The sequence below is a fragment of the Pristiophorus japonicus genome, chromosome 6, assembly GCF_044704955.1.
Source record: "Pristiophorus japonicus isolate sPriJap1 chromosome 6, sPriJap1.hap1, whole genome shotgun sequence".
Classification (NCBI taxonomy): Eukaryota; Metazoa; Chordata; class Chondrichthyes; family Pristiophoridae; genus Pristiophorus; species Pristiophorus japonicus.
Window position 1 is genome coordinate 197,747,473 of NC_091982.1, and position 144,179 is coordinate 197,891,651.

The 144,179-nt window shown below is 45.5% G+C and overlaps 1 protein-coding gene across 1 annotated transcript; it reads left to right on the top strand.

Moving 5' to 3' along the window:
• The first annotated feature begins 30,753 nt into the window (after window positions 1–30,753).
• Window positions 30,754–97,048, top strand: vmn2r1 (vomeronasal 2, receptor 1). Its single transcript, XM_070882309.1, has 6 exons — window positions 30,754–30,968; window positions 56,780–57,071; window positions 67,694–68,590; window positions 72,049–72,276; window positions 83,885–84,008; window positions 96,051–97,048. Exons 1-6 carry the CDS (start codon window positions 30,754–30,756, stop codon window positions 97,046–97,048), a joined length of 2,754 nt encoding a protein of 917 aa, XP_070738410.1.
• The last annotated feature ends 47,131 nt before the right edge of the window (window positions 97,049–144,179 follow it).

Consider the following 144,179-nt stretch of genomic DNA (forward strand, 5'->3'; position numbering starts at 1 on the left):
AAACTGTGACCCCTGGTTCTGGACTTCCCCAACATTGGGAACATTCTTCCTGCATCTAACCTGTCTAAATCCATCAGAATTTTAAACGTTTCTATGAGATCCCCTCTCATTCTTCTGAACTCCAGTGAATACAAGCCCAGTTGATCCAGTCTTTCTTGATATGTCAGTCCCGCCATCCCGGGAATCAGTCTAGTGAACCTTCGCTGCACTCCCTCAATAGCAAGAATGTCCTTCCTCAAGTTAGGAGACCAAAACTGTACACAATACTCCAGGTGTGGCCTCACCAAGGCCCTGTACAACTGTAGTAACACCTCCCTGCCCCTGTACTCAAATCCACTCGCTATGAAGGCCAACATACCATTTGCTTTCTTAACCGCCTGCTGTAGCTGCATGCCAACCTTCAATGACTGATGTACCATGACACCCAGGTCTCATTGCACCTCCCCTTTTCCTAATCTGTCACCATTCAGATAATAGTCTGTCTCTCTGTTTTTACCACCAAAGTGGATAACCTCACATTTATCCACATTATACTTCATCTGCCATAGATTTGCCCACTCACCTAACCTATCCAAGTCACTCTGCAGCCTCATAGCATCCTCCTCACAGCTCACACTGCCACCCAACTTAGTGTTATCCGCAAATTTGGAGATACTACATTTAATCCCCTCGTCTAAATCATTAATGTACAATGTAAACAGCTGGGGCCCCAGCACCTAACCTTGCGGTACCCCACTAGTCACTGCCTGCCATTCTGAAAAGTACCCATTTACTCCTACTCTTTGCTTCCTGTCTGCCAACCAGTTCTCAATCCAAGTCAGCACACTACCCCCAATCCCATGTGCTCTAACTTTGCACATTAATTTGTTGTGTGGGACCTTGTCGAAAGCCTTCTGAAAGTCCAAATATACCACATCAACTGGTTCCCCCTTGTCCACTCTACTGGAAACAGCCTCAAAAAATTCCAGAAGATTTGTCAAGCATGATTTACCTTTCACAAGTCCATGCTGACTTGGACCTAGCATGTCACCTCTTTCCAAATGCGCTGCTATGACATCCTTAATAATTGATTCCATCATTTTACCCACTACTGATGTCAGGCTGACCGGTCTATAATTCCCTGTTTTCTCTCTGACTCCTTTTTTAAAAAGTGGGGTTACATTGGCTACCCTCCACTCGATAGGAACTGATCCAGAGTCTATGGAATGTTGGAAAATGACTGTCATGCATCCGCTATTTCCAAGGCCACCTCCTTAAGTACTCTGGGATGCAGACCATCAGGCCCTGGGGATTTATCGGCCTTCAATCCCGTCAATTTCCCCAACACAATTTCCCGACTAATAAGGATTTCCCTCAGTTCCTCCTTCTTACTAGACCCTCTGACCCCTTTTATATCCGGAAGGTTGTTTGTGTCCTCCTCATGCACAAGAACCCCAGGTCCCTTTGTATTAGAGCATTTTGTAATTTCTCTCCATTTAAATAATAATTTGATTTTTTATTTTTCCTGCCAAAGTGGATAACCTCACACTTTCCAACATTATACTCCATCTGCCAAATGTTTGCCCACTCAGTTAGCCTGTCTATATCCCTTTGCAGATTTTTTATGTCCTCCTCACAATTTGATTTCCCACCCATCTTTGTATCATCAGTAAACTTAGCTACATTACACTCGATCCCTTCATTACAAGATTGTAAATATTTGAGGCCCCAGCACTGATCCCTGTGGCACCCCACTAGTTACCGTTTTCCAACTGGAAAATGATACGTTTATTCCGACTCTCTGTTTTCTGTTAGTTAGTCAACCTGCTATCCATGCTAATACATTATCCCCTGTTGTGTCCTTGGATGCTCTAATAATGACTCCATGAGGCAATGTGTTGTACTTGAACTGTAGTGACCTTAGTCCTTTATTTGTTAACTCCAGCGTGAGGATCACACATGGTGGCCTGCCTTCTATACTAGGCCAGGCACACCTGTACAGGTAACCTACAAGTCTCCCACTGCTGTGCCCTCTGGTGGCACACCTTGTGATAGTACAAACAGTAGCCATGTCGGATACATGACATCACTCTGCCCCAAGCCTTTAGTGCAAATTGCCTCTGCATTGACTGTGCTCTGGGCTTAGCTCTATCTGGTTGACCCTTGCCGGGTCGTTTCAATCTTGGGTGAGTGGTTGGTGCAGTAGAGTGCTGGTGGTTGCTGTTTGTGTGTATCCCTGACCACTCCATTCTCCCCCTCCCACATATAGGTTATGCCGGAGGCTCAGTGCATTCATATACATTCAAATTCAGAAAAACAAGTTTGCATTCATTTGTGGTTCAGTTGTGAGACCGGTACGTTAGACTGGTGAGATACATTATCGGTGCGTACTGGGGATCGGTGACCGGTGCGTAAGGACAAACTAGTTCCAGAACTGCTGGATGGAGTCCAGGCAGTCTGGTGGCGGCGCGGTGTCCAGTGCTGGCAATGGGAACCCAGTTGGCTCAAGTTGCCTGCTCTTGGGGCTGTTGCCATGGTTCCTAGCATTGGGCAGGTTCACAGATGCCTGTGATCTCCCTGTCCTATCTTGCGCCCTGGATCGCTGCTGCTCCCTGAGGGCTGTCGTCTAGCAGTGCACAGGGAACTGCTGACTCGCTAGCCTGGGCATTGTTTGGTTTGGGATCCTGGCTAGTCTCAGTCCCCTTTGGGAGGACTGTAGCGGGTGACCCTTCATTTCCTGGTATGGCCTTGGTGGCGATGGGGTCTGGGGGCTGCGCCTTAGCACAGTTTGTTCTTTCAGGCTCGTGGCGGTTGGTGCCATCGGATGCCTGAGAGGTGGAGCTGAGCAGGGGTCGGGTATTGATACTGGTGCCATTGCTCTCCTGAGATCGCTTTCTCTACAGCTCGTGTGTATTGGCTGCTTGTGGCCACACTCCATGGTGCATAACTCTGGTCCCGGGGACGCAGGCTACAGCATTGGATAGCTCGCTGGACCTGTGTGCTCCCGATGGGTGTTTACCCGCTGCCATGGCTGTGTGCAGTTGAAATCCTACATCGTACAACTTTTCATTACTTATGGTGGATACTCTGCAGCTCCGATCGCAATTGCGCGACTTTTCCTCGCTGGTTGCATGTACACAATGTGATCATCAATTACACCTTTTACATGATCGTGCGACTTTTCCTTGCTTATTGCATGTACACAACTCTGATCATCAGTTACACATTTTGTCTCTAACTTACAGTTGCTATTACATTGCTTGAGTGTGTGGAACTGTCTCTTTAATTGTAGTGGGTTGCAGGCCTCCTTTAAGAGAGCCTTGCTTTCTTTACTCCAATCCTCTTCTCCGTTTGTGCCACGTGTTGCTCCATCAACGCTGCACCTCGTGGTCTGGCTGTGGCCATCTTTTTCTTCAGCGCATCACCTCGTGATTTAGGAGCCATCTTTAGTCCATCCATGGTGTCGACAGTGGTGATCCTCTTCTCCCCGGGGTCCGCCACTGAAGCTGGGAAGTCGCCTTTGGATCCGATTTTCTTCCTCCGGAGTCCTGCCACTGGAGCCTGGAAGATGCGTTCGGGTCGTCTCAGCTGGATCATCTCCACGTTGTCATGCTGAGCTGTCTGTGACTCGGGTGCTGTGCTGGTCTGCTCTCTGGTGCCGGGTCCACCCTCAAGTGAGGGCTTGCTGTGCCTCCGAACGCGGAGGACTTCACTCGCTGGAGGGGTGAAGTCTTCCCACTTCCAATGGATCTTCTCCATCCACCACCTTCCAAGTAGCATTGGTCCATCACCTGCTACAATCCACAAGGGTAACTTGTGCACCATGCCATCATGGAGTACCTTTACATTTGCACTACCAACGACTGAGATAAGTTCATCGGTGAGCAGCTTTGCCTGAAGCGGGACCAACTTGGGTTCAGCTTGATTGTCCCATAGCCTCTCAAAGGCTTCTTGATTCATTACTGACTGGCTCGCCCTTATGTCCACTTCCATGAAGACTGGAACGTCATCTATCTCGACTTCCATCCTCAACGGGGAACACTCGGTGGTGCAGGTAAACATGCTATGTACATCATTGTGGGGCTGAGCTGCCTCTCTGCCTATCGTTTCATAATCCGCGCTGGATTCATGGCCATCTGCAGACTCTTCATCGACACAGTGAATCATATTTCTCTTACACATTCGCTGGAGATTGACCTTTGTGTTGCAGCCCTTGCATATAGTCTTTAAAGCGTACTGGTGAGCCCTGTGATTCCCTCCACAATGTAAGCATGGAGCTACTCGCTTGGCCCCCCTCGGCGGACCCTGAGTTAAGGGCCTGTTCTCTCTTCCCTGAGGGGGTTAACGCTCTACAGTCCAGCCTCTAAAAGGCGCCACTTGGCGCACAGTACCCGCCGGGTTTGAGTCCTGAGGGTGAGTCATCTGCCTAGAACTGCAGGTCGAGGTCATGAATATCTGGCTCACAGAGATGGACTTCTGCAGTATGACTGTAATATCCGCCAACAGTAGCTTATGAAGAAGGCCCTCATGGCCGATTCCAATGACAAAAATGTCCCGCAGCGCTTCGTTGAGGTGGTCGCCGAAATCACATGGTGCCGCCAGCCTCCTGAGGTCTGCGGCGTACTTCGCGATTTCCTGGCCTTCGGGCCGTCGGTGGGTGTAGAACCGGTGTCTGCCTGTGAGGATGCTCTCCTTGGGCTTGAGTTGCTCATGGATAAGTGTTACAAGCTCCTCGTATGTCTTGGTCATTGTCTTTGCTGGTGCCAGCAAGTCCCTGACGAGGCCATAGACGGTGGGCCCACAACTGGTTAGCAAGATAACTGCGCTTATCAGCCAGTGTGGTCGCGGCGTCTCCTGCCAGGTTGTTTGCTTTGAAGAAATGGTCGAACCTCTCCACATAGGTGTCCCAATCATCACCATCGACAATCTGCTGCAACGTACCAAGGGTAGCCGTTTTCGTGTCAAAGTCCATAATCTTGTCGCCAATTGTTGTGTCCTTGGATGCTGTAATAATGACTCCACAAGGCAATGTATTGTACTTGAGCTGTAGTGACCTGAGACCTTTATTTGTTATACTAGGCCAGGCACACCTGTACAGTTAACCTACTGCTGTGCCCTCTGGTGGCACGCCTTGTGATAGTACAAACAATAGCCATGTAGGATACATGACACTCCCAACCCCATGAACTTTTATCTTGTGCAGTAATCTCTTATGTGGCACCTTATCGAATGCCTTCTGGAAATCCAAATACACCACATCCACTGGTTCCCTCTTATCCACCCTGCTTGTTACATCCTCAAAGAACTCCAGTAAATTTGTCAAACATGATTTCCCTTTCATAAAACGATGCTGACTCTGCTTGACTGTACTATGATTTTCCAAATGTCCTGCTATTGCTTCCTTAATAATGGACTCCAGCATTTTCCCGACAGATATTAGGCTAACTGGTTGATAGATTCCTGCTTTCTGTCTGCCTCCTTTTTTAAATAGGGGCGTTACATTTGGGGTTTTCCAATCCGCTGGGACCTCTCCAGAATCCAGGGAATTTTGTTAGTTTACAACCAATGCATCCACTATCTCTGCAGCCACTTCTTTTAAGACCCTCGGATGCAGGACATCAGGTTGAGGGGACTTGTCCACCTTTAACCCATTATTTTACCGAATACTTTTTCTTTAATGATAGTGATTGTTTTAAGTTCCTCCCTCCCTATAGCCCCTTGATCATGCATTATTGGGATGTTTTTAGTGTCTTCTACCATGAAGACCAATACAAAATATTTGTTCAAAATCTCTGCCATTTCCCTGTTTCCCATTATTAATTCCCCAGTCTCATCCTCCAAGGGACCTACGTTTACTTTAGCTACTCTCTTCGTTTTTATATACCTGTAGAAGCTCTTACTATCTGTTTTTATATTTATTGCCAGTTTACTCTCTTTATTATTTTTTTAGTCGTCCTTTGCTGGTTTTTAAAAAATTCCCAATCCTCTAGCCTCCCACTAATCTTGGCCTATTTGTACTTCAAACAAAGATATTTTTGGTTTCACTAGCAATAATAATCAAAACAAATCTTCTGGCTATGTATAGACAGCAAGAAAGACTTCATGACCTCAAGTCGTTCCAAAGTGCTTTACAGCCAATGACGTACTTTTGAAGTGTAATCACTCTTGTTATGTAGCAAACGTGGCAGCTCCACAACAGCAATATGATAATGACCAGATAATCTGTTTTGGTGATGCAGGTTGAGGGATAAATATTGGCCAAAAAAAAGGGACTGACTATTTGTAGTGTGTTTTTTCTGTCCTTCTGCGCATGCGTCTGTCGAGGCTCCACTCCCAATGCCTCCCACCCGAACCGGAAGTGCGGCCCCGAGTCTGAATCATTCCAACCATGCTGCCTGCTGAGCCCTTGACCGACCAGCCCCGAGTGCCAAGCGGCCCTGATCCCTGAGCGGCCCCGACCCAATTAGCCCCGACACAAGAGGCCTTGAGCGCCAAGCGGCCTCTACCCGAGAGGCCCTGAGCCCCAAGCGGTCCTGACCCGAGAGGACACGAGCGCTGAGTGGACACGACCCGGTAGGCAGCCGAGAGGGAGGGTGGGGGGGAAAGAGAGAGAGAGATAGAGAGCCTGGTGGGGTGGGTAGAGAGAGAGAGCGCGTGGGTTGGTTGTAGAGTAAGAGAGCCTGGGTGGGGGGGTGGGTGGAGAGAGAGAGAGACTGGGCTGGGGTGGGGGGGGAGGGGTGGGGAGAGAAAGCATGGGGGCGAAGGGAAGAGAGGGAGTCTGGGGAGGGTGGCGCAGGGGGGACGGAGGGAGAGAGAGTCTGGGGGGAGGAGAGAGATACAGGGGGCAGCGGGGGGGAGGAGGGCAGGGAGAGACGGAGCACAGGGACGACGGATCACCTTGTTACAACCCCTTACAAGGGACATCGTTGGAGTCGATGAAATCCAGAAGTCACTACACTGTCACTATTCACCATACCCAATAAACCTGTTAACAATCCATACATATTGCCCCATCTATGGTGGTGGTGGGGTGGGTGGTAACGTCATGCACTTGTGCTTGTGTTAGTAGGGACTTTGGGTGGGGATGCAGCACTTGTGCTGGGATAAGGGACTTCGGTTAGGAGAGGGATGCGCTAGCGCTGGGATACGGGACTTCAGCTGGGGGAGGCAGCACTGGTGATGGGGGCAAGGGACTTTAGCTGGGGGAGGCAGCACTTGTGCTGGGGGCAAGGGCTTTGGCTGGGGGAAGGACGCACTTGCACTGGGGTAAGGGACTTTGGCTGGCATTTGATGGCTTCTGGGGAGACGTATCCTCTGTGGCTTCTGGAAGTCAAAGTGGATCGAGTTACAATTTGCGAAGTCAGTGAGAACTTGGGATGGGCGGTTCCAGTTACACATTCCAGAGAAACTTCAGGGTGTGGCTTATCCTCCAAGGGGACCAATCAGAGACAAAAGGTGCCCATTTTTACAGTACAAATAAACGAGTCCAAAAAATAACACTTCTGACAGTGCTACACTTCCTCAGTACTGCACTGGAGTGTCACCTTAGCTTTAATGCTCAAGTCTCTGAAGTAGGACATGAACACAGATCCTTCTGACTCTAGAGGTAAGAGTGCTACCACTGAGCCACAGCTGACAGTTAACATTTCAGTTAATGTTTGTGTCATGTATGTTACATTATTATATATAACTGTATCCTAACATGCTATACATGACTGTAATAAGGTATGACCTGTAACCACCAGCATACCTTACCACCAGGGGTGCACTTGCAAGAGACAGGTATATAAGGACAGGTCTCAGGCAAATGCAGCATTCCAGAGCTGTGAAATAAAGGTGCAGGTCCAGAGTGACCTTGACTTCTCTACATGCCTCGTGTGAATCTGTACTGAGGGAACAGGACTTTACAGTGGCGACGGGTTACGGGATTACAGAATCCACAGAATGGCGAACAACGGATCAGATGAAAAGTACAATGCGGGAGATAATTGGGAGGACGTTATAGAAAGGCTCCAGCAAAGCTTTGTAACCAAAGACGGGTTAGGCGACAATAAGGCAGACAAGAGAAGAGCCCATCTCTTGACCAGCTGTGGCTCGAAAACATACGCTTTAATGAAAGATCTGTTGGCACCCGAGAAACCAGCAAGCAAGTCGTTTGAAGAATTGAGCACACTGGTAAGAGACCACCTGAAGCCAGCGAGCAGCCTACACATGGCCAGACACAGGTTCTAACTACAGACGCTGTGTGGGCCAGAGCATACCCGACTTCGTGGCGGAACTTCGGAGGCTGGCTAGTTTATGTGAGTTCTCCGATGAACTGAGGAGAGAAATGCTGAGAGACTTTTTCATTGAAGGAATAGGCCACACAGGCATATTCAAAAGCTCATAGAGACCAAGAACCTCACCTTAGAGGCAGCAGCACTGGTTGCACAGACATTCTTGGTAGGGGAAGAAGAAACGAGGTTGATTTACAATGTAGGTACGACAACTAACGAAATATCGAAAGAAGAAGTTCACAGCACTAAACAAGCTGCTACCCCCACACACAGATAAAACCGGGAGAACAGGCTCTCGACTGCAGGCAGAAGCCATCAAGGGGCACAGGAATGGCCATTCACACCTCATCAACCCACAATGCGAGCAATCAACTACAAACTGAGAGAAGCTCAAGAGAGATCAGCCAGGCGCAGCTCATTCTTTGGGAACTCTTTGAACAATGGAACAGGTCTGTGCTGGAGGTGTGGGGGTGGGCACTCATCAAGGGGATGTTGATTTCAGCAGGCTGTTTGCAGAAATTGTGAATGTACAGGGCATTTGGCCTGCATGTGCAAAAAAATGGCAGCTCGGCTGGTATATGAATCAGATGGGTCGGAAAGCGGACCAGAAGATGGTGGGGACAGTACCCGGGACACCGGTGTACAGAGGGTCAACACGATCAATGGCCTCTGCTCCTACAACAGGACGCCTCCTATAATGATGAGGGTCCTACTCAACGGGATATCTGTCAACATGGAGCTGGATACGGGAGCGAGTCAATCGCTCATGGGGACTCAACAATTTGAACAACTGTGGCCGCATAAAAGAGACAGACCAAAACTCACAAGGGTCGACACCACACTAAGGACCTATACCAAAGAAATCGTACCAGTCCTCGGGAGCGCCATGCTCTCTCACACACAAAGGGACAGTGAACCGACTTCCCCTGTGGATTGTCCCCGGAGACCCCCCAGCACTGCTGGTGAGAAGCTGGCTGACAAAACTAAACTGGAAATGGGATGATGTCCATACCATGTCATCAGATGAATGGACCTCCTGCTCAACAGTTATAAAGCAATTTGAACATCTCTTTCAGCCAGGTGTGGGCACTTTCAAAGGGGCCAAAGTCAAAATCTACATCACAAAGGATGCTAGACCGGTCCATCACAAGGCCAGAGCTGTATCCTATGTGATGAGGGAAAAGATTGAACATGAACTAGACAGGCTTCTGCGGGAAGGCATTATATCACCTGTGGAATTTAGCGACTGGGCAAGTCTCATCGTCCCAGTCATGAAGCCTGATGGATCCGTACGAATCTGTGGGGATGACAAATCTACCATAAAGAGAGTCTCCCTAAAGGACCAGTACCCGCTGCCCAGAGCGGAGGACTTATTTGCCACATTGGCTGGAAGTAAACTTTTCTCAAAATTAGACCTCACATCTGCGTATATGACGCAAAAATTGACTGAGGAATCTAAGCTACTCACCACCATCAACACACATCGAGGCCTTTTCATGTACAATCGATGCCCATTCGGCATCAGGTCAGCAGCTGCCATATTCCAGCGCAACATGGAGAGTCTGCTCAAGTCCGGGGACGGTTGTATTTCAAGACGACATACTTATCACGGGCAGGGACACCGACTCCCATCTCCGTAATTTGGAGGAAGTACTAAAGCGGTTGGATCGGGTAGACCTACGAGTCAAGAAATCCAAGTGCCTGTTTCTCACACCCGAGGTTGAATTTTTGGGCAGAAGGATTGCCGCTGATGGAATCCGCCCAACAGAGTCCAAAACAGAAGCAATTTGCCTGGCATCCAGGCCCCGGAATGTCTCAGAACTGTGCGCCTTTCTCGGGCTACTCAATTACTTTGGGAACTTTATACAGAACTTAAGCACGCTGCTGGAGCCTCTCCATGTGCTACTCAGGAAGGGGTGCGATTGGTTTTGGGGGGACGCCCAGGAACGCTCCTTCAATAAGGCATGCAACCTTCTGTGTTCCAACAGTGTTTTGACTTTCTTTGACCCAGGTAAAAAGCTAGTTCTCACATGCGATGCGTCAGCGTATGGGGTCGGGTGCGTTTTGCAACATGTCAATAGTGCGGGCAAATTACAACCCATAGCTTATGCCTCCAGGTCACTTTCGCGGGCGGAGCGCGGGTACGGAATGGTAGAGAAGGAGGTGCTCGCATGCGTGTACGGTGTCAAAAAGATGCACCAATATCTTTTCGGGGCCAAGTTCGCGTTAGAAACCAACCACAAGCCCCTCACATCCCTCCTATCCGAGAGCAAGGCAATAAACGCCAACGCGTCGGCGCGAATTGAACGGTAGGCACTCATGCTGACGTCCTACGACTATACCATAAGGCACAGAACAGGCACAGACAACTGTGCCGACGCGCTTGGCAGGCTACCCCTGGCAACCACGGAAGGGTCTGACGAACAGGACTGTGAGATAGTCATGGCAATCAATGCCTTTGAGTCCACAGGTTTGCCCATGATGGCTCGCCAAATCAGAGCCTGGACGGCCAGCGACCTCACGTTATCCTTAGTAAAACGATGTGTCCTAACCGGTGACTGGGCAGAGGCTCGCGATGCCTGCCCCGAGGAATTAAAACCCTTTCACAGGCGCATGCATGAGCTATCAATACAAGCAGACTCCCTGATGTGGGGCAGCCGAATAGTCATGCCTCTGCGAGGCAGAGAGGCATTTGTCCGGGAGCTCCACCGCGAGCACCCGGGGATCGTTCTCATGAAGGCCATAGCCAGATCCCACGTCTGGTGGCCCGGTATTGACGTGGACTTGGAGCTCTGCGTCCGAAGGTGCACCATTTGTGCCCAACTCAGCAATGCCCCCAGGGAGGCTCCACTGAGCCCCTGGCCCTGGCCTACCAAACCGTGGTCGCGGGTGCACGTAGACTATGCAGGCCCATTCATGGACAAAATGTTCCTCGTAGTTGTAGATGCATTTTCAAAGTGGATCGAATGCACCATTTTAAACTCGAGCACAACCTCCACCACTGTGGAGAGCCTCGCAACCATGTTTGCAACACACGGAATCCCTGACACATTGGTCAGTGACAATGGTCCATGCTTCACCAGCGCAGAATTCCAAGACTTTATAATTGACCACGGCATAAATCACGTCAAGACGGCACCATTCAAGCCGGCCTCCAATGGCAGTGCAAATCATTAAACAAGGCATGCTTAAAATCCAAGGTCCCACGCTGCAGGGTTGCCTGTCGCGACTGCTGCTGGCATACAGATCTCGTCCGCACTCACTGACTGGGATCCCCCCCCACGCAACTGTTGATGAAAAGGACTTTAAAAACAAGGCTCTCATTAATCCTCCCAGACATGCACGAAATCGTTGAGGCAAAGCGCCGTAAGCTGACTGAGTACCATGACAGAAATTCGAGGGGGAGATGGAATGAGATAGGGGACAAAGTGTTTGTACTAAACTATGGCAGGTGTCGCAAATGGCTTGCAGGGACAGTAACAGGCAAGGAAGGAAACAGGCTACTGGTAGTACAAATGGACAATGGCGAAACCTGCCAGAGGCATGTCGACCAAGTCCAAAGCAGGTTTACCAACAACACTGCGGAACCAGAGGCAGACTACAATGTGGAACTCGCACCACACCTGGTGGACAGACAGAGGGAACAACCTGAGGAAAGGGCAATCCCAACAGACAGCCCAGGCGAGTCAACAACAATCACACCAATCGAAACAGACAGCCCAGGTGAGATACCAGCAACCACACCCAAAGAAAAACAGACACCAACGCAAACAACTGAACCACAACTCAGACGCTCCACGCGAGAGTGTAGACCACCTGAGAGACTGAACCTATAAAGACAATAAGACCGAGGGGGAGGGTGATGTCATGTATCTTACATTATTATATATAACTGTATCCTAACATGCTATACATGACTGTAATAAGATATGACCTGTAACCACCAGCATACCTTACCACCAGGGGTGCACTTGCAAGAGACAGGTATATAAGGACAGGTCTCAGGCAAGTGCAGCATTCCAGAGCTGTGAAATAAAAGTGCAGGTCCAGAGTGACCTTGACTTCACTACATAAGAACATAAGAACATAAGAATTAGGAACAGGAGTAGGCCATCTAGCCCCTCGAGCCTGCTCCGCCATTCAATTAGATCGTGGCTGATCTGTTCGTGGACTCAGCTCCACTTACCCGCCCTCTCCACGTAACTCTTAATTCCCTTATTGGTTAAAAATCTATCTATCTTTGACTTGAAAACATTCAATGAGCTAGCCTCAACTGCTTCCTTGGGCAGAGAATTCCACAGATTCACAACCCTTTGGGAGAAGAAATTCTTTCTCAACTCGGTTTTAAATTGGCTCCTCCGTATTTTGAGGCTGTGCCCCCTGGTACTAGTCTCCCCTACCAATGGAAAAAAACTCTCTGCCTCTATCTTGTCTATCCCTTTCATGATTTTAAATGTTTCTATAAGATCACCCCTCATCCTTCTGAACTCCAAGGAGTAAAGACCCAGTCTACTCAATCTATCAACATAAGGTAACCCCCTCATTTCTGGAATCAGCCTAGTGAATCGTCTCTGTACCCCTTCCAAAGCTAGTATATCCTTCCTTAAGTAAGGTGACCAAAACTGCACGCAGTACTCCAGGTGCGGCCTTACCAATACCTTATACAGTTGCAGCAACACCTCCCTGCTTTTGTACTCCATCCCTCTCGCAATGAAGGCCAACATTCCATTTGCCTTCCTGATTACCTGCTGCACCTGCAAACTAATCTTTTGGGATTCATGCACAAGGACCCCTAGGTCCCTCTGCACCACAGCATGTTGTAATTTCTCCCCATTCAAATAATATACTCTTTTACTGTTTTTTTTTCCCAAGGTGGATGACCTCACACTTTCCGACATTGTATTCCATCTGCCAAACCTTAGCCCATTCGTTTAACCTATCCAAATCTCCTTGCAGCCTCTCTGAGTCCTCTACACAACCCGCTTTCCCACTAATTTTAGTGTCATCTGCAAATTTTGTTGCAATGCACTCTGTCCCCTCTTCTAGGTCATCTATGTATATTGTAAACAGTTGTGGTCCCAGCACTGATCCCTGTGGCACACCACTAACCACTGATTTCCAACCGGAAAAGGACCCATTTATCCCGACTCTCTGCTTTCTGTTTGCCAGCCAATTCTCTATCCATGTTAATACATTTCCTCTGACTCCGTGTACCTTTATCTTCTGCAGTAACCTTTTGTGTGGCACCTTATCGAATGCTTTTTGGAAATCTAAATACACCACATCCATCGGTACACCACCATGCTCGTTATATCCTCAAAGAATTCCAGTAAGTTAGTTCAACATGATTTCCCTTTCATGAATCCATGCTGCGTCTGCTTGATTGCACTATTCCTATCTAGATGTCCCGCTATTTCTTCCTTAATGATAGTTTCAAGCATTTTCCCCACTACAGATGTTAAACTAACCGGCCTATCGTTACCTGCCTTTTTCCTGCCCCCTTTTTTAAACAGAGGCGTTACATTAGCTGCTTTCCAATCCACTGGTACCTCCCCAGAATCCAGAGAATTTTGGTAGATTATAACGAATGCAGCTGCTATAACTTCCGCCATCTCTTTTAATACCCTGGGATGCATTTCATCAGGACCAGGGGACTTGTCTACCTTCAGTCCCATTCTATCCAGCATTACCCCCCTAGTGATAGTGATTGTCTCCAGGTCCTCCCTTCCCACATTCCTGTGGCCTGCAAATTTTGGTATGGTTTTTGTGTCTTCCACTGTGAAGACGGAAGCAAAATAGTTGTTTAAGGTCTCAGCCATTTCCACATTTCCCATTATTAAATCCCCCTTTTCATCTTCTAAGGGACCAACATTTACTTTAGTCACTCTTTTCCGTTTTATATATCTGTAAAAGCTTTTACTATCTGTTTTTATGTTTTGCGCAAGTTTACCTTCGTAATCTATCTTCCCTTTCTTTATTGCTTTTTTAGTCATTCTTTGCTGTTGCTTAAAATTTTCCCAATCCTCTAGTTTCCCACTAACCTTGGCCACCTTATACGCATTGGTCTTTGATTTGATACTTTCCTTTATTTCCTTGGTTATCCACAGCTGGTTATCCCTTCTCTTGCCGCCCTTCTTTTTAACTGGAATATATTTTTCTTGCGCATTATGAAAGAGCTCCTTAAAAGTCCTCCACTGTTCCTCAATTTTGCCACTGTTTAGTCCTTGTTTCCAGTCTACTTTAGCCAACTCTGCCCTCATCCCACTGTAGTCCCCTTTGTTTAAGCATAGTATGCTCGTTTCTGACACAACTTCCTCATCCTCAATCTGTATTACAAATTCAACCATATTGTGATCACTCATTCCGAGAGGATCTTTTACTAGGAGATCGTTTATTTTTCCTGTCTCATTACACAGGACCAGATCTAAGATGGCTTGCTCCCTTGTAGGTTCTGTTACATACTGTTCTAAGAAACAATCCCGTATGCATTCTATGAATTCCTCCTCCAGGCTACCCCGTGCGATTTGATTTGACCAATCGATATGTAGGTTAAAAGCCCCCTTGACTACTGCTGTTCCTTTTTCACATGCCTCCATTATTCCCTTGATTATTGCCCGCCCCACCGTGAAGTTATTATTTGGGGGCCTATAAACTACGCCGACCAGTGACTTTTTCCTCTTACTATCTCTAATCTCCACCCACAATGATTCAACATTTTGTTCATTGGAGCCAATATCATCCCTTACAACTGCCCTGATACCCCACCTCCTATCCCTTCTTGCCTATCTTTCTGAATCGTCAGATACCCCTGTTGTTTAATTCCCAGTCTTGCCCACCTTGCAACCATGTTTCTGTAATGGCCACCAAATCATACCCATTTGTAATGATTTGTGCCGTAAACTCATTTACTTTATTTCGAATGCCTCATGTGAATCTGTACTGAGGGGACACGACTTTCCAGTTTGTGCATATATATTTGAGCAAAACAGCAGCTGTAGCGATATTGTAAAGCAATGGAGATCCAAAGGCTGTGAAATTTGAGTTGTAAGGGGAAGAGTTTTGTCAGGGTTGGACACAGAAAGGAATGTGGTTTGGGATGTGGGTGGTTAAGGATACAAGGAAGTGGGCGGAGATGGCTTTGTGAATGATTGCAAAACTTTACGCAGTACTCCAGGTGTGGCCTCACCAATAACCTGTACAGTTGTAGCAGGACTTCTCTGCTTTTATATTCTATCCCCCTTGCAATACAGGCCAACACTCCATTTGCCTTCCTGATTAATTGCTGTACCTGCATACTCACATTTTGTGTTTCATGCACAAGGACCCCCAGGTCCCTCAGTACTAATGCATTTTGCAATTTTTCTCCATTTAAATTATAATTTGCTTTTCTATTTTTTCTGTCAAAGTGGATAAACTCACAATTTCCAACATTATACTCCATCTGCCAAATTTTTGCCCCACTTAGCCTGTCTATAAGCCTTTCCAGATTTTTGGTGTTCTCCTCACAATGTGCTTTCCCACCCATCTTTGTATCACCAGCAAACTTGGTAACATTACACTTGGTCCCTTCATCTAAGTCATTCATATCGATTGCAAATAGATGAGACCCCAGCATCGATCTCTGCGGCACCCCACTAGTTACTGTTTGCCAACCGGAAAATGACCCATTGATCCCGACTCTCTGTTTTCTGTTAGTCAGCCAATCCTTTATCGATGCTAATATATTACCCCCAACCCCGTGAGCTTTTATCTTGTGCAGTAACCTTTTATGTGGCACCTTATCGAATGCCTTCTGGAAATCCAAATACACCACATCCACTGGTTCCCCCTTATCTACCCTGCTTGTTACATCCTCAAAGATCTCCAGCAAATTTGTCAAACATGATTTCCCTTTCATAAAACCATGCTGACTCTGCTTAATTAAATTATGCTTTTCCAAATGTCACACTACTGCTTCCTTAATAATGGACTCCAGGATTTTCCCAATGACAGATGTTAGGCTAACTGGTCTATAGTTTCCTGCTTTTTGTCTGCTTCCTTTTTTAAATAAGGGCGTTACATTTGCGGTTTTCCAATCCGCTGGGACCTCCCCAGAATCCAGGGAATTTTGGTAGATAACAACCAATGCATCCACTATCTCCGCAGCCACTTCTTTTAAGACCCTAGGGTGTAAGCCATCAGGTCCAGGGGACTTGTCCACTTTTAGTCCCATTATTTTACCGAGTACTACTTCATTAGTGATAGTGATTGTATTAAGTTCCTCCCTCCCTATAGCCCCTTGATTATCCACTATTGGGATGTTTTTAAGTGTCTTCTACCGTGAAGATCGATACAAAATATTTGTTCAACGTCTCTGCCATTTCCCTGTTTTCCATTGTAATTCCCCAGTCTCATCCTCTATGGGACCAACATTTACTTTAGCCACTCTTTTCCTTTTTATGTACCTGTAGAAACTCTTACTATCTGTTTTTATATTTCGTGCTAATTTACTCTCATAAGCTATCTTCCCTCTCTTTATCGTTCTTTGCTAGCTTTTAAAAGTTTCCCAATCCTCTAGCCTCCCACTAGTATTGGCCACCTTGTATGCCCTTGTTTTCAATTTGATACCATCCCTTATTTCCTTAGTTAGCCACAGATGGTTATCCCTTCTCTTACAGTCTTTACTTCTCATTGGGATATATTTTTGTTGTAAGTTATGAGATATCTCTTTAAATATTGGCCACTGCTCATCAACCGTCCCATACTTTAAAGGCGCAGAAATTGCGGTCGGATGCCTCCGACCTGAAAAATTTCTACGATATTACTTGGTGGCCCTGGAGGAGCATGGGATTCCGGTGGGGAGGCCTGCAGAGCCAATCAGGTACATACAGTATTCCACAGCTTTCTCATTAATAGCAATGAGAACTCCGTATCTATGAGTTCTCATTGCTATTAATGAGAAAAAAAACCTACACTAAACACCATAATAAAAAATAAAAAACACATCTCACATAATTAAAATTAATTGAAATTAAAGTTAATAAGTGCCTTAGAAAAAATATATATGTTTCCGATTTTTTAAAACTTACCTTTGTGTTTTTAAAAATTTAATTAAATTATAATTTTGTATGTTTTAAAACTCTTATGCCTGTAAAAGTAGGCTATACGCCTGCTTTTATCAGGTGCAAGAGTTCTGAGGACATTTGCTGGGCAAGATATGGGTAAATACCGCAATCTTACCCTTGCAAATGTTCTCACTCCCGAGATGCGTGCGATCTGTCAAGGAAAAGCCGGTTTTCAGCACGTGCGCATTGTGCATGCCTTCCCGGGTCCGTAGACACTCAGTAGGGACTTGGGGAGGCCGGGATTTCCAGGCCAATCTATTTTCCCAGTCCACTTTAGCCAACTCTTCCCTCATACCTTTGTATCCTTTATTTAAGTTTAGTACACTAGTTTGAGATCCAACTTTCTCACCCTCCAACTGAATTTGAAATTCAACCATGTTATGGTCACTCATTCCGAGAGGACCCTTTACTATGAGATCATTTATTAACCCTGTCTCATTACACAGTACCAGATCTAAGATAGCCTGCTCCCTGGTAGGTTCCGCAACGTATTGTTCAAGGAAACTATCCCGGATACACTCTATGAACTCTTCTTCAAGGCTACCCTGGTCAATTTGCTTTGTCCAATCAATATGAAGGTTAAAATCGCCTATGATTATTGCCGTTCCTTTTTTACAAGCCTCCATTATTCGTTGATTTATACTCCGTCCATCAGTGTAGCTACTGTTAGGGGGTCTATACTCTATGCCCACCAGTGACTTTTTCCCCTCATTATTCCTAATCTCCATGCAAACTGATTCAACATCTTGATCTTCTGAGCCAATATCGTTTCTGACTAACGTATTGATCTCATCCTTTATTAACAATGTTACCCCATGTCATTTTCCTTTCTGTCTGTCCTTCTGAATTGTCAAATAGCCCTGAATATTTAGTTCCCAGTTTTGGTCACCTTGCAACCACGTCTCTGTAATGGCTATCAGATCATACCCATTTGTATCTATTTGTGCCATCAACTCACCTATTTTGTTACGAATGCTATGTGCATTCAGACAAAGGGCATTAAATTTTTTTTTACCATTTTTCCCTGCTTTGACCCCACTTTCTGATTCACCTTTATGTTTATACATTCTGTCCCTTCCTCGCACGCTCTGGTTTTCATTTCCCCCAGTGCTACCCTGCTCTATTGCCTTCTCCTTATTCTTTGACTTTTAAAATTTTTGCTCAGCTGAATCCTCCCCCCAACTAATTAGTTTAAAGCCCTCTCTACAGCCCTAGTTATTTGATTCACCAGAACCCTAGTCCCAGCATGGTCTAAGTGGAGCCCATCCCAATGGAACAACTCCCTCTTAGCCCAGTACTGGTGCCAGTGTCCCACGAACCAAAACCCATTTCTCCCACACCAGTCTTTGAGCCACGTGTTTAACTCTCTGATCTTATTTACCCTATGCAAATTTACTCGTGGCTCAGGTAGTAATCCCGAGATTATTACCTTTGTGGAACTGCTTTTTAATTTGGCCCCTAGCTGCTCATAATCCCTCAGCAGAACTTTTCTTTGTCCTATCTATGTCATTGGTATCCACATGGACCACGAAAACTGGAATGTCCCCCTCCCATTCCAAGTTCCTCTCTAGCACTGAGGAGATGGCCTTAACCCTGGCACCGGGCAGGCAACACAGCCTCCGGGATTCACGCTCGCGGCTGCAGAGAACCGTATCTATCCACCTAATGATACTGTCCCCTACCAGTACAACAGTTCGTTTTACTCCCCCCATTTGAATGGACCCCTTTACCATGGTGCTGTGGTCAGTTTGCTCATCCTCCCTGCAGTCCCTGCTCTCATCCACACAGGGAGTAAGAGCCTCGAATCTGTTGGACAAGAGCAAGGGCCGAGGCTCCTCCATCACTACATCCTGAGTCCCCATACCTTCCTCACTCGTAGTCACACCCTCCTGTTCCTGACCACGGACCACAGTCCAAATTGAATTACTTAATCTAAGGGGTGTGACTGCCTCCTGGAACACAGCATCCAGGTAACTCTCTCCTTTCCTGATGTGTTGTAGTGTCCGCAGCTCGGACTCAGCTCATCACCACAAAGCTGAATTTCCTCGAGCTGCAGATGTGGTCGCCGTGGACCTCAATGGGGTCAACCAGTTCCCACATGCAACAGCAGAAATATATTGCCTGTCCTGACATCTTTAATGTATTTAGTTAATTAAGTTTTTAAGTTTTGTTTTTAATCTCAGCTCTTAATTCAAACCCAATGCTCCAGAAAAGAGAGAAAAACTCACCAACCAATCACTTCCCTTCTTTCCTGTGATGTCATACTTTGATTTTGGTTTTTTTCTACTTTTTGTCTTCAGGTGAGTTGGTGTTTGGGCGGCTCGTTAAAGCTGCTGCTGGGCTCTCCCTCTCGTGCTGCTTTGTGCATGAAAATTTTGGCTCACACTCCAGTGCAGTACTGAGGGAGTGCTGCACTGTCAGAGGTGCCATCATTTGGATGAAAGGTAAAACCAAGACCATGCCTTCCCTCTCAGGTGGATGTAAAAGATCCCATGGCACTATTTCAAAGAAGAGTAGGGGAGCTATTCCCGGTGTCCTGGTCAATATTTATCCCTCAACCAACACCTACAAAAAACCCGTATTATCACAGTGCTTTTTGTGGGAGCTAGCTGTGTGCAAATTGGCTCTTTCCTACATTGCAACAGAGACTACACTTCAAAAAGTACTTAATTGGCTGTAAAGCACGTTGGAACGTTCAGTGGTTGGAAAAGGCATTTTATAATTGCAATTCTTTCTTTGTGCTAGGAATGTAGAGAAGAGAATGTAGGCTATTTGAATCATAGAATCATAGAAATTTATGGCATAGAATGAGGCCATTTGACCTATTGTGTCTGTGCTGTCTGAAAAAGAGCTAACCTGTCTCATCCCACTTTTCAGCTCTTGGTCCGTGGCCTTGTAGGTTACGACACTTCAAATGTATTGTGTTCCTAATACAGATGAGGCTGCACACAGGGAGGTTAAAGTAACAGTGACCTTAGTCTTTAATAAGACACTCCAGAGTGAGGAATAGGCCTTAGGGGCAGGCTAATATACAGTACTCCCAAGGGATCCCTTGGGACTTCAGGGGATGAGCTCCCTGGTGGCAGAACATGGGAGTGCATGCTTTACAGATACACAACATCACTCCTCTCCCAAAGTCAAAGTGAAAACTATTTACAAGGTGAGGCGGTCGGGAGCCTTTCTTTCCCCGGTGGACCGCCTCGGTACAAATGTCTGTTCTGTTGTGTTGGCTGTGCCCTCGCTGGGCTGGCGTGTTGTTGGCCCTGCAGGGCTGCAAGGTGAGCCTGGCCTTGCTGGGCTGTTGGGCGTGATGGGTTCGATTTCCTGGTCCGGCGTGGTGTCGTTGATCCTTTGGGTGTGTGTTGTGGGCTCGAAAAAGGTGGTGTCTGCTGAGGGTTGTTCAGGGCAGTCTGTGAACCGCAGCCTCATTTGGTCCAGGTGCTTTCTGCAAATTTGTCCATTGTCTAGTTTGACTACAAACACCCTATTCCCTTCTTTAGCTATCACCGTGCCAGTGATCCACTTGGGACCATGTCCATAGTTTAGCACAAACACAGGGTCATTCAGATCAATTTTCCGTGACACAGTAGCACGTTTACATTTTGTTGCTGCCGCCTGCTCTCTACCTGATCATGCAGGTTGGGGTGAACCAGAGAGAGTCTGGTTTTAAGTGTCCTTTTCATGAATAGCTCAGCCGGGGGCACCCCTGTGAGCGAGTGGGGTCTCGTGCGGTAGCTGAGCAGTACTCGGGACAGGCGGGTTTGGAGTGAGCCTTCTGTAACTCGTTTAAGGTTCTGTTTGATTGTTTGTACTGCCCGCTCTGTGTGCCCATTGGAGGCTGGTTTAAACGGGGCCGAGGTGACATGTTTGATTCCATTGCGGGTCATGAATTCTTTAAATTCAGCACTGGTGAAACATGGCCCGTTGTCACTGACCAGTATGTCAGGCAGGCCGTGGTGGCAAACATGGCCCTCAGGCTTTCAATGGTGGTGGTGGCGGTGCTTCCCGACATTATTTCACATTCAATCCATTTTGAAAAAGCATCCACCACCACCACATTTTACCGAGAAACCGGCCCGCATAGTTGACATGGATCCTCGACCATGGTCTGGAGGGCCAGGACCACCAACTTAGTGGTGCTTCTCTGGGCGCATTGCTCAACTGAGCACATACGCTGAATTGCCGTACACATGACTCTAAGTCAGAGTCGATACCGGGCCACCACACATGGCATCTGGCTATCGCTTTCATCATTATTATACTCGGGTGTGTGCTGTGGAGATCTGAGATGAACGCCTCCCTGACCTTTTTTGGTAGCACTACGCGGTTACCCCACAACAGGCAGTCTGCCTGAATGGACAGCCCATCCTTTCGCCGCTGGAACAGCTTGATTGGCTCTTGCATTTCAGTGAGGATGCTGGCACAGCTCCCATGCAGTACACAGTTTTTTTACTAGGGACAGCAGAGGATCTTGGCTGGTCCAAGTCCTAATCTGGCAGGCCGTGACAGGTTATTTTTCATTTTCAAACGCTTCCATGACCATCAACAAGTCTGCGGGCTGCGCCATTTCCACCCCCGTGGTGGGCAATGGTAGCCAACTGAGAGCATCCACACAGTTCTCGGTGCCTGGCCTGTGGCGGATGGTATAGTTATACGCTGATAGCACGAGTGCCCACCTTTGTATGTGGGCTGAGGCATTAGTATTTATCCCCTTGTTTTCAGTGAACAGGGATGTGAGAGGCTTGTGATCGGTTTCCAGCTCAAATTTGAGACCCAACAGGTACTGATGCATTTTCTTTCCCCCGAACACACATGCTAATGCCTCTTTCTCAATCATGCTGTTGGCCCACTCGGCCTTAGACAAGCTCCTGGAAGCATAGGCGTCAGATTGCAATTTCCCCGCAACATTAGCTTGTTGTAATACACACCTGACTCCATACGACGACGCGTCACATGCTAGCACAAGTCTTTTACACGGGTTATACAATACAAGCAGCTTGTTGGAGCATAAAATGTTTCTGGCTTTCTCAAAAGCAATTACTTTGTTTTTTCCCCACACCCAGTTCTCACCTTTGTGCAATAACACATGTAGGGACTCTAAAAGGGTGCTTAACCCAGGTAGGAAGTTACCAAAATAGTTGAGGAGTCCCAGGAACGACCGCAGCTCCATGACGTTCTGTAGCCTAGGCGCGTTCCTGATAGCCTCTGTCTTGGCGCCTGTGGGCCGAATGCCGTCCGCCGCGATCTTTCTCCCCAAAAACTCCACTTCTGTTGCCATGAAGATGCATTTCGACCTCTTCAGCCACAGCCCTATGCGATCCAGTCGCTGGAGGACCTCCTCTAGGTTTTGTAGGTGCTCGGCGGTGTTCCGACCTGTGACCAATATGTCGTCCTGAAAGACCACCGTGTGTGGTACCGACTTGAGTAGGCTCTCCATGTTTCTCTGGAAGATCGCTCCAGCCGACCGAATTCAAACGGGCATCTGTTGTAGATGAACAGTCCATTGTGCGTGTTGCTGCAGCTGAGGCCCTTCGAAGACTCCTCCAGCTCCTGCGTCATGAAGGCCGAAGTCAGCTCGAGCTTGGTGAACGTCTTGCCTCCTGCCAGCGTCGCAAATAGGTCGTCTGCCTTAGGTAGCGGGCATTGATCCTGTAGCGAGAAACGATTAATAGTTACTTTATAATCGCCGCAAATCCTGACCGTGCCATCGCTTTTGAGTACTGGAACAATCGGGCTGGCCCACTCGCTGAATTCCACTGGGGAGATAATGCCCTCGCGTTGCTGCCTGTCCAGTTCGATTTCCACTCTCTCCCTCATTATGTGAGGTACCGCTCGTGTCTTGTGGTGAATGGGTCGTGCCTGTGGGACCAAGTGGATCCGCACCTTCATCCCGGAAAAGTTTCCAATGCCTGGCTCAAAAAGGGAAGGAAATTTGTTCAGAACCTGGGTACGTGAGGCCTCATTGACATGCGATAGCGTCGGATGTCATCCCAGTTCCAGTGGATTTTGCCCAGCCAGCTCCTTCCAAGCAGTATGTGGCCATCATCCGGGACAATCCAGTTTGTGCACCGTGCCCTCGTAGGTGACGTTGACCATGGCGCTGCCCAAGACAGTGATAAGCTCTTTGGTGTACATTCTCAGTTTCGTGTGGATGGGGCTCAGGGCTGATCTGAATGCCTTGTTGCACCACAGTCTCTCAAATATCTTTTTACTCATGATGGATTGGCTAGCGCCAGTGTGCAGTTCCATGGCTACGGGTAAGCCATTCAATTTTACGTTTAGCATTATAGGTGGACGTTTCGTCGAAAAAGTGTGTGTACCCCGTGTACTTCAGCATCTGCCACATAGTGGTTAGCAGGTTTTGCAGAGCTTGCAGCTCGTTAGCAAGCTCGTTGGAGGGGCCCCATTGTTCCACAGCTCTTGCAAACATACCCTTTGAAGCGGCATGAATAGGCTGAATGGAAGTCTCCACAACGCCAACAAGGTGTGAATTGCCTTGCATTCATCCTTTGTTGGGGACTCTGAGTCATCTGGGTCACATGAGGCCTGCTGGTAGTTGCAGACTCGTGGGTTCTGCCCTGTACATTTCTGTTCGCAAACACAGTTCCAGTTAATTTATGAACATTGCTAGCACTTGTGTGCTGAGAGATTTGTTTGGTGATATCACTGCTGGACATAAACGCCTGTGCTATCACAATGGCCTTACTGAGGGTCGGTGTCTCTACAGTCAAAAATTTTCATAGGATGGTCTCGTGGCCAATGCCCAGTACAAAAAAGTCTCTGAGCATTTGCTCCAGGTAGCCATCAAACTCACATTGTCCTGCAAGTCGCCTTAGCTTGGCGACATAGCTCACCACTTCCTGACCTTCAGATCGCTGGCACGTGTAGAACCGATACCTCACCATCAGCACGCTCTCCCTCGAGTTAAAATGCTCCCGAAGCAGTGGACACAGCTCCTCATACGACTTATCTGTGGGTTTCACTGGAGCCAGAAGATTCTTCATGAGGCTGTCGGTCGGTGCCCCGCAGACTGTGAGGAGGACCGCTCTCCTTTTTGCAGCGCTTCCTTCTCCGTCCAGCTCGTTGACTACAAAGTACTGATCTAGCCGTTCGACATAGGCTTCCCAGTCCTCACCCTCCGAGAACTTCTCCAGGATGCCCACAGTTTGCTGCATCTTTGCGTTGGATTCGTATTCTCGTCGCAAGTTATTGCGTTCCTAACACAGATGAGGCTGCACACAGGGAGGTTAAAGTAACAGTGATCTCATTCTTTAATAAGACACTCCAGAGTGAGGAACATGCCTTAGGGGCTGGCTTATATACAGTGCTCCCAAGGGATACTGGGATCCCTTGGGACTTCAGGGGATGAGCTCCCTGGTGGCGGAACATGGGAGTGCATGCTTTACATCTACACAGCAAAATGCATATCCAAGTATTTTTTAAATGTGATGAGCATTTCTGCCTCTACCACCCTTTCAGGCAGTGAGTTCCAGACCCCCACCACCCTCTGTGTGAAAAAGGTTCTCCTTTTTGGTGGAGATAAACAGATTTTTGAGCGCTAATTGAGTGAAGGGTTATGGGGAGCGGGCAGGGAAGTGGAGCTGAGCCCAAGATTAGATCAGCCATGATCTTATTGAAAGGCAGAGCAGGCTCAAGGGGCCAAATGGCCTACTCCTGCTCCTATTTCTTATGTTCAACTCCCCTCAAATCCTTCTGCCGATTACTTTAAATCTATGCTCCCTGGTTATTGACCTCTCTACTAGGAGAAATAGGTTTTTCCTACCCACTCTATCTAGGCCCCTCATAATTTTATACACCTCAATCAAGTCTCCCCTCAGCCTCCTCTATTCCAAGGAAAACAACCCCAGCCTATCCAATCTTTAATCATAGCTAAAATTCTTCAGTCCTGACAATATCCTCGTAAATCTGCTCTGTACCTTCTCCAGGACAATCACATCTTTCCTGTAATGTGGTAACCAGAACTGTACACAGCACTCTAGCTGCGACCTAACTGGTGTTTTATAAAGTTCAAGCAGAACCTCCCAGCTCTTATATTCTATGCCTCGGCTAATAAAGGAAAGTATCCTGTATGCCTTCTTAACCACCTTATCTCCCTGTCCTGCTACCTTCAGGGATCTATGGACATACATTTCAAGGTCCCTCTGTTCCTCCACACTTCTCAGTATCCTATTGTCTATTCCCTTGCCTTGTTAGCCCTCCCCAAAAGCATTACCTCACAATTCTCTGGATTGAATTCCATTTGGTACTTTTCTGTTTACTTCACCAGTGCATTGCTATCTTCCTGCAGTCTGTAGCTTTCTTCCTCACTATCAACCACACAGGCAATTTTTGTATCATCTGCAATCTTCGTAATCATGCCCCCTACATTGAAGTCTAAATCATTGATGTTTACCGCAAAAAGCAAGGGATCTGGTACTGAACCCTGCGGAACCCCACTGGAAATAGCTTTCCGGTCATAAAAACATTTGTTGACAAGAGATCTGCTAGTCGCAGACGCATGGCTGTGGAGCGAATGAGCTAAGTCTGGACTGTAACAACTGGAAGGAATAGGTTGGGCCCAGGCCATTATGAGCTGCAGGAGGTAATATGCTAAGGTGGTCTATTATGAAAGTCAGGAAGCCCCTGTGGAATTTCTAGGGCTTATTATCTCCCTCCATGACTCAGCCTCTGTCCCTCCACCTGTTTCAATCCTGTTTAAAATAATGCGTTAGAAATTCCACGGGGGCTTCCTGGTCTCCTTGTAACTGTGTAACTTTGGTGGAACACTGACAGAGCTCAGAGTAATGATGTAAATGGACATTTTCTGCCATTTCTCTGGGGATTTCACTGATTTCCCATTGATGTTATGGAAGGAGATTAGGAGAACTGTACGGAATTTCAGAACCTAATATTGGTGATTAAAAGCTTAGTCAAAAAGATGGATTTTGAGTAGACTTTTAAAGGTGGAGGACAAGGAGTTTCATAGATCTGAGGTTCTGGGAAAGCATAAGAGACATAGCAGACTATGTAATGAGTCTTGATTGCAACTCACTGAGGATATAGGGAAGAGGACTTATGTGTAAGATAATATATTTGGAGTTTAGATTGAACAAGAGAGGAAGGTTTATAGGAGCATTGACTACAGTATCAATAAAATAAAGAAAGTGATTGGAGACTTAGAGGAGGGAGGAGATTGCCTTATCAGCAACAAGCATTTTCTTCAGAGTGTAAGAGTGGTGCTAGATGAACATTCCAGATATGAGAGCAATATTAAAATATTTAATGGAATTGCGCTATATTGCTTAACAGTCATCAAGGAAATGTTTTAGCAATGGAGGAGATGTGAGATGTCATTTGAGCTCAAAGGTCTTAGTGTAAGAAGTGCACCGTTCATTGTAACATGGCTGAATTTGATGTACCAGCATGATTTGAGAGGCTAAGAAGCCATGTTGCTGGGCAAATGCTGAACAGATAGAACTGCTGCAGTTTACAAACCTACGGTTGGAACAATCTGCATGACCTCGAGAGTTCCGCAAAACAAACCTTTAAGCTGTTGTAAAATGGTTGAACAATAGTCATTGTGGTCTGATACAGAAGAGATACCAATGATGGAACAATAGCCAACATGGTCTGAGCCACGTATGGATTGGGAGGACTGCCAAGTTTTGGGTATGAGGGACATAGTTAGAAAAATGCTTGGAGCTGCAGTGAGTAAGGTGACTTGACCTGTCGCACAGGAAGAAGGGTCTACACTGAACTGGTCACTGAGCTGGCGTTAGCATGTGTATTCATGTACTTGCTTATAATCATAGATTGATTTTAAGTAAAGAAATGTTATCCTGAAGTCTTTTGTCTCGCGTTGTCTGTTCCACTTCAGGTCCGAACTCTATATACTGTTGGACGGAGGCAAGATAGACACGTCTTACATTAGTGATGCCAAGAATGCCATTAGATGAAGAATGACCAAGGTTCCCTCTATGGTCAAATAGCTTGCCAACACTCACTGTACAGGCTCACATCTGAATAATAACCACTTTGGTGAGGTAACATAAGGCAGCGCTTGAAGCAAACCTCAGCAAGTCACTGTCTTCTAGAAAAAATATAATATGTAAAATGGATCCAAAATAGTTCTAAAATCCTTCAGTCCAGGTGTACTACATACACGACACACAGAATTGTGTTGTCATTATTGGAGAGGCAAACATGTTGCCAATGATTATTGCATTGCAGGATTTAATTTTCATCACGAATTGATGTACTCAAATAATCTGTAATTCTACCCCAGAAGAGATGACATACTGAAAAAGGCAGGATTCCGACAAACCAATTGGTTCAATTAATAATTATTTTATTTCATTAGACATGGAAATAAGTGAAAACACCCAACGTGGAATGATGCACCCGCCATACCACAGGAGTTGTTTAATCAGCCTTTTCGTTCATTTGCTGTCGAATAGGGTTTACATTAGAAAGTCAGATGAAACACTGTCATGTTAGTTTTGGAAAATTATATCTGCACTATTGATGCTGTTTCTATCTTTCGTGGTAAAAGTTCTAAAGAAGCCAGTTGTCCGATGATATAATTCTATCAATTTATACGTATTATTTTGCCAATTTATATAATCTGCCGTAAAGTCCGCAATTGAACTTGTGTCAAGAGCCGTGTGCCTGTTGGACACAAGAGTTGGCAGTAACCATGACCGCTAGTACGTTTATCGAACAACAGGTACCTGGATAGTTGTATATGGAAGAATATTCAGTTCGGGTGGTGGGTGAACAGTGGTTTCCACTTTCAGTGATGCAGACATGCACTTTAAGCATGTAATGGTGCATCATTGTCAACTGATCAAGGAAACAAGCTTAATTAACAACAAAGTTATGATCTTATAGTCATTATTTCAGATGTAATATTTCAGTAAAGAGTTCGCACTTTTCAATTCTTGGAATGCTCTATTGATGTAATCACGATTCCTGCTGCAAAAAAAGATCAAATCTGGGGACAGCAGCTTATGACACCAGATCAGATATAAGTTATGTTGTTAAAAATAAATGCTGTATACCCATGGAAAACAATGAGAGGACAGAAATGATTATAGAGATTGTAAATTATTTTTGCACTTCAAGTTTCACTGGTTTTGATATTGCCTTGGCTGCATGCAATCTGACGTGGGACCTCAACGAACCTTATGCTTCAGCTAGCAAACCGCTGGACCCTCATTCTCATGTTTCATGGTTATATCATAGGAACTTAGGAACAGGAGTTGGCCATTCAGGCTCTCGAGTCGGTTCCTCCATTCAATAAGATCATGGCTGATCTGTATCCGATCTTCATCCACCCGCTTTGGCTCTATATACCGTAATACTTTTGGCTCGCAAAAAATCTATCCATCTCAGATTAAAAATTATAAATTGAGCTCGCATCTAATGCTTTTAGTGGAAGAGAGCTCCACAGTTCCAGAACCCTTTGCGCGAAGAAGTGTTTCCTAACTCCTTCCCTGAATGGCCTGGCTTTGGTTTTAAGGTCATGTTCCCTTGATCCAAACTCTTCCAACAGTGGAGTAAGTTTCTCTCCTTACCTGCGTTGAAATCCACCTGCCACAGTTTTGCCCACTCACTATCCTTGGTTATCTTACAGCCACGTAAAACCCAAACACCCATTCAGTATTTTCTATGTAACACAATATATATATAAGATTTAAGATGTCCATTGCAAAACTGAAACAATTATAAACTTTCATAATTTTTAAAAAATATTCCCTCGTCTAGTCACATGGCACCAGAAATGTAGAAAGGAGGTGTGGTGTTTCCACAAAATAAAGCAAGATACAAAGAAAGCTTGGCGACATTGAGAACTGTCGGTGGGAACAATCCAGAACAGCATGAGTCATGTGAACCAAAAGGTTAAAATTATTATTACTTTATGGCCATGGCAACTGTTAATCTCGGGACAGTTGCTTGGAAGTAAACAGTTCAGTACAGTTAATTATTTAATCCATGCTCAAAGGTATGTTCATTATCATTTTCCAGCAGAGGGAATAGGATAATAATCATCATTCATTTGGAACAGATTTGTTATTGTTTCTTATAAATTAAATTTGTTTACGGATTGAGAATTGGAACCGTTTTCTAACCATGTGTATTATCTTTGAAAACAAAATTGTAGTCCTTACTTTTGCCTTAGCCCGTTGCATTGAAAGAGGTTGATTGATATCTGTAATGGGATTGGAAATTGTGGCATTTTCTTCCTCATTGCTGAAGGGAGAATTCAAATAAGTGGGGAAACGTTACATTTGTTCGACGTTTGCCTTGGATTATATCATAGTTTGAGAAGCCCTAATCTGGAAGACTCGGACGCGTGCGGTAGGACTAGTGACTGTCCTGTCAAGAATGGCGTGACGAACAGATCCAACGATGGCCAGCACCCAAAGGATTGAATCTTACGATTATGGAAGATGAAGATTGTTTATTGTGTCTCAACCCCATGGGGGAGTGAGCCAAACAGATCAGGACTTATCCTGAGACCCATGGAGGCTTAAGAACAGAAGGCTACATCAGCTGGTACTGTGGTCCATGGTGGCTTCAAACATGTTTGTCAGAAATATAGACCAACCATAGCTACTGATTGCGATCCATCCCAATGGTTTAGATGAAAATTAATCAGCTGCTCGTCAATTATGTTGTTACTGTAATTAACTAGCAGGGGACTATTCGCAAAGCCAATGCTTGCGAAAAGAGATTTCCAACAATCCTTGGGCCGGATACATTTAAATACCAATGCAACCTATCTTTCATGCTTTTGCCGTTAAGAAATTAATAGTCCTAATTCTCTGTTAAGATTTTGACCTTATATTTAAATGACACTCGTCTCTTTTGTAGTTTTATTTGAACATGAATTGATCGTTAGTGGTTTCTGAGCGCGTGCCACCGTGTGAGCGTGTCTCAATATTTATCAGCGCACCTTTGCTTCATAAACATTTTCACAAACAGAATTAAACAGCTAAGTAATCCAAGCTCACTATAACATTATTGCGGATTGAATTAAATATTATGATTTTTTTAATGTCAATTTGCAACTTTTTGGAAACGAGGTCTATTTGGAAATTTTATTTTAATTAACCTTTTATTTGTAACGTTAGCCATGGATGATTGTCCACGACAAAAGCGACAGCAAGACCAATGAGACACCTGAATTATATATGATAATATTTTGTTGGGTGAAATGCTGAGCTCTGCTTGGTAACTGCATCCATGGTCCCTCTGGGCCGAGATCAGCGCTTTTCTTTTGCTCATTTCACTGTTTTAACCAATGGGATTAAAGTTGATGTCCCAGAAACCCATAAAAGCTGAGGACTTACTGACATTCGAGTTTTTTCTTATGTCCTGCAAATCCTGAAATGGATCCGCCAATTTATTTACGTTTTTTGGTGTATTTAACCATTTCCGTAGCCGTCTCTGGGAAACCAACATGCAAACTGAAAGGAAAATTTAATTTAAATAGTTTTAAAATGCCAGGCGATGTGATGGTTGGAGGGATGTTTCCTATTCATCACAGAGTAGTGTCCTATAATGCATCGGCCGGCACAGCGCCGCAATCTTTGGGATGTGAGGGGTAAGAGTTATATTCTCAATTCTAAGGACCTGATTGTCGGGTTATTGTTGAAACTCCGGGTAATTCCACAGCGAGAACTTGTCTGAAATAATCATATTTTATAAGAAAAAAAGGGGGAAGCTGAGAAAACAAAGTTGAACTAGAATGTCTAGTCGTTTACAGCTCTTTAAGTTGATTAATACTTCAGACATCAAAAAGCTATCCAATTAGATTGCTTCGTGATATTTGGTGCATCTTTGCTGAATTGTATGTTTCTCGGGCGCAATGTATGGTCTATGCTAAGGAATATAAAGCACACGTTCGGTAGAATGTGGAAAGTGCATGAATCCTTGCGACCCGAGATGGCCCCTGGTTCAGTTGTGATCTCAGGTGGACGGTATGGTGGTACCGAGGGTTTTAATGGTGCCGCTGTTTTCAGTGTCATTAAGTGAATGTTATTTTTGAGATAAATTTACTATTTTCCACCAGGTGAAATAAGTAACCAATGTGGCAATACTATGACACGCCATTCAAATCAAAAATCAAGTAAATGCATTTTAATACGAACTTATTTAAAGTTTCAACGAAAGCATACTTAAAATCAAAACAACATTTATATGGAACTTATGGATTTTTATAATTGGCTGCAGAGGTAAATTTCACTGCTGCAGAGCTCTGACTAATCGATGAGTTAACAATGCTGTACGAGCACTTTTCACAGCGAGTCCTATATTTCCAGTCATGACCACAAGGTATAAACGTTCTTGATAATTTTTGCAACCTCTCGCATCTTCCACTTCTTCCCTTGAGAGTTACATCTTAGCCAATCAGTGGCTGGAGCGAATGTGTCTCGAATCAAACGCGTCCAAGTTCATCATGCGTCATCTGTGTAATATTGATTCAGCTAGCTGTGAGTGTTATTGGACTTCAGCTAATAGTTGGAGGAGAAGTTAGGTTCCTCCCAAATATGGAAGAGAAATCGCAGGTGTGCCAAGGATGAGGAAACACACAAAAGGCTCTGGTCCGTAAATTGGACTACTTACCACCACGAGTTACTGCCGCAATCCTGGCTAAAAATAACGGCCGCCACTCTAACACTCTTCTCTAGCGCGGGACTTGGCGGCCGCAATTTTGGTGAGGTCCTTAGCGTTGCCGATAGCAAGTTAACTTCATGCTCTGCGAACTTGGACCTTAGCGCTGGGTCCGAAACTCGCTGTGAAAAATTAGCGTTATGCAGACTGTCAGATACGCTGTCCGCACTTCTTAAAGAGACACGCACATCTTTCAAGTAAATTTACAGTTAAGCTTTTGGACTGGATTTTTAAATCATTTATTGTAGTGGCTTGGTGCATTGGATGTTAAAAGCTTTTAAAGTGTGCAGGAAGTTCTGCTGGATGCTTGAAAGGCCTCGGATTGTAAAGAGAAGACAGAAAATGCTGGACATACTCAGCAGGGCAGGTAGCATTCATGGAGACAGAAACCGAGTTTACTTCTCAGGTCGAGCTGCTACCTGACCCGCTGAGTATTTCCAGTATAATCTGCTTTTATTTCAGATTTCCAGCATCTTCTTGCAGAGGGAAGAGGAAGACACAGAAGAGGAAGATGTAGAAGAGCAGGAAACAGAAGAGGAGGAAGCAGAAGGAAGGATGCAACTAAGACTGCCCCTTTCTGGCTGGGATATCCGGGATGGAATAATTCGCCTGCGCTACCAGTGGCCACAACACCAATTTCCATTTCAACATTTGTCCCACCCTTACCTTCCCTCTGTTACTGACCATCACAGTGTCCTCTTGCCCATGACGCTGAAATAAAAGCCACCACAAAGCAAACTTTCTAGTCCAACATTATACATCTTTATTACATCTACATTATTAAGTCTTCCTCGATTTCAAGGGACTGCCTATGATGATACATCTATCCATCCAATATGGCATCAAGAAATCAACTAATCACCCTTGTGCATTCCCTTAGTGACTATCTCTGTGCCTTTGCCTATCCTACTGATGTCACACAGTGCTACCCCAGTGGCTGCAGCTTGGTTGGTGGAAGGCTGCTGACTTTCAATGGGGGACATTGCAAATGGCTTGCAGGGCGACCTCGAGGAGCTGGTGGCTGGGAGTGTCAAATAGAGTGATGGGGTTTCTTCTTCATGGAATGTTGGCCTTTATTGCAAGGGGGCTAGAGTATAAAAGCAGAGAAGTCCTGTTACAACTGTACAGGGTACTGGTGAGGCCACACTTAGAGTACAGCATACAGTTTTGGTCTCTGTATTTAAGGAAGGATATACTTGCATTGTTCAGAGAAGGTTCACGAGGTTGATTCTGGAGATGAGGGGGTTGACTTTTGAAGATAGGTTGAGTAGGTTGGACCTATACTCATTGGAGTTCAGAAGAATGAGAGGTGATCTTATTGAAACATATAAGGTAATGAGGGGGCTTGACAAGGTGGATGCAGAAAGGATATTCCCACTCATAGGGAAACTAAAACTAGAGAGCATAGTCTCAGAATAAGGGGCCGCCCATTAAAAACTGAGCTGATGAGGAATTTCTTCTCTCAGAGGGTGGAATTCTCTGCCCCAGAGAGCTGTGGAGGCTGGGTCATTGAATATATTTAAGGTGGAGATAGACAGATTGTTGAGTGATAAGGGAATAAAAGGTTATGGGGAGCAGGCAGGGAAGTGGAGCTGAGTCCATGATCAGATCAGCCATGATCTTATTAAATGGCGGAGCAGGCTTGAGGGTTCAAATGGCCTACTTCTGCTCCTATTTCTTATGTTCTTATCATCAGTCTCCTCTCCCTCTTCTTGGTCAACATTGGCTGGGCAGGCTGCATTTCTTGGATGTGTGAAATGAGGAAGGCACAAAGGTGGAGTTGTGGTGAAAGGAGGGGAAAAGCAAGAGGTGCATGTGAAAAGGAGGATAACGTGTGAGGATACCAGCATTTTATATCCTTTCTGTGCCACCACTGGCCAAGGGCTCAGCCATGCCCCTGCCAAGAATGGCCTGTACCATCCCCTCCAAGGGGATGAGGTGAGGCTAGGAATGGGAGATGTGCCTCGTGTTAGGTACAGATTGTTGGTCGGTGAATGATGGCGGGGGGTGGGGGTGCGAGGGGACTCGTGCATTGAGAAGTGTATGAGGCTAGTGGTGTAGTTGGTAGGAGATGGGTTTTGAAGATGCATTCACTGACCTTGACCACTGGTCTGAGGTCATGAAGCTTCTTTGGGCACTTGAGCCAGGTGGCAGGGGCGATACTGTTGGCAGTGATGGCCTTGGTGATCTTGTCGCACTTCGTTCTTTCTGGAGGTTCTCCTGGTCCCTATGGGTAAAGGGCCTCTCTTGCAGTGCTGACCATCTGCACAAAGTTGGAGTGCTGTGTGCAAGACCCTGGGTGCCTCTTCCCTGGCTTTTTGAGCAATTTGTGTTAGTGCTGAAGCACTTTTCCCATTGTTTTAGTTGCGGAAGGTAATTCAGCTTTAAGAGCTGAAGACTGCCATTTACGAATTCTTTTTGACGTTAATTTATTTTGAGAAGGCTGTTGAGCTGAAAGGACTAAAAACTGCCTATTTTTAAATGATTTAAATGTTTTTCATTTTAGAAAGTAGTTCCCCTTTAAGGGTCCAGACTGCTCTCTAAAATGATAGCCTTGCTTTAAGAGAAGGCTGTTCTTGCTGCAATGAAGCTATGGTCACACTACATTGGGCCTCCTTCTGTGACTAACACCACATAAACGGCCTTGCATAGTAAGTTTAGCACCGGGCTCATGTTAATTAGCAACCACCAGTAATTTACCGGTCCCGCCAGCACCATCAACTGTTAACTCTGGCCGGTGGTGGCATTGGCAGTTTTTTTTAGAGATCATGAATTTCTAGGCCTCTGTCCTTTACAGTATACCATACTTGTGCCTTTTTTATGGCTCTCAGAAAATCTCGAGTGTTTTTGGCACTGTAGGGAGATTCAGAAAACTGATGTGGTTCTTCATTAGAGAAAAGAAGAGGCATAATCGATCCATAAAATAATGCATAAAATAAACTATGCCACAGAATGATTACATACCCACTGACACCTGAGAGTCCCTGTCCAAAGACCACACTAAGTGGAGGAAGTGCATCCGGGAGGGCGCTGAGCACCTCGAGTCTCATTGCCGAGAGCATGCAGAAATCAAGCGCAGGCAGCAGAAAGAGCGTGCGGCCAACCTGTCCCACCCTCCCTTACCCTCAACGACTACCTGTCCCAACTGTGACAGGGACTGTGGTTCTCGTATTGGACTGTTCAGCCACCTAAGGACTCATTTTAAGAGTGGAAGCAAGTCTTTCCTCAATTCCGAGGTACTGCTTATGATGATGATGGTAATTCCATAGAATGTACAGCACAGAAACAGGCCATCCCGCCCAACTGGTCCATGCTGGTGTTAATGCTCCACGCAAGCTTCCTCCTATCCCACGTCATCTAACTCTACCACATAACCTTCTAGTTCTTTCTCCCTCGTGTTTATATCTCTTCTCTTAAAATGCATCAATACTATTCGCCTCAACATAAGAAATAGGAGCGATAGTAGGCTATTTGGCCCTTTGAGCCTGCTCCTCCATTCAACAAGATCATGGCTGATCTTCGAGCTCAACTCCACTTTCCTGCACTTTCCCTTAATTCCCCAAAATGTAATGACATCTGCCTTGAATATACTAAATGACTGAGCATGCACAGCTCTCTGGGGTAGGGAATTCCAAACATTCACAACCCTTTGAGTGAAGAAATTTCTCCTCATCCCAGTCCTAAATGGCTAACCCTTTATTCTGAGACTGTGACTCCGCATTCTAGATTCCCCAGCCAGGGGAAACATTTTCTCAGCATTAACCCTGTCAAGCCCCTTAAGAATTATATATGTTTCAATTAGATCGCCTCTCATTCTTCTGAACTCTAGGGAATAAAGGCCTAGACTACTCAATCTCTCCTGATAGGGTAATCCTCTCATCCCAGGAACCAGACTAGTGAACCTTTGTTGCACTCTCTCTAAGGCAAGTATGTCTTTCATTAGGTAAGGAGACCAGGGGGGTGGGAATTCGGTTGGAGGCTAATTAGGGCGCTAATGGCGGCAGGGCGGTAAATTTTGCAGCGGCAAATGATTTGCGTCTGCAGCCACAAAATTCATCAGCTGGGCCCTGAGTGTGGAGCGGAGCGCTAAGTGAGGCATTCCACACCTCTCTTAGGGCGCTAGGCCGGCTGAGCAACTGAAAATCCTGAGCTAAAGAGCCAGCCTCGGAGCACCTTAAGAGAGGCTTCCCTGTGAAAAAAAATCGGCAAATAAAACACAAAAACATTCCCAATACCTTGCACATCCAACATGAACAAAAATCGCAAAAAAAAAAATCACACTTTACTCAGGTATTTAAGAACATAAGAAATAGGAGCAGGAGTAGTCCATACGGTCCCTTGAGCCTGCTCCGCCATTTAATACGATCATGGCTGATCCAATCATGGATTCAGATCCACTTCCCTGCTCGCTCTCCATAACCCCTTATCCCCTTATCATTTAAGAAACTGTCTATTTCTGTCTTAAATTTATTCAATGTCCCAGCTTCCACAGCTCTCTGAGGCAGCGAATTCCACAGATCCACAACCCTCTGAGAGAAGAAATTTCTCCTCATCTCAGTTTTAAATGGCTGGCCCCTTATTCTAAGATCATGCCCTCTAGTTCTAGTCTCCCGCATCAGTGGAAACATCCTCTCTGCATCCACCTTGTCAAGCCCCCTCATAATCTTATACGTTTCGATAAGATCACCTTTCATTCTTCTGAATTTCAATGAGTAGAGGCCCAACATACTCAACCTTTCCTCATAAGTCAACCCCCTCATCTCCGGAATTAACCTAGTGAACCTTCTCTGAACTGCCTCCAAAGCAAGTATATCCTTTCTTAAATATGGAAACCAAAACTGCACGCAAATATTCCAGGTATAGCCTCACCAATACCCTGTATAACTGTAGCAAGACTTTCCTGCTTTTATACTCCATCCCCTTTGCAATAAAGGCCAAGATTCCATTGGCCTTCCTGATCACTTGCTAAACCTACGTTCTATCCTTTTGTGTTTCATGCACAAGTACCCTCAGGTCCTGCTGTACTGCAGCACTTTGCAGTCTTTCTCCATTTAAATCTAACTTGTTCTTTGATTTTTTTCTGCCGAAGTGCATGACCTCACACTTTCCAACATTATACTCCATCTACCAAATTTTTGCCCACTCACTTATTCCTTCCCTCACTGCGGCTGGAACAGCTTGGACCACCCGCTTTCTCAGGTGGTCGCACTAGGGCCACTACGTGGCGTTACAGGTCCCGCTGCAGCCAAATTTCAGAAAGGTACCGCAACCGGGGGTGTTGCACACCGGCTGGACTCTCCTGGGCAGTACTGCTTCACGCCCCCGCAAAAACGGCATCAAATGTCCCGGCAGGGCGCTGAAAGCTGGCCGCATTACCACCACCATTACCGCCCTTCCAGGGCGTGAGCAGAAGTGGCAACAGACCAAATTTCCACCCTCAGAACTGTATACAGCACTCCAGATGTGACCTCACCGATGCCCTGTATAATTATAAAAAGACTTCTTTACTCTTGTACTCTAATCCCTTTCTAACAAAAGCAAAATACTATTTGCTTTCCTAATTGCTTGCTGTACCTGCATGTTAACTTTCTGTGATTCATGTACAAGGACCCCCAGGTCCCCTCTGAATGTAAACATTTCCCAGTCTCACCATTCAAAAAATATTCAGCTTTTTTGTTTTTCCTACCAAAGTGGATAAGTTCACACTTCCCCCCATTATATTCCATTTGCCATGTTCTTGCCCACTCTCTCTGCAGCCTCTTTGCATCCTCCTTACATGTTACTTTCTCACATCAAACTTGGATATGTTACACTCAGTCCCTTCATCTAAATCATTAATATAGATTGTAAATAGCTGAGGCCCAAGCACTGATCCTTGCGGTACTCCGCTAGTTACAGCTTGCCAAGCCGATAAAGCCCCGTTTATTCCTACTCTTTGTTTTCTGTCCATTAATCAATCCTGAATCCATGCTGACATATTACCCCCAATCCCATGAGTCCCTATTAATATGTCCTTACTATACAGTACAAATGCACACGAGGCCCATACTAGAGAGAAGGTCACTCTGTGACCAGTATCCTTTATTAGCCAGCACTGAAGTGGAGAAGATGGGTGGAGCTTCCCCTTTTATACCTGAAAGTCCAGGTTAGGAGTGTCTCCCACATGTTCACCACCTAGTGGTCAGTGTTCTCACGGTATATAACTTAGGTCGGTATATACATGGATTACAATGACAGTTGAATACATGACACTTATTTTGTGTGGCACCTTATCGAATGCTTTTTGAAAATCCAAATACACTACATCCTCTGGTTTTCCCTTATCCATTTTACTAGCTACATCTTCAAATAACTCTTAACAGATTTGTTAAACACAATATTTCTTTCATAAAAACATGTTGACTCTGCCTAATCATATTACAATTTTCTAAGTACTCTGTTACCATGGGCTAGAACCTCCACTTTTGTGCTTATCGCCCAAAAATGGGCATTGTTTCCGGCGTGGGTGTTAAAAAAGGGTTTTCAGATCGCCGGCTTCTCACCCATTCTCAAAACATCTAGTTTACATTTTTGAAAATAGCCATTACTGCGAACGATATCAAATGGGCGGTAGCGTTAAATTTTTTTGACCTTCTGCCGTAAAGTATGGCCATCCTTAGCAACGGCATGGCAACGCTCGATTGCCGCGATTCAGAAGGTCAAGGGTCATCATGACATGCGCAGAAGAGGAGACAGAGTGAGAGGGAGCTCAGAGGCACTGAAAGTGTGTGTGGCTGTGGTGTGTGCTTGTCTGGCTGTTGTAGGAGGCACCACAGAGATTCACCAGTAGCAAAAAGCCTACTAAGCACCAAGAACATAGTTGGCACTGAGTTTTTGTCCAGAAAATAAGATATAACATGGAAGGGATGGTGGAGGCCCTGGAACTGCTGTCACAGGCCTCCCAGTGGTCCCTGAGTGCGGCACTCCACCCCTAGGTTCCGCACCACCACTGCGAACGGCAGATGAGAGCAAGGACCAAGATCCTGCTTCTGCATCAGAGAATGTTGTCACCTCAGCACCCCCCGCTCCCGTACCCGTGCAAACAACGCATCTGCCTTCATCCGCCCCAATGAGGCACCGCCTGAGGAGCTCCTCAGCCAGGCACCTTGGAGCGAGGAGGGGAAGGGGTAGAGGTGAGGAGAAAAAGGAGAGGAGGGAAGGAAAGTGAGGTGCATGTGCGCAGGTGATGGCTATGTTATCTCTCTATCTGGGTGTATGAAATTTGTTGCAATGTATGGGGGCTGGGGACCACGCTCCTGCTTTGCCTTTGTATTCTGTGTTGGTGGATATGTTGAACATGTGTTTTATGTCAATGGAGGAAAAAGTGGGGTGTGGGCGGGGGTTGGCTGTTATTGGCTGTGATACTTATGATTTCAGACCAATGTTGGTATTAAACTTTTGTTACTGAACATAACCTTGTTGTGCATTGTCTAAGGTAGCTGGATCGTTATACACTGGTGATTCCTTACCATGAAAGGGTTAAAGACAACTTAACATCAATCAATGTAAACTTTAACTGGCACCAAGGTGATGGGCACCATTGATGTCTGAGCTGTGCACACACAGCAGTGTGTCAGCATTGTCACTCACATCAGCGCTCTTTCAGGCAAATCTTTCCGATATCAGCTCCTCACGTAAGAGTGGGATTTAACAAATGCCAGCCACACTGCTGGCGTTCATTCCAGTTAGTTCCACTTTTTGTGGGCGTTTTTTTGAGCGGGCGATATTGTGGGCGATATGTGTGCGAGGTGGTGAAATTGGCGATGGGCGATCTCCATGGCCGCTAATTTGGGTAAATGTGCTTTTTACAACAAAAAACAGTGGGCGGGCGTTAATATTGAATTTCGGCATTTATTCCATGTGGAAAGTAACGTTGGGCGATATTATGTGCGTTGATTTCACCCATTCTGCTGATTCCGCTCCCAAAAAGTGGGCGGGCGGTAATATTTTTTCTCGACTTTAAGCCCATTGGGAAAATAACGCTCGGTGATAAGTCTCCTAAAAAAGCCCATCAGTTTCTATTTTATGCCAAAATGGGCGATATATAGGCGTTATACATAATTTCAGCGGTAAAATGGGCGTTAAGTGGGCATTAAGGATACAAAAAAAGTGGAGGTTCTAGCCCGATGTATTTAATAATAGATTCTAGCATTTTTCCTACTAATGATGTCAGGCTTACTGGCCCATAATTCCCCATTTTTTCTCTTCCTCCTTTCTTAAATAGTGGAGTTATGTTTGCTTCCTTCCATGGGGACTGGTCTAGAATCTAGGGAATTCTGGAAGATTAATACCAGTGCATCCACTATCTCTGCAGTTACCTCTTTTAATACCTTAGGATGCAGGTCATCAGGTCCAGGAGATTTGTTGCCACTTGTCCCATTAATTACTCCAGCACTATGTCTTTACTTATATTGATTTATTTAAGTTCCTCATACTCTCTAGACCCTTCGTTCACCAGTATTTCCAGAATTTCTTTTGTGTCTTCTACCGTGAAGACAGTTACAAAGTATTTGTTTAATGTCTCTGCCATTTCCTTATTGTCCACTATAATTTCTCCTGTCTCTGCCTCTAATGGGCCCACATTTACTTTCACTAATCTCTTTGTATTTACATACCTATAGAAAAGTTTCAATCTGTTTTTATGTCTCTTGCTAATTTGCTGTCATATTCTTTTTTCTCTTTTCTTATCAATTTCTTGGTCCTCCTTTGCTGAATTCTAAAATCCTTCCAATCCTCAGGCTTACTACTTCTTTGGGCAACATTATAAGCCTCTTCCTTTGATCTAATACTATCTTTAACTTCTCTTATTAGCCACGGTTGGACCACTTTTCCTGGGGAGTTTTTCGGGTAGAAATTGCGTTGCGCCCCATTTGGGGGCAGTAACATATGAGAAGCGGGACATTCTGCTCCATGCATGGAAGTCCCACCCTGCTCAAAAAATTTGCGTTACCGTCCCCGAAAGGAAGTGGAGCACAAAATAACACATTCTATTCATTGAAGCGAAGGGCCCAAGTTACAAACTTTGCAGGTAAGAACCAGGCTTCCATGGACCACTGGGGAGCGGGGATGCTGTGCCAATAGCCCGGCACTTAAGCAGAATGCTGGGCCGAATGATCGCGGCACGGATCCCGCGATCGCGGCACCAACAGGGTGGCGAAGAAAAACGGCAATTTAAAAAAAAAACATGGTTACCTCCTCCCCTTTAACTAACGCCTGCGAGCGGCCTGCAGCCCAGTTCACGTCCCCCGAAGCTGTTGCTGGCATCGCCCAACGCAGCTTCAGGGGATGGTCCCAAATTTTTGTTCCGGGGCGAAAACGGGTCGCTGGGCACAGTGACGACGTTGTCATTGCCGGCGCAGCGGAGCAGAGTGCTACGGGTTACTGCTGCCCTAAACTCCCACAGAATTTAGCGGGAGTCATTAGTAGTGCCACGCTCGGGTGAAATGTGCCGTTAGCGCCTCTCTTAGCCAACTTTCCCCTCATACCTATGTAGTTTGCTTTGTTTAGATATAAGACCCTAGTTTCATATTTAACTAAATCACTTTCAAACTCAATATAAAATTCTATCATATTATGGTCATTCTTCCCTAAAGGCCCCTTTACTACAAGGTTATTAATTAGCCCTTTCTCAATGCACAAATAGCCTGTTCCCTAATAGGTTCCTCAACATACTGATCTAGAAAACTATCTTGTATACATTCCATGAACTTGTCCTCCACAATATTACTGCAAATTTGGTTTGCCCAGTATTTATGTAGATTAAAGTCCCCCGTGATTACTGTATTACCCTTGTTACATGCACATCTAATTTCCTGATTAATACTCAGCTCTACATTACAACTACTGTTTGGGGGCCTGTAAACAACTCCCACCAATGTTTTCTGCCCCTTGCTGTTTCTTAGCTCCACCCAAATTGATTGTACTTCTTGATTTTCTGAGCCAAGATCCTTTCTCTTTATTGTCTTTATCCCATTCTTTATTATCAAGGCTGCCCCCCCTCCTTTTCCATTTTGTCTATCTCTTCTAAAAGTTAAATATCCTGGAATATATAGTACCCAACCTTGGTCACCTTGCAACCTTGTAATAGCTATTAGATCAAACCTATTAATTTCTATCTGCACTGTTAATCTATTTTGTTGTGAACTTCACGCATTCAGATATAGTGCCTTTAGTTTTGACTTTTTTCTATAAATCCCTGATGACATCTTAGTCACTAATGCCCTATTACGTTTGTTACTTTCTCTGTTCCTGACCCACTCCCGTTATTTTTACCCAAAACTCTGCTCTGCTCTAAAGCATTGACATTTCCCTTGCTGCTTTTAAATGGACTCTTTCCTGAATCCTCCCAGTATCCCCTTCATTAGTTTAAAGCCATGACTACTGCCCTAGTTATTCAATTCACCAGGACACTTGTTCCAGCCTGGTTTAAGTGGAGCCCGTCCCAATGGAACAGCTCTCTCTTTCACTAGTACTGGTGCCAGTGGCCCATGAAGCGAAACCCCTGCCTCCCACACCACTCTTTCAGCTATGCATTTTGCCTTCTAAATTGCTTATCCCTATGCCAATTGATGCATGGCTCAGGTAAAAAAAACAGATTATTACTGTTATGTATGAACAAAGAGTCTGACCAGATACTGTGAGCTCAAAGTAAAGTGTGACCTTAGTCTTTTAATACAGGTCTCCAGAGTGCCTCTCCTTAAGTACAGATGCTCCCACCAAGGGATTATGGGATCCCTTGGGACTCCAAGGGATGAGCCCTCTGGTGGTTAAACAAGGTATTTACAAGTTTACATATATAACAACACTGCCCCCCCCCAAAGTCAATAGTGTAACTATTTATAAGGTGAGTCGATCTGGGACCTTTCTTTCCCTGGTTGATCGTCTCGGTGCAAATGTTGGTTTTGGTGAGTCGTTTGTTGGGCCCTCGCTGGGCTGCTGTGCAGCTGGCCTTGCTGGGCTGCCTGGTGTGGTGAGTCCTGCTGGGCTGCTGCAGGTGATGGGTTCTGCTTCTTGGTCAACCGCTGTGTCGGTTGCCACTGGTGTGTGTGTTGGGCGGTCAAAAAAGGTAGGGTCTAATGTGGGTTGCTCTGGATAGTCCGTAAATCTGAGTTTGGTTTGGTCCAAGTGTTTCCTGTAGATGAGTCCATTTGAAAGTTTGACCTGAAACACCCTGCTCCCCTCTTTGGCCACGTCAGTGCTGGGAAGCCACTTGGGACCTTGTCCATAGTCCAACACAAATACAGGATCATTAATCTCAATTTTGCATAACACATTTGTGCTATCATGATACGTAGTTTGTTGAAGCCGCCTGCTCGCTACCTGTTCGTGTAGATCAGGGTTGACTAATGAGAGCATTGTCTTAAGTGCCCTTTTCATGAGCAGTTCAGCGGGTGGAATCCCAGTGAGTGAGTGGGGTCTCGTGCAGTAACTAAGTAGGAATCGGGATAGGCGAGTCTGCAGTGAGCCTTCAGTTATCCTCTTCAAGCTCTACTTGATTGTTTGCACTGCTCTCTCTGCCTGACCATTGGATGCTGGTTTGAATGGGGCAGATGTAACATGTTTGATCCCATTGCGGGTCATGAACTCTTTGAACTCGGCACTGGTGAAACACGGCCCGTTGTCACTCACCAGGACATCAGGCAGGCCGTGCGTGGCAAACATGGCCCGCAGGCTTTCAGTGGTGGCAGCGGACATGCTTGCCGACATTATCTCACATTCTATCCATTTGGAGGACGCATCTACAACCACAAGGAACATTTTACCCAAGAACAGGCCTGCATAGTTGACATGGATCCTAGACCATGGTTTGGAGGGCCAAGACCATAAACTTAGAGGCGCCTCCCTGAGTGCATTGCTTAACTGTGAACATTTGTGCACGCAGGACTCTTAAGTCCACATCGATACCGGGCCACAACAATTGGGATCTGGCTATTACTTTCATCATTACAATGCCTGGGTGGGTACTGTGGAGATCACTAATGAAAGTGTCCCTGTCCTTTTTGGGTACCACTACCCGATTATTCCATAGGAGGCAGTCTGCCTGCATAGACATTTCATGTTTGCGTCGCAGGTATGGCTTTATTTCTTCCTGCATTTCTAATGGGACACTGGACCAGCTCTGGTGAAGCACAGTTTTTTTTACTAAGGAAAGTAAGGGGTCCTGGCTTGTCCAGTTTCTAATCTATTGGGCGGTAACGGGTGATTGCTTACTCTCGAATGCTTCCATTACCATGACTAAATCTGCAGGCTGTGCCATTTTCACCCCCATGGTGGGCAATGGCAGCCTACTGAGAGCATCGGCACAGTTTTCTGTGCCTGACCTGTGGCGGATGGCGTAGTTGTATGCGGACAATCTGAGCGCTCATCTCTGGATGCCGGCCGATGCATTTGTATTTATCCCCTTACTTTCAGAAAAGAGGGATATCAGTGGCTTATGGTCAGTTTCCAAATCAAATTTGAGCCCAAACAGATATTGATGCATTTTCTTTACCCCATAAACACACGCTAACATTTCTTTTTCAATCATCCTGTAGACTCTCTCAGCCTTAGACAGACTTCTGGATGCGTAAGCAACCGGTTGTAATTTCCCAGATTCATTAGCTTGTTGCAATACACACCCGACACCGTATGATGACGCATCACATGCTAGTACCAAATGTTTACATGGATCATACATCACAAGCAATTTGTTTGAGCATAACAGTTTTCTAGCTTTTACAAAGGCATTTTCTTGGCTTTTACCCCATACCCATTCATCTCCTTTACGCAGGACATGCAGTGGTTCTAACAATGTGCTGAAACCCGGTAAGAAGTTACCAAAGTAGTTCAGGAGTCCTAGAAATGACCGCAGCTCCGTCACGTTCTGTGGCCTCGGTGCGTTCTTGATTGCCTCCGTCTTCGAATTGGTGCACCTAATGCCATCCACCGCGATTCTTCTCCCCGGGAACTCCATTTCAGGCGCCAGGAAAACACACTTCGAGCGTTTTAACCTGAGCCCCACGCGATTAAGTTGACTAAAAACCTCCTCCAGGTTCTGCAGATACTCGACTGTACCCCAACCTGTGACCAAGATGTCATCCTGGAAGACCATGGTGCGTGGGACCAACTTCAGTAAGCTTTCCATGTTTCTCTGGAATATCGCCGTGGCTGATCAAATCCCAAATAGGCATCTGTTGGAAATGAAGAGACCTTTGTGCGTGTTGATGCAGGTGAGGCCCTTCGATGATTCCTCCAGCTCCTGTGTCATGTAGGCCAAGGTCAAGTCCAGCTTCGTGAACGTCTTTCCTCCCACCAGCATTGCAAATAGGTCGTCTGCTTTTGGTAGTGGGTATTGATCCTGCAGAGAGAAACAATTGATAGTTACTTTGTAATCACCACAGATTCTGACGGCGCCGTCTCCCTTGAGGACTGGAACAATCGGGCCAGCTCACTCGTTGAACTCGATCGGCGAAATGATGCCCTTTCATTGGAGCCAGTCCAGCTCGATCTACACCCATTTCTCTCATCATATATGGTACTGCTCTCACCTTGTGATGGATGGGTCGTGTCCCCGGAATTAGGTGTATCTGCACTCCAAGCTCCTGTGAACTTCCCGATGCCTGGTTCGAACAGCGAGGGGAACTTGGTTAAGACCTGGGCTCGCAAAGTGTTGTCGACAGATGAGAGCACTCGGATGTCATCCCAGTTCCAGCATATTTCCACAGCCAGCTCCTGCCGAGCAGCATGGGGCCATTGCCCGGTACCACCCAGAGTGGTAACTTGTGCACCGCTCCATCGTAGAAGACCTTTACTACAGCACTGCCAATTACAGGAATCAGTTCCTTTGTGTAAGTTCTCAGTTTAGTGTGAATGGGAGTCATGACTGGCCTGGAGGCCTTGCTGCACCACAATTTATCGAAAGTCTTTTTGCTCATAATGGACTGGCTCGCGCCCATGTCCAGCTCCATGGACACCGGGAGTCCATTTAATTCAACCTTCAGCATTATCGGGGGACACTTTGTCGTAACTGTATGCACCCCATATACCTCTGCCTCCTCGGTCTGAGGCTCTGGTTCATCATGATCCACCGTGGGTCTGTTCTCTTCTGCAACATGGTGGTTTGCAGGATTAGTAGGGTTTGCAGCTTGCCTGCACATACATTGGAGATATCCCATTGTTCCACAGCCCTTGCAAACGTATCCTTTGAAGCGGCATGAATGGAAATGATGATCACCCCCACTGCGCCAACAAGGTCTTAATGGCCTAGCATTCATTACCCTTGATGGTGGACTCTGAGACATCTGCAGACATGCAGCTGCAGGCATGTGAGGCCTGCCTTGTACGCTGTGATTCGAAAACAACATTACTTTGTTCACAGTACTTGTAGCAGCACTCGTGTGCTGAGAGATTTGCTTGGTATTGTCACTAGTGGCAATGAACGCCTGGGCTATCGCTATGGCTTTACTCAAGGTTGGGGTCTCTACAGTCAAAAGTTTGTGAAGTATCACTTCATGCCAAGTACAAAGAAGTCTCTGAGCATGTGCTCCAAATGTCCTTCAAATTCGCAATGTCCTGCAAGGCGTCTTAGCTCGGCGACATAACTCACCACTTCCTGGCCTTCAGACCTTTTGTACACGTAGAACTGGTACCTCGCCATCAGAATGCTTTCCTTCGGGTTAAGATGCTCCCAGACCAGTGTGCACAAATCATCATATGATTTCTCTGTGGGTTTCGCTGGAGCTAGCAGATTTTTCATGAGGCCATACGTTGGTGCCCCGCAAACGGTGAGGAGAATTGCCCTTTGTTTGGCAGCGTTCGCTTCTCCTTCCAGCTCGTTGGCCACGAAGTATTGGTTGAGTCGCTCCACAAAGGTTTCCCAATCATCTCCCTCTGAAAATTTCTCCAGGATGCCCACTGTTCTCTGCATCATTGTGGTGGGGTTCGTCATCTGTATCTCGTCACCAGTTGTTATGTATGAACAAAGAGTCTGACCAGATACTGTGAGCTCAAAGTAAAGTGTGACCGTAGTCTTTTATTACAGGTCTCCAGAGTGCCTCTCCAGCCTGTGAGGCCTCCTTAAGTGCAGGTGCTCCCAAGGGATTGTGGGATCCCTTGGGACTCCAGAGGATGAGCCCTCTGGTGGTTAAAAAAGGTATTTACAGGTTTACATATATAACAATTACCTTTGAGGCTCTGCTTTTTAATTTGGACCCAACTCCTCAAACTCTCTCTGCAGAACCTAATTTCTAGTTCTACCTATGTTGTTGTCCCTACATGGGCCACGACAACGGGATCCTCCCCTTCCCACTCCAAATTCTCCAGTCACGAGGAAATGTCTTTAACTCTAGCACCAGACAGACAACACAGCCTTCGGAACTACCTGTTGCGGTTGCAGAGAACACTATCTATTCCCCTGACTATACTGTCGCCTACCTCTACCACATTACTTTTTACTCCCCCCCCCCACTTGAATGGCCTCCTGTACCACAGTGCCGTGGTCAGTTTTCCCATCCTCCCTGCAGTCCTTGTTCTCATCCATGCAGGTAGCAAGTACCTTGTACCTGTTGGACAAGGTCATGGGCTGAGGCTCCTCCATCACTTGTATGCTATCTTTTCTAGGGAACATGTGTGGTACAGAGGGAGCCTTTTTATATTCTTCCATAGAATCATAAAATGTCAGCACAGTAGGATGCCTTTCAGGCCTGTCCCAGTGCTAGCTCCTTAACTGGAATGATCTACACCAATCCCATTTCCCCATATCATGTTATATTCTTCTTTCAGTGGTAGACTATAGACAGTTTTTCTGATCCTGGAGCTGAGGCAATTCGACTAAATGCTGCAATCTTTTTCACTCATACAAATCAGGAATGACCAACCCTGTTGAGTCCTCCAAGATCAACTCTAATTTAATATTTGATACCAGCTCAGTGCCTGGATTGGGGCTGGTGCTGGAGGCATTGGTGGAGGGAAATCTGGCAAGCCATCAGCTTTTAATGGGCTAAAGCTAGATTTAAAGGATGTGGCCATTTAGAGGTTAGTGACTGCAAATGGGGATTACAGTTATTAGCTTTTTCAAATGCTGCATAGGGCAAAATAAACGGCTGGTAAAAAATAGTGGATGGCAAAACAAATCTGGATGCAGGAAATGAGCAAGACTGTGAGCAATTAATGGAGCAGCACAGCATCCAAAGCCCCTGCTTGATCATTGGTGAAATAGAGGGGCTGCTGCACGAGGTACATGTGAGCAGGGTTGCCTGTTTGCCTTTCTAGAACATGCTGCCCAGAAGACAGCAATGCAGCATGCCTGGCAAAAGAAAGCAGCCAGGGTCAATGCTGTGTACAGGACCCACAGGACCTGGGAACAGATGCAGAAGGAAATTATACACCTTGTGGAATCTACTATGGTAAGATTATTTAGTATACCACTTAACAGGTCTGAGTATTGCAAATCAACCTGTTGCACGTTTACTACTGGCCCTTTCCTTACAGCTCTTTCATTACTTACCATGCTTTATCATACTTCAGCAAGGTACACATATAAACTGAAACTTACAATGGAAAGAATTGTGGCACATTGACATCTTCAAAGGGCCTCATTCATAAAATAATTGTAATAACACTTACTGACTCCCACGATGGGCTGCAAATTGAGCACATGTTTGTCCTTTAACCTTCTCTGCTCTAAGGAGAACAATCTCAGCTTCTCTAGTCTCTGCACATAACTGACGTCCCTCATCCCTGGTATCATTCTGGTATGTTTGAAGGTGTATCTTGGAGCCAGCATTCTAACATATGTTCTTTTTCTGTGATTGTAGGCCCGGAGGAGCATCCTGCCAGGATTGTCAGTGGCCTGGAATGACAGCACCTTGCATTTCTCTCACCAACATTTGCAAACACAGCTACACACACCCCAGTGGATATGGTTAGTTAGCTTGAGGTGGTAGCATCAGGTGATTCACCATTCACAGGTGAGGAGGACCAAGTGGTTGTTGCAGATGTGAAGCAGAAACCTGTTGCTTGGATGGCCACATGACTGCCAACAGCCATTCCTCTACTTTGGGAAATGCAGCAGTTCAGTGATCTTGGGTAGGTGTGCCATGATGCTGTTGCTATTCAGCAGGTGAGGAGTTGAACAAGTTGGCAACACTGGCTGATGCACCAATCATACATTTGATACATGTGTGGGCATCACATTAGCTAATGCTCTAAATTATTATGCTAGCTTGGAAGGAGGCAGAGACAGAAGAATTGAGGATGTTAATAACTTTGACTGTCACTGACTGTGATGTCGGGGTAGTGCAGGTTGGTTACAGGTAATGACACAGATGGATCATTACTGATCTGAAGCTTGTAGAGCTAATTCTCCTTAGTTATTTTCTGGTAAGTGTCTGTAAGTACAGTTTGTGACAATCTGGCTTTGATGTCATTTGATCTAGGTATGCTTCCATTTATCTTGTAACACTCTAACCATGAAATATTGGTGACCATCACAATACTCTATAGCTTGCACTCCCTGAGCATCAGTGAAAACCTTTTAGCTCTCTGAAGTCTTGTCAATGCTTTTGGTCCGACTCTCTGGAAATCCCTCCCTAAACTTTTCCACCTCTTGTCTTAATCCGCCTTTTAAAAGCCTTCACAAAACTCACTTTTTTCACCATGTTTTCGGTCACCTGAGCTAATATCTCCCTCCATGAGTAAGCATCCATTCCATTATCTATTAATTTTTTTTCTTCCCTCCTCAATGAAATATCTGGAGTAATTTTTTATTCTTAAAAGTGCTTTTTGAATGCAATTTGTTGTTTGTTGTCATTGTTGTTTGTTGTCATTGTCATTGATAGATATGGTAGTTAGTGGTTCTGAACCTGGATGACAGCCCACAGGTTGGGAGTTCAAATCCCACAATGGAAAATTGTTAACTTGAATTCAATAAATCTGGTAATTTGTGGCTAGTGCCAGAAAATGACCAGGAAAGCTACCGGCTTTCGTAAACCCCCAGCTAGTTCACTAATGCATTTCTTGGAAGGGAACTTGCCATCTCTACTTGTCATGGCCTACATGCAAATCCAGCCTGCACCAAGTGGTTGACTGTTAATGTAAAGTCCTGTCCCCTCAGTACAGATTCACACGAGGCATGTAGTGAAGTCAAGTCACTCTGGACCTGCACCTTTATTTCACAGCTCTGGAATGCTGCACTTGTCTGAGACCTGTCCTGATATACCTGTCTCTTGCAAGTGCACCCCTGGTGGTAAGGTATGCTGGTGGTTACAGGTCATATCTTATTACAGTCATGTATATGTTACAGTTATATATAATAATGTAAGATACATGACATCACCCTCCCCCAAGGTCTTATTGTCTTTATAGGTTCAGTCTCTCAGGTGGTCTACGCTCTCGCATGGAGTGTCTGAGTTGTGGTTCAGTTGTTTGCCTTGGTGTCTGTTTTTCTTTGGGTGTGGTTGCTGGTATCTCACTTGGGCTGTCTGTTTCGATTGGTGTGATTGTTGTTGACTTACCTGGGCTGTCTGTTGGGATTGCCCTTTCCTCAGGTTGTTCCCTCTGTCTGTCCACCAGGTGTGGTGCGAGTTCCACATTGTAGTCTGCCTCTGGTTCCGCAGTGTTGTTGGTAAATCTGCTTTTGACTTGGTCTACAAGCCTCCGGCAGGTTTTGCCATTGTCCATTTTCCAACAGTAGCCTGTTTCCTTCCTTGCCCGTTACTGTCCCTGCAAGCCATTTGGGACCCCTGCCATAGTTTAGTACAAACACTTTGTCCCCTATCTTATTCCATCTCCCCCTCGAATTTCTGTCATGGTACTCAGTCAGCTTACGGCGCTTTGCCTCAACGATTTTGTGCATGTCTGAGAGGATTAATGAGAGCCTTGTTTTGAAAGTCCTTTTCATCAATAGTTGCCCGGGGGGGATCCCAGTCAGTTATTGCGGACGAGATCTGTTTGCCAGCAGCAGTCGCGATAGGCGACCCTGCAGCTTGGGACCTTGGATTTTAAGCATGCCTTGTTTAATGATTTGCACTGCTCTCTCCACCTGGCCGTTGGAGGCTGGCTTGAACGGTGCCGTCTTGACGTGATTTATGCCGTGGTCAATTATAAAGTCTTGGAATTCTGCGCTGGTGAAGCATGGACCATTGTCACTGACCAATATGTCAGGGATTCCGTGCGTTGCAAACATGGTTGCGAGGCTCTCCACAGTGGTGGAGGTTGTGCTCGAGTTTAAAATGGTGCATTCAATCCACTTTGAAAATGCATCTACAACTACGAGGAACATTTTGCCCATGAATGGGCCTGCATAGTCTACGTGCACCCGCGACCACGGTTTGGTAGGCCAGGGCCAGGGGCTCAGTGGAGCCTCCCTGGGGGCATTGCTGAGTTGGGCACAAATGGTGCACCTTCGGACGCAGAGCTCCAAGTCCGCGTCAATACCAGACCACCAGATGTGGGATCTGGCTATGGCCTTCATGAGAACGATCCCCGGGTGCTCCCGGACAAATGCCTCTCTGCCTCGCAGAGGCATGACTACTCGGCTGCCCCACATCAGGCAGTCTGCTTGTATTGATAGCTCATGCATGTGCCTGTGAAAGGGTTTTAATTCCTCGGGGCAGGCATCGCGAGCCTCTGCCCAATCACCGGTTAGGACACATCTTTTTACTAAGGATAATGTGGGGTCGCTGGCCGTCCAGGCTCTGATTTGGCGAGCCGTCATGGGCGAACCTGTGGACTCAAAGGCATTGATTGCCATGACTATCTCACAGTCCTGTTCGTCAGACCCTTCCGTGGTCGCCAGGGGTAGCCTGCTGAGCGCGTCGGCACAGTTGTCTGTACCTGGTTTGTGCCTTATGGCATAGTCGTAGGACGCCAGCATGACTGCCCACCGTTGAATTTGCGCCGAGGCGTTGGCGCTTATTGCCTTGCTCTCGGATAGGAGGGACGTGAGGGGCTTGTGGTCGGTTTCTAACGCGAACTTGGCCCCGAAAAGGTATCGGTGCATCTTTTTGACACCGTACACGCACGCGAGCGCCTCCTTCTCTACCATTCCGTACCCGCGCTCCGCCCACGAAAGTGACCTGGATGCATAAGCTATGGGTTGTAATTTGCCCGCACTATTGACATGTTGCAAAACGCACCCGACCCCAGACGCTGACGCATCGCATGTGAGAACTAGCTTTTTACCTGGATCAAAGAAAGTCAAAACACTGTTGGAACACAGAAGGTTGCGTGCCTTATCGAAGGCGGGTTCCTGGGCGTCCCTCCAAAACCAATCGCACCCCTTCCTGAGTAGCATGTGGAGAGGCTCCAGCAGCATGCTTAAGTTCTGCATAAAGTTCCCAAAGTAATTGAGTAGCCCGAGAAAGGCGCGCAGTTCTGAGACATTCCGGAGCCTGGGTGCCAGGCGAATCGCTTCTGATTTGGACTCTGTTGGGCGGATTCCATCAGCGGTAATCCTTCTGCCCAAAAATTCAACCTCGGGTGCGAGAAACAGGCACTTGGATTTCTTGACTCGTAGGCCTATCCGATCCAACCGCTTTAGTACTTCCTCCAAATTACGGAGATGGGAGTCGGTGTCCCTGCCCGTGATAAGTATGTCGTCTTGAAATACAACCATCCCCGGGATGGACTTGAGCAGACTCTCCATGTTGCGCTGGAATATGGCAGCTGCCGACCTGATGCCGAATGGGCATCGATTGTACATGAAAAGGCCTCGATGTGTGTTGATGGTGGTGAGTAGCTTGGATTCCTCGGTCAATTCTTGCGTCATATACGCAGATGTGAGGTCTAATTTTGAGAAAAGTTTACCTGCAGCCAATGTGGCAAATAAGTCCTCCGCTCTGGGCAGCGGGTACTGGTCCTGTAGGGAGACTCTGTTTATGGTAGATTTGTAGTCCCCACAGATTCGTACGGATCCATCAGGCTTCATGACTGGGACGATGGGACTTGCCCAGTCGCTAAATTCCACAGATGATATAATACCTTCCGGCAGAAGCCTGTCTAGTTCGTGTTCAATCTTTTCCCTCATCACATAGGGTACAGCTCTGGCCTTGTGATGGACCGCTCTAGCATCCTGTGTGATGTAGATTTTGACTTTGGCCCCTTTGAAAGTGCCAACACCTGGCTGAAAGAGATGTTCAAATCGCTTTATAACTGTTGAGCAGGAGGTCCGTTCCTCTAATGACATGGCATGGACATCATCCCCTTTCCAGTTTAGTTTTGCCAGCCAGCTTCTCCCCAGCAGTGCTGGGGGGTATCCGGGGACAATTCACAGGGGAAGTCGGTTCACTGTCCCTTTGTGTGTGACAGAGAGCATGGCGCTGCCGAGGACTGGTACAATTTCTTTGGTATAGGTCCTTAGTTTGGTGTCGACCCTTGTGAGTTTTGGTCTGTCTCTTTTATGCGACCACAGTTGTTCAAATTGTTGAGCGCCTATGAGAGATTGACTCACTCCCGTATCCAGCTCCATGTTGACAGATATTCCATTGAGTAGGACCCTCATCATTATAGGAGGCGTCCTGTTGTAGGAGCAGCGGCCATTGATCGTCTTGACCCGCTGTACATCGGTGTCCCGGGTACTGTCCCCACCATCTTCTGGTCCGCTTTCCGACCCATCCGATTCGTATACTAGCCGAGCTGCCGTTTTTTTGCACATGTGGGCCAAATGCCCTGTATATTCACAATTTCTGCAAACAGCCTGCTGAAATCGACATCCCCTTGATGCGTGCCCACCCCCACACCTCCAGCACAGACCGGTTCCATTGTTCAAAGAGTTCCCAAAGAATGAGCTGTGTCTGGCTGATCTCTCTTGAGCTTCTCTCAGTTTGTAGTTGATTGCTCGCATTGCGGGTTGATGAGGTGTGAACGGCCGTTCCTGTGGCCCTTGATGGCTTCTGCCTGCTGTCGAGAGCCTGTTCTCCCGGTTTTGTCTGTGTGTGGGGGTAGCAGCTTGTTTAGTGCTGTGAACTTCTTCTTCAGATATTTCGTTATTTGTCGTACCTGCATTGTAAATCAACCTCGTTTCTTCTTCCCCTACCAAGAATGTCTGTGCAACCAGTGCTGCTGCCTCTAAGGTGAGGTTCTTGGTCTCTATGAGCTTTTGGAATATGCCTACATGGCCTATTCCTTCAATGAAAAAGTCTCAGCATTTCTCTCCTCAGTTCATCGGAGAACTCACATAAACTAGCCAACCTCCGAAGTTCCGCCACGAAGTCGGGTATGATCTGGCCCACACAGCGTCTGTAGTTGTAGAATCTGTGTCTGGCCATGTATAGGCTGCTCGCTGGCTTCAGATGGTCTCTTACCAGTGTGCTCAATTCTTCAAACGACTTGCTTGCCGGTTTCTCGGGTGCCAACAGATCCTTCATTAAAGCGTATGTTTTCGAGCCACAGCTGGTCAAGAGATGGGCTCTTCTCTTGTCTGCCTTATCATCGCCTAACCAGTCTTTGGTTACAAAGCTTTGCTGGAGTCTTTCTATAAAGTTGTCCCAATTGTCTCCCGCATTGTACTTTTCATCTGATCCGTTGTTCGCCATTCTGTAATCCCGTAACTCATCGCCACTGTAAAGTCCTGTCCCCTCAGTACAGATTCACAGGAGGCATATAGTGAAGTCAAGGTCACTCTGGACCTGCACCTTTATTTCACAGCTCTGGAATGCTGCACTTGCCTGAGACCTGTCCTTATATACCTGCCTCTTGCAAGTGCAGCCCTGGTGGTAAGGTATGCTGGTGGTTACAGGTCATATCTTATTACAGTCATGTATAGCATGTTAGGATACAGTTATATATAATAATGTAAGATACATGACAGTTAATGCCCTTTGAAGCAGATTAGTAAGCACCACCATTTTAGGGCAAATAGGGATGAACAATAAATGCCAGCATTGACCATATCCCGAGAACAAATAAGTAAAAAGAAAATACTTGTTAATACAAAAGTATTTACTAGGTTAATGTGAAACTATTTGGATGGATTACAGCACTGATACAAGAAAATTATCAAGTAATATGGTGGCTGCGATTATGTCATCATTACTGTGTATTGTATAAATCACACATTCTAGCGAAGGTAATTCTTTATGCATAAACTATATTGGGCTCAATTTTCCTCAAAGTTGTTTTTTGGCGTACTTGAAGAGTTACACCCATTTTTTGGGGGCCCAATTACTCCAAAAAAAATCATCCAACTTTCCCAATTTGAATTCTTCATTTTGATGCCGCCTAGCCTGTCGCTTCGTTTTGGGGGTGAAACCCAAGATCTACGTCAAAAGGATCGGGTTGCCATGGTAACCAGGGACACAATGCGGGCTGAGGCTGGAAAGTGAAACATACAGCCAGCTCACAGCAACCTGCACAAGCACATAACAGCAACTCACCAAGCACATTAAACATTGTAGCAACTTACCTCCATTAAATTATTAAAGTGTAATGACAAAAGTCTATCTCCCCTCCCGACCACCCCTCCCAATACCAGTCCTGGTCCCCGCTCCTATCCCAGGCCGAACGGCCTCCTGGTCCCGGACCCCGCACCAATCCCTGGCCAAATGGCCTCCTATCTCCCGGTCCCTGCACCTAACTGTGCCCGAAAGACTTCCCCCCCCTCTCTCCCACTCTCTGTCACCTCTCTGCTGCTGCTGTCCGGGCATCTGCTGCGCTGATTTACTTACCTGCGCCGATTTTCTTAACTTACCAGAAGGTTTTTCCACAGAGGTCACATATGCCATCCTAAGAAGGATTGGGGTAATTCGGAGCTGGCCAAACTTGCTTAACTGACCAGAATTGGTGCAGGTGGCAGGTTACGCCCCCTATGACACAAAAAAAACTAACCTAAAAACATCGTAACTAACTGAGTTAAGCTGGTGCACATTGATGAGGAAACTTGTATCTTTTAACAGGCCAAAAAAAGTGGTGCGCCAAAAAAATGGCACAAATCACTGGGGATATTGATCCCATTGTTTTAGGGATAGGCAATAAATGCAGCCTTGCTGCATTAATAAATGATGCCTGAGCTCATTTGCTGCTGAAACCTCCATCCATGCCTTAGTTACCTATTGACTATTCCAACATACTCCTGGCTGGCCTCCCATCTTCCACCCTCCGTAAACTTGAGGTCATCCAAAACTCTGCTGCCCGTGTCCTAACTCGCACCATGTCCTGCTCACCTACATTGCTCGCTGACCTACATTGGCTCCCAGTTAAGCAACCTTGATTTTAAAATTCTCATTCTTGTTTTCAAATCCCTCTGTGGCCTCGTCTCTCCCCATATCTGCAACCCCCTCCAGCCCTACAACTCTCCGTTATATCTGCACTCCTCCAATTCTGGCCTCTTGCTCAACCCCGCTTTTAATAGCTCCACCATTGGTGGCTGTGCCTTCAGCTACCGAGGCCCTAAGCTCTGGAATTTCTCCCCAAAATCTCTCTGCCTCTCTTTCCTTCTTTACGACGCTCCTTAAAACCTATCTTTTTGAACATCTGCCCTAAAATCTCCTTATGTGGTTCGGTGTCAAATTTTGTTTTATAACGCTCCTGTGAAGTGCCTTGGGATATTTTACTATGTTAAAGATGCTATATTAATACGTTATTGTTGTTTCACCTTTCATATTCTTCTAATCCCCACTGGCAGAGTTCGAATATAGCTTTGATAACTTTAATTTCTCTGCTTATTATGTGTTTATTTTAAATGCTAGTTGGACTTTTCTCATAACCTCTCATTGATTTGCCGCACAGATTCAATTTCAGAGCTTTCCGCTGGGCCAGGACAATGATCTACGCAATTAACGAAATCAACCAGAATGATTTAATTCTACCTAATATAAAACTGGGATACACAATCTATGACTCTTGTTTTACTATTGCCAAAGCTGTTGAAGGAACATTGACTTACCTGACTGGACAGGATGAAGCTGTACCCAACTACCGGTGTGGCTCTGGAGCTCCTTTGGCAGTACTGATTGGAGCTGGTGGATCAGCTCTCTCTATTGCAACTGCCAGAATTCTGGGGCTGTACTACTTTCCTCAGGTAACAGAATGTGAAATGCAATAGTGATAAAACCTCATCTTTCATTAGAACTTCATTAAAAATGTGAACACTAATTTGGGGGATGTTGAATTAATGTGACAAATGATTCATCGAGAGGTATTGATGTTTGTAAATGTTGTGTATGCAATAACTCAATAGACTGAATACTGTAAACTCTGAACAGGTACAAACCTGGCTCTACTTTATTAGAGCCCAAAGTGATTACATTACAAGATGGCTGGCCTTTTATATCTGGGCCGCACACACGTGCGCACAGCCCAATGACCTCTGACAGTGGCGCCACCTGATGGCTGGTAAACCCAAGCATACATACATGACAATATCCCCCTTTAAGATATTAGTAACGGTCTTTTTACAGATTGAGACGGTCCGGGCTTTCCGCTCCTGAGTTGAACGTCTCAGTTCAACTCCAGCCTTGGGCGAGCGTTCTGAGTCTGTTATGACTGGGTACTGGGTAGCGGATCTGATGGGAGTGGCAATGACCACGTCAGAGATTGAAAGTCCAGATTCATTGACCATGTCAGTGATTGAAAGTCCAGATTCATTGGTGACAGCGGAGTCCTCTGATGACTGAGGGTAGGTTGGTTGGTCACTATTTGTGTCTTCCTCAGACTGTTCCGTTTCATTCGTGTGCCGCAGCTTTATCGACATGTTTCCTGCATGTCTGCCCACTCTTGAGCTTAACGATAAACACTCTGTTACTCTCCTTGGCCGTAACAGTATCAGCGATCCATTTGGGATCTTGACCATAATTCAGTACATACACTAGAAAATTGATAGAAATGTCACGTGACACAGTAGCGCGATCATGATACCCTTGCTGACTTTGACGTCTGTATTCGACACGATTATTCAAGTCAGGCTGGACAAGAGAGAGCATGGCCTTGAGACCTCTCTTCATCAATAGTTCAGTAGGGGAGACCCCGGTAAGCATGTGGGGTCTTGTCCTGTAACTAAGCAATTTGTGTGACAAGCGAGTTTGCAGTGAACCTTGAGTTACATATTTCATACTCTGCTTGATGGTTTGGACCACACACTCTGCTTGTCCATTGGATGCAGGTTTGAATGGTGCTGACCTCACATATTTGATACCATTGAGTTTCATGAACTCTTGAAACTCCATACTGGTGAAGCAAGATCCGTTGTCACTTACAACGATGTCAGGCAGATCATGCGTAGCAAACATGACATGAAGGCTCTCAATGGTAGCTGTGGATGTGCTGGAAGACATGATTATACACTCTATCCACTTGGAATAAGCATCCACCACAACTAAGAACATCTTTCCCAGGAAGGGAACTGCAAAGTTGATGTGGATCCTGGACCATGATTTAGATGGCCACGACCACAGACTCAGCAGCGATTCCGCAGGTACTTTGCTAAGCTTCATGCAAGTGTTGCACTGATGCACACATGATTCCAGATCAGAGTCAATTCCAGGCCACCATATATGGGACCTGGCAACGGCTTTCATCATGACAATACCGGGATGCGGCTATGTAGATCATGCACAAATTTCTCTCTGCCTTTCTTGGGCATAACAACACGATTATCCCACAGTATACAATCTGATTGAAGGGATAGTTTGTCTTTGCGACGGATGAAAGGTTTGGTCTCCTCGCCCATTTGCTTGGATGGCAGACCAATCACCACTAAGGATACAACATTTCACAACTGATAATATCGGGGCCTGGCTGATCCAGGTCTTAACTTGTTGGGCCATGACAGGGGTTCCTTCACTTTCAAAAGCATCCATGACTAACAGTAGGTCTGCCGGGTGTGGCGTTTCCACCTCCGGTGTGGGCAACAGCAGACAGCTCAATCCATCAGCATAATTCTCAGTGCCAGGTCTAATGCGAATGAATAATCATAGGTTAATAATGTCAGCGCCCACCTCTGGATGCGGGACGATGCATTGGTATTGATACCTTTGTTTTCCAAAAACAATGAAATGAGTGGCTTGTGATCTGTTTCCAGTGCAAACCGAAGACCAAACAGGTACTGATGCATCTTTTTAACCCCATACACACAGGTTAATACTTCTTTCTCTACTATGCTGTAGGCTCTTTCCGCCTTTGACAAACTTTTTGAAGCATATGACAAACTTTTTGAAGCATATGCAACAGATTGTAATTTGCCCGACTCATTAGCTTGTTGGAGCACGCAACCAACTCCACAAGACAAAGCATCACAGGCCAATACTAGATGCTTACACGGATCATAATGTACCAGCAGCTTGTTAGAGCAAAGTAGATTAGTAGCTTTCGCAAAAGCTCTACCTTGAGACACACTCCAAACCCAGTTGTTGCCTTTTCTTAGCAGCATGTGCAGTGGCTCTAATAAGGTGCTCAATCTAGGTAAGAAATTACCGAAGTAGTTGAGTAGACCAAGGAACGAACACAGCTCCGTCACATTCTGAGGCTTGGGTGCATTTTTGATGGCCTTGGTTTTCGAGTCCGTAGGCCTGATCCCGTCAGCAGCAATTTTCCTCCCCAGGAATTCGACTTCCGGTGCCATGAATATGCACTTCGAATGTTTCAGTCTGAGTCCCACTTTGTCCAGATGATGTAGAACCTCTTCGAGGTTGTTCAGATATTCGGCGGAGTCATGAGCTGTGACCAGTATGTCATCTTGGAACACGGCGGTTCTGGGGACGGACTTCAGTATATTCTCCATGTTCCTTTGAAATATGGCTGCAGCCGAGCGACTTCTAAAAGGGTACCTGTTGTAGATAAACATTCATTTATGAGTGTTGATGCACGTAAGTTTCTTCACCATTTCAACCAGCTCCTGTGTCATGTAGGCCGACGTCAGATCCGGTTTTGTGAATCACTTCCCCCAGACTAGCGTTGCAAACAGATCATCAGCTTTCGGTAATGGGTAGTGGTCCTGTTTCAAAACTCGGTTGATCATAACCTTGTAGTCTCCACAAATCCTGACAGTGCCATCACTTTTCAACACGGGAACAATGTGGCTGGCCCATTCATTAAATTCGACCGGTGATATGATCCTTTCATGCTGGAGTCTGTCCAGTTCGATTTCAACCTTCTCCCTCATCATGTACGGAATTGTTCGAGCTTTACGATGGACGGGTCTTGCATCTGAGTCCACGTGGATTTACACCTTGGATCCCGTGAAATTGCTGATGCCTGGTTCAAACAGGGAGGGGTACTTGCTCAGCACTTGAGCACAGGTAGTATCTTCCTCTGATGACAATGCTTTGATCTCGGTCCAGTTTCATTTGATTTTTTCTAACCAGTTCCTGCAGAACAGCGTTGGACCATTGCCTGGAACAATCCATAACGGTAAATCGTGAACCGCACCATCATACGACACCTTGATTACTGCATTGCCAATAACCGTTATGAGTTCTTTAGTGTACGTACGCAACTTGGCATTGACTGGACTCAGCTTAGGCCTCACAGCCTTAGTATCCCACAGTCTGTCAAATGTCTTCTGGCTCATTATTGATTGACTCGCACCTGTATTCAATTCCATCGATACCGGCACACCATTAAGTTATACATTAATCATTATCGTTTGGCTCTTTGTTAGGAACGAATACAGTCCATACACTTCCTCCTCTGGTATCTCGGATTGCATATCCGGATCCGCGCTAGTCTGGTCATCATCCACACGTGGTGTGTCGCAGCACGCTTGCTCAGTTGCGGACACATGCACTGGAGATGCTCCACTCTCGAACAGCCTTTACAAATATACTGATGTTACACCGATGATGCCGATGATTTCCCCCACAACGGCAACATGTTGATATTGGATTTTGAGCAGCCACAGGTTTCTCGTATGCAGTCGGGTAGGCTCTGCCATATGCAGCTCTGCCAAACGACGATACTATTTTGTTTGCAGTACTTGCCGAGTTCCGATTTTTCAATGATAGCTGCTTTAAGCTTTTGGCCGTCCTCATGCATGATTGGGCAATCGTGATGTCCTTGCTCAAATCCAGCATCTCTGCTGCCAGTAGCTTACGCAGGATCACCTCGTGGTTGATGCCGATTATAAAGAAGTCCCGCAGCATGTCTGCCAACGCAGTTTCGAACTTACACGGTCCAGCTAGATGCCTTAGATCGGCAACGAATTCCGATACATCCTGGACCTCAGAACAAACATGCGTATAGAATCGATAATTTGAGATGATGATGCCTACATCTGGTTTAAGATGGTCACGTACCAGAGCACACAATGTTTCATAGTTCTTGTCCGTTGGACTTAAGGGCGGGAGGAGATTCTTTATGAGTTCATAGATTTTCGAACCACAAACCGTGAGGAGGACCGCCCAGCGCTGAACTGCGTCTGCCTCTTTCTCCATTTTGTAAGAAACATAGAAACATAGAAAATAGGTGCAGGAGTAGGCCATTCGGCCCTTCGAGCCTGCACTGCCATTCAATAAGATCATGGCTGATCATTCCCTCATACCCCTTTCCTGCTTTCTCTCCATACCCCTTGATCCCCTTAGCCGTAAGGGCCATATTTAACTCCCTCTTGAATATATCCAATGAACTGGCATCAACAACTCCCTGCAGCAGGGAATTCCACAGGTTAACAACTCTCTGAGTGAAGAAGTTTCTCCTCATCTCAGTCCTAAATGGTCTACCCCTTATCCTAACACTATGTCCCCTGGTTCTGGACTTCCCCAACATCGGGAACATTCTTCCCACATCTAACCTTTCCAGTCCCGTCAGAATCTTATACGTTTCTATGAGATCCCCTCTCATCCTTCTAAACTCCAGTGAATAAAGGCCCAGTTGATCCAGTCTCTCCTCATATGACAGTCCATCCATCCCTGGAATCAGTCTGGTGAACCTTCGCTGCACTCCCTCAATAGCAAGAACATCCTTCCTCAGATTAGGAGACCAAAACTGAACACAATATTCCAGGTGAGGCTTTACGAAGGCTCTGTACAACTGCAGTAAGACCTCCCTACTCCTATACTCAAATCCCCTAGCTATGAAGGCCAACATACCATTTGCCTTCTTCACCGCCTGCTGTACCTGCATGCCAACTTTCAGTGACTGATGAACCATTGCGGCTTCCCTTTTTCTAACCTGCTGCCATCCAGATAATATTCTGCCTTCGTGTTTTTGCCCCCAAAATGGATAACCTCACATTTATCCACATTATACTGTATCTGCCATGCATTTGCCCACTCACCGAACCTGTCCAAGTCACCCTGCAGCCTCTTAGCGTCCTTCTCACAGCTTACACCGCCACCCAGTTTAGTGTCATCCGCAAACTTGGAGATATTACACTCAATTCCTTCATCTAAATCGTATTGTAAAGAGCTGGGGTCCCAGCACTAAGCCCTGCGGCACTCCACTAGTCACTGCCTGCCATTCTGAAAAGGACCCGTTTATCCCGACTCTCTGCTTCCTGTCTGCCAACCAGTTCTCTATCCACATCAGTACATTACCCCGAATACCATGCGCTTTGATTTTGCATACCAATCTCTTGTGCGGGACCTTGTCAAAAGCCTTTTGAAAGTCCAAGTACACCACGTCCACTGATTCTTCCTTGTCCACTCTGCGAGTTACATCCTCAAAAAATTCCAGAAGATACGTCAAGCATGATTTCCCTTTCATAAATCCATGCTGACTTGGTTCGATCCTGTCACTGCTTTCCAAATGCTTGCTATTTCATCCTTAATGATTGATTCCAACATTTTCCCCACTACTGATGTCAGGCTAACCAGTCTATAATTCTGTTTTCTCTCTCCCTCCTTTTTAAAAAAGTGGTGTTACATTAGCTATCCTCCAGTCCATAGGAACTGATCCAGAGTTGATAGACTGTTGAAAAATGATCACCAATGCATCCACTATTTTTAGGGCCACTTCCCTAAGTACTTTGGGATGCAGACTATCAGGCCCCCGGGATTTATCCGCCTTCAATCCCATCAATTTCCCGAACACAATTTCCCGCTTAATAAGGATATCCTTCAGTTTCTCCTTTTCACTAGACCTACTGTCCCTGAGTATATTCGGAAGGTTACTAAGACAGAACCGAAATATTTGTTCAATTGGTCTGCCATTTCTTTGTTCCCTATTATAAATTCACCTGAATCCGACTGCAAGGGACCTACATTTGCCTTTACTAATCTTTTTCTCTTCACATATTTATAGAAGCTTTTGCAGTCAGTTTTTATGTTCCCTGCAAGCTTCCTCTCCTACTCTATTTTCCCCCTCTTAATTAAACCCTTAGTCTTCCTCTGTTGAATTCTAAATTTCTCCCAGTCCTCAGGTTTGTTGCTTTTTCTGGCCAAATTATATGCCTCTTCCTTGGCTTTAACACTATCCGTAATTTCCCTTGTTAGCCATGGTTGAGCCAACTTCCCCGTTTTATTTTTACTCCAGACAGGGCTGTACAATTGCTGAAGTTCATCCATGTGATCTTTAAATGTTTGCCAGTGCTTATCCACTGTCAACCCTTTAAGTATCCTTTGCCAGTCTATTCTAGCCAATTCATGCCTCATTCCGTCGAAGTTACCTTTCCTTAAGCTCAGGACTCTAGTTTCTGAATTAACTGTGTCACTCTCCATCTTAATAAAGAATTCTAGCATATTATGGTCACTCTTCCCCAAGGGTCCTCGTACAACAAGATTTCTAATTAGTCCCTTCTCATTACACATCACCCAGTCTAGGATTGCCAGCTCTCTAGTTGGTTCCTCGACATATTGGTCTAGAAAACCATCCCTAATACACTCCAGGAAATCCTCCTCCACCGCATTGCTACCAGTTTGGTTAGCCCAATCTATATGTAGATTAAAGTCGCCCATGATGACTGCTGTACCTTTATTGCACACATCCCTTATTTCTTGTTTGATGCTGTCCCCAACCTCACTACTACTATTTGGTGGTCTGTGCACAACTCCCACTAGCGTTTTCTGCCCTTTGGAATTCCACAGCTTCACCCATACCGATTCCACATCATCCAGGCTGATGTCCCTCCTTACTATTGCATTAATTTCCTCTTTAACCGGCAATGCCAACCTGCTTCCTTTTCCTTTCTCTCTATCCTTCCTAAATGCTGAATACCCTTGAGTTCCCAGCCTTGGTCACCCTGGAGCCATGTCCCCGTGATACCAATTACATCATACCCGCTAACTGCTATCTGCGCAGTTAATTCGTCCACCTTATTCCGAATACTCCTCGCATTGAGGCACAGAGTCTTCAGGCTTGTCTTTTTAACGAAGTACTAGTTCAAGCTTAGCCACGAAGTACTGGTTCAAGCGGGCTGCAAACTCTGCTCAATCTTCTCCCTCCACGAATCTCTCCAGAATGCCAATTGTGCTTATTTTTGCATGCGAAGGTTCTTGTTACCTCGTCACCAAATATTGTGTATGCAATAACTCAATAGACTGAACACTGTAAACTCCGAACAGGTACAAACTTGGCTCTACTTTATTAGGGCCCAAAGTAATTACATTACAAGATGGCTGGCCTTTTATACCTGGGCCGCACACAGGTGCACACAGCCCAATGTCCTCCGACAATGGCGCCACTTGGTGGCTGGTAAACCCAAGCATATATACATGACAGTAAAGTATTTCATATTTTAAAGTTTTAACATAAAACATAGTAAAATTGAATGAAATAATTTACTCAATAACATGTTTGAAATGTTACACATCTACTAATTTGAGGTTACCTTAAGTACAAAGTTGAGCTCTCTCAAATGCGATCAGTTCAAGCAGATTGATCCATATTGTGCTTTTCAAGTTCAGATAATTTTCATTGAATTATTCAAAGTTGTGCATCTTTGGCTAGAAATTCACTATTCTTTCTGAAGAAACTGCTAAACTCTAATAGACATGGTATAATATTAAGTTATACAAAGGTCAGTTGAAACTATTATAATCCCATATAATTTAGCAGCACTCATCTTTGGAGCTGAGGTACAGGTGGTTGATGGGGTAAAATCATGCTTGTGGGGAGTCCAGCATGTATGGTGAGGTGCGCATTATGCTTGATTCACTTAATTATCATGCATGATGGGATGCTCACCTCAGCTGATGGGCGGTTCATAATTTTCCTTGGGACCTGACCAAGACTTGCATGATCAGTGATTCTTTAATGCCCAAGAATAGCTTTTAGCTGAGACTAGAATTTTAAATTGTGCCTCTTAGGTAGCAATAGCACTAGAACTATTGCTGCTGATGCCCAACTTTCAGTATTTTCTTCATATTTAAAATAAGAATTGTCTCTATTGAGGATAAAATAACAACCTGTAGAGAATGAGAAAGAAAATGAGATTTTACCATGCAAACTTTTGGATTCTGGAATGGCGCAGTTAATATATTTCTTCTTTACTTACAATATACAAACCAAGCAAGTGAAATGTAAAATACATGATACACAGCTTCCAGTGGTGGGTTACATTATTTCAGTTGTTCCAATAGTATGACCAATAAATGCCAGTAAGATTCATGAGTGTGTGCTGATTATAGCTCACACACTTTTATTAAAGTTTTCAATGTATACACCAGTTAAATGTTTATAATTTTGTATTTACAACTTCGTTATAAATTTGTTGATGATGCAAGATTATACGAGTGTTAGTTTTTTGTACAATTTATTGTATTGTTCAGCTAATCCAGCTTATTGTAAATGAAACCATGATTAATTAAATTATATGCAATAGCATTGATTTATGGAAAATACAGGATATGGTATCCAGATAAGATGCCATAAGACCTTACCTCCCAAAAGAATGTCAGGTTTCTGCCCAATCTGGGCAAATCATTTCTGATTCTGTTGTATTTTTATTTTCTGCTAGCTTGTTATGTCTGAAAGAATGATTACCACCAGTTTCATAATATTGGAGGAATGTCTGGTCCAGCTGTACATTATGAGCTGGCAAGATTTTAAAAACTCGAAAGAAAGAAATGGTCTCTTCTTCCTGCACCCTAAGTTGCTAAAATGTCATTTGAATACTCAGAGACCATTAAAAAAATCACTGAGGTATTAAATTGACATGTTCAGAAAAACTTCAATTGCTTCGCATTGGAAATTAGAGGCAGGTGCCACTTACAAACTATTCTCTGACATAAACTAATGGGAGTGTTTTGCTCCTTTGGGCCAATATTGGAAAATGGCAAGACTATACAAGAATGAGGTAATAAAATTAGCCTCTCAAAAATATTCTGTCTAAGGAAGTGTTTGGGATTGAAACATCTGTCAATACTTGGACCGTGAAAATTCGACATGGCAAAGATTCTTAGTTGTGTTTGAAATCATGTTCATGTAACAACTGTAAATTATTTAAAACAGCGTTGTATTTATTTGCAACACCAAATAACATTTAAAATAGGCGCAGAAAACGAAAACACTCTTCCTTTAGTATGGGCAGTAGCATAAAGTATTGTACAATAGAGGTCACTGTTGCTTTAGGAATATTCTGAGAAATTATATTGAATTATTACTGTGCCTATTGGAGACTTCGGTACATTATGAGTACATTACTTCAGTACATTACGTTCAAGACAGAGATCGATAGATTTTTGAATATTAAGGGATATGGGGATAGTGCAGGAAAGTGGAGTTGAGGTAGAAGATCAGCCATGTTGCCACTTGTCGAATCGTCCCGAACTATGTACCATTTCTTGGTTAATCAACAAACCTATGACAATAGGCTAAGGTAACTCAGTTCTGAGCACCTACTCATGACTCCCTGACTCAGATCTGGAGCTCATATCACATAAAATGGAAGATGTAAAATCATGTTTGATATTCTGTAGCACACAATGATGGTCCCTCTGTGGATATTTCTTGCTATTTTTTAAAAGGACAATCTGAACCTGAAATATGCCGAATTTGAAAATTAATGTAACATTTCCAATTCAGTTGCATTTGGAACTTAATTTGTACTTGTCCTTTAATAAAAATAAGCATTTCCAACCCAAAATCCAAAGGTGGTGTACATACACTTTTCTCATTCATAAACATATATTTTTGAAATAAAATCGTATTGATCAATTCCTGTTTTTACCTCGTTCTGTTTGGTAATAAATGAACAGCATTGTGCCTGGCATTGACTACCTTATTGAATAGGATATGACAATAAGTAATGGCAGTATGACGTCCAGGACAGAAAATGCCAGAAGTTATGTTCAGATGGCAAAATGTAAAAAGTACAACTGGAATGGTACAGTGCATTGTTTTACCAACATATTGTGGGGTGGAGTGTGAGAACATGCATTCCTGCCTCTGATTCTCCACACACAGTCACCTATTGGCTATTTTATCAAGGACGTGCTGAACAGGGTGAAATCAGTGGGTGAGTCAATGGGTTAATCCGGCAGTCCTGAAGTCTAAATGACTCGATCAAAAGCCATATAGGCAAAGGCTTTGGAACAGTAGCATAGTGCACAAAACGTCCATGTCTTCAGTTTAGGGTATAATCCATGAAGATCTAAAGGGAAGGTTAGAAAATAAAATAATGGGAGGTGAAAAAATAATTGCCCATAAGCACAGTAGAGGTTTTCAAAAACTTGGGTGGGAAAAGCAGTAACTTGCACATGTTGTTATCGAGATAATTGTATAGATTGTGGCAGAATATTTTTAATAATTTCTTTGACTACTGTTTTTCAGGTGGATTACTCTGCCTCCTGCTCAGTTCTCAGTGATAAATTTCAGTTTCCATCCTTTATCCGAACCATACCAAGTGATACTTTTCAGTCCAGAGCAATGGCAAAACTGGTGATGCACTTTGGATGGACATGGGTGGGCACAATAGCATCGGATGATGATTATGGGAAATATGGAATTAAAAGTTTTAAAGAAGAGGTAGAAAACGCTGGCGTATGCATCTCTTTCTCTGAGACTATCCCCAAAGTTTATGCAAGAGAGAAAATAGTTCGCATTGTAGACACAATTGAAAAATCAACTGCCAAAATCATTGCAATCTTCTCTGCTGATATTGACTTGAGCTCCTTAATAGAAGAAGTCATGCAACGTAATATTTCTGGCAGAACATGGATAGCAAGTGAGGCTTGGATTAACTCCGCACTGATTTCCAAACCAGAATATTCCTCACTTTTAGGTGGAACTATTGGATTTGCAATTCAGCGAGCTGATATCCGTGGTCTACGCAATCACCTTATTCAATTAGATCCAAGAAATTCTGGAGAAAAACTGATAACTGAATTCTGGGAGAGAGCCTTTGATTGCATGTGGCCTGAGCAAGGAGTGGCTGTCAGTAGAATGCTTGATTATAAAACGGCTGAGTATAACAGAACAGATGCAGATATTAAGAATAGAATCCATATTATATCCCCTCTTTCTCAGAGGTTCTGTACAGGAACGGAGAATTTGGATGAAATTGACAATACATATACTGATGTATCTCAGCTGAGGCTGACATACAGTGTGTACAAATCTGTATACACTGTGGCACATGCACTTCACAATATGTACACCTGTAAGACAGGAGAAGGTCCATTCGCAAATGGATCATGCACAAACCTCAAAGATTTTCAGCCGTGGCAGGTATGTTTTCAATGGTACATCATGTAGCTCTTCATGGAGCTAATAGAATTATTTTAATTAGTTTTTAGTTAGTAATTATGTGTTGCTTTACAGTGAAGCAACAAAACACACACCAGTGAAATGTCTGTCCACACTGAGAGTGGGAACATCAGTCTTCCTAAAAGTTATGTCCATTACTCTTCCAGCCTGTATACTTTCCCTGTTTAACCAAAGAATCATTGAATGATACAGCACAGCAGGAGGCCATTCAGCCCATTGAGCCTGTGCTGAATCTTTGAAAGAGCTGTCCAATAAGTACCATTCCCCTGCTCTTTCCCCATAGCCCTGCAAATGTTTTCCCTTCAAGCATTTTTTTCAATTCCCTTTGGAAAGTTACTATTGAATCTGCTTCCACCACCCTTTCAGGCAGTGCATTCCAGATTATAACAACTTGCTGCATTAATGTTATTTTCCTCATGTTGCCTCTGGTTCTTTTGGCAGTTTCCTTAAATCTGATTAGAATCTATTTAAGGTTCAAATTTCTGAAGAAATTATTCAAAAATAATGTGACTCATATTATGTATGTTTCTGCAAAGTGTAAACAAACACTTAAAGGGCAAGTGAAATGGAAGTGAATTTCAAAGTTGGTCTTGTTTTTAGTAATCTGTGAATATTTGATAGGTATTTATAGGTGCATTATTGTCTTTCTAAAAAGTCACAGAAATCAACCTCGGTTTGTAAACATGATGTGCTCGATGACATTATGTACATATCGTCACGAGTAAATCATTGACCACACTTATTAGTTAAATGCTTTAAATATAGTTATAGGTAAGTATGTTTTTGAAAGGAATTTTTTTTAGAAATCATTGCTCAGGCAATGAGTCTGACAGTCCGGGAGTCCAACTGAAAGTACAATGAATAGTCTAACAACAGAGAATTGAGAGTTTGATTGTGAGCTTGATGGAGTTCTATAGAGGTTTGGTACAGAATCGGTAGATCTAATAGAGAGTTGAGAATCTGCCGCCGTGTTATCCTGTTCTCCAAGCAGAAGGTGTTGTGTTTTTGCAGATCTGCAGCTTCTCACAAATCTCCAAAGAATATGGCAATGGCTCTTTTAAATAAAGTGCTTCATTTCATCGTTGACAGACTCTGTGAAGCCGAATCAAATATTGATGGCTTGAGTCATAAATTCTGTAAACTAAATTTTAAGATTAAATATTGAACAAGAAATTATTGCCTTTGTGGTTATTACCACAGTACTGATGTTTACTAATAGTGAAATATATTATTGAAAATGTCCACTGTGGAGTTGACAGAAGTTTTAAAGATTTTTTTTTTTCTATTTGGAATGTTAGCACCATTTTATTTTAGCATTGTGCTCTTTATACAGTAATCCAAATTCAATTCCCTCACAAATGCTGTACCTACTGTGATATCCAAATATGTGCGTGAGATTATCTTGCTGGCTGTCACTTTTTCACATGTTTGTAAAATAGCAATGTGAAAAAGTGACAGCCAGCAAGATTTTCCTCTTTTTACAAGTGTCAGCAGTGGCTCAGTGGGTAGCACATTTACCTCTGAGTCAGAAGGTTGTGTGTCCAAGTCCCACTCCCAGAACTTGAGTACATAAATTTAGACTGACACTCCAGAGTAGTGCTGAGAGAGTGCTGCACTATCAGAGGTGCCGTCATTTGGATGAGACATTAAACCGAGGCCCCATCTACCCTTTCAGATGGATGTAAAAGATCCCATGGCACTATTTCGAAGAAGAGCAAGTGAGTTATCCCTAGTGTCCTGGCCAATACTTATCCCTCAATCAACATCACAAAAACAGATTATCTGCTCATTATCACATTGCTGTTTGTGGGAGCTTGCTGTGCGAAAATTGGTTGCTGCGTTTCCCACATTACAACAGTGACTACACTTCAAAAAGTATTACATTGGCTGTAAAGCGCTTTGAGACGTCCAGTGGTCATGAAAGGCGCTATATAAATACAAGTCGTCCTTTCTTACAAGTGGCAGTGGTAATGCAACTTGGAATATGGGACTAAATTTCTGCCCATTCATATTCAATTATAGAAAATTTAACCCATTGGTATACCAGTCTATAAGTAGGAAATCTGTCATTATGCCAATCCAACACACAGTTTCCCTGACTTCTGTCAGTGCTGCTTCCGCTGGAAATGATGTAAATAGAAGCTGGTGTTGCTCATGTCACGCTCAGCAAAATTAGCTCTTGGGCACCTGAAGCCATAATCACATGCAAGAAGCCTATCCTTGATGGGATGGGATGTCACCTGTATAAATAAAAACATGAGCAGACAAAAAATCTGTAAGAATTCACAAATAAACACTTCATGGAAAATTGCTTGACCTGGCATTGTTGCAAAATGGCTGCTACCACGAATAAAGACAGCTCATTGAACAATTGAATGTTTCTATTGGAGCTTTACAAAAATGTCAATCTTGGAGAGTGGAAGGCTTTATGTTAGTACTGATAGAAGCAAAAGCACTTCCACATGTTTAGCGAACGTAATCATCAGCAAAAACTGAGGGTTGCTGACAACCAATCAAATTTCAGTATTCAAATAAGATGTGATTGAGTTAGAAAAATGCAGGAAAGGGGCATCTTATGGCCTAAGCTGACTTTTCCTGCACCCTGACCTTTAGCACAACATTTTTTTGCACCGTAATGTGCTGGAAGTGCGAATTGATATCAGCGTAGTGAGGGCAACAGAACATCTGGGACCTTAGTGAATGGTGGGACCAACAGTCTATCTCCTTAACCAATGAGATTTAAGGATTGAGAAAGAAACATAGGAACGACAGAGAAGGAGGGTGATTTAGAGTCAAAGCAGGCACAGAAAAATAAATAAAAAGAGGGAATGAAAAGTTGGATTAAGAGCGAGAGTAAAAAGGGACAGAAAGGAAAAGTTAGAAAAAAAGTTTAAAAAAATAAATCTTTCTAAATTTCTAAGAAGAATTTAATACATGCAAGAATGAGACTGAATCATTTAAATTGTTCCCTTTTTGGGCCATAGAGGTTGATTGGCATTACATTAACAATCATTAACACATCATTAAAAAAATACCCTTAATTATCAGCCTGAACTTTCTGCAGTGAGTTTAATGGGCAATTAATGTGAAAATCCAGAAAGTTCTTTAAAATAATGGGGAGGTGAAGGGCGAGATCCCATTTGAACGAAACAAGCAGGGGAGTGGCGTAAATCGACCAGCAAGTCTGGAGATTCGCAACTCATGGGTATTAATCCCCTGAATTTGCTGGCTGATTTGTGCATTAATAACGGCGTGCATTGTTAACATGCCGTTATTTTTCCAGCAAGATTTGGTACACACAATTTAAAAGTAGATGTTTGATTTCATCTACTAAACTAAGAAAGTTAATTCTCTATGTTGCTGTTTTATATTCACAAACAATATTTGTCCCTTGTTAATTTTTCTTTTATTCCTTTTAGCTTATGTATTACCTGAAAAATGTTCGGTTTAAGAGCCTTCTAGGGGAAGAAATATATTTTGATGTAAATGGAGATATCGATGCAATGTATGATATTATAAACTGGCAGAAAACCTCCAATGGGTACATCTCTTATAAGGTAATAGGCAATTACAATGGAACCGCACCCCCAGGACAAGAGATGATCATCCATAATGACTCTATCATTTGGAATGATGACCAGATTACGGTATGTAAGTAATGAAGCATCTGTTTTATTTATAACAGATGATTTAATAGAATATGATTCTTATTTGTGCTTAGTATCCAAGGAGGTTAGGTCAAACATGGATGAACATAACTGTTATGTCTCAAATCAAGCAATGTGACTGAGAACTGTAGACTTGAGTGTGACCTTAGTCTCCTTATTCTGACGCCAGAGTGCTGGCACAGCATGGAAGGCTTGCTTATATGAAGTGCTCCCAAGGGATGTTAAGATCCCCCGGGACTCCCAACAGATGCGTCCTCTGGTGGTGGTAGAATGCTGGTTACAAGGCGTTGCATACATAACATCATTCCCCCTCAAAGTCAATAGTACACTTATTTACAGGGTGAGACGATCTGGGGCTTTCGGTTCCTTGTCGATCGTCTTGGTACAAACACAAGCGCCGGTGAGTTAGTTGGGCCTTCGCTTGGCTGCTGTGCAGCTGGTCTTGCTGGGCTGCTGGCGATGATGGGTTCAGTTTCGTGGTCAACCGCGATGCCGGTTGCCACTTGTGTGTGCATCGGAGGGTCGAAGTTGGTGGTGTCCTCTTCAGGTTGATCGTGGCTGCCTGTGAATCGCAGTTTGGTTTGGTCCAAATGCTTTCTGCAAGTTAGTCCATTTGCAAGTTTGACCTCAAACACCCTACTTCCTTCTTTGGCTACAACAGTACCAGCAAGCCATTTGGGACCATGTTCATAGTTGAATACAATTACAGGGTCATTGACTTCAATATCGCGTGACAAATTTGCGCGATCATGGGACATGCTTTGTTGATGCTGCCTGCCCTCGACATGATCATGGAGATCAGGATGGACTAGAGAGAGCCTCGTTTTGAGTGCCCTTTTCATGAGCAGTTCGGCAGGGGGAACCCCGGTGAGCGAGTGGGGTCTTGTGCTGTAGCTGAGCAGGACTTGGGACAGGCGGGTCTGCAGGGAGTCTTCCGACACGCGTTTCAAGCTTTGCTTGATGGTTTGGTCCGCCCGTTCTACCTGGCCGTTAGATGCGGGCTTGAATGGGGCAGATGTGACGTGCTTGATCCCATTGCGGGTCATGAATTCCTTGAATTCAGCACTGGTGAAGCACGGCCCATTGTTGCTGACAAGGACATCAGGCAGGCCATGCTTGGCAAACATGGTTCGTAGACTTTCGATGGTGGCAATGGAAGTGCTTACAGACATTATTACACACTCAATCCATTTTGAATAAGCATCTACAACAACCAAAAACATTTTGCCTAGAAACAGGCCAGCAAAGTCAACGTGGATCCTAGACCACGATTTGGAGGGCCATGACGAGGGGAGCAAGTTTTACCCAACCGCACAAAAGTGCGCAGGAGGTAAAAGATTGAGGTCCCTCCCCCTCTAATGTCTGGGGGCAAGTTTTACCCAACCGCGCAAAAGTTGGCGGGAGGTGGGAGATTGAGGTCCCCTCTCTCTAATATCTGGAGGCAAGTTTTATCCAACCGCGCAAAAGTGCTGGTTGTAGCTGGCATCTTCTTACTAATTCGCTTGCACCCCCTAATATAAGACATACAGCTAATCTTAACAACATGCCTCTGCTTAGGGGCCTTAACCACCCTGTTTACTGCCGCATGTGCACGCATTCAAAACGACATAAAAAAATCGTTGCCTTCTCAACATCAAGCCAACTAGGCCTAATAATAGTTACAATCGGACTAAACCACAAACTTAACGGTGCCTCCCTGGGTGCATTGCTCAGTTGAGAGCGTTGCATTGGCACACGCAAGACTCCAAATCTGAGTTGATGCCAGGCCACCACAAATGGGATCTGACTTTCGCTTTCATCATTACTATGCCTGGGTGGGTACTGTGCAGGTCACATATGAATGTTTACCTGCCTTTCTTAGGTAAAACCACACGAATACCCCACAAAAGACAGTCCACCTGTATGAACATTTCGTCTTTGTGCCACTGGAACGGCTTGATCTCTTCATGCATCTCCGCTGGGATGCTGGACCAGCTCCCATGGAGGACACAGTTTTTTACAAGGGACAGTAAAGGATACTGGCTGGTCCAGGTCCTGATCTCGCGGGCCGTAACGAGTGACTTTTCATTTTCAAATGCACTCATCACCAAGAGCAAGTCTGCAGGCTGTGCCATTTCCACCCCGGTGGTGGGCAATGGTAGCCGACTGAGAGCATCAGCACAGTTCTCTTTGCCTGGCCTATGGCGAATTACATAGTTATATGCAGACAGCATTAGCGCCCATCTTTGGATGCGAGCAGAGGCATTGGTATTAATAACTTTGCTCTCTGTGAATAGCGATATGAGCGGCTTATGGTCAGTTTCTAACTCGAACTTAAGCCCAAACAGATACTGGTGCATTTTTTTCACTCCGTAAATGCATGCCAGAACTTCTTTTTTAATCAAGCTGTAGGCCCTTTCAGCCTTGGACAAACTCCTGGACGCATAAGCGACTAGTTGCAATGTTCCCGATTCATTTGCTTGTTGTAACACACACCCGACTCATACGAAGATGCATCGCAAGCTAGAACTAAACGTTTACATGGGTCATACAGAACAAGCAGTTTGTTTGAACATAACAGATTTTTGGCTTTCTCAAAAGCAGTCTCTTGTGATTTCCCCCATACCCAGGTCATCTCCCTTGCGTAGCAACACATGTAGAGGTTCTAGCAAGGTGCTTAACCCGGGTAGGAAATTACCAAAATAGGTGAGGAGTCCCAGGAACGACCGGACACTGTCACATTCTGTGGTCTTGTCGCGTTCTTGGCCTCCATCTTGGCGTCGGTGGGTCTGATGCCGTCTGCCGCAATTCTTCTCCCTTAGTGTGGTGTATGTAGCACACAAATCACTGACTCCACACGGTCTGGTGTAAATCTAACTACTGTGACCTTCGTCCTTTATTGTTCAGTTCCAGAGTGCCTCTCAGGTGTGGTGATCAGCCTTATATAGTGCCTGTTCTAGGTACTTCCAGGTTTCCCACCACAGCGCCCTCTATGGTGTGGCATAGTGCTTACATTACATTTAAGATACCAGGACGATACACACATCATTACATAACATCACCTTCCCCCCCCACCAGGACGCAGGACGGCGATACACACATCATTACATAACATCACACTTGTCCAACGGAAGGCAGGTAGGCATAGACAGTGCGTTAGTCTGGTACATATTATCTGGTACATTAACTAGTTATTGACTGGTAACGGATCCCTGATTTCCTTGTTAGCCCTTATCATTAATTGTACTTCATATCCATTATTTTACACAAATACAGTGGCCATTCAGCATTAAAAAATTAATTCTTATTATAAATTCGCCATCTCACATTAACATAGCTCATTTTAGACTCGCTCTGCCTTACAGAAGTCCTTTGTGGGGACCACCTCTTGGTAAGGCCCTTTTAAGTCTCCCGGGTGCATTTCCTTTTTAAGGCGCCATATTTGATGCAGGAGGATTCCACGAGGCTTCTCCTTGGGCGCCGCCATCTTTGATGCTCTGCTGTTCTGGACACGATGCCGCCGCCATCTTGCTCTCCGCCGTTCCGGATGCCCTCCGCTGTTGCAGCTTCCGCTCCCCTCCGCTGCCACCTGACTTGCCGCCTCTCCTGCGGCCGTCGTCGTCGCTTCTCCGGCGGCCACCGTAGCCGCCTCCCCTGCGGCCGTCGTGGCCTCTCCAACGGCCGCACTTGCCGCCTCCCCTGCGGCCTCCATAGCGGCCTCCCCTGCGGCCGCCGTGGCCGCCGACCTCCAGCTGCTGCCGCCGCCCGACTCTCCCTCTGCGTGGGTCCCTACGATCCGCCGGCCATCCTGGATCCCTCACACCCAGCCCGCAGCGCCCCGCCGGCTCACCCACCCCCCCACTAGGCCCCTCTCTGCAGGGCTGCTTGCCTGTGGGGGCTGAGGCTGCAGGATCTCTGTGTGAGGTCTGGGCCTGGGGCTTGCTCTGCTTGCCTGTGGGGGGATTGAGGTTGCAGCTCCAGCTCGGTCGGTACTGCTCTCTGGGGACCCGGGGCACGGCAGCACCCCGGGGAGCAGCAGCATGTGGAGTGGTGAAGTCTTCCCAGCTCCCATGGACCGTCCCCATCCACCTCCGGCCGAGGAGCGTCGGCCCATCGCCTGCAGCGACCCACAAAGGTAAACCGTGCGTCTCGTCCCCGTGGGATACCTGCACCGTCGCTCTGCCAAGAACCGGTATTAATTCCCTGGTGTAGGTACGCAGCATCGCCGTGACTGGGACCAGCTTGGGTTGTGCAGCTGGGCTAATCCACAGTTTATCAAAAGTTCTCCGACTCATCAACGACGGACCCGAGCCCGTGTCCACTTCCATACTCACTGGGACTCCGTTGATTTTTACTTCCCTCATCACTGGGGGTGAATCGTCGGTGCACGTATACAGTCCCAACACCTCATCATCTTCTGCCTGCTCCTGGCTGGATGGTGGATCATCCCCCATCTCCTCAGCCACATGGTGAGTCCGATTTCCTTTACACATACACTGAAGGGTGGCCTTTCGTGTGGCAGGTATTGCACGTGTACTCCGCAAACCTGCACTGGTGAGCCCCATGGCTTCCTCCGCAGCGCCAGCATGGTGCTGCTTGATTGGCCCCCCTTAGCGGACTCTGAGTTCCAGGACCCCGAGGTCCGTGCTCTCTGCCCCGGGCAGAGCCACGTTCTGCAGTTTTGTCTGTGGTGGGCGCTATCCTGTGGACAATGCCTGCCGGGTTCGAGACTGTGTGGATCATTTGCTTGGTGCTGCAAGTCGAGGTCATATATGCCCGGCTGATGGTGATGGCCTTTGTCTGAGTGACTGTGGTTTCCATGGCTAGCAGCGTGTGAAGGAGGCCCTCGTGGCCAATCCCCATAACGAAAACGTCCCTTAACGCCTCGTCAAGGTGTGCGCCAAAATCACACAGTGCCACGAGTCTCCTGAGGTCCGCAGCATATTTGGTGACATCCTGGCCCTCAGATCTGCAGTGATGGTAAAATTTGTATCTGGCCGTGAGGATGCTCTCCTTCGGTTTCAACTGGTCACGAATGAGTTCCGTCAGCTCCTAGTATGACTTGTCCCTGGCGCTCCCGGGTGCAGCAAATCCCTGACGAGACAGTAAACCTCATCTCCACAACTGGAGAGCAATATCGCCTTACGCTTGTCTCTCATTGTGTATGTGTTCTCCGTCAGGTCGTTTGCTGTGAAGTAGTACTCGAGCCTTTCCGTGAAGGCCTCCCAATCATTGCCCACGGTAAAATCCTTTAGCGAGCCCAGAGTAGCCATGGTTGCGTGGAGTTCGTCTGCTTCCTCGTTGCCAATGTGGTGTATTTAGCACACAAATCACTGACTCCACACGGTCTGGTGTAAATCTAACTGCTGTGACCTACGTCCTTTATTGTTCAGCTCCAGAGTGCCTCTCAGGTGTGGTGGTCAGCCTTATATTGGGCCTGTTCTAGGTACTTCCAGGTTTCCCACCACAGTGCCCTCTGTGGTGTGGCATAGTGCTTACATTACATTTAAGGTACCAGGACGATACACACATCATTACATAACATCACCTTCCCCCCCCACCAGGACGCAGGACGGCGATACACACATCATTACATAACATCACACTTGTCCAACGGAAGGCAGGTAGGCATAGACAGTGCGTTAGTCTGGTACATATTATCTGGTACATTAACTAGTTATTGACTGGTAACGGATCCCTGATTTCCTTGTTAGCTCTTATCATTAATTGTACTTCATATCCATTATTTTACACAAATACAGTGGCCATTCAGCATTAAAAAATTAATTCTTATTATAAATTCGCCATCTCACATTAACATAGCTCATTTTAGACTCGCCCTGCCTTACAGAAGTCCTTTGTGGGGACCACCTCTTGGTAAGGCCCTTTTAAGTCTCCCGGGTGCATTTCCTTTTTAAGGCGCCATAACACTAAGAATTTGACCTCTGGCGCCAGGAAAACACACTTCGAGCGTTTCAACCCGAGTTCCACATGATCTAGCCGACTTACAACCTCTTCCATGTTCTGCAAGTGTTCGATGGTGTCCCGACTTGTGATCAATATGTCGTCCTGGAAAACCACGGTGCGCGAAACTGACTTTAGTAGACTCTCCACGTTCCTTTGAAAAATAGCCGTGGCCGATCGAATCCCAAACGGGCATCTATTATGCTTGAACAGACCTTTGTGCGTGTTGATGCAGGTGAGGCCTTTCGAAGATTCCGCCAGCTCCTGCGTCATGTAGGCCGAGGTCAGGTCCAACTTGGTGAACGTCTTCCCTCCTGCCAACGTTGCAAATAGGTCATCTGCCTTGGGTAGCGGGTACTGGTCCTGCAGCGAAAAACGATTAATTGTTACTTTATAGTCCCCACAAATTCTGACCGTGCCATCGCACTTGAGAACCGGAACAATCGGACTGGCCCACTCATTGAACTCAACCGGCACGATGATGTCCTCTCATTGCAGCCTGTCCAGCTCGATCTCCACTTTCTCTCACATCATGTATGGCACCGCACGTGCCTTGTGGTGGATGGGTCATGTACCGGGAACCAAGTGGATCTGCACCTTCGCCCCAGAGAAATTTCCGATGCCTGGCTCAAACAACGACGGAAACTTGCTCAAAACCTGGGGACATGAGGCGTCATCGACGGTCAAAAGCGCTCGGATGTCGTCCCAGTTCCAGCGGATTTTTCCCAGCCAGCTTTTGCCGAACAATTTGAGGCCATCTCCCGGTACAATCCATAGTGCCAGTTCATGCACCGCTCCATCATAGGAGACTTTTACTGCTGCACTGCCAATTACAGGGATCAGCTCTTTAATGTAAGTTCTCAGCTTGGTATGAATAGGGCTCAGATTGTGCCTTTGTGCCTTGTTGCACCACAGCCTCTTGAAGGCCTTTTTGCTCATGATAGACTGACTCGCACCCGTGTCCAATTCCATGGATACTGGAATTCCGTTCAGTTCAACTTTTAACATGATCGGTGGACATTTCGTGGTGAAGGTGTGTACCCCATACACTTCTGCCTCCTTGGTTCGAGTCTCTAGTTTAGTTTGATCCACCATGGATCGGTCTTCCTCTGCAATGTGGTGGTTTGCAGGGTTTGCAGCTCGTCTGCTCATTCGCTAGAGGTGTTCCATTGTTCCACAGCCTTTGCATGCATATTGTTTGAAGCGGCATTGATGGGCTCGATGATCACCTCCGCAACGCCAACAAGGTGTTAATTCCCTTGCATTCACACTTGATGGCGGACTCTGAGTCATCTGAGGTCATGCAGCTGCAGGCGTGTATGTTCTGCCATATGCATTCCTGCCTGAAAATGACATTACTTTGTGTACAGTACTTGCCAATGCATCTTTATACTGTGAAATTTGTTTGGTGGACATAAATGCCTGGGCTATCTTTATGGCTTTGCTCAGGTTCGGTGTTTCAACAGTCAATAGTTTGCGAAGGATAACCTCATGGCCAATACCAAGCACAAAAAAGTCTCTTAGCATTTTCTCCAGGAATCCACCGAATTCACAATGTCCTGCAAGGCGTCTTAGTTCGGCGACATAGCTCGCCACTTCCTGGCCTTCAGACCGTTGACATGTATAAAATCGATAACTTGCCATCAGAACGCTCTCCTTCGGATTTAGGTGCTCCCGGACCAGCGTACACAGTTCTTCATACTATTTGGTTGTTGGTTTCACCGGAGCAAGAAGATTCTTCATGAGGCCATAGGTTGTTGCCCCACAGACGGTGAAGAGGATCGCCCTTCATTTGACAGCATTCTCATTCCCTTCCAACTCGTTGGCCACGAAGTATTGGTCGAGTCACTCCACGAAGACTTCCCAATCGTCACCTTCTGAGAATTTCTCCAGGATACCAACAGTTCTCTGCATTTTCACGTGATGGTTCGTTATCTATTACTCGTCGGCAGTTGTTATGTCTCAAATAAAGCAACGTGACTGAGTACTGTAGACTTGAATAAGTGTGACCTTAGTCTCTTTATTCTGACTCCAGAGTGCTGGCACAGCATGGGAGGCCTGCTTATATGCAGTGCTCCCAAGGGATGCTGGGATCCCTTGGGACTCCAACAGATGCGCCCTCTGGTGGCGGTAGAATGCTGGTTACAAGGTGTTGCATACATAACAATAACTGTTATCTTAGAACCCCGAATAGCAGTTCATGAAATGAAAGCAATAGTATTTTAAGTTTAAATGAATTGTCAAATATTTTACTCGATTGAAATATTCAGATGTGTTAAATGATCAAAAGTGACACAATGGGGCAAATTTTAAACAGGAGTGGGTTTTTGGTGGGCAGGGGGGCCTATCATAAAGTAACATTTGATTGGCAGACATCCGACCTGATTGCCCATTTGCTGGGTGTAATTTCCGGCAAACCTCCAAAGCACTATATAAAGCGAGGGGGCGAGGTTGTATTTACTTCGGTGACAATGCCTTTTAATGATGCAAACTGGAAAATGAACTGGAAGGAAGCCCAAAGGTTCTCTGCTGCTTCCCTGGTGGAGGTTCTATTGTAAGAGATGAGGGTAAGGAGGGATATTCTCGTTCTCTCAAGTAGTTGGAGGCTTGTCACCATTATCACAGTTGGCACTTTGGTCTGCAGTATCTTTTCATAGCAGCTTCTGAATCTTCATTGTCAATATATAATTGATATAAAAGTTGGATGGATGGTTTCAGTGTTCTTTAATGCATGAAGAAGGGAGTGATGAAGGAGGTAACAGAGGCTCTTGATGCAGAGGGGCTTTGTCAATTTTTTCAGGGGAGGGGAATGAGCAGGTCACTGTATACACGGAAGTATTGTGCTATCAAATAATCTTTCGTATCTCTAGCTTCAAGGCATTATGCTAGTCCTCCTTCTGCTTCTACCCCACCTTCACACAATTCTTTCTCATCAAATGATGACAGTTACTGGTTCTCTGGCTCCTCGAAATGCAATCCTCTCTGTATTGCCACGTTGCAATATGCAGCACAGTGAAATGATGTGGGAGACTGTGTGTGGGGTCCCCCAGACCAATCCAGGCACCTGAAGCTTTGCCTCAAGAGCTCAATATTGTACTCAGTGATGTTCCTGATGGTCCCATGGCTCTGGTTGTACCTAAGTTGTTCAGGCATGGTGGGGTTGTGGATGGGTATCATCAGCCATGTGTGGAGTGGGGTAGCCCTTGACCCTAAACAGCCATCCTCTTACATTCCTGGAAATGTGGAATAGTGAGGAGATAGTTGATTGTTGCAGGATGAAGGTTGCGTGACAGCTTCCTGTGAAACTGGTACTGACTTGCACGATCCTTTTGTGGTAATCACAGACCTGTTCATGAAAGCCGCTGACTGGGCTTTTGGTATGTTCATGGCTACATGAGTGCAGTCTATAACCCATGGACATGAGTGCAGCTAGCCACCGCCGCAAATCCTAGAGCTCTCTCATTTTGATTGTTGGCGTCAACGGGATAAGTGATGTTTTAGTTGGTTCTGGAAAACAGGGCTTTGGTGACCTGGTAGATGCAGTTGTGTACTGCAGACTGAGATACGAGAGACATCCCCTGTAACATCCTGGAATGAGCTTGAGGCAAAACAATTAAGGGCGGTGGTGATTTTGACAGCCACTGGCAAAGCATGGCTACCTGGCCCAGCAGACAGCAGATCGTTTCAGGGGCTTCGTAGATCAGCAGCCTGGCTGGTGAAGCGCAGCCTCCCCATGCGCTGCTCCTCCGAAATATCCAGGAAAATTGCTCTTGGTCTATAGACCCTGTAGGTTGGGCAAATCCTCCTACGAGCAACCTCCATCTGCTGTCTTCTAACAGGCCCACTTGCTGCTCCTCTTGGTTTTTGAAACTGCTGCTGTTGTTACTGCTTCCTCCATCTCTTCCTCTATCCAAAACATTGAAGCTGGAGTGCCACCCATCATAAGCTGTGAGTGCTTATTCAGGGTGTATAAGGCAAAAAAGATCAGAAACAAGCCATCTCTAAGCTCAAAAAATCCATTGTAAATCCAAAAAGCACTATCACACACAGATTCCTATGATCTGAATGTCTGCATCTCTTTAAATACTGCTTCCAGTTGGCTTCTCAATCCAATCCTATGATGTCTTACTCAGTGGATGCTGGCAGGACTTCCTATTTTTCCTGCTAAAAATGCACCAGAGTCTTAAGTACAGCATAGGATCCCAATTTGAATCTAGTCATGATACGCCCATCTGCATCCAGCAGATGCCTCAACCACATAAAAAAAAACTCCATGATGAATATCAGCGCCGATCGGGACTCGAGTGGAAAAGTGTGGTAAGTCCACTGAAGCAATTTTAACAACATGACTTTCCCGTTTCTTGTCGGGAGGGTCAGGGTAAAATTGCCCCAAACATTCTGGTCACAAATCAGTTCAATGACCTCTCCCTTCATTCAGTTTAAGCAATGTGTTAATGTGACTCTCGTGCCATCATTTTTGCCTCGGTGAATTTTTGAATTTAATGAAATTGTGCCACTTTGCCTTGTATTATGCAAATTGTAACAACTAAATCATTTAGCTTCCCTTCTGTAACTACATCACTTCTGTAATGCTCTTTGTAAGTATTGAGGAAAATGGCTGTCTACAGTTTCCACATGCCAATTGTAAGAGAAATTTGGCATTAGGGGTACCAGCGGGACAAAGGTTAAAGTGCCGATTCCTGCACCGACCCATAAGGAGGTAAAAGGCCTCTCTTCGACCTTGCACATTCCAGTACCAAGGCTCCAGAAGTTACTAATTCAATTCACTAGATAACATTCTGACAGGATATAATGGAAGAACCTAAACAGACATTGATAAGACCTTGCGAAGAGGCTCGAGGCAGACTCACAGGCACCAAGGAGGATCAGCAAATTCTAATCTGGTGAAGTCATCTTAGTAGGATCTAAGGCTGCCTTGGGGTCTGTCAATCCAAAGTAACCCAATTGGAGATCGGGGAGGGTCGTACCAGGAGGCGAAGGGGTCTGTGAAATGTATAAATGATGTGTGATTTTTCTATACGAGGAGCATCTCCACTCACAGGGGGCTGTGATGAGAGGTGTTCCTGGACGTTCGTAATTAAAGATCGTTAAACCTTGCCATCCGTCTCTGTCTGCTAACTTCGAGAATTGCTACACGGGTTGGGGCGAGTTTAGATCCTCTATATCAGAGGGCCCGCTCGTGGGAGGAGAGGCCTTCCCATTTCCCCCTACACCCACTATAATGTACATTATGATAAACCGATTGCACTTTGCAAATATTTAGCTATTTATTTGCTATTTCGCAAACTATCCTGAAAACTCTCACATAATTCTATTTTGTCATTTATAATGGTGCACAAACTATGCAGGAAATAAAACGTTTTGTTACCTTTCCCCAATTTATAACTGTTACAGTCTTATATATGCAAAAAGATATCAGTCCTGCAGTAGGTTTTCACAGCTTGTGTACTAATACATTCTAATCAAAGTGCTTTTATTTTGCTATATTTTGGAGATGGCAGCTTCACTTACTTGTTATTTTCCCTGAGGCCAGAAAAACATCAGCTTTATTTTTGTAGTCTTATTTGTGCAAATTATTTTCTGAACAATCATACGTAATTTGTATCCATGTTCCATTTGGCAGCCTCCATTTTCTGTGTGTAGTGAGGGTTGTCAGCCAGGCACCAGGAAGGGAATTCGCCAAGGAGAACCTGTTTGTTGCTTTGACTGCATTCCATGCGCTGATGGCGAGATAACTAATGAGACAGGTGAGTTAAATACTTTTCATATGAAATAATACTTACATTTTTTCTAAATTTACCTAAAATATTCACTCAATAGTTTTACATACACTATGTTTATGTTGCGCAATAAAATTATAAAATTTAAAATGGTGATCATTTTCCAACAGTCTATCAACTCTGGGTCAGTTCCTATGGACTGGAGGGTAGCTAATGTAACACCACTTTTTAAAAAAGGAGGGAGAGAGAAAGCGGGTAATTATAGACCAGTTAGCCTGACATCAGTAGTGGGGAAAATGTTGGAATCAATTATTAAGGATGAAATAGCAGCGCATTTGGAAAGGAGTGACGGAATCGGTCCAAGTCAGCATGGATTTATGAAGAGGAAATCATGCTTGACAAATCTTCTGGAATTTTTTGAGGATGTAACTAGTAGAGTGGACAAGGGAGAGCCAGTGGATGTGGTGTTATTGGACTTTCAAAAGGCTTTTGACAAGGTCCCACACAAGAGATTGGTGTGCAAAATTAAAGCACATGGTATTGGGGGTAATATACTGACATGGATAGAGAACTGGTTGACAGACAGGAAGCAGAGAGTCGGGATAAACGGGACCTTTTCAGACTGGCAGGCAGTGACTAGTGGAGTGCTGCAGGGCTCAGTGCTGGGACTCCACTATTTACAATATACATTAATGATTTAGATGAAGGAAATGAGTGTAATATCTCCAAGTTTGCAGATGACACTAAACTGGGTGGCAGTGTGAGCTATGAGGGGGACGCTAAGAGGCTGCAGGGTGACTTGGACAGGTTAGGTGAATGGGCAAATGCATGGCAGATGCAGTATAATGTGGATAAATGTGAGGTTATCCACTTTGGGGCAAAAACGCAAGACAGAATATTATCTGAATGGCGGCAGATTAGGAAAAGGGGAGGTGCAACGAGACCTGGGTGTCATGGTGCATCAGTCATTGAAAGTTGGCATACAGGTACAGCAGGCGGTGAAGAAGGCAAACGGTATGTTGGCCTTCATAGCTAGGGGATTTGAGTATAAGAGCAGGGAGGTCTTACTGCAGTTGTACAGGGCCTTGGTGAGGCCTCACCTGGAATATTGTATTCAGTTTTGGTCTCATAATCTGAGGAAGGGCGTTCTTGCTATTGAGGAAAGTTCACCAGACTGATTCCCGGTATGGTTGGACTGACATATGAGGAGAGACTGGATCAACTGGGCCTTTATACATTGGAGTTTAGAAGGATGAGAGGGGATCTCATAGAAACATATAAGATTCTGACGGGACGGGACAGGTTAGATGCGGGTAGAATGTTCTCGATGTTGGAGAAGTCCAGAACCAGGTGACACAGTCTTAGGATAAGGGGTAGGCCATTTAGGACTGAGATGAGGAGGAACTTCTTCACTCAGAGATTTGTTAACCTGTGGAATTCCCTGCTACAGAGAGTTGTTGATGCCAGTTCATTGGATATATTCAAGAGGGAGTTACGGCTAAGAGGATCAAGGGGTATGGATAGAAAGCAGGAAAGGGGTATTGAGGTGAACGATCAGCCATGATCTTATTGAATGGTGGTGCAGGCTCGAAGGACCGAATGGCCTACTCCTGCATCTATTTTCTATGTTTCTATGTTTCTATGAATTCTTGTGCAATAAAAATGCCAAGACACAAATACATAAATTTCTATTAGTGCAGTAACATAAGAGGTAATTTAATGAAATTCTGCTCTCAAAGATTTTAATAATGAATGGATGGAAATTGTAGGGATTATGCATCTAAATTTCCAACATGCACTCCTGGCAGTTAAGGCTTCCTATTCGGAGCACAATTTTGTGACATTACCTCTATAGTTCACATTATACTTGCACATACAAAAAAATACAGCATAAGCTTTTAAAGTGGGGGAAATCCAATGCAAATATTTAAAAAAAATGTCCAACTTGTGCATTTGAGTAAGATGAGCATGGAAAGGTCTGCATGTAATGAGTATACAGTGTAACAGCTGCAATTAAATGCAATAAGCACAAATTTCATAGTTGCTCACTTGAATGACTGACTGATTATCAATTCAATTTTAGTATGAACAATTACTAAAATAAATTCTTAATGACATAAGTACATTAAACCTATATTGAAAATCTTCTAACACACAGAAACATAATCTTATAGTTCTGTAGTACCAGAACAGGTAGTATCAGATCAGCCATGATCCTATTGAATGGCGGAGCAGGCTCGAGGCGACAAATGGCCTACTTGTGCTCTTATTTCTTATGTTCGTAATGGCATGTCACAGCTCTCGTCTCCTATGCTGTTTTGTATTCACTATGTTTTAGTAATGTTTCCTTTCTCTTGGCTCCCTCCATATTGAACAGCTCCTTTCAGGGAGATGGTGGGGTGGGCAGTGGGTGGGTGAGGGAGAGACCACTTGCTCTTGGGTAACTGCTAATACCGCCTTGACCAGCCTGCAATACTAGTCTGTAATCAGCCAGTACAAGATGCATGGAAGTCGTGCAGATTAATTCATGCTTCAGATTCCTTTCCCTCCCATGAGGAAGATGCCCAGTTTCCACGACATCCCCTGATAGCCTGGCCTGAGTTCAGGAAATCAGAGTAGAGGGAATTGCTGGCATGGACCTACACATTACCACTGTATGGTACAGAGTACCAGCTAACCAACATAATGCTTCACCAGCTTGTAACATTCTCATCAAAGTCTTTATCGCAGTCTTTCATCCTGTTGGCATAGCTTATCAGTGCTAAATAACGAAGATTAATGGCAGCAGGAAAAGATTAGGGGCTAGAATGTCCACTTTGGGCGATATTTCTGGCGTGGGCGGTAAAGGATTTTCAGATCGCTGGTTCTCGCCCATTCTCAAAGCACCTAGTCTCCATTTTTGAAAATGGCCGTTGCCGCAAGCGATATCAAATGGGCGGTAGCACTGAATTTTTTTGACCTTCTGCCTTAACAATGGCATGGCAACGCTCGATTCCTGCGATTCAGGAGGTCAAGGGTCATGCACAGAAGAGGAGACAGAGAGAGAGGGAGCTCAGAGTCACTGAAAGTAGCTGTGGTGTGTGCTTGTCTGGCTGTTGTGGGAGGCATGAGGGAGATTCACCAATAGCAAAAAGCCTGCTAAGCACCAAGAACATAGTTGACACTGAGTTTTTGTCCAACAAATAAAATATAACATGGAAGGGATGGAGGAGGCCCTGAAGCTGGTAGCCAGGAACACATGAGAGCCAGCAGCAACATCTTGCTTCTGGCTCTGAGCATGTTCGCACCTCAGGACCGTCCTCTCCCGTATCCGTCCAAGCAGCATTTTGGCCATCACCCCCCCCCCACCAATGAAGCATCGCTTGAGGAGCTCCTCAGCCAGGCGGCTTGGAGTCAGGAGGGGAAGGGGCAGAGGTTGGGAGGAGAAGCGGGGGATGGGGGGGGGAAGGGAAGGGTTAGTTTGTACAGAAATACTGATGATTTCAGACTAATGTTCGGCTTAAATGTTTTTTTATTTAACAAAGCCTTGTAGCGCATTGGCTCAGATAACTGCACCGTTACACGCTGGTGATTCCTTAACATCAAAGGGTATAATTACACTTAACTTCAATCAACTTAAACTTTAACTGTCACCAAGGTGATGCCCACCATTGATGTATCACCTGCACACCCAGCAGTGTGTCAGCCTTGTAAATAACACCAATGTTCTTTCAGGCAAAGCGATCATTGATGAGCCCCTGACGTAAGGCTCTTGCAACTATCGTGCCACCACGGGCCCTTTCATGCAGTCTACAGGGGGGCGGGGGCATGGCTTCAGCATCAGCCTGATTGTCTGGGCCAATGTCAGCATCTGCCTCCTCGTCCTCCTCTTCCTCTCTCTGGTAAGATGGACTGTCAGACTCGTCAGGCAATTCTTGTCCCCTCCTGATAGCCAAGTTGTGCAGCATGGAGCACACCACCGCGAATTGAGCTACCTGCTCAGGATGGTATTGGAGCTCGCCTCCTGAATGGTCCAGGCATCTAAAGCGCTGTTCCAGCACTCCAATGGTTTTCTCCACGATATTGCGAGTTGCTCTGTGGCTCTTATTGTATCACCTCTCTGCTTCGGTGTGGGTGTCAAGCAGGGGGTCATTAGCCAGGTGGCGAGGCCATATCCTTTGTCACCAAGCACCCAGCATTGATTTTGTGGCTCATTGTTAAACAAGTCAGATACAGTGCTCTCACGCAGGATGTGAGCATCATGGATGCTGCCCGGAAATTGAGCATTCAGTATAATTTGCTGGTGGTCGATAACCAGTTGGACATTCAGAGAGTGGAATCCCTTACAGTTCCTGAAAACCTCTGCATCCTGAAAAGGTGCTCGCATTGCAATGTGCGTACATTCTATTACTCCATGCACTTTGGGGAAGTTTGCAATTCTGGAAAATCCTATAGCCTTCTCACTCTGTGCCTCCCTGGTCATAAGGAAGCTGATCAGGTCCCTCCTACATGCGAACAGGGCTTCAGTGACCTGTCTAATGCAGCGATGTATGGCATGCTGAGAAAGTCCGCAAATGTCTCCAGCTGCAGTTTGAAAAGAACCCGAGGCGTAGAACGACAGTGCCGCAGTGACTTTGACCTCGACGGACAATGCAGTACTGATGGTGCTGGCAGCCTGCAGATCTCCCCTTATCAGCTGGCATACCTCAGTGATAACCTCTTTGTGGAAGCGCAGTCTCCAAAGGCAGGTGGTGTCGGGCAAGTCAATGTAAGAATGCTTCTCCTTGTACTGCGGGGGGGGGGGGTAACGTCTGGTCCTCCTCCTCAATCTGTCACGTCTCACATTGGGCACATAATGCAGTGGAGTGTGCCTTCGGCGATCTCGAGTCTGCTGCATGTAATTAGTCCCCAGGAAAGGGTGAGAAAGGACAGGCCCCATTGCAGTAGCTCTGTTTTCCACCGATTGGTCACAAACCAGGAATGTCCGGACGAAGAACCTATTCAATTCCAATCGGTCACAGTATGGTCAAGATGTTTGTAGAGATGTTCACATCAACTCCAACGACCTGCAGAGTACATCTGAACTCTGCCGAGGTTGAAGCACAGCAGCCTTTAAAAGGACGTGACATGTGATCTGCAACATGGCGTCCATAACGCTGTGATTAGTCCTGGTTAGTTCCACTTTTACTGGGTGTTTTTTTGGGCGAGCGATATTGTGGGCAATATGTGTGCGAGGTGGTGAAATTGACGCTGGGCGATCTCATGGCCGCTAGTTTCGGTAAATATGCTCTTTACGCCAAAAAAAAGTGGGTTGCTGGTATTATTGAATCTCGGCGTTAAATCAGTGTGAAAATTAACGCTGGGCGATATTATGGGCGTTGATTTCGCCCATTCTGCTGATTCCGCCCAAAAATAGTGGGTGGGCGGTAATATTTTTTCCCGGCATTAAGCACATGGGGAAAGTAACACTCGGCGCTAAGTTTTCTAGAAAAGCCCATCAGTTTCCATTTTGAGCGAAAATGGGTGATATATGGGCGTCATATGTCATTTCAGCTGTAAAATGGGCATTAAGTGGGCGTCAAGCATGCAAAAAAAGTGGAGGTTCTAACCCCATAACTTGTATGGTAAAACTTGAAGTTAATAACTTTGAACAAGAAACAGTCGACAAATAGTAAGGCATGACAATTGTATGTAAAAATGCAGCCCATTGTGGCAAAACGTGGTGAATTTGAATACCAGAAATGGAATACTGAATGATAAAATACAAAAATAACCTGAACAACTATATACCTTATTTCAACAACAACACCAACAACTTGTATTTATATAGCACCTTTAACGTAGTAAAATGCCCCAAAGCGCTTCACAGGTGTGTTATAAGACAAAAAAATAAATTTAACACCATGCCACATAAGAAGAAATTACGGCAGATGACCAAAAGCTTGGTCAAAGAGGTAGGTTTTAGAGTGTGTCTTAAAGGAGGAAAGCGAGGTAGAGAGGTGGAGAAGTTTAGGGCAGTGGGTGGGGGGCAGTTCCAGAGGTTAGGGCCCCGGCAGCTGAAGGCACGGCCACCAATGGTTGAGCAATTATAATCAGGGATGCTCAAGAGGGCAGAATTTGAGGAGCGCAGATATCTCTGCTGGACGATGGTGGAGAGGTGTTGGAGGAGGATGGAGTGGTCAACTGTGTCAAAGGCTACAGACAGGTCCAGGAGAACGAGGAGGGATAGTTTACCTTTGTCACAGAGACAAAGGATGTCATATGTGACTTTGACGAGAGCCGTTTCGGTACTGTTGGGAGGGGCGGAAACCAGATTGAAGGGATTCGAACATGGAGTTCCGGGAAAGCTGTGCACAGATTCGGGAGGTGACAACATGTTCAAGGACTTGAGAGGAAAGGGAAGTTGGAGATGTGGTGATAGCTACCAAGCACAGTGGTTAAGGGTTGTTTTTTTGGAGAAGGGTGATGACGGCAGATTTGAAGGAGAGGGGGACAGTACCTGAGGAGAGAGAACAGTTAACAATGTCAGCTAACATGGGAGCCAGAAACGGAAGTTGGGTGGTCAGCAGTTTAGTGGGAATAGGGTCAAGGGAGCAGGAAATGGGTCTCATGGACAAGCTGAGTGCAGAGAAGTCATGAGGGGAAATTGGAGAGAAACTGGAGAAAGATACGAGTTCAGGGCTAGGGCAGGGAGGCACCTCAGAGGAAGTTCGGCCTGGTGGGCTAGGGGAAGGAAGGGAAATGTCAGAGGCAGCTGATCGGATGGTCTCAATCTTAGAGACAAAGAAGTCCATAAGCTCCTCGCACTCGTTGTTGGAGGTGAGTGTGGTGGAGACAGGGGAGAGGAGTTGAAGAGGATGGTTAACAGTAGAAAATAGTAGCTGGGTGTTATCTTTGCATTCCAGAATGATCCTGGCAGACAAGAGTAGGACCTAATAATGCTTTGATGGTCCAGTCAGACCAGGCGGTGCATGGCTAAACCAGTTGTCCGCCATATCCGTTCAAGTCTGTGCCCTGGACTTGAGAGAGCGAAGATGAGTGCCAGACCAGGGGGAACCGCCAAGGTGAGAGAGACTAATGGTTTTAATAGGGATTGGGGCATCAAAGGTGGTAGTGAGGGTGTGGTTGAGCATATCGGTGGCTGCAGAAATGTTATGGGGAATGGAGGGAGAAAGGCTGAATGGTTTGGAGTTGATTAGTGCAGTTGTAAGAGAGTTTGGAGAGTTTTTTTCAGGGTGGACGCAGAAGGAAGTAGGTTTGGGTGGGGGAAGGGGGATGTGGGTGGAGAGCGATACAAGGAAATGGTCAGAGATGGCCTTATATGTAATTGACACGGTATGAATAGCGATGCACGAGAGGTGGCAAGGTCAAAGGGGTGGCCGTGAATATGGATTAAGGAGTGCACATTGAGGGAGAGATTATGAGAGGATAAGATGGTAGTGAACTCGGAGGAGAGAGAGCATGATGAATTGAGATGGAGGTTGAAATCACCGAGGATGAGAAGTCGCTCAATGCAGAGGCTGAGGGAGGAAAGCAGTGAAAATATCTCTCTGATAACATTTTTATTGTACTTATGTGGGTGGTAGAGAATGAGAATTTTAAGTGAGAAGGGTGGAATAAGGTGAGATTTTCAAAGGAGGAGAAAGTACCATAGAAGTAGGGGGACAGACCAAGGTATGATTTGGTTATGAGAACCACACCATCACCATGGCGGTCTGGACGGGGCAAGTAGTGGAAGGTATAGCCAGGCTTCATTTAAAGGTAATTTTGGAATGTCTGTCAGAGGCTTAGCACTACATCAGGGGTAAAATGCATTTGTAAACTTGACGTTGGTTCCTACACCCAGACAATAGCTATTCAGTGGAATGGCTGGTCAAGTGATTGAAATATGTGGTTGTGTAGACCCCAATTCTTCATTGTGACACAGAATTCATCATTGATTTGTGTGAGATCGATGCACTCACTTTCCACAAAAATGAATGAGAAATGAGACTTCTTGCAAGCAAAATAAAAGTATTTGATATTTATTTGACCTGTATAAAATGATCTGAGCTGGGAGGGAATAGCTTTCTGAAGTAAATAAATGTTGCTAGTTCACTTGGAATAAAAGTTGAGAGAAAAGCAAGCACTGCACATCAGCTAAATTGTTAATGCTACAACAGTGATTGGTTATATGCAGTAAAGTTAGCAAAGGTAATATCCATTTGAACTGTTTAAGTGGAATTAACTGGTTAAGTGGAATTAGCAGTACATTGCAGAACTAAACCTGAAAATAAATAAATTCAGCAGAGGAGGACAAAGGGTCTAATTAGGAGGGGGAAAATAGAGTATGAGAGGAAACTTGCCGGGAACACAAAAACTGACTGCAAAAGCTTCTATAGATATGTGAAGAGAAAAAGATTAGTGAAGACAAACGTAGGTCCCTTACAGTCAGAATCAGGTGAATTTATAATGGGGAACAAAGAAATGGCAGTCCAGTTGAACAAATACTTTGGTTCTGTCTTCATGAAGGAAGACAAATAACCTTCCGGAAGTACTAGGAGACCGAGGGTCTAGTGAGCTTTTACCGATATATAAAACGGAAAAGAGTGACTAAAGTAAATGTTGGTCCCTTAGAAGATGAGAAGGGGGATTTAATAATTGGAAATATGGAAATGGCTGAGACCTTAAACAATTATTTTGCTTCGGTCTTCACAGTGGCAGACACAAAAACCATGCCAAAAATTGCTGGTCACGGGAATGTGGGAAGGGAGAACCTTAAGACAATCACTATCACGAGGGGGGTAGTGCTGGACAGGCTAATGGATCTCAAGGTAGACAAGTCCCCTGGTCCTGATGAAATGCATTCCAGAGTATTAAAAGAGATGGCGGAAGTTATAGCAGATGCATTCGTTATAATCTACCAAAATTCTCTGGACTCTGGGGAGGTACCATCAGATTGGAAAGCAGCTAATGTAACGCCTCTGTTTAAAAAAGGGGGGCAGACAAAAGGCAGGTAACTATAGGCCAGTTAGTTTAACATCTGTAGTGGGGAAAATGCTTGAAGCTATCATTAAGGAAGAAATAGCGGGACAGCGAGATAGGAATAGTGCAATCAAGCAGACGCAACATGGATTCAGAAAGGGGAAATCATATTTAACTAATTTACTGGAATTCTTTGAGGATATAACGAGCATGGTGGATAGAGGTGTACCGATGGATGTGGTGTATTTAGGTTTCCAAAAGGCATTCGATAAGGTGCCACACAAAAGGTTACTGCAGAAGATAAAGGTACGTGGAGTCAGAGGAAATGTATTAGCATGGATCGAGAATTGGCTGGCTAACAGAAAGCAGAGAGTCAGGATAAATGTGTCCTTTTCGGGTTGGAAATCGATGATTAGTGGTGTGCCACAGGGATCGGTGCTGGGACCACAACTGTTTACAATATACATAGATGACCTGGAAGAGGGGACAGAGTGTAGTGTAACAAAATTTGCAGATGACACCAAGATTAATGGGAAAGCGGGTTGTGTAGAGGACACAGAGAGGCTGCAAAGAGATTTATATAGGTTAAGCGAATGGGCTAAGGTTTGGCAGATGGAATACAATGTCAGAAAGTGTGAGGTCATCCACCTTGGAAAAAAAAACAGTAAAAGGGAATATTATTTGAATGGGGAGAAATTACAACATGCTGCGGTGCAGAGGGACCTGGGGGTCATTGTGCATGAATCCCAAAAAGTTAGTTTGCAGGTGCAGCAGGTAATCAGGAAGGCGAATGGAATGTTGGCCTTCATTGCGAGAGGGATGGAGTACAAAAGCAGGGAGGCCCTGCTGAACTGTACAGTGTATTGGTGAGGCCGCACCTGGAGTACTGCGTGCAGTTTTGGTCACCTTACTTAAGGAAGGATATACTAGCTTTGGAGGGGGTACAGAGATGATTCACTAGGCTGATTCTGGAGATGAGGGGGTTACCTTATGATGATAGATTCAGTAGACTGGGTCTTTACTCGTTGGAGTTCAGAAGGATGAGGGGTGATCTTATAGAAACATTAAAAATAATGAAAGGGATAGACAAGATAAAGGCAGAGAGATTGCTTCCACTGGTTGGGGAGACTAGAACTAGGGGGCACAGCCTCAAAATACGGGGAAGCCAATTTAAGACCGAGTTGAGAAGGAATTTCTTCTCCCAGAGGGTTGTGAATCTGTAGAATTCGCTGCCCAGGGAAACAGTTAAGGCTAGCTCATTGAATGTAATCAAATCACAGATAGATAGATTTTTAACCAATAAGGGAATTAAGGGTTATGGGGAGCGGGCGGGTAAGTGGAGCTGAGTCCACGGCCAGATCAGCCATGATCTTGTTGAGCGGTGGAGCAGGCTCGAGGGGCTAGATGGCCTACTCCTGTTCCTAATTCTTATGTTCTTATGTTCTTATGAGAAGGAGGAACTGAAGGATATCCTTATTAGGCGGGAAATTGTGTTAGGAAAATTGATGGGATTGAAGGCTGATAAATCCCCGGAGCCTGATAGGCTGCATCCCAGAGTACTTAAGGAAGTGGCCCTAGAAATAGTGGATGCATTGGTGATCATTTTCCAACAGTCTATCGACTCTGGATCAGTTCCTATGGACTGGAGGGTAGCTAATGTAACACCACTTTTTTAAAAAGGAGGGAGGGAGAAAATGGGTAATTATAAACAGGTTAGCCTGACATCAGTAGTGGGGAAAATGTTGGAATCAATTATTAAAGATGAAATAGCGGCGCATTAGGAAAGCAGTGACAGGATCAGTCCAAGTCAGCATGGATTTATGAAACGGAAATCATGCTTGACAAATCTTCTAGAATTTTTTGAGGATGTAACTGGCAGAGTGGACAAGGGAGAACCAGTGGATGTGGTGTATTTGGACTTTCAAAAGGCTTTTGACAAATTAAAGCACATGGTATTGGGGGAAATGTACTGATGTGGATAGAGAACTGGTTGGCAGAGAGGAAGCAGAGAGTCAGGATAAACGGGTCCATTTCAGAATGGCAGGCAGTGACTAGTGGGATGCCGCAGGGTTCAGTGCTGTGACATCAGCTATTTACAATATACATTAATGATTTAGATGAAGGAATTGAGTGTAATATCTCCAAGTTTGCAGATGACACTAAGCTGAGTGGCGGTGTGATCTGTGAGGAGGACGCTAAGAGGTTGCAGGGTGACTTGGACAGGTTAGGTGAGTGGGCAAATGCGTGGCAGATGCAGTATAATGTGGATAAATGTGAGGTTATCCACTTTGGTGGCAAAAACACGAAGGCAGAATATTATCTGAATGGCGGCAGATTAGGAAAAGGGGAGGTGCAACGAGACCTAGGTGTCATGGTACACCAGTCATTGAAAGTTGGCATGCAGGTACAGCAGGCGGTGAAGAAGACAAATGGTATGTGGGCCTTCATAGCTAGGGGACTTGAGTATAAGAGCAGGGAGGTCTTACTGCAGTTGTACAGGGCCTTGGTGAGGCCTCACCTGGAATATTGTGTTCAGTTTTGGTCTCCTAATCTGAGGAAGGACTTCTTGCTATTGAGGGAGTGCAGCGAAGGTTCAGCAGACTGATTCCTGGGATGGCAGGGCTGACATATGAGGAGAGACTGGATCGACTGGGCCTGTATTCACTGGAGTTTAGAAGGATGAGAGGGAATCTCAAAGAAACATATATAATGCTGATGGGACTGGACAGGTTAGATGCTGGAAGAATGTTCCCAATGTTGGGGAAGTCCAGAACCAGGGAACACAGTCTAAGGATAAGGGGTAATCCATTTAGGACTGAGATGAGTAGAAACTTCTTCACTCAGAGAGTTGTTAACCTGTGGAATTCCCTGCTGCAGAGAGTTGTTGATGCCAGTTCATTGGATATATTCAAGAGGGAGTTAGATATGGCCCTTATGGCTAAAGGAATCAAGGGATATGGAGCGAAAGCAGGAAAGGGGTACTGAGGTGATGATCAGCCATGATCTTATTGAATGGTGGTGCAGGCTCGAAGGGCTGAATGGCCTACTCCTGCACCTATTTTCTATGTTTCTATATTTCTAGGTATATGTCCACTACATAACAAGATTTTGATGTTCATTTCACAGATTCAAGGGAATGCATTCAGTGCCCTGAAGATTACTGGTCCAATGCGAACAGAGATGAATGTCTACATAAAGTGGTTGAATTCCTTGGTTATGATGATGCCTTGGGAATTACATTAATAGCACTATCGATATTTGGGGCGTGCATTGCAGCAGCCATTGCTATAGTTTACATGGTTCGCAGCGATACTGCCCTTGTAAAAGCTAATGACCTTGGACTGAGCTTGGTGCTGTTATTTTCACTAGTTATATGCTTTCTTAGCTCAATCGTCTTTATTGGCCAGCCAGTTGCATGGTCTTGTATGACACGACAGGTTCTTCTTGCTGTTAGCTTTGCTTCCTGCCTTTCATGTTTGCTGTCAAAGGCTGTTAATCTGATGTTCAAAGCCAGAGCAGCCAAAGCAAAATCACCTGAAGGCAGAGAAAAAAAAAGTTTACGACCTTGTCAGCAAAGACTTATTGCATTGATCATTGTCTTATGCCATGCTTGTCTTTGCATAGCTTGGTTACTAATTTTCCCTCCTTACCCTGTCAAGAATACACTGTCTCAAAATATCAAAATAATTATGGAATGCAATGAAGGCTCTGTTGTGTTTCTGTGTTGTGTGTTAGGATATGATGCATTGCTGGCTGGTATTTGCTTTATTTTTGCTTTCATCGCTCGGAAATTACCTGATAACTTTAATGAAGCTAAGTTTATGACCTTTTCCTTGCTTGTCTTTTTTATTGTTTGGATTTCTTTTGTCCCGGCCTACTTAAGCACTCGGGGGAAATATATGGTAGCTGTTGAAATGTTTGCTATTTTGGCATCCAGTTTTGGCTTGCTTGCTTGTCTTTTTGTTCCTAAATGTTATATTATCTTATTGAAGCCAGAAAGGAATACAGAGGAATTAGTTAAGGGCAATACTGATACAAGTGACAAGAGTGCACCACCAACCTCACAATCACTGACCTGCTCAGGAATAAGCACTGCCTGTTCAACAGTTACACTGAATGAATAACCTTGCTTACAAGCAGGATCTGTATGTGATGTTAGGACTGTTTTCGCTGCTTGAATATGCATTATTATAGTCCTCAAGCATTTAAGGAAGCTATAGATTATATATCATAAATATAAAATGCCAATGGATTATATTTTAATGTTAGAAATTGTAGAATGTATTATTCTCTGTTCTTGTCTTTCCCCTTGCCAACTCTCTGTATACAAAACTATAAAATGGAACAACCTGAGCTTGAAGAAGCAAATCAAGGTCATTTTGTACTCTAACTGCAGAACCATAACTAAATTTTAGGTTTTAGAATATAATGAAGTAAAGCCATTTCATTTAACAAGTATGATATTTTGAAAATACTATTTCCAAAGATTTTAAAAAAATACAATTAGTTTCTGAAATCGCCTGGTTTGTACACTGTTCATGATCTTCACCCCGAGTCACTGTCAAATACAAAATCAGAAACTAAAAAGGAATTAGCGGGATTGAGGAAGAGGGTTAATCATCTCATCAAACAAACTGCATAATTGTAGACTACAAAGCCTGAACTAGAAAATACAATTAAAAGTAACTGTGGGATGGGATTTTACCATTGTTCATTTCGAAAATTACATTACGAGTACAAAACCAATGCTGGGTATAAAGACCCCTTTGGGTTGCTTTATATCTTGCAACCATGTCCTAAATGAATATTGAGGTGTATATGCTGCATACATACATAATGTTAAATATGATAGCACATGTTTCAAAGCATCTGATACAACACTGGATGCAGTGGGTCTACCTTGGGGTTGAATCAAATCAGACTGAACTCGTTCTGCATATTTGTGATTCTGAAGTAGCTGTATTTGTGTTCTGCTTTTGGTTATTTAACACCAATAAGCTTAAAAAATATTGTTGACTCTTTTAATGGCTGTAAATGTACCATTTTTATTTAATTGCAGACTTTCCTTTGCTATTAAAATAAATGGATAATGCTTTGTTTAAAATAATGGGCAAAGGAATGTAATATGAACACATTTAAGTGTTTGCTATAATTGCCAAGTCATTTTTGGGCTAAGGTTTTTATTTTAATGAAAATTGTGTTACTATATCTGAGGGCAATTTATTTACAGAATGTCACACTGAAATCAAATATAAGCAGACACAGCCTAACAACCTCACCAAAGGTTTATATTCTATATGGGATGCAATTTATTCAAATTGAACCACACGCTTAGGCTGATGTAAAGGTCTAATTAAAAATCAGTAATTGATTTACTTGTTTTTATTTCCCCCTCCCATTTATTTAAATATAACCAAAGACTTTAGAAACATAGAAACATAGAAAATAGGTGCAGGAGTAGGCCATTCGGCCCTTCTAGCCTGCACCACCATTCAATGAGTTCATGGCTGAACATGCAACTTCAGTACCCCATTCCTGCTTTCTCACCATACCCCTTGATCCCTTTAGTAGTAAGGACTACATCTAACTCTTTTTTGAATATATTTAGTGAATTGGCCTCAACAACTTTCTGTGATAGAGAATTCCACAGGTTCGCCACTCTCTGGGTGAAGAAGTTTCTCCTCACCTCGGTCCTAAATGGCTTACCCCTTATCCTTCGACTGTGACCCCTGGTTCTGGACTTCCCCAACATTGGGAACATTCTTCCTGCATCTAACCTGTCTAAACCCATCAGAATTTTAAACGTTTCTATGAGGTCCCCTCTCATTCTTCTGAACTCCAGTGAATACAAGCCCAGTTGATCCAGTCTTTCTTGATATGTCAGTCCCGCCATCCCGGGAATCAGTCTGGTGAACCTTCGCTGCACTCTCTCAATAGCAAGAATGTCCTTCCTCAGGTTAGGAGACCAAAACTGTACACAATACTCCAGGTGTGGCCTCACCAATGCCCTGTACAACTGTAGCAACACCTCCCTGCCCCTGTACTCAAATCCCCTCGCTATGAAGGCCAACATGCCATTTGCTTTCTTAACCGCCTGCTGTACCTGCATGCCAACCTTCAATGACTGATTTACCATGACACCCAGGTCTCGTTGCACCTCCCCTTTTCCTAATCTGTCACCAATGAATTGAGAATAGTACTTAAAAAAAAATTGTCTCTTCTTCCCTAGTCGTGCCATATCCCGTACCTGACCGAGAGAGCATATGCATGACCTACTCTCCAGCCTCTATCAAAGTTGCTGGGAAACCATCTGTTGGAAATGCAGGAATGTAACTTTGTGACTGTCCTCCCTGTTTCCCTCCCTGTAATTCCCTGTGAAAGATGAGTTCACTTCCAATTCGCATCTCACCACAATGGAGAAGGTAACATCAAGACCTTATTGGAGTGGGGGATGTAATCTATGGCGCCACTCAATGGCACAACCTTTAATGTACAACTTTAAAAATATTTCCTTCCTTTATGTTAGGCTAACAGATAATGCTTTTCAATCTGTGTAAACTAATGATATCTTTTGATGAAGAAATCTTACAATAAAAGTAAATTGAGATTATGCAAACACTAAAAAAGGTTTGAAGAGATTTTAATTGTGAATCAAGGGTTTGGACATGTTTGTGTTGTATCAAAACTCGGTCGGACCACACTTGGAGTACTGCGTACAGTTCTGGTCGCCATATTATAAAAAAGATATGGCACTGGAGAGGGTGCAAAAAAGATTTACAAGGATGATACCAGAAATGCGGGGTTATGTCTATCAGGAAAGAATGAACAGGTTGGGTCTATTTTCTCTTGAAAAAAGAAGGCTGATGGGTGACCTAATAGAGGTTTTAAAATTATGAAAGATTTTGATAGACACAGAAAGACTTGTGGGGAAAAGCAAAACTAGAGGCCATCAATATAAGATAGTCACCAAGAAATCAAATAGAGAATTCAGAAGAAACTTCTTTACCCTGAGAGTGGTGAGAATGTGGAACTCACTACCACAGGGATTGGTTGAAGCGAATAGTATCGATGCATTTAAGGAAAGGCTAGATAAGCATATGAGGGAGACGGGAATCGAGCATTATGCTAATAGAGTTAGATGAGGAGTGATGGGAGGAGGCTTGAGTGGAGTATAAACGCTGGCAAGGACTGGGTGGGCCGAAAGGCCTGTTTCTGTGCTGTATCTCCTATGTAATCCTATGTAATTTCAGAGGACTTGCCACTAGAGAACGTATAAGTCCTGATTTATCCAAAGTTCTTTTCACCTAGCCTTGCCTGTATTTGTGTGTTCAGGCCATTAGCTGAGGCCCAATGCACCCTAGGTGTGGGCCAGATACTTGGCAGAGCCTTGTACCTGGAAATGGGGACTGAAATACAACCTCTGCTGCAGGTCTGTGAGGCTGCTGGCTTTGGAGCCTTGGGGGCAAAATTGACCCTTTTTTTAAGGGCCATTACCACCTTAAAGATAATGGCTAGACTTTCCCTAAAGCCCCTCACCGCCCGATTGCCGCTCAGAAACACTGTTAACGTTCTGCACCTAACGCTGGTGAAAATTTGCATAATAAAGTAAGAAATACCGCCCAGTGAGAAAATGGATCTTGCACCAATATTATCGGCGGTTTCTCGGCGGTTAAAGCCGAAACGAAGTGAAACGTGTGGTTCTTAAAATGTTTTTAAAAATTTGCTCCGAGGCTGTGGTTGGACCTAGGGAATGGGGGAAAAACTTAAAAAAAACATTTTCACAAAAAAAAAATGTTAAACATTCCCAAGATAGTTTTACAGTTAATCGCTGTTTTACAATTTTAAAAAAACTTTAACTTGCCTTTCTTTGCAGAGTACTCACCTACCGCCCTGTTTAAGCTGCTTTCACAAAGCGGTTCCCTTGGCGATCTGGACGGGCTTCCGTTGAGGCCAAACTGATGCCCTGGCGATTTTCTCGGTGGTGCATGTCGGCGGTTTGCTCTCAGCGGTCGTTTCAAGATGTGGGCGGTTCCATTTAAAAAGTGAGGGGGAAACTTTCGCCGAGCGGTTTCTCTCCCAAAAACAGCTGTACCGCTGAGAAAACCGCCGAAAATGAAGATGAAAGTCTCCCCCATAAAGGCTAAAATGAGACAGAAAAAAGAGGCTTATGACAAATGGAAGAAGAAAGAAAGACGTGCATTTATATAGCGCCCTTCACCACCACTGGACATCTCAAAGTGCTTTACAGCCAATGAAGTACTTTTGGAATTTAGTCACTGTTGTAATATGGGGAACACCACAGCCAATTTGCGCACAGCAAACTCCCACAAACAGCAATGTGATAATGACCAGATAATCTGTTTTTGTTATGTTGATTGAGGGATAAATATTGACCAGGGCAACAGGGATAAACCCCTGTTCTTCTTCGAAATAATGCCATGGGAACTTTTATGTCCATCTGAGAGAGCAGATGGGGTCTCAGTTTAACATCTCATCTGAAAGACCGTAAGGTTCTTAAACAGTAGAGAACCAATCTGAATATAGAACGTACAGAGGAGATCTAAAAAAAAGGAATGAGGGGCAAATCGAAAGCATGAGAATAGATTAGCAGCTAACATAAAAGGGAGCCCAAAAGACTTTTAGAAACATATAAATAGTAAAAGAGTAGTCAAAGTAAGAGTGGGGCTGATTGGAGATATTCTTGTGGAGGCAGAGAGCATGGCTGAGGTTCTAAATGAGCACTTTGCATCTGGTTTCACAGAGCAGTGGATGCTGCTAATGTACTAGTAAAGGAGGATGTACTAGCAATTGGATAAGATAAAAATAGATAAAGAAGAGATACTTAAAAGGTTGTCAGTCCTTAAAGTAGAAAAGTCACCCGGTGCGGATGGAATCCATCTTACATTACTGAGGGAAGTAAGGGTGAAAATTGCAGAGGCTCTGACCACGATCTTCCAATCCTCCTTAGATATAGGGGTGGTGCCAGAGGTCTGGAGGATTACAAATGTTACACCCTGTTGAAAAATGGGGAGAGGGATAATTTCAACAAATACAGGTCAGTCAATTTAACGTCGGTGGTGGGGAACTTTTAAAGACAATGCTGGATTTTTGTTGGCTCATTTGGGTTTCGGTTAGCGCCCCGGTGGGGCGTTAAATCACGTTTTTGGGTGGTCCAAGATTTACCGCTGGGCTGGAAGATTCGGCTATTGGTTTGCGCCGGCGCAAAACCTTACTGCCCCACCCTCCATTTTTAGTGTGACGATGACGTCAATCATCGTGCAATGCTGCGCTAGCGCCCCGGATGGAACATTCAGCCTTAACGCATCATTTAACGCCTGCCCCAGGAAACACCTGAAAAAAACAGGTGGTCCCAGGGTGCAGCAGGTGGTATTAGCAGCATTTTTAAATGGAAGTATGAAGAACCTACATCGCAGTCATATTGACTACAATGGTTGCGCACATAATGCTGTGTGAAACTCCAACTTGCAGACTTCACTTTTATCTGCCATTACAGTGCCCTTACAAGTTCAATGAGAAAATTTAATAGGGGCATTACTAGTTCGCCAGCGTATCATGCCCCATGCTATCCGAATATTGATTGGGACAAATTTAATGTGAAGGGTATAGAGGGTGCGGAATTCTTGAAATACATTCAAGAGAACGTTTTTAGTCAGTATGTAGCAAGCCCAACATGAGAGAGGGCGGTCTTGGATTTAGTTTTGGGGAATGAAGCTGGGCAGGTTGAAGGGGTATTAGTGGGAAAGCACTTGGGTGTCAGTGACCATAATTCAATCAGATTCAAGTTGGTTATGGCTAAGGACAAGGATAGGCCTGGACTAAAAGTTCCGAATTGGGGAAAAGCTAATTTTGCTAAGTTAAGGAGTGGTTTGGTCATAGTGGACTGGAAACAGCTACTTGTGGGTAAGTCCATGTCGGAACAATGGGAGGCATTTAAGGAGGAGATCTGGAAGGTTCAGGCCAACTATGTGCCCTTAAAGAAAAAGGCTGGGAAAGATAATTCTAGGACCCACTGGGTGTCGAGAGACTTACAGGGGAGGATTAAGAAAAAAAGGGATGCTTATCTCATATACGAACAGCTAAGTACTATCGAATCTTTAGAGGAATATAGAAAGTTAAGAAGCAAAATTAAAAAGGATTTTAGGAATGCTAAGAGAGAGCACAAGAAATTCTTGTCCAGTAAAATTAAGGAAAAACCTAAGATGTTCTATAAATATATTAAGAGTAAGAGGGTAACTAAAGAAAGGGTAAGGCCTATTAGAGACCATGAGGGTAATCTTTGTGTGGAGGCAGAAGATGTTGATAAGGTTCTTAACGAATACTTTGTATCTGTTTTCACAAAGGAAAAGGGCAATGCAGACACAGCTATCGAGGAGGAGTGTGACATTCTGGATGAAATAAATATAGTGAGAGAGGAAGTATTAAGGGGTTTAGCAGCTTTGAAAATAGATAAGTCCCCAGGCCCGGATGAAATGCATCCTAGGCTGTTGAGCGAAGTAAAAGAAGTAAAAGAGGAAATAGCAGAGGCCTTGACCATCATTTTCCAGTCCTCTTTGGATCTGGGCATGGTGCCGGAGGATTGGAGGACTCCTAATGTTTAAGAAGGGAGAAAGGGATAGGGCAAGTAATTGCAGGCCTGTCAGCCTAACCTCAGTGTTGGGAAAATTATTGGAAAATATCCTGAAAGACAGGATAAATATACATTTGGAAAGTCAAGGATTAATTAGGGACAGTCTGCACGGATTTGTTAAAGGAAGATCGTGTTTGACTAACCTGAATTTTTTGAGGAGGCAACCAAGAGGGTCGATGTTGGTAGTGCGTACAATATAGTATATATTTACTTTAGCAAGGCTTTTGATAAGGTCCCACATGGTAGACTGGTCATGAAGGTTAAAGCCCATGGGATCCAGGGCAAAGTGGCAAGTTGGATCCAAAATTGGCTTGGAGATAGGTAGCAAAGGGTAATGATTGATGGATGTTTTTGTGACTGGAAGGATGTTTCCAGTGGGGTTCCGCAAGGCTCAGTACTGGGTCCCTTGCTTTTTGTGGTATACATCAGTGATTTCGATTTGAATATAGGGGCTATGATTAAGAAGCTTGCAGGTGACACTAAAATTGGTTGTGTGGTTGATAATGAAGAAGAAAGTCATGGACTGCAGGAGGATATCAATCTACTGGTCAGGTGAGCAGAGCAGTGGCAAATGGAATTTAATTTGGAGAAGTGTGAGGTGATGCACTTTGGGAAGGCTAATAAGGAAAGGGTATACTCATTAAGCGGTAGGCCACTTAGTAGTGTAGATGAGCAAAGGGACCTTGGAGTGCTTGTCCACAGATCCCTGAAAGTAGCAGGCCAGGTGGATAAGGTGGTTAAGAAGGCATACAGAATGCTTGCCTTTATTGGCCGAGGCATAGAATATAAGAATAGAAAATTTATGCTTAAATTGTATAATACTTTGGTTAGGCCACAGCTGGAGTACTGCATGCAGTTCTGGTCACCATATTATAGGAAGGATGTGATTGCACTAGAGAGGGTGCAGAGAAGATTTACTAGGATACTGTCTGGAATGGAGAATCTTAGTTATGAGGACAGATTGGATAGGCTGGCTTTGTTCTCATTGGAACAGAGGAGGTTGAGAGGAGACCTTATGACGCCAATGGCAAATGATGAGTCATAAATTTTACTGCAACAAAGTCACAAAAACAACCCCCACCAAAATAAAACAATACAATATACAATGTTATGTTGCAGGGCACTAAACAACAATGAAACTTCTTTACCACTGCAATTTTGATTTGGGCGCACAAAGTCCATTGTGTAACGCTTGACTTAACGCCAACGCTCCTCCAACTTACATTTTCGACGAAACTTGCAGTCGAATGCACAAACTATTTTCAGGCATTAACTTTAATGTCCTGCCGTGATTAGTGCCCTGAAATCCAAAAAGCTCAAAATGCAGCCCATGAATCCAGGACAAAATTAATTGGCATTTGGAAAAGTATAGGCTAATAAATGAAAGTCAGGATGGATTTGTTAAAGGCAAATCGTGTTTGACTAACTTGTTAGAGTTCTTTGACGAAGGAAGGGAGAGGGTTGATGAGGGTAGTGCGGTTGATGTGTATATGGACTTTGAAAAGGCGTTTGACAAAGTGCCAGATAATAGACTTGTTAGCAAAATTAAAGCCCATGGGGTTAAAAGGACTGTCGCAGCATGAAAACAAAATTGTCTAAGGGACAGAAAGCAGAGAGTAGTGGTGAAGTATTATTTTTCAGTCTGGAGGTAGGTATACATCGGTGTTCCCCAGGGGTCAGTATTAGGACCACTGCTCTTTTTGATATATATATTAACGAAGCAAACAATGAGAATAATGGTAACAAACTTAAGGAGGACATAGACAAACTGGTGAAATGGGATAACACATGGCAGATAAAATTTAATGCAAAGAAGTGTGAAGTGATACATTTTGATAGGAAGAATGAGGAGAGACAATATAAATTAAATGGTACAGGTTGAACTTCCCTTATTCAGAACTCCCTTATCCAGAACCACCCCTCGTCCAGAACTATTCCCGGCCACTGGGTGGCGCATATGCAGAACTCCGACATAAACAAATTGAAGTCATTCTTAACTGCCGACTCCCACAATCGCTGGCCTGACCCCGCGATCCACCGCACACCCCTCCCCGCCGCATAATCACACTGCCACACTCCCAGCCCCAAGCCAGCTAGCCCCGATATCCCCTTACTCAGTACCTGTACCATCCAATTTAACGTGACTACCCCTCGTCCGGAAAAATGCCTTATCCGGAACAGGCCAGGTCCTGAGGGTTCCGGATAAGGGAGGTTCAACCTGCACAATTTTAAAGGGAGTGCAGAAACAGAGAGACTTGTGGGACATACATCTTTGAAGGTGGCACAAGTTGAGAAGGCTGTTAAAAAAGCAAATTGAATCCTTGGTTAATTAATAGAAGAAGAGAGTACAAAATCAAGGAAGTTATGCTGAACCATTATAAAATACTGGTTAGGCCTCAGCTGTAGTATTGTGTTCAATTCTGGGCACCACATTTTCGGAAAAATGTCAAGGCCTTGGAGAGGGTGCAGAAGAGATTTACTAGACTGGTACCAAGGATGAGGGACTTCAATTATGTGAAGAGACTGGAGGAGCTGGGTATGTTCTCCTTCGGGCAGAGAAGGTTAAGAGGAGATTTGATAGAGGTGTTCAAAATCACGAATGATTTTGATAGAGTAAATAAGGAAAAACTGTTTCAGTGGCAGAAAGGTCAGTAATTGGAGGACACAGATTTAAGGTGATTGGCAAAAGAACCAGAGGAGACATGAGGAAACATTGTTTTACACAGTGAGTTGTTGTGATCTGGAATGCACTGCCTGAAAGGGTGGTGGAAGGGGATTCAATAGTAATATTCAAAAGAGAATTGGATAAATACTTGAAGGGAAAACATTTACCAGGCTATGGGGAAAGAGCAGGGGCATGGGACTAATTGGATAACTCTACTAAAGAGCCGGCACAGGCAAGATGGGCCAAATGGACTCCTACTGTGCTGTATCATTCTCTGAGTCTATGAAAAGAAAAGAGCTTCAGAAATGTTAGTTTTTTTACTGAATACAACAACAACAACTTATATAGCGCCTTTAACGTAGTAACACGTTTCAAGGCGCTTCCAGGAGTGTAATAAGACAAAACATTTGACATTGAGCCACATAAGGAGAAATTAGGGCAGGTGACCAAAAGCTTGGTCAAAGAGGTAGGTTTAAAGGAGTATCTTAAAGGATGAAAGACAGTCGGAGCGGTTTAGGCAGGGAATTCCAGAGCTTAGGGCCTAAGCAACTCAAGGCACGGTCACCAATGTTGAGCGATTATAATCAGGGATGTTCAAGAGAGCAGAATTAGAGGAGCGCAGATGAGAACTTTGAAATCGAGGTGTTGCTTAACCAGGAGCCAATGTAGATCAGTGAGCACAGGGGTGATGGGTGAATGGGACTTGGTGCGAGTTAGGACTCAGACAGCCGAGTTTTGGATGACCTCAAGTTTGCATAGGGTAAAATGTGGGAGGAATATGTTGGAATAGTCAAGTCTAGAAGTAACATGGGCATGGATGAGGGTTTCAGCAGTGGATGAGCGGAGGCAAGGTCTGGCACGGGCGATGGCATGGAGGTGGAAATAGGTGGCCTTTAGGAAATAGGAAATAGATGCTGCGGATATGTGCTTGGAAGTTCAGTTCAGGGTCAAATACAAGGTTGCGAACAGTGTGGTTCAGCCTCAGAGAGCTGTTAGGGAGAGGGATGGAGCCTTTGGCAAGGGAACTGAGTTTGTGGCGGGGACCGAAAACAATGGCTTCGGTCTTCTGAATATTTCATTGGAGAAAATTTCTGCTCCTCCAGAACTGGATGTCAGACAAGCAGTCTGACAATTTAGAGACTGTGGGGGTGTTGCGTTAACTGGTGGTGAGGTAGAGCTAGGTGTCGTCAGCGTACATGTGGAAACTGATGATGTGTTTTTGGATGATGTCACCAAGGGGCAGCAGGTAGGTGAGAAATAGAAGGGGGCCAAGGATAGATCCTTGGGGGACGCCAGAAGTAACAATATGGGAGTGGGAAGAGAAGCCATTGCAGGTGATTCTCTGGCTATGATTAGATAGATAAGAATGGAACCAGGCAAATGCAGTCTCATCCAGCTGGACGACGATGGAGAGACATTGGAGAAAGATAGAGTGGTCAGCCATGTCAAAGGCTGCAGACAGTCAAAAAAGATGAGAAGGAATAGGTTACCTTTGTCACACTCACAAAAGATGTAATTTGTGACCTTGATGAAAGCCGTTTCGGTACTGTGACAGGGGTATAAAAAGACGATTAGCAATGGAGCACAGAAGCTGCAGTTTATCTTTACATTCCAGAATGATTCTGGAATAGTGAGCAGTTTTGGCAGATGAGAGTAGGACCCGCTAATACTTTATGTGGTTCAGCCAGATCTGGCAGTAAATGGCTAAACCAGTTCTCCGCCATATCCGTTCAAGTCTGCGTCCCTTGGAATACCTATCCATTTTGATGTGCCTTTGCCATAGACACATTAGGCCAAATATTTTGATGTTGAGTGCAATGTAGATTGACTTATATTGAATTGTTTCCATGCAATTTTCTGAGTTCAGCTCATTAGCATCATTCCATTTGAAGATTTAGTGGTGTGCACGGAGCTAGGAAGAAGTTTTGGTGGAAATGGGACGGTAGCAGGTACAAAATGTTGAGGACGTTCCCGCTAACAGTGTGGCCATCCCTATGTCTCCCATGGCTGATGAATGAGTGGCCGGAGCGCCCACCTGAGTCACGTGGAAGGCCTTTTTAATATGCAAATCGAGGTCTTATGATATACTGCCATTTTAAGATTGTGTGTTGTGCATGTTCCACACAATTTCAGCTGGCAGTCTAGCTAAAGAGGAGCCCAGAAAGTAAGTTTTAATTTATATTTTTGGCCTGAGAGAAGCAGAAGTGCTCTTCTAGACACTGCAAAAACATCCTGGGCACTGCTCCACAAGATTCCTCCCTCCAGATAATGGACCACATCCCACCCTGAACTGACCTTCTTTAGGCTCGGAGCCAATCGGCTGCCCTAGGTGTTTGTTTACCTCCAGTAGTCAGCAGTTTTATTCTGATGAGGCCCAGCCCTTAAAATGGACCAGACCTCCCTTCGTTGGGACTGTTGGGTGGCCAGGATGCCTAATCTTGACCGACCCAGTAATGATAGTTTCCCCAGAATCATTCTTAGGGTATGTGCAGCTATGGTTAGTGACATCTTTGTGGTTGCAGCCCATCAGACTATGTTGGATGTTGATCACCCTGCATGCCTTCTTTTTCACTGAAAGCCCGACAACATTTTTGTTAGCCCTACATTCACCTAACTTAGTGATGGCATCGGCACTGCTGGCCCAGCTTTTTCCATTATAACTCAAAGTGAGTTATATCCCATTCTGTCTACAGATGTAGGGATACTGGTGGGTGGGAACTGAGCACCTCCTATGTAGCCTGGCCTGCTTGTCTATTGGTCTTTCTTTTTGTTGTGTATGGAGAAAGAGTCAGACTGAACACTGTGAGCTCAAAGTAAAGTGTGACCTTTGTCTTTTATTGCAGGTCTCCAGAGTGCCTCTCCAACCTGTGAAGCCTCCTTAAATACCTGTGCTCCCAAGGGATTATGGGAACCCTTGGGACTCCAGGAGATGAGCCCTCTGGTGGCTGTACAGAGTAAATACAAGTCCACATATATAACAACACTCCCCCACAAAGTCAATAGTGTAACTATTTACAATGTGAGTCGATCTGGGGCCCTTCTTGCCCTGGTTGATTGTCTCAGTGTGAAAGCTGGTGTTGTTGAATCATTTGTTGGGCCCTCGCTGGGCTGCTGTGCAACTGGCCTTGCTGGGCTGCCTGGTGTGTTGGGCCCTGCAGGGCTGCTGTGGATGATGGGTTCTGCTTTGTGGTCAACCGTGGTGCCGGTTGCCACTGCTGTGTATGTTGGGGGATCAAAAGAGGTAGGGTCCAAGGTGGGTTGCTCAGGGTAGTCCGCGAATCTGAGTTTGATTTGGTCCAAGAGTTTCCGGTGAAGGAGTCCATTTGAAAGTTTGACCTGAAACAGCCTGCTCCCCTTTCTGGTCACGACAGTGCCGGGAAGCCACTTGGGACATTGTCCATAATTTAATACAAATACAGTGTCATTGACTTCAATCTCGCGTGACACATTTGCGCTATCATGGTATGCACTTTGTTGAAGCAGCCTGCTCTCCACCTGTTCATGTAGATCAGGGTGAACTAACGAGAGCCTTGTCTTAAGTGCTCTTTTAATGAGCAATTCAGCAGGTGAGATCCCAGTGAGTGAGTGGGGTCTCGTGCAGTAGCTAAGCAGGACTTGGGATAGGCGAGTCTGCAGTGAGCCTTCAGTTATCCTCTTCAAGCCTTGCTTGATGGTTTGCACTGCTCTCTCTGCCTGACCATTGGATGCTTGTTTAAACGGGACAGATGTGACATGTTTGACCCCATTATGGCTCATGAATTCTTTGAACTCAGCACTGGTAAAACATGGCCCGTTGTTGCTCACCAGGACATCGGGTAAACCGTGAGTGGCAAACATGGCCCGAAGGCTTTCAGTAATGGCAGCGGACGTGCTAGCCGACATTATCTCACATTCAATCCACTAGGAGTACGCATCTACAACCACAAGGAACATTTTACCCAAGAACGGGCCTGCATAGTCGACGTGTACCCAAGACCATGGTTTGGAGGGCCAAGACCATATAGTTAGCGGCGCCTCCCTGGGTACAGTGCTTAACTGCGAGCATGTATTACATCTGTGAACGCAAGACTCTAAATCCGCATCGATACTGGGCCACCACACGTGGGATTTGACTATCGCTTTCATATTACGATGCCTGGGTGGGTCATTGATGAAGGTGTCTCTGCCCTTCTTGGGGACTACAACTCGATTGCCCCACAGAAGACAGTCAGCCTGTATAGACATTTCATCCTTGCGGCGCTGGAACGGCTTTATCTCTTCCTGCATTTCCACTGGGACACTGGACCAGCTCCCATGAAGCGCACAGCTTTTGACTAGAGATAATAAGGGGTCCTGCTTGTCCAGGTTTTGATCTGCCGGGCAGTGACGGTTGATTGCTCCCTCTCAAATGCTTCCATAACCATGGCTAGATCTGCGGGCTGTGCCATTTCCACCTCCGTGATGGGCAATGGCAACCTGCTGAGAGCATCGGCACAGTTTTCTATGCCTGGCCTGTGGCGGATGGCGTAGTTGTATGCGGAGAACGTGAGCGCCCATCTCTGGATGGGGGCCGATGCATTGGTATTTATCCCTTTACACAAGGAATACAGGGCTATAAGTGGCTTATGGTCAGTTTCCAATTTGAATTTTAGCCCAAGCAGGTGTTGATGCATTTTCTTTACTCCATAGACACACGCTAACGCTTCTTTTTCAATCATGCTGTCAGCTCTCTCAGCCTTAGACAGACTCCTGGATGCATAAGCAACCGATTGCAGTTTCCCGAAATCATTAGCTTGTTGCAATACACACCTGACGCCATATGACGACGCATCACATGCTAGTACCAAACGCTTACAAGGATCATACAACACAAGCAATTTATTTGAGCATAACAATTTTCTCGCTTTTACGAAGGCATTTTCTTAGCTTTTGCCCCAAACCCATTCACTTCCTTTTCATAATAAGACATGCAGTGGTTCTAGCAGTGTGTTGAGACCCGTTAAGAAGTTACCAAAGTAGTTCAAGAGTCCCAGAAATGACCGCAGCTCCGTCACGTTCCGTGGCCTCGGGGCGTTCTCGATTGCCTCCGTCTTCGCATTGGTGGGCCTGATGCCATCCGCCGCAATCCTCCTTCCCAAGAACTCCACTTCAAGAGCCAGGAAAACGTACTTCGAGCATTTTAACCTGAGCCCCACACGGTTGAGTCAACTAAGAACCTCCTCCAGGTTCTGCAGATGCTCGACTGTGTTCCGACCTGTGACCAAGATTTCGTCCTGGAAGACCACGGTGTGCGGGACCGACTTCAGTAAACTTTCCACGTTTCTCTGGAATATCGCCGCCGCTGATCGGATTCCAAACGGGCATCTGTTATAAACAAAAAGACCTTTATGCGTGTTGATGCAGGTAAGGGCCTTCGATGATTCCTCCAGTTCCTGTGTCATGTAGGCTGAAGTCAGATCCATCTTTGTGAACGTCTTTCCTCCCGCCAGCGTTGTAAAGAGGTCGTCAGCCTTTGGTAGTGGGTATTGGTCCTGCAGGGAGAAACGATTGATAGTTACTTTGTAATCGCCACAGATTCTGACAGTGCCGTCTCCCTTGAGGACTTTGGCAATAGGACTGGCCCACTCACTGAACTCGATCGGTGAAATTATGCCCTCTCTTTGCAGCCGGTCTAGCTCGATCTCTACCCTTTCTCTCACCATGTACGGTACTGCTTTCGCCTTATGATGGATAGGTCACGCCCCCGGAATTAGGTGGATCTGCACTTTTGCTCTTTGGAATTTCCCGATGCCTGGTTCGAACAGCGAAGGAAATTTGTTTAAGACCGGGGCACACGAAGTCTCGTCAGCGGGCGATAGCACTTGGACGTCGTCCCAGTTCCAGCATATTTTTCCCAGCCAGCTCCTGCCGAGCAGCATGGGACCATCTTCCGGTACCACCCAGAGTGGTAGCTTGTGCACTGCTCTATTGTAAGAAACCTTTACAGTAGCACTGCCGATTACAGGAATCAGTTCTTTCGTGTAAGTTCTTCGTTTTGTGCGAATTGGTGTTCAGACTGGCCTTGATGCCTTGTTGCACCACAACCCTTCGAAAGTCATTTTGCCCATGATGGACTGGCTCGTGCCCATGTCCAGCTCCATTGACACCGGGAGTCCATTTAGTTCAACATTCAGCATTATGGGGGGACAATTCGTGGTGAATGTGTGCACCCCATGTTCCTCTGTTTCCTCGATCTGAGGCTCTGGTTCGTCATGATCCTCCGTGGATTTGTCCTCCTCTGCAGCATGGTGGTTTGCAGGTTTAACATGCTTTTCAGCTTGCCTGCACACTCGTTGGAGGTGTCCCATTGTTCCACAGCCCTTGCAAACGTACTCTTTGAATCGGCATGAATGGAAACGATGATCACCCCGGCAGCACCAGGTGTTAATGGCCTTGCATTCATCACCCTTCATGGTGGATTCTGAGACATCTGCGGACATGCAGTTGCAGGCATGTGTGACCTGCCCTGTACATTACGATTCGAAAACAACATCACTTTGTTCACAGTACTTGTAGCAGCACTTGTGTGCTGAGAGATTTGCTTCGTATTGTCACTGGTGGCAATGAATGCCTGGGCTATTGCTATGGCCTTACTCAAGGTTGGGGTCTGTACAGTCAAAAGTTTGCGAAGTATGGTTTCGTGGCCAATGCCAATTACGACAAAGTCTCTGAGCATGTTTTCCAAATGTCCTTCAAATTCGCAATGTCCTGCAAGGTGTTTTAGCTCGGCAACATAACTCGCCACTTCCTGGCCTTCAGACCTTTTGTCGGTGTAAAACCGATACCTCGCCATCAGAACGCTTTCCTTCGGGTTCAAATGCTTTTGGACCAGTGTGCACAAGTTGTCGTATGATTTCTCTGTGGGTTTCGCTGGAGTGAGCAGATTCTTCATGAGGCCATACGTTAATGCCCCACAGACAGTGAGGAGGATCACCCTTTGATTGACAGCGCTCTCTTCCCCATCTAGCTCGTTGGCCACGAAGTATTGGTCGAGCCGCTCCACAAAAATTTCCCAATCATCTCCCTCCGAGAAATTCTCCAGGATGCCCACTGTTCTATGCACCTTTGGGTTCGCTATCTGTATCTTGTCACCAATTGTTGTGTATGGAGAAAGAGTCAGACTGAACACTGTGAGCTCAAAGTAAAGTGTGACCTTAGTCTTTTATTGCAGGTCTCCAGCGTGCCTCTCCAACCTGTGAAGCCTCTTTAAATACCTGTGCTCCCAAGGGATTATGGGATCCATTGGGACTCCAGGGGATGAGCCCTCTGGTGGCTGTACAGAGTAAATACAAGTCCACATTTATAACACTCTTCCTCTTCTTCCAAACATCTTAGATAGTAGTAGAATTTCCAGTGGGAAACCCATCGGTGCTAGTAATTGTGCTACAATAAATTGGAACATTTGGCACAAAGGCATACTTGAACTGAAGTGCCAGCAGAAAATAAAGTTAAGAAATGATTGAAATGCCTTAACCTTAACACTTCCATGACCTTCTATATACTTACCATTACCTACCAACCTTTGATGCCCATTTCACATGGGTATGATTATAAATTGATGTCCTGCAGGAATAAACATTGAAAAATTGTGTGCAGGTTGTCTCCAGCCCAAATTAAACTTTAAGTGAAGTTCCCTCTGTAGTGTTTTTTGCTTAAGAATTCATAGCTACACAGTTGCTGTAAAGAACTAACTGGTTTATTAGCAAAGGTTTAAAAATCACACTGAACCTTACTGGTTCATCCACTAGACTCACAACTGCAAGTCTCATCATGGAGAACCTAGAATCAATTAACTGGGGGTTTATTGCATCTTGTGAATATCACATGACTGGGTAAGCCGCACGCAGTGCAACAGCTCCACAACTATTTTGGTAAAACTATAATTCAAGTGCCTCCTTATTAAAGGGGCATTAAAACTGACAAATTAAAAAATTTAATTTTTGGCATTAACGGATCAAATTAAAATTTAGTTGCCGGGGTGATGATGCACTCCAGTCCCTCCAGTGCCCACCTCTCGTGGAAGGCAGTCGGGCTGAACCACTCCCTCGACCGCCCGCTGCTTGGACCGGTTAATGGCCACCTTGGCCATGCCCAGGAACAGCCCTACGAGGAGGCCTTCTGACCTGCCCGCTCCCCTCCGCACAGGGTGCCCAAAGATCAAGAGCTTGGGACTGAAGTGCAACCAGAATTTGAGGAGCAGCCCCTTCAAATATTGGAAGAGGGGCTGCAACTTCACACATTTAACATAGACATGGAACACGGACTCCTGTGGACCACAGAAATTGCAGGCGACCTGGGAGTCCGTGAACCAACTTAAAAACTTATAGCACAGGACCCTCCAGGCCAAGTCCCCAATAAATAAAGGGAGGACTCCCGCGTAGAAAGCACTACCTTGGGGAACCGGCCTCCTCTGGATGACGTGTCTGGTGGCAACCCGTACACGGAATCCTTGCGCACCAGCTCTACAACTATTTTAAGGACTGTAAGCATCGAATCCCCAAGGATCTGGACATTGCGTTTTAATCCCCAAGGATTTGCGTTTTAATATTTTTCTCACCGCAGAAAAAAGCTGGAAGCTGTTTGTGGGAGGGGCCCGGGTGCTGCTCCATGTTGGACTTAGAATGATAAGCAGGGGTTCTGGGAAGACAATGGCCAAGCTAAGGCAATTTATCACAGGTGTTGAGCAGATGGACTGTGTTTTGTTAAGCAATGTGAACTCGTCAAGTGAACTGATCTGTGATCGAGCCATTACCTGGATGAGATACCAGAACAATGGAAAGCCATTAAGCCCAGACTACTCGGAAGCGAAATCCATCACTGGAAAAACAGGAAACTTTATTGAGCTAAAATCAGAAAACACACTCACAGGAAGCTCTCAAAACAAACTTTATTCAGCCTTAAAAGGCAAACGAACTTGGGATATAAAAGAAGCCGTGTGGGCCACAGCTCTCTCTCTTGCCTCGCTGCTTCGTCTCTACAAGAATCCAACCCTCCGTATGGGATGGAGAGAAGAAACCAGAAGGGACACCTTTTCATCGGAAAAATCAGTGAGTAAGCCAGCGAATCGGTGAGCATCATCTGTGCACACACATCTTTTAAGATCACAGCCACGGTGTGAGGGATATCATGCGTACTCCTAACCAAATTCTTGGGGTTTTCAGGGATGTTTTAGACATGGGTACTTTGCGTTAGGGTCCCGTTTAGATGGGCCAGACTGTGTATTGTACTGCATTTGTTTTGTGTCACACACCAGAGTGTATGTGGTTTTACTGGGTGCAGGTGTATGTTTTAACTCTAATAAAAGCATTGCCAGTACTCGGACCAAGGTACCCGTCCCTGACTCATTCATCTGTTCAGTACAGTAATCATTCCCAACGTAAGAACTTTTGTAAAGTAGGGGTGCTTCGAAAACACCTAAGGGAAACCACTTACAGAATCTGGTGACCGCGGCTGGACGCTGGGTGTACTGAACAGAGAGTTATGGAGAATATTAAGGCCAAGAGATCGGCAATGGGGGATAGGATTTCCTCATATATCTTTGGGAAAGTTAACGTAACACAGCAGTGGGTACTAGACCTTTTGCAGGCTGAGAGTCCGAAGCACAAAGCTGCTGAGTGGACGGGGAGTAAGGAGCATAGAAAGGCAAAAGAAAAGGCCATCTGGCTCCTGTGTCTGCAGAAGCAAGTCCAACTGCTTAGGGAGCAGGTTGGTAGGCTTAAGGCAGAGCTCAAAGAGTCCGAGGAGCAATCAGCAACAAGGGCCGTGGTAGGAACGAGGCTTTTAGATGAGTTGCATGAAGAAAAGCAGGAGAGGCACCCTCAGGAGTAAACCTCCCGTAACAAAAGGGAGTACCTGTAGTGTCAGGTAACAGAGGCCAAGCTCAATGAGCTTGTCGCACAGGAGGAGACCGCTCGTCTAGCGGCTAAAGTAAACGGGCAGAAAGGGCAACTGAAGGATAGTAAGACAACGTATAGGGTAGCCACCTGTAGGGGTTTTGAGAGTGGGAATCACGGGCCCTGCCAAGAGAAAATTCAAAGCTTGACCCACGATCTATCCAAGGGCAAAACAATGGTCTGCCTAATGGCCCCGGGGGGAGCCCAGGTGGACTGTGAAGAGGAAGGGGAGGACAGTGAGGATTGGGAGCCGGACAGGGGCGCACAACCTCCGCGAGAGGTGCCGGAACCCATGCATCCCATACGACAGCGGAAATACGGTGCGTCTGTAGACGGCCAAGGTTAGCGGGTGCAACAAAGCGATTTTTTGGTCCCATTTACAACCCCACAGTTGCAAAATATGATTTCATGGGTGCTCAAGCTTACCAACGAAGGAGACCCATCGGTCCACTTCACGGAGGTGGAACAGGTGGGAGGGATTAATGGGTGTAATGAAGTGGAGATTCACAAGCTGCGATTATTTTCCCAGGAGGGGAAGATGTATCAGGCCCAATCTGCCAAAAGTAAAAGGGAACAGGGAACCATAGAGGGCTTAAAGGATGAAATCCTAAGAGCCATGGGTCATACCCAGGTTAGTCCATTCTCCAGGGTAGAAAGGACGCTGCAACTGGCTAGGGAAGCACCTCAGGCTTTTGCGGACCGGTTCTGACCGGTCTATAATAAAGCCTGTCATGGAGTGCTGGACTGAGCGCAGTTGCAGAGGGAGCCAAGGAACCATAGGCTCAGGACCCTAGTGTCAAAGAGTTTGCCCCAGATTAGGGTAAAGTCCGAGAACTGGTTTGACCTGAGAATCTCCAGAACACGGAGGCCAATGAGCTCCGTCACATGAGTCTGGCATTTAAGGCCGGCGTGGAGGAGGAGGTCAAACCAGTTAAAGGGAAGGTTCATGCGATGAAGCTCAATGGGGGTAGTAAAAGGGAATGGCGCCAGGAAAGAGGTAGCTCAGAGAGGGTTAGGACGTGTTTCGTGTGAGGGAAGCCGGGCCACAGGAGGAAAGACTGCCCAGCCCTGAGGAAGGGGCAAGGCAAAGGGGATCCTCCAGTGCCCAAGACAAAACCTGTCGGGGCGAAGGGACAGACCCCGGAACAATTTGATGTTCTGGTGGCCGCCCTTCGGACAGCTTTTGTGCCGGAGCAGGGAAGCGTAGACGCTGCTGTGAGCAGGGAAATCCTGACCGCTCCGGTAATCCCACCACCCTGACTAGCACACACCCAGCCTGAGTACCTGTGTTCGCTCACGTATAATGAGTGGAGTAGACCATGCGTGAGGATGGGGGTGGAGAAGGTAGAGGGGAAGTACTTGGTGAACACTGGGGCTTCGAGCACGGTGATTCATGCGAATAACCCGACCAATTCACCCTGGTCCAGCAAGGTTCCCCACAGACTGGTGGGGGTTCACGGGGAACGAGCAGGTGGGGGCGATGTCCAGGCCGTTAGCCATAGATTTAGGATCCCTCCACACCAGGTGGGAATGCGTCCTAATAAAGTGGGAACAGCCAGGGTCAGGAGTCCTAGGGGCCGACTTTATGTTAGCCCACAGAATCATAGTGGATTTGAGGCATCACTGCCTTTGGGGAGCAGTGGGTTCCGATAAGGAGGAAGAAGTGGTAGTGATCCCAAGGAAAGGGGAAGGAAAAGGCACAGTGTGTACGATGAAGCCGAAGGGTAGTTACGACCTAGAGCAATTGATTAATACTACCCCGGTTGAGTACCAGGCTTACGTGCAGGACAATCTCGCATCGTTTGCCACACACAAACATGACTGTGGTAGGGTGACGGGAGTAGAAGTCAGGGTATAAGGAGACGCTATGTCCCAACCGCAGAAACAGTATAATTTCTCCAGGGAGGCAGAGGCTGACTTAGAGATGGCACTTGGATCCCTGGTAGCCCAGGAGGTGTTGGGGTCCATAGCCACACATAGAACTCTCCACTTTGGCTGGTTCGGAAACTGAACCAGTCGTGGAGGGCCACCGTGGACTATCGGGTGCTCAACAAGAACATCCCAGCTTGTGCGCCCACTGTCGCGGCCATAGCCGACCTGATTGGGAGCATTCCAGTATCCGCGACCGCATTCACGGTGCTGGATATATTGAATGGGTTCTGGTCAATTCCCCTCAAAAGAGAGGACCAGTACAAGTTCGCATTCACATTTAAAGGGCAAAAGTATATCTGGACGGCCTGCCCCAGGGTTTCCACAACAGCCCCTCCATTTTTCACCAGTGTATGGCCAACAGTTTAAAGGGTTTCAGCAGACACCAGCAGTTGGTGCAGTACGTGGACGATTTGCTTCTGTTCTCCGACGAGGGGGAGGAGCATGGTCCGCTGTTGGCCGAGCTGCTGAGTTGTTGAAGGACACCAGGTTCAAGGTCAATCCCAAGAAAGCTCAGATCGGTCAGAGGGAAGTCAGATTCCTTGGGCTGACCGTAAGGGCTGGGGAAAGGGCTATAGACGAGGCCAAACAAAAGGTACAGGAGTTACCAACCCCCACGACCGTGACGGGGGTGAGATCCTTCCTGGAGCTCACGGTGTACTGCAGGGATTTTATTGAGGATTACACCACCACGGCAGCCCCTCTACTTTGGCTCCTCCACAAGGGAGTCGGATGGGAGTGGGATGAGGATTGCTCGGCCGCGTTCAATCGTCTCAAGGGAGACCTGCAGACATGGTGGGGAGGATTTCTTTTTAAAAGAATCAGCCAGCGGGGACAGTTTGAGTGTGGTGCTGATCCAGGAGCGGCACGCCAAGCTGAGACCCGTGGCTTACTCCTCAAGAGTCCTCACAGATGTAGAACGGGGATACTCCAATTGAGAGAGGCATCTCCTTGCCATGCATTGGGCTGTGAAGCGCTCTCAGCTCTTCACGGGGTCATCTCAGATCATTCTACTAACCCACCACACCGCCACTCAGATGTTACTAGATGGAAAGATAAAGGACGGCACAGTGAGCAGTGTTCGCATTGCTTGCTCGACTTTATTGCTCTCACAGATGAATCTGAGCGTACAAGGCCGGTGTGAGCCGAAGCTGACAGCTAACATGATCTATGCAGGGACGGCTCATAAGTGTTCGGTAGAGGGAGTATGGGACGTAGACTTAGGATTTCGGCTGGGTTACATCCCACGGGTCGCGAGATATATATCGATGGATCCAGTTTGGTGGTAGCAGGGGAGCGTTTCACTGGGTGCGGGATTTATGACCCGATGGCAGGCATTGCAAGGGCCATTAAACTCCCAAGCACCCTGAGCGCTCAGTACGTTGAACTCTCGGCGGTGGTGTATGTCGTTACCCATGCCGATAAGTTCCCGACCCCATACACCATCTGCTCTGATTCCATGTTCACATGCGATTCCATGCATCGCAGACGGGAAGCCCTTAGCAACCAAACCACTGTTGCAAAGGATCTTAGAGGCCACGGGAACCCCGGGAAGCCATTAAATTCATAAAGTAAAGGCCCATTCCAAGGCAGAGCCCAGAGGGGAAGGCAACCAAAAGGCTGATGAGTTAGTCAAGGAGGGAGCCAAAACAGAAGAATTTTGGGACCCATATGGGTCCAGCCCAGTAGCAGTGATCCGGGACAAAAGGGGAACACAAGGGAGTGTAGGGGTAACATTGGCCCGGACTTGAGGAAAGTCCAGGCACAGGATTCCATTCTCAAGGTTGTCCTGGAGCAACTGGCTAGGGGAGAAAAGGTAGAAGGTCCGTTCGGGGTAGCGGGCATTACTTTAAAGGAGGGAATGCTTTTCAGGGGAGACCAGTGGGTGGTTCCAGAATGGCACCAGAGGGATCCCAGACCCTCCCAACACAATAAATGCCACTGAACTTGTAGCACACAAGAGGAAGCCCCTGCCCACAGCCCCACCGTACAGACGACAGAATTTAGGTGTCCAGCCACCACACCAGGCCCAGGGAATGGTTTAGTTTTAGTCCCGATTGGAAAGGTTTAATTCCAGGGGGTGCATTACACGGTCGCATCAGTCATTTTAAACCTTACCGGGGTACATCTGCCCAAGTGGTGTCCAAAAGAAACTGAACAGCTGTATGAGGCGCTTATTAAAGAAATGTTCCGCCAGTTCTTTGAACTTAGTTACGGGGATGTGAGTCGGGAAAGGTTGGACGACATGGGAGTGTACGATAACGTTAGTCCAGGGAGGCAGAGGCAAGGGGTGCTCAATGATGTCGCGACAGTGTTTAGCGCAGATACATAAAAGCCGTTGAGCTCTTGCAGAAACATTATTTCACACTGGAACAGACAAACCTGGACACGGGAAAGAATTAAAGGGATAAATTCCCCGCCCTGATGGGACCTTGGTATTAGTGTGGAGGTTCCTCCGTGGATCCGGATATGCTCACATGCTCTTGTCATTGTACAGTTTTTGATTGTGATATACCTGTTGTGTATTTCTTGTAACAAGAGAAGTCAGGTGCTCCGGAGTCGATGGGAGGCCGTAGTTAACGAATCTTGAATGTAACTTTCTGTATCTATAGGGTAACAGTGCAATGCACGCTTGTATTTCAGGGATGTATATTCGGGGTGTTTTAAAAGTAAAAAGGAATAGGATTGGTTGGGAACCACGATGCTTGCTCACCAGCGGACGCTGATATGTTCGAGAAGACTCTTGAAATATCATAGGGGGGACTGTAAGGATTCTAAGCATCGAATCCCCAAGGATCGGGACATTGCATTTTAATCCCCAAGGATTTGCGTTTTAATATTTTTCTCACCGCAGAAAAAAAACTGGAAGCAGTTTGTGGGAGAGGCCCGGTTGCTGCTCCATGTTGGACTTAGAATGATGGGCAGGGGTTCTAGGAAGATAATGGCCAAGCTAAAGCAATTTATCTCAGGTGATGAGCAGATGGACTGTGTTTGTTAAGCAATGTGAACTCGTCAAGTGAACTGATCAGTGATCAAGCCATTACCTGGATGAGATACCAGAACAATAGAAAGCCATTAAGCTCAGACTGCTCGGAAGCGAAACCCATCACTGGGAAAACAGGAAACCTCAAAACGAAGGAAGAAAACTTTATTGAGCTAAAAGCAGAAGACACACGCACAGGAAGCTCTTGAAACAAATTTTATTCAACCTGAAAAGGCAAACAAACTTGGGATATAAAAGAGGCCGTGTGGGCCACAACTCGCTCTCTTGCTTCGCTGTTTCACCTCTACAAGAATCCAACCCTCCGCATGGGACGGAGAGAAGAAACATCTTTTCATCGGAAGCAGCAGCGAGTAAGCCAGTGAATCGGTGAGCATCATCTGTGCACACACTTCTTTTAAGATCACAGCCACGGTGTGAGGGGGTATCGTGCGTACTCCCAACCAAATTCTTAGAGGTTTTGGGGTATTTTAGACATGGGTACTTCACGTTAGGGGCCCATTTAGATGGGCCAGACTGTGTATTGTACTGCATTTGTTTGTTTTACACACCAGGGTTTGTGTATTTTTACTGGGTGCAGGTGTGTGTTTTAACTTTAATAAAAGCATTGCCGGTACTCAGACCAAGGTACCCGTTCCTGACTCATTCATCTGTTCAGTACAGTAATCATTCCCAACATTAGAACTATTGTAAAGTAGGGGTGCTTCGAAAACACCCAAGGGAAACCACTTACACTATTTTAAGTTGCACCTGTAAATCAAGTGCCCCCTAATTAAAGGGGGTCACTAAAACCAGCAAACTTAAACAAATTAAACTTTAGACATTAGTGGATCAAATTAAAATTTGGTTGCCGGGGGTGATGATGCACTCCAGTCCCTCCGGCGCCCACCTCTCACAGAAGGCTGCGAGCATACCGGTGGACACCGCGTGCTCCATCTCCAGGGACACTCTAGCTCGGATGTAACCGCGGAAGAGAGGCAGGCAGTCGGCAGAACGACCCCTCGACCGCCCGCTGCCTGGACTGGCTGATGGCCCCCTTGGCCATGCCCAGGAGCAGTCCTACGAGGAGGCCTTCCGACCTGCCCGCTCCCCTCCGCACAGGGTGCCTAAAGATCAGGAGTGTGGGACTGAAGTGCAGCTCCTTCAAATAATGGAAGAGGGGCTGCAACCTCGTACATTCAACATAAGCATGGAACACGGACTTCCCTAGACCGCAGAAATTACAAGCAGCCTGGGAGCTCGTGAACCGATGTAAAAACTTATTGCATGGGACTGCCCCGTGCAACACCCTCCAGGCCAAGTCCCCAATAAATAAAGGGAGGACTCCCGCGTAGAGAGCACTCAGCTGGGGCCCCTGCCTCCTCCGGATGGCGTGTCTGGCAGTAGTCGTGGATGACAAAGTAGAGAGTGTGCAAGAGCAGCCTGTACAGGAATCCCCTCTGCACAACAGCTCTACTCACAGGTGCATACATTACACCCTCCTGTTTGAAGTGGGCATTTCAAATGCTGCTGTTCACCAACCATGGAAAACTGCATGTGATATAAAGTGGGTGAAGATCCAGCATTAAGGATCTCCCCCTAATTTTCCAATTGGGCTTAAATGATCCCATGTGGTAAATCTAGGCTATAGCTGTTGGAACTTAGAGACACCTAAAAACATATGGTTATGCGAACAAAACTGATGCAAATAATGCTGTGTTTATATAATTGTGTTAGAGCTAGAGACAAGAATTCTCTTCAGGTAGATGGTATAGCATTCTGTACTATATACAATCTCCCCGTTACCAAGTGATTATCTCTTGTTTTTAAGTTAAGACTTGAATCTTGTTTATGTATTTTATGTATACTGCTTAGGTAGGGATTGAAGTTAGCTTAACAGAACTGCTTGCGAAGGTAAGTAAAAGTTAATCTCAGAATGGAATAGTTTGCTAGGTCGTATAGGAGATAAAGACTGATTGAAGTGTGACATCTCTGGCTTTGGGCGTCATGGTTGAGGATACAGGACCAGGCCTTGTATTAATTGTACCCAAGAGGACAGGGGCCAGGGAGATAAGACATAAATTCCAATGAAAGAACCCTGAGAAAGTATAAACAGGAAAGACATGCGAGCAAGATCATAAGACATCTTTAGGGAGGGCTTTTATTCAAGAATTGAGATAAAGAACTCGACGCCCCATTGGGTGTTGAATTTTTAGGAGAACTTCTATAGACCAAAAGATCTTGTCAATATCCAATTTCAGGCTCACTCCTAAAAAGAGAATAAAAGAAACATCCTGAGGGCTTGTCTTCACAGACGGTGGAGGTGAGAGCTATACAGAAGTTGGGCTGGTCACACACTCTTCGAAAGTGATCCCATGCTTACAGAGGAGGCTCTAGATAAAAGGAAGAGAGGCTGCTCAGAGAACTGCTCAACATAACAACATAAGAACTAGGAGCAGGAGTTGGCCATTTGGCCCCTTGAGCCTGCTCTGCCATTTAATAAGATCATGGCTGATCTGATCATGGACTCAGCTCCACTTCCCTGCCCTCTCCCCATAACCCCCTATACCCTTATCACTAAAAAATCTGTCTATTTCTGTCTTAAATATATTCAATGACCCAGCCTCCACAGCTCTCTGGGGCAGAGAATTTCATAGATTTGCAACCTCAGAGAAGAAATTCCTCCTCATCTCAGTTTTAAATGGGTGGCCCCTTATTCTGAGACTATGTCCCCTCATTTTAGTTTTCCCTATGAGTAGAAATATCCTCTCTGCATCCACTTTGTCGAGCCCCCTCATTATCTTATATGTTCTTCTGAACACCAATGAGTATAGGCCCAACCTACCTTCATAAGTCAACCCCCTCATCTCCAGAATCAACCTAGTGAACCTTCTGTGAACATCCTCTAATGCAAGTATATCCTTCTTTAAATATGGAGACCAAAACTTTGCACAGTACTCTAGGTGTGGCCTCACCAATACCCTGTACAGTTGTAGGACTTCTCTGCTTTTATACTCTAATCCCCTTGCAATAAAGGCCAACATTCCAGTTGTCTTCCTGATTACTTGCATACTGTATTAAGTTCCTTCCTCCCTATAGCCCCTTGATTATCCACTATTGGGATGTTTTTAGTGAGTTCTACCTTGAAGACTGATACAAAGTATTTGTTCAACATCTCTGCCATTTCCCTGTTCATTACTAATTCCCCAGTCTCATCCTCTATGGGGCCAACATTTACTTTAGCCACTCTTTTCCTTTTTATGTATCTGTAGAAACTCTTACTATCTGTTTTTATATTTTGTGCTAGTTTACTTTCATAATCTATCTTTCCTCTCATTTTTTTTTCGTCATTCTTTGCTGGCTTTTAAAAGTTTTCCAATCCTCTGGCCTCCCACTAGTCCTGGCCACATTTTATGCTCTTGTTTTCAATTTGATATCATTCCTTATTTCCTTAGTTAACCACAGATGACTATCCCTTCTCTTACAGTCTTTCCTTCTCATTGGGATATATTTTTGTTGCGAGTTATGAAATATCTCCTTAAATGTCTGCCACTAATCATCAACTATCCCACACTTTAATCTATTTTCCCAGTCCATTTTAGCCAACTCTGCCTGCATACCTTTGTAGTCTTCTTTATTTAAGCTTAGGACACTGGTTTGAGATCCCACCATCAACTGTCTGTCTGATTGGATCGGTAGCAGCTACTTGTTATGGTCATATGGATTTAGCTGTATAACTAATATGTGTTATATTCCCTCTGAAACTCTGATTAAACACAATATACACACCATATTGGTTTGCAGTCGATATTGATTGTTCAAAGTGATCAGAGATAGCCGTAAACTGGTTATTCCTAACAAATTGGCATAGCAAGCAGGAATGCAAAAGGGTTATTGAGATCAAAAACAGTTGAGGACGGCTTTGGTTTATAAAGATACTAGGCATTGTTATTAGGATGACAAATACATATTTTATAGACAAAGTTGCAAACACTCTCTCTCTTAAGTTAGGGATCCTGGAGGCCCAAGCAGCAATCGAAATAATACAAGGTGACGAGAAGAGCGAGAAGAGTTACTCTGAGATTTGGGGTGAGATAGCATCCCAGATAGATGCGAAGAAATGTAAAGTTAAAGAAGCCAGAAATAAGCTGGCTTACACAGCCCATCCACTTAGGTGCTGCTCACTTGGAGGGCAAAGTTGTATTCCTGAAAGAGAGAAATGCACAACTTGAAAGGGAGTTACAGGACTGGCAGGACAGACATGAGACAACCTGTGCACTTTTCCGAAAAGAGCAAGCCTCAGCAGATGAAGCACAACTTGCCATCAGGTCTATGAGGATAACAAGGCTTTGGAAATTAAAAATGAATCCCTGATCTCACAAGTTGAGGATGCCAGGGGGGCCTTGAGAAAATTACTTGAGAAACCCCCCCTCTGGTGAGCGCCGACCATACTCACTGCAAATTACAAATCATGGAATTGAAGGGAAAACTAGGGTGACAAACAACGGCTTTTGCAGCCATCAGTCGCCTTAAACCCAGGAATCCCATTATTAATTTGGACGATCCAACAAGAAAAGCCCAGTGCAATAATAACCCCATCTACCAAAATAGTCACTCACTCTCTGCGCTTCACCTTCCCTATCCAGGACAAACTGCCCCGGTAGAAACCAGGCAGGATAATATAGTCACTACACCCACTGCCCAGGTAGAAACCAGGCAGGTTAATATAGTCACTACCACCGCTCGATTTAGTGAGCCTACACCCTCAGATAATGAATTTGATAATGATACCTCCTCTTTAGCCTGCAACCTGCCTCCAAATGAGAAAATACCTACTACCAATAGAAGTTTGACCCCGCTGGACTGGCCGAAGAATTGGGGACAATAAATTGTGGGACGAACCCATTTGCCTGAATGATTGACTGGGGTGATTTCTGTCGCTGTCACCCCAAGTTAGAGATGACAAACTTAAAACAAATTCTGTTGACAAATGCCTCACGGCCAACTCAAGGCGTCACTCTCACAAGAAATCTATGATAAAAGTAAGGGTTGGTGGAATGTCATGGATGCAATTTGTATCCGTTTGGGCATGAAATCAGTCAATTTCACCCGTGCAAGAGGCTAAAGATCACACCATGGCTTTGCAAATCGATTTTATGATTTGTACGACCAGTCCCAGGAAAACCGTGATGGTCAACTGTTTGAGGGATTTAAACTGACATTCATCAACGCTCTCTTACCACTCCCCGTAAGGGAACCCTGTGGGCTGATCTGTTGGACTCTTGCACTCGAGCTTAGGACCGGGTTAAATCGTCCCTCGCCCCTACTGAGTTCAAAGTGTCGGCGGTGGAGGGTCCTCTGACTCCACAACCCCCTTCCCATAATTTGTTATTATTGTTATCAGCCTGGACATTATGCTCGTGACTGCCGCTATAGTCGATGTCCGAAAAATGGCCCACATTTACCAACCCCCAATCCGTGAAGGTAACAGGCCTGATTTGAACTCTGTGCAGCAGCAGCTAAGGCCATGAAATGCGATCAGACAAAGAGGCAAAGTGAGTGTTGTCTGTTACTCGTAGCGGAGATGCACTCCTGGACTCACTGCCCCAGTGACGATCACAGGCCTCCGCGGTGACCACGTCTTCTCCTGTCTGGTACGGGGAGGACGAACGACCCTTTGTCTGGGCCACTGATCATGAAGGCCGCCGCTTATGGATTCCGGTTCTGGCGTGACAATTTTACATGACTTTTCTCATTCTGGCACCGCTCTAAACCTTGCCTAATCAGGGATTAAGCTCCATAGTCTTGTCCGTCAATGGGAATTCTATTGATATCCCCTCTCCTATATATTTATATGGCCACCCATGACCAGAAAGGTATCCTCAGAAGCGACGTGCTGCATAAACACCGTGCTGTCCTTCACTACACTATTAAATGTCTTTTGTCTTTAATGAGAAACCATCGACACCCATTTCGGATGCTAATTCGGTATAATTGATTAAAAAACCCAAGGAACTGAAGACCCCGTGGTCAATACACTAATTCAAAAATTTTCAGAGGTTTTTGAAAAGTCCAAACATTATTGTGGTAGAATGTCAGGAGATGAGGCGATTAATGGACCCTCCCACTCTCCATTCTGGCTGAAAGCAAACCTTATGTTCGGTCTACTATTGATTCATTGTTAAATCGGGGTGTTATCCGCACTGGCACTTTTACCTCTAATTCTCCAACCTGGCCAGTAAGAAACCAGATGATAGTTGGCGTCGAACAATTGATTATCGCAAGCTTAATTCGGTAATTCCAGTTTACGCCTCTGATATGAGATTGTCCCAGTGATAGTTAATCTTTCAGCAGTTCAATGACAAAAGGTTTGCACAATCACGCACATGAGCTATTTGAAAGTTATTTGGCGAGGCAAATAGTTAAGGATTTTGTTGAAAGGAATGCAGAAAAGACAGTGACGAATCTTGGCCCCCGATTGATGGACAATGGTATGAACCAGTGGTAGGGAGAGGAAATGGTGTGAGTAAATTGAGAAATAAGTGAGGGTTGGGATAATGGATAGGAATAGGAGCCACAGCAGGCAATGCTGCATGGAATGGAATAGAATAGACATAGAATCTATGTGGGAATATAATGAGGCTATGAGGGGACAATTGAAGGGAATGGGGGTACTTGTGCATGAAACACAAAAGGTTAGTATGCAGGTACAGCAAGTGATCAGAAAGGCCAATGGAATCTTGGCCTTTATTACAAAGGGGATGGAATATAAAAGCAGGCAAGTCTTGCTACAGTTGTACAGGGTATTGGTGAGGCCACACCTGCAATACTGCGTGCAGTTTTGGTTTCCATATTTACTAGCTTTGGAGGCAGTTCAGAGAAGGTTCACAAGGTTGATTCTGGGGATGAGGGGAAGGTTGAGTAGGTTCGGCCTCTACTCATTGGAATTCAGAAGAATGAGAGGTGATCTTATCGAAACGTATAAGATTATGAGGGGACATTGAATAAATTTAAGATAGAAATAGATGATAAGGGAATAAGGGGTTATGGAGAGCGGGCAGGGAAGTGGACCTGAGTCCATGATCAGATCAGCCATGATCGTATTAAATGGCGGAGCAGGCTCGAGGGGCCGTATGGCCTAGTCCTGCTCCTATTTCTTATGTTCTTATGTATGTTCTTAACCAAAATAAATAAGGAAGGTTCAGCCCAAATGAAAGAATTGCAAGAAGCACTAAAAACAACCTTAGACATGGTACACAATTTTTGAGAGATTCAGGATAAGATTAATGAGATAATTAAAGAATCTGAAGGAAGTAAGGACCAGTCTTCTAAGGGTATGGGAGTTTCCTACTGGATCAGGTACAGAAGGGTCTGACGGACATCGAAAATAATCAGATACCTAACTTTGTGAATGACAAACATTTAGAGAAATGGGTTAACAAGACTGAACTGTGGTGTACTGCTAGGAAACATGGATTAGCTTACTATGCCAAATTACCATGCCCAGGTGGGGAGAAATAATTATCTAGACTCCAAAAGTAAGCTCATGCCAGTAGTCCTTTGGTTGCCCCGATAAAACAAGGCAAATAGGTGGGAAGTGTTCAAGGTAGAATCAATAGGATCTATGGAAGGGAAGGTACATAAACAATATGCAGAATATCCACACTACTTGAGGAGCAAGGCGTGACCTGGAAGGCCCCTAATTTGGTTTGTTGTACTAAAAATAAAGGATTATGGATGTGTAGATGTGACAGTCTCGAGCCAGGGATACCAGCATGTGGGTTCACTGTAGATGAAGAGTCACCTACTTGCACCATCCAAGTACAAACATGGGGCAATAATCACACTCGGGTTAGTTATCTGAGCCAGGAACGCTATTGTGTGACCACCTCTGCTACCCAACATACCCATGGGCTAGACACCTGTCAAGTCAGATGGCCAACCTTCTGCTTAAGACCTACTGAAATAACTAAGGTAAGAAACGCCCATTTGATTCCTGTAAGAACTCACAATATAATCCAAATACAAGTGAATATTACTATGCAGCAGGAGGCCCTAGGGGCAGTGGTAAAATTCAGAGATCCGATTCCAGCACTATCTTTCAGTTTAAAGTCTATTATTGAGAGAAGTAGTACCTCCCAGAAACACTTGGTTAAAATTCAGCAAGACAATGCCCAAATTGTGAAAGCAATGAGCAAGTTAGAGGACCACAAGAGGTGGGAAGTAGCCTATAATGCTAGTCAGCATCCCTGGGCACGAATGGTATCAGCAATCTTAGTAATTACTCAATGCCTGGTCTTAATATTTCTAATTATAATGTCATGTTATTTGAGATGCTTGACATGCTGATTGAACCATTGCACCAATACTCTAGAGTTGGTACAGTTGGTAGAGAGTCGAAAATGAAAGGTTGAAATAGAGTTTTCTCCCTCTCAGGGTGGGGACTGTTAGAAATTAGGGATACCTAAAACCATATGGTTAGGCGAACAAAACTGACGCAAATAATGCTGTGTTTACATGATTGTGTTAGAGCTCGAGACATGGGCCAGAATCTTCCCAGCCCTGCGAATGTGGGTTTGGAGACAGGCCTGCTGTCAAAATGGCCTTGTTTGACAACGGGTCAGGACCCTGCTCTGAACCCGCCTCCATGTGAGTTTCTCAACTGTCAGGTCGGTGTTCAGATAGCCGACTCGACAGCAAGCGGTGGGACAGGCAATTAACATAATTAAAAGATACTTAAATGCTAGTTAAGAGGCTTAAAAGCAGGCACTTACAATTTTACCAACCTTTTGACGGCTTTGCCATCCCACAGGTTTCATGCCAGGTTTCATTCCAGTGACAGAAGCTGAATTCTTCATGTTTTGGAAAAGATTTTTGAGCTGTTTGCAGTTTGGAAGTATTTGCAGTGAACTCTCTATTCACTGACATCTCCGTAGAGCAAACTCTCTCACCATTGACAGGGCGCTTTTGTCATCTCAACCTCACCTGCCATCGATTCCAGCAGCATCGGTGCCCTTGAAAAAAATCTCACCTTGGTCCATAGAATCCCACCACGATCAGCCCCAATACCAACATCGCTAAACACACCAGCATCACCAACAACAACACCAAACTTCTCCGCAATCACTTGATGCTGTACAGGACACAGTGCATCAGCACCTGACCACATTGCTACCCGGGAGGCCAATAATGGCCTCACCATGGCCACTTTTACTTCACTTCATGCTGTACACCCTGACTACCACATAATGTGCCAGGTTGGCATCACTCCACACCAGCTCCAAAAAGCATCCCTGCAATGTCCAACCCATTCCTTTCACACTCATCACCATTGTGGAGGGTACCCTTATGTCTCACCATTCACTACAACTCACTAAGTCACTTCCAAAGGTGCTCACAAATCTGTCCAAGAACGCAAAGTCCTGAAAATAAAGATTTCAATGTTTGACAACACATCAACATTAACTATACAAGAATATTGGCTAAAGGACCCAAGTGCCTACCCTTGTGTGTTGTTAGTTGGTATGATTGACAAGGATGAAGGTGAATGTGATGGGTGTGTAGTGATTTGGGGAACTGATACTGTAGATAGAGAGAGAGAGAGAGGGGTGGCTGGGTGGAGGTGCAAGGTAAGTTGGTGTGAGAAAGGATGTGCAGAGATAGAGCAGGGACGGCTGAGTGATGGGGATGTGATGAGTGGCACAATGTGAGTTGAGTGTGGCTTTGCAGTAACATTCCGTGATCTACTGAGATTATTGAAATTTTGTGCCACTGAAGCCTGGTCCAACCTGACAATGTCCCTGCTTGTGCCCTCCTATGCAATGTGCGACCAGGCTGTGTGGTGTCCTGGGGAGGTCACTTCCACCCATGGGAAGGGAAGAGGACCTCCCTGCATGCTGTGACACCCTCCATAAGTATCTGGAAGGAGTCATGGGGGAGCCTGGGTGCAGCCCTTCTCAGTATTTGCAGCTTCTCAATGCTGCAGAACACTGACAGAAGAACTGTCAAAACCATTGTGGGCATGGTGCCTTTAAGGAAACCGACTGTTGACGCGTCATCAATTGACGTCATCAGACTGGCTTCCTCTTAATTGGCTGGGAAGCCCGCAGGCCAGGCTTAACAAGACCAATCATGGGAGGATTCAGGACAGAGGGAGGGCCCGAGTCGGAAGCAGGATTTCAACATACCACCAACCCCGGCCGCATTGATCCCGCTCCGTGTGGAGAAATCGTGGCTACGACGTCTCTTCAGGCTAGTATATTTTTGTTTCCTGCGGATGGTATAGCATTCTGTACTATATACAATCTTCCTGTTGCCAAATGATTAACTGTTGTTTTTAAGTTAAGACTTGAATCTTGTTTATGTATTTTATGTATACTGCTAAGGTAGGGATTGAAGTTAGCTGAATAGAACTGCTTGCGAAGATAAGTAAAAGTTAATCTCAGAATGGAATAGTTTACTAGGTCGTAAAGGAGGTAATGACTGATTGAAGTGAGACATCTCTGGCTTTGGGCCTCATGGTTGAGAGGGTATAGGGCCAGGCCTTGTATTAATTGTACCTGAGAGGATAGGGAGATAAGACACACATTTTAATGAAGGAGCCCTGAGAAAGTATAAACAGGAAAGGCATGTGAACAAGATCATGAGACATCTTTAGGGAGGGCTTTGATTCAAGAATTGAGATAAAGAACTCGACGCCCCATTGGGTACTGAGTTTTTAGGAGAACCTCTATAGGTCAAATGGTCTTGTCAATATTCTATTTCAGGCCCACTCTTAAAAAGAGAATAAAAGAAACATCCTGAGGGCTTGTCCTCACAACAGTGGAGGTGAGAGCTGTACAAAAGTTGAGTTGGTCGCACACTCTTCGAGAGTGATCCCATGCTTACCGAGGAGGCTCTAGATGAAAGGAAGACAGGCCGCTCAGAGAACTGCTCAAGTGCGGCAACCGTCTGTCTGATCGAATCGGTACCAGCTACTTGTCATGGTTGTATATTTTTGCTGTATAACTAAGGTGTTATATTCTGTGTTAAACTCTGATTAAACACAATATATCCACCATACTGGTTTGCAGATGATCCTGATTATTTAAAGTGACCAGAGATAGCCGTAAACTGGTTATTTCTAACAGTGATCCCATGTGGTAAATCTAGGCTATAGTTTTGTGAATTACTTTTAAGATTAACGACTAGAATCTCCACTTTTGTGCTTATCGCCCAAAAATGGGCATTATTTCCGGCATGGGCGGTAAAAAAGGGTTTTCAGATCGCTGCTTCTCGCTCATTCTCAAAACACCTAGTTTACATTTTTGAAAATGGGTGTTACCATGAGCGATATCAAATGGGCGGTATTGTTAAATTTTTTTGACCTACTGCCGTCCTTAGCAACGGCATGGCAATGTTCGATTCCCTGATTCAGGAGGTCAAGGGTCATCATAACATGCGCAGAAGAGGAGACAGAGACAGAGAGAGAGGGAGCTCAGAGACACTGAAAGCATATGTAGCTGTGGTGTGTACTTGTCTGACTGTTGTGGGAGGCACGATGGAGATTCACCAGTAGCAAAAAGCTTACTAAGCACCAAGAACATAGTTTGCACCAAGTTTTTGTCCAACAAATAAGAAATAACATGGAAGGGTTGGAGGAGGATCTGCAGCTGGTAGCCAGGAACACTGATGGCAGAGGACTCCCAGTGGTCCCCAAGCACGGCACTCCACCCCAAGGTTCCGCACCACCACTGCAAACGACAGATGAGAGCAAGGGCCAAGATCCTGCTTCTGCATCAGAGAATGTTGCCCCCTCTGCACCCCCCCGCTCCCGTACCCATGCAACCACCGCATTTGCCTTCATCCCCCCACAATGAAGCACTGACTGAGGAGCTCCTCGGCCACGCGCTGTGGAGTGAGGAGGGAAGGGGTAGAGGTGGGGAGAAGAAGGAGAGGGGAGAAGGAAAGTGAGGTGCATGTGAGGAGGTGATGGCTGTGTTATCTCTCCATCTGCAATTTGTTGCAATGTATGGAGGCTGGGGACCATCCTCCTGCTGTGATACTTAGGATTTCAGACCAATGTTGGTATAGAACTTTTGTTACTGAACATAACCTTGTTGTGCATTGTCCCAGATAGCTGGACTGTTACACATTGGTGATTCCTTATCGTGAAAGGATTAAATACAACTTAATATCAATCAACATAAACTTTAACTGGCACCAAGGTGATAGTGAACTGCACACACACAGCAGTGTGTCATTGTTGTCACTCACATCAGCGCTCTTTCAGGCAAAGCTTTCTGAATTTAGCTCCTCATGTAAGAGTGGGATTTAACAAATGCCAGCCACACCATTGGCATTTGTTCCGGTTAGTTCCACTTTTTGTGGGCGGTTTTTTGAGCGAGCGATATTGTGGGCGATATGTGTGCGTGATGGTGAAATTGACGATGGGTGATCTCCATGGCAGCTAGTTTGGGTAAATATGCTCTTTACGACAATAAACAGTGGGCGGGCGTTAATATTGAATCTCGGCGTTAATTCCGTGTGGAAAGTAACGCTGGCCGATATTATGGCCGCTGATTTCGCCCATTCTGCTGATTCCACCCAAAAAATTGGGCGGGCAGTAATATTTTTTCCCGCTGTTAAGCCCATTAGGAAAATAGCTCCTAAAAAAGCCCGCCAGTTTCCATTTTGTGCCAAAATGAGCGATATATGGGCATTATACATCAGTTCAGCGGTAAAATAGTTGTTAAGTGGGTGTTAAGCATGCAAAAAAAGTGGAGGTTCTAGCCCTAAGGATTTTAGATAGTAAACAAAACATTTTCAAAGTCCAGCATAACACTGCAGATGCAGAGTAAATTTACATTTACTCTATCTCAACCACAGGCCTCAGCAAACCTGTTGAGTGATATCGCATGCACTAGTGTGACATTTTTTTCAATTTGCATATAAGCCATTCTGTTGACTCCCTGAATAAGTTGGCAAATACTGCTAAATTACAGATAAAAATAAAACAAATTGCCAAATCTGAAATGAATACTGAAAATGCTGGAAATATCCAGCAGGTTTGCAAAGAGAAAATGGATGTTAATGCTTGGCTATAGATCACCTGAATTAGATGAGCAAACTGCTTTAAGAGTTTTGAAGAATACTCAGGTGGGATTTGGGAGGTGTGGGGGGACATCAATAAAAACCAAAAGGGCTGATCAGTAGCAAAGAAAGTTCAAAAGGGATAAACGTAAGGTACTACAATTTAGAAGTAAAATTGGGAAGACATGTACTCCATACATAGGATACAATTTGCTAAGGGGGAATTTAACAGTTAAGCCTACCATTGCAATGGACGTTTTGTGAATTATTTTGTAGTGAGACTTCTGCCCACCTGATATCACAAGCACTGACCCTGTCATAATATTCGGGGTCAGTTTAATTTGAATAACAAAAAAAAGACTTGTATTTATATAGCGCCTTTCATGACCATCAGACATATCAAAGCACTTTACAGGCAATGAAGTACTTTTTGAAGTGTAGTGACTCTTGTAATGTAGGAAACATGGCAGCCAGTTTGTGCACAGCAAGCTCCCACAAACAGCAATGTGATAATGATTAGTTACTAGGGTGTCAAGTTTCGGCCTGAGTTGCTCCTATTTTTTTGGAGCAATTGGTTTAGAATGGAGTATCTTAGAAATTACAATTCTCGGCATTTAGTTTGCTCCAATTCTAGTCAGTTAGAACAGTTTCATTTTGGAACAGATTTTTTTTTTCAAAAGGGGGCATGTCCGGCCACTTATGCCTGTTTTGAAAGTTTAGGCAGTGAAAACTTACTCCAAACTAACTTAGAATGGAGTAAGTGAAGATTTTTGTACGTTCAGGAAAAACCTTGCCTACACTTTACAAATCAGGCGTAGGTTACAAATCAGGCGTAGGGAATGAGGGGGGCAGGGGGGAGGGGGGGATGGAAGTAATTAAATTCTACAAGCATTCAACAGTCTTACTTATACAAATAAAGAGCCATCCTGAATAAAAAATTATAAACAAAGCAAACACAAAATATTGAATATTCCTACCTGTGTGAAGCAGCAGCAGCCTTCGAGCAGCAGTGCTTGAGGCAGGCCTTCCATGTAGGAGACGGGCGGCGTCAGTGACTCGACGGCAGCCCAACAACAACGGCAGCAAGCAGCCTTTGAGCTGCGGTGCTTCAGGCAGGCCTTCCTTCCATGTAGGAGACAGGGGTGGCGTCAGTGGCTCGACGGCAGCCGAAGACACAGCAAGCAGCCTTCGAGCTGTGAGGGAAGCTGAGGCCATTCGGCCACGGGATAGGTTCACCCCCTGTGGTCAAGGTGTGCATTGCTTAAGTATATACAGTATTGCAGTGGTGTTACATAGAGGTTACATACATAACATCACCTCCCCCCCCACTCCCAAAGTCTTTTTGGGATCATAGGTTAAGTCTTTCAGGTGGTCTACGCTCCCTCGTGGAGCGCCGCAGTTGGGGCTCTGGTTGTTGAGCCTTGGCGTGAGTGTCTGTCACCTGTGGTGATTCCGGCCTGTCCGGGCTGAACGCTGGGACTGTGCATGCTGCTGAATGTTCTTGTTGCTCGTTCACTGGCGGTGGCGTGAGCACCATCTCATGATCTTCCTCGGGTTCCTCAGTGTGTATGCTGAACCTTTTTTTAACTTGGTCCAGATGCTTACGGCATATCTGCCCATTGTTGAGTTTAACCACGATGCCCCGTTCCCCTCTTTGTCAATTACAGTACCCTCAAGCCATTTGGGCCCCACGGCGTGATTGAGGACAAATACGGGGTCATTTATTTCTATACATCTCCCCCTTGAGTTTCGGTCATGGTACTTGTTTTGTGACTGGCACTTGCCCTCAACTATGTCAGTCAGGACTGGGTGAATGAGGGACAACTGAGTTTTGAGTGTCCGTTTCATAAGTAGCTCAGTGGGCGGAACCCCCGTGAGCGAGTGTGATCGGGACCTATAAGCCAGCAGGAGGCGCGATAGGCGGCATTGAAGGGAGGGTCCTTGAATCTTGAGCATGCCTTGTTTAATGATTTGGACCGCACGATCCGCCTGGCCATTGGAGGCTGGCTTGAATGGTGCTGTCCTAACATGGTTGATGCCATTGCCCGACATGAACTCCTGGAATTCGTAGCTCGTGAAATATGGGCCATTGTCGCTAACAAGGATGTCCGTGGGTTGCAAAGACTGCACATAATCTCTCCACAGTGGTGGATGTCGTGCACAAATTCAAAATGATGCATTCGATCCATTTCAAGTACGCATCTACCACAATGAGAAACATTTTTCCCATGAACGGGCCCGTGTAGTCTACATGAATATGTGACCATGGCCTGGTGGGCCAGGGCCATGGGCTGAGCGGGGCCTCCCTGGGGACATTACCCAGCTGGGCACATGTCGTGCACCTGCGAACACAGTGTTCCAGGTCTGAATCAATTCCCGGCCACCAAACATGTGACCGGGCAATGGCCTTCATAAGAACGATGCCAGGATGCTCACTGTGGAGTTCCCTGATGAATGCATCCCTGCCCCTCTGGGGCATGACTACCTGGCTGCCCCATAGTAGGCAATCAGCTTGGATGGAGAGCATAAGTTCGGCAGAAAGTTCCCGAAATAGTTCAAGAGTCCCAGAAATGAACGCAACTCCGATGTGTTGCCGGGCCTGGGCGCTCATTGAATCGCCTCTGTTTTGGATTCGGTGGGCCGAATCCCATTTGCAGCATCCCTCCTGCCCAGGAACTCAACCTCAGGAGGCAAAAACACACATTTGGACTTTTTGAGTCGCAGGCCTACCCGGTCCAGTTGGTGTAGCACCTCCTCCAGGTTGTGGAGATGTTCCTCGGTGTCACGACCCGTGATGAGGATGTTGTCCTGAAATACGATTGTTGCAGGAATGGATTTAAGCAGGCTTTCCATGTTTTTTTGAAAAATTGCGGCCGCTGATCGAATGCCAAATGGGCACCTGTTATAAACGAACAGTCCCTTGTGCGTGGTGATGGTAGTCAGTAGTTTAGATTCATCGGCCAGTTCTTGGGTCATATCAGCTGAAGTGAGATCCAACTTGGTAAACAGCTTGCCGCCTGCCAGCGTGGCGAAAAGAACCTCCGCTCTCGGGAGCGGGTATTGGTCTTGTAGGGATACCCGATTGATAGTGGCCTTGTAGTCGCCACAGATCCTGACAGAACCATCCACTTTTAGGACGGGAAGGGTGGGGCTCACCCAGTCGCTGAATTCGACGAGCGAGATGATGCCCTCTCTCAGCAAATGGTCCAATTCGCTCTCAATTTTCTCCCGCATCACATACGGCACCGCTCTGGCTTTGTGGTGCACTGGCCTGACGTCCGGGGTGATGCGCATCACTACTTTGGTACCTTTTGAATGTTCCGACGCCAGGTTGGAATAGTGACTCAAATTGTTGTAGGACTTGTGAGCACGAGCTTCGAGCCACGGATGACATTGCATGCACATCCCCCCATTTCCAGTTCATCTCAGCTAATCAGCTCCTTCCCAACAGTTCGGGACCATTGCCCGGGACAATCCAGAGTGGCAGCCGGTTCACTGATCCAATGTGTGTGACTGCCAACATTGCACTGCCTAGTACTGGAATGATTTCTTTGGTATACATCCGTAGTTGTGTCTCAATGTGTTCTAGTTTGGGTCTACTGGCTTTGTGTGGCCATAGCTTTTCGAATTGTTCAATGCTGATGAGTGACTGGCTGGCCCCCCGTGTCCAGCTCCATGCATACAGGGATGCCGGTTAATAAAACCTTCATCATCATTGGTGGCGTTTTGGTATATGAGCTGTGAATGTTTGCCACATGAACCCGCTGAACTTCAGCGTCCATTGATTTGCCCCAAAGGTCATCCTGCATCACAGACCCCTCTTCTGGTCCATCCGCCTTGTAAATTAGCCTGGTTACAGGCTTCCTGCACATTCGAGCTAAATGGCCACTGAGATTTCAATTTCTGCAGACAAATTGTTGAAACCTGCAAGTCCTGGCAGAGTGTTTGCCCCCACACCTCCAGCATGAGCTGAGAACAAAGGAGCTATGACCCGGCATTCCTTGCTGATTGTCTCTTTGACTGCCCTTGAGTACCCTGTTAGTGGGTGTCAATGGCCCCATCCCGGACCGCATTGTCCACTGTGATGGTGTAAATGTCCGTTCAGCCTGCCATTGTCTCTGTTGAAAACCTGCTTTGGGGTCTATTGCTGCCTGGGGTGTGTCGAACTGCCCTTGCCTGCCTGCGGGGCTCTGAGTCGCATTTATGACATTGACTCCCTGATCCCCCGCCGTGTTGGAGGCAGAATTGTGCGCGTATATTATTTTGGTTTCCTCCTCCCCCGCCATGAAAGTCTGAGCCATCAACACCGCCGCTTCCAAATTCAAGTCCTTGGTCTCAATTAACTTTCGGAAAATCCCCGCATGACCGATGCCCTCAATAAAGAAATCCCTTAACATCTCCCCCCTGCAGGCGTCTGTGAACTTACAGAGGCTGGCCAAACGCCGGAGGTCCGCAACGAAGTCCGGTATGCTCTGTCCTTCACCATGTTGGTGGATATAGAATCTGTGTCGGGCCATGTGAACGCTGCTCGCCGGTTTGAGGTGCTCACCGATTAGTTTGCTGAGCTCTTCAAAGGTTTTGTCCACTGGCTTTTCGGGTGCTAGTCGGTCTTTCATGAGCGCGTAAGTCTTAGGTCTGCAGCTGGTCAGCAGATGTGCCCTTCGCTTGTCGTCCGCTGCATCTCCCAGCCACTCTTTCGTGACAAAGCTTTGCTGGAGCCTCTCAATGAAATCGTCCCAGTTCTCACCAACACAGTACTATTCATCTGTGCTACCGGTGGCCATTCTCGTGGGTCATTGATTCCCGTTTCTCGTTGCCAATGTAAAGTCCTTACTCAAAGGCACAAATCCCACACGAGGCACATTCTATGGACAAGGTCACTCAATGACCTGAACCTTTATTCACAGGACCAAGAAGTGATGACCCTGCATGGGACCTCCCCTTATATACCTGGATGACCAGGTAAGGAGTGTCTCCCACAAGTTCACCCTCTGTGGTCAAGGTGTGCATTGCTTAAGTATATACAATATTGCAGTGGTGTTACATACATGACAGATTAGAGCTCACCGCACCAGGAACGTCATAGTCCATAGGCTAATGGGCAGGAGACCTTACCCACGTAGGTAATATCGAGCCAGGCGCTCATACCTGGACATAAGTGAGGCTGATTGTGTCAAAAGGCTGCGTTTCAGCAGAGAAGTTATCACTGAGATCTGTGATATTTTGAGAGCAGATTTGTAGCCCAGAAGCAGAATGCCAACTGCCTTGTCTGTTGAAGTGAAGCTAACAGCTGCACTTGCCTTCTATGCCTCGGGATCGTTTCAGGCTACAACTGGAGATGTGTGCGCCATCTCTCAACATGCAATACAGGCCTGCTTTCACCAGGTCACGGCTGCACTGTATGCGCAGAGGAATGACTTCATCAATTTCCCAATGACCGCACAAGCGATCCATGAGGGGGCTGTGGGCTTCTTCAGGATTGACGGCTTCCCAAAAGTACAGGGCTGCATTGATTGTACCCACATCGCCTTGCGAGCACCTGTGGAGGATTCTGAGCAGTACAGGAATAGAAAAGGTTTCCACTCCATCAATGTGCAGCTCGTGTGTGACGACAAGCAGGGCATCATGTCAGTCGATGCGAGATACCCTGGCAGCACCCATGATGCGTTCATCCTACGCGACAGTATTATATCTGACATGTTTGAGCAGCAGCCAGAAGGGCAGAGCTGGCTACTGGGAGACAAAGGGTACGGCCTGACCACCTGGCTCATGACGCCCCTACGCATGACATGGACAGAAGGTGACCGTCAATACCACATGGCGCACATTGCGACGCGCAGCATCATTGAGAGGACCATTGGCATATTGAAACAGCGTTTCCAATGCCTGGACCATACCGGAGGCCACTTGCAAAACTCTCCTCAGATTGTCGGTCACTTCACTGTTGTGTGCTGCATGCTCCATAACTTAGCCTCATGAGGCAGCAGGAGCTGGTATTGGAACCAGAAGACCCACGTGAGGGTCCAGTGCATGATGATAGTATTACGGAAGAGCAGGATGTGGATGATGACGACGATCAGGAAAGCAATCAAGTGACTGATGCCGGAGTACGAGGTCAGAGGAGGGCCGTCCATCGTGCTCCTTTAACGATTGCTTGAGCCCTGCGCCAGCAGCTCATTCGTGAACGCTTCAATTACTGATGCCTGAGGGCTCTGCGACCACTGTTGTGCATGGACATGTTTATTCTTTGCAATTGTTCCTACATTGTGTTGAGTTAATGGAAGATGAATCAGTTTTAATGAAAAAATATTTTATTGAAAAGTTAACGTCACTGTAATAAAATATTTGTTGTATCAAACTTTACTTTTCAATATGACTCTTGAAGATCACTTAAAAACTTGTAAAGTTACAAAAATTACGAAACAATTTCAGTGTGAAAAATCTTACACTCTTAAGATCACTTAAACTTCAAGATCACTTTTTAGACGCAAAATTAAATAAGTTACAAAATGTGAGAGCATTTACACTATAAGATCACTTAAAAACCCTAAGATCACTTATAAGTTGTAAAGTTACAAAATTTACAAAACAATTTCAATTTGAAAAACGCTACTACAGCTACATCAAGAACAAGAACAAAAGCAGCAAAGAAAGGCTGCAACCATCTCTCGTCCACATCTCAGTGAATGTTCACTTCTTCATGGGGGTGTCATTTGATTGGCGGGGCTGTGTGCCCTTATTGCAGCAGCTATCTCCATGATGGCCTGTGCTGCCACTTGCATGCCCTCCCTGACAGCCTGTGCCGTCGATTGCACTCCCTCGGACATTCCATCCCTAAGTTCCCATGTCATTACTGCTATTTCTCCCGTCAGGACCATCACCTCTTCACCCACTGCACTGACGCTACCGATGAGTGATTGGGTAAGCTCATTGGTCTCCATACCCAATGCCACAACCTGAGCCGCATCTATTGCACGCTGCATCTCAGGAGAGCGTGTCTCCAATCTCCTTCTCCTCTGCCTGGGTCTGCCTCATGGCACCACTACACTGGGAGGTGCGGGCTGGGACGGTGGGACGCTCTGTGTTCCAGACAGCAGCACTAGAGAGAGGCGCGGGCTGGGACGGTGGGACGCTCTTTGCTCCAGACGGCAGCACTAGAGAGAGAGGCTCGAGCTGGGACGGTGGGACGCTCGGTGTTCCAGACGGCAGTACTAGAGAGAGAGAGGCTCGAGCTGGGACAGTGGGACGCTCGGTGTTCCAGACGGCAGTACTAGAGAGAGAGGCTCGAGCTGGGACGGTGGGGCGCTCGGTGTTCCAGACAGCAGCACTAGAGAGAGGCGCGGGCTGGGACGGTGGGACGCTCGGTGTTCCAGACGGCAGTACTAGAGAGAGAGGCTCGAGCTGGGACGGTGGGACGCTCGGTGTTCCAGACGGCAGTACTAGAGAGAGAGGCTCGAGCTGGGACAGTGGGACGCTCGGTGTTCCAGACGGCAGTACTAGAGAGAGAGGCTCGAGCTGGGACGGTGGGGCGCTCGGTGTTCCAGACGACAGTACTAGAGAGAGAGGCTCGAGCTGGGACAGTGGGACGCTCGGTGTTCCAGACGGCAGTACTAGAGAGAGAGGCTCGAGCTGGGACGGTGGGGCGCTCGGTGTTCCAGACGACAGCACTCGAGTGCGAGCCGTGGGCTGGGATGGTGGGTGAATGGGTGTAAACTGCTCCATTATATCACCAGCACCACTGGGACCCGCAATGTCAGAATCAAAACCATGGAAGATGGAACCAGAACCTATGCAAGGGATTGAAACTCTGATGCCCCTTAATGGGGGCTCATAAACATTAATTTGGAAGCTCTCCCCTGTAGACATTTCAATCATCGCCGCCATCATCCAGTCTGGATCGTCTGCATCTGGTTGTACTGGTTCTTGTTCTGTATCTTCAGGATCCTCAGGGTTGGCATCATCATCATCATCATCATCATCATCATGTTCTGCAAAATACATCAGAACAGTCAAATGTTTAACAGCAAGGGAGGGGGCATGAGTACTCTCACACATAGCAGGCCAGGCAGTAGGTTGATTTGAAGGGCCACGATGCATTTTCAGGACTTACCCTCTTCCTCGCGTGCGGGCCCAGCTTGTGCTGTACTGATTGCTTTTCTCCATGTACGACTCATCATAGTAGCTACCCTCTGTTCCAAGGGTGTCAGTGGATGCAGATTTGGCGTGCCTCCTCCTGTTCGAGTTGCTTCCCTTTTGTTGTGGGCCAATTTCTTCTGCAAAGATTAAAATATAACTTTTTACTGAGTGCGTCTTTCTGCAGGGTGGGACATATAGATAGTCACATTACAATTACGATTACATTAAAAATGGAAAATATTACTTACACTAACTACTTGACCAAGGTCGTGCCATTTCTTTTTACACTGGCTTCCAGATCTCATGGTATGCACCACTGCGCAGTAATCTTCTGCAACTTGGTTCCAGCGTTTCTTCATTTCTTTAGGTGGCACTTTTATGCGACCTCTGTTGCTGGTATCTAGCTCCTGCCATCTCTGCTCAATGACGTTGACTAATAACTCCACTTCCTCATGCAAGAAATTCTTTGTTCTTGGTGGACGTTGTTCCATTGCTGTATTGAATTTACACTCTTATTTTTCAAAACACACAGTCCTTACTTTGCATGCACCAATGCAGCACCTGTTCTGGAAGTTTAGCAGCAAAAAGCAGCACTCACTGATTTCAACAGGTGATTTATTCAACTGTGCTGCTAAAAGCATTCCTTCAGACACACAAAAAATCACCAAAATTCAATCCTAAGCCTTTCCATGGGTCCACGAGACAAATCAACAATTTTCTTTAAATCCCTTTAGAAATGGTCGAGTGCCAATGTTTCTGGGCTACTGCGTGTGCGCGCGCTCCAACGCGCATGCACAGGGCTGCCGGCACGACGTTGCCTCATTTAACTTAGCCTCGCCCCCCCCTCCACTTGCAGAATCGGCGCGACTCTGTGGCTCCGCCCCCTGCTGCTGTGTGCGTGCTGCGCTGAGCTCCCAGGGACCTGCAAGGAGCTGGAGAATTAAGAGGTATTTTTCTGTCGCACTTTTAGACGCGAAAAATGGGCATCCACGTCGGGGCTGCGCCGTTCTAGGCGCGACCCGAAACTTGACCCCTCTGTTTTAATAATGTTGATTGAGGGATAACTATTGGCCAGGACACTAGGGATAAGTCCCCTGTTGTTCTTCGAAATAGTGCCATGGGATCTATTATGTCCACCTGAAAGAGCAGACGGGGTCTTGGTTTTATGTCTCATCCAAAAGGTGGCACCTCCAACAGTGCAGCACTCCTTCAGTATTGCACTGGAGTGTCAGCCTAGAGTTTGTTCTCAGGTCTCAGGAGTGGAACAATGAACTCCACGACCTTCTGACTCAGAGACGAGAGTGCTACCAACTGAGCCACTGGTTGACAAGCCCAAGCTTCTCGCACTGGAAATGCCTCTTATTAGGAGCTTGGAAATGCAGATACAGGTATTGAAATATTTCTTTTAATTCACTGAATTAAGGTGGAGTCAAGAGTAGGCTCGAGGGGCTATATGGCCTTCTCCTGCTCCTATTTCTTATGTTCTTATGTTCTCCTCCTCCATGAGAGCAGCACAAATGTCTTTTGCAGCCAATGGGTACACTAATTATCAGTGAATGTGGAGACTCCTCCCATCAGAATCAGGCATATCATTGTCCGACTATGCCCTGTATCCTGTAAGACATCTGCATGCAGCTTGTTTAAAGTGTTTGGGCAATGCCCCGTGCCAAATTTCATGAATTTGAAGCCATCACATGACTACAAGTAATCTGAAAACTAACAGCAGCAATTAATCTCTCCTCCTATGCCACAGATTCCCATTTAGACCAGCAATTGGATACTTTGTGTCCACCTTACTGAACGTATAACACTTAATTATTCTTGATTAGTCCTTTGTGACCTGCTGGACTGCACTGTTACAGGATCACAGGAATCTGGCTGATTGCCAGATTCAGCGAATAGCCCATCAGCCAAT

Excerpts from the sequence above, each read along its gene's own strand:
- vmn2r1 (XM_070882309.1), top strand. The coding sequence starts at position 30,754 with ATGGATCCGCCAATTTATTTACGTTTTTTGGTGTATTTAACCATTTCC. Across the intron at positions 30,969-56,779 it reads CAATCTTTGGGATGTGAGGG|ATTCAATTTCAGAGCTTTCC; the intron begins GTAAGAGTTATA and ends TTTGCCGCACAG. Across the intron at positions 72,277-83,884 it reads GGAATGATGACCAGATTACG|CCTCCATTTTCTGTGTGTAG; the intron begins GTATGTAAGTAA and ends TCCATTTGGCAG.